The 118,854-nt window shown below is 36.3% G+C and overlaps 1 protein-coding gene across 6 annotated transcripts; it reads right to left on the reverse strand.

The window, feature by feature from the left end:
* Positions 1–5,194: 5,194 nt before the first annotated feature.
* On the reverse strand, positions 5,195–63,522 carry MEP-1 (zinc finger protein MEP-1). 6 transcript variants are annotated; one of them, XM_088260845.1, is made up of 9 exons: positions 27,521–27,638; positions 26,591–26,912; positions 18,464–19,490; positions 17,092–17,849; positions 14,324–14,557; positions 10,378–10,682; positions 10,174–10,294; positions 9,782–10,094; positions 5,195–8,459 (listed from the first exon to the last, which is right to left on the reverse strand). In XM_088260845.1, the coding sequence occupies exons 2-8, from the start codon at positions 26,870–26,872 to the stop codon at positions 9,783–9,785; spliced, it is 3,039 nt and encodes a 1,012-aa protein (XP_088116971.1). In that variant the 5' UTR covers positions 26,873–26,912; positions 27,521–27,638; the 3' UTR covers positions 5,195–8,459; position 9,782. The 6 variants fall into 6 exon arrangements, with proteins under 6 accessions (XP_088116971.1, XP_088116967.1, XP_088116969.1 ...); XM_088260841.1 differs by lacking the exon at positions 27,521–27,638 and adding an exon at positions 63,385–63,522 and having other exon boundaries at positions 5,195–10,094; XM_088260843.1 differs by lacking the exon at positions 27,521–27,638 and adding an exon at positions 27,849–28,153 and having other exon boundaries at positions 5,195–10,094.
* Positions 63,523–118,854: the final 55,332 nt, after the last annotated feature.

Here is a 118,854-nt window from a genome sequence, read left to right on the forward strand (position 1 = left end):
TGAAAAATAACTCCTATAATTGGGGATAATCCAGATTTGTGAACAAGTATTTGGACACCTCGAAAGTTGTAAATTAGCTCTTCACACCAACACAATTGACAACAATTGACTGTGGTGTGCCTCATTGTGGTACGCCGATTTATTGTTTCAGCCTGCCTGCCTTGCCGCGAAGGGCTCCGCCGACGCGGGAGAGGGACTCCAACCGGAGATGGTTTCGTAACGACTCATTGTTAGTGTACCTGCACGAAGAAAACTTCCGATATTCTTCGAGAAGGAGGTCGTTTCGCAATCTCTCGTATTATTCCAATTTGAATGGTCCTTAAACAACGAAATAATTAGTGTCAACATATTTGGATGTGAATTCTACATATAAATAATTCAATAATAATAATTAAAAGAATATTATATTTAAAAAAAGAATCTACTAAATAAAATAAAAATACTCAATTCAATCCGTATATGGTACCAAAAACTGAAATGTGCAGGGGGTGTCAATTGATGCATAAATACAGCTTCCGATATTTGTGTAGAATGTTTGAAATGAATGTCCTAAAACGATCTTTTAAAACCAGCTTATAACAGGTCGTAAGCCTTGTAAATACCCAGACTTTCATAATCTTCTCGGTCGTTGTTGATATATCAATATGTACAGCATTAGTGCGATGAGTAGTACGGAATATGAATAAATTTCTTGAAATCATTCAAATTCGTATATATTTTTTACTCTTATTGTTTTCTACCTATTTTTATTGTGTGAATGATAACAATTATGTAGCTTCGTATCGTAGCGTATGTTGTAACATATTGTATACTCACGAACAGGCTATGCATTTGTGGAATTTATTGTTCATGTTTTAAACATATTCGAATGAATGCATGTACCATAAAATAATACACAAAACTGTTCACAAATACACCAAAATGTTAACATTTATATAATGAAACCTATTAATAGTAAAAAAAATGAAAAATAAATGTTGCTTTAAGAAAAAAAATCTTAACATTTCGCGATACTACCGACATCTATCTGTAATATGTTGAGAAAACGTAGGGGATATCATGTATAGGTTCAGACAAAATCCGCTAGAGGCTCAAACAGAAGGCTGCTCTTTTACAAATTTATCTGGAGATTTCCTGCAAGACGCCAGCCACTATTTCATCTTTTAATACAAAACTGATTCTGACCATTCAAATATTTATAAAACTATTCGACATTCATACGAAAATCGATACAGATAAGTTTGTAATAGTGCGTCAACCAGAGGCTGCCAGTGACTAAAATTGTCAGCAGTGCATTTCACTTTAAAAATAGTAGTATGTATAAAAAATAGGTTTGCTCCAAATTTTAACAATACAATCCTCTCAGTGACAAAAATGTTGAATTGCATCAGATCATTTTGGATAATCTAAGAAACCACTTCAAAACAGTTGCTTTCTGAAGATGTTTCTTCATAGACTAATCAATTTTACCATCAAAAGCTTCGAACACACTCAATCTTCTGCTTAAATTTTGTCCTCATACAGCTGAAGCACTGACACTGTACATTACATTTATCAAATTTCGTAATGCATTATTTATGCATCACAGATTATGTTATGCCAACGATTCATGGAGATGTATTTTCTTTTTTTAAATTCAATTTTTATTTGTAATACCACTATTTCTTAAAATCTATTGTGACACGCGTTTCAATGCATTCCGCATCAATTTCAAACACCGTATGTAAAGCTATGTCTCAATTTTAGTGTTGTGTCCTTGGTATCGCAAAGGGTTTTAAGAAATAGTGGTATTTACCAAGTAAAACTTAAATTAAAAATAGATAGATATTACCACAAAGTGACTGCTGAATTAATTGATGAATGTATTTTCTTCACAGTTCACAAACGATTTGCCCCTAAGAGCGTAGTCTGTCATGCCACCGTCCCGAGAAATGGAAAGATTGTCATATCATGATACCACAAAATTATGTGTAAACTAAAATATTTTATGGTAACTCATTAAAGCAGTGGTTCTGAACCTTTTTCAAGTCATGGAGCACTTTTTATCGTAAGGAAAATTTGCGGCACACCAAAACTAAAAAATGTATACAAAGCTTCATAGCTGCAAAGAATCAAAAAACATACATTAGGTCTTATAGTAGGAAACTGACCGGAACCATTTTGTCGTGACGTAACACATTACAATGCGAGCATTCGTATAGTCAGTACAGCGAACCGAGCGCTCCATCATAGCTTCAGATGCTCGCTGACGCTCGCCGTGAGTGATGTTACGACGTTACGTTGAGACGAAATGGTCCGGTCAGTCCCCAACATAATATTTTATATAGCTACTCTCATTCCTTCATCCAAATGTAATTTTTTTTTTTCTTCTTTGAATACTGGCATTATCGATATTCAAGTAATCAAAATATCAGCTAAATATGCCATTTTAGCACACCAGATATCGTTTTAAAGACATTGAACAAAATCATCCATACCTTCATTTAGAAAAAGGTCACCAATTCATTCATAAGTTCCAAAAATTGGAATAACACTGCTTGCGTAACCCCCTTTAATTAGTGTGCAAAAGCAAACATTCGTAATTAGCTTCCATAGATGTGCAGAGTGTTTTAAAAACATGTATTTTCAATGGTCTCTATTTTATGTAGTTTACCATATCGCTCACTCCTTTCAAGAACGTCATTAATCAAAAAACTTGATTTTTCAGGAGAACGTTTTTAAAGTTTAAAAATATAACCCAATGTATTAAAAATAAATGTCAAGCTACTTATTGAACTTTTTACTGTGCAACAGATCTTTTGAGGTAAGACCTAATGGTTTTTTCTCCATTTGAAAAATATTTAGTTTATTTAAAAAATAATTAAATAATACCTTTTCTTCAAAATGCAAAAACAACACTTTTTGCCCTATACCGGGTAAATATTAAGTTAAAATTATGCCTCTTTTGATAGGATATAGTACATTTTCTGGGCATTCCGATGACATGCACAACTGAAAATTGAAGATTTTCGATTTATGACGTTCTTGAAAGGAGTGAGCGATATTTAAAACTTAGTCTAGTACAGGTTTTAATACAAATGGTAACGTTTTTAACAGTTTTCTCTGTGTAAAAAACTGTGTAGATATATAATACTAGAGTTTTTTTCTTAGCAAGGGTCATAAATCCTTTCAATGAACCTACCATTGATGGGGTACCGTCTGTACAAATCCCTACACATTTTCTCCCACCATATTTTCAAGTATGATGATGCAGAATCAAAGATATCTTGTCCTTTTGAATGTTCGGAAAGCTACTTAGAGCGTAGAAATTTATTCACTATTTCATTTTCATTAATGAAACTGAATCCTTGTGTATGTGCTTTGCCGCTTATGTTAGTGGACTCTTCAAATTGCAAAGCAAAATGTCGGATGGAGAGTTTATTGGCCATCCAGCCATTATATTTGCAATTCAAATTGCACAATAAAAAAGCCAACATTAATTTTTGGTTTTCATAATTTCCCGGAGCACTTGTAACAAGCTTGCGGAGCACCGGTCAAGAACCACTGCAATTAGAGCGTGCGCAGAGGTATAGAAGATAGTTTGCCAATAGTTCTAGCGGGATCTCTCATTTTACAAAAAATATTCTACGTTTTAACTGAATCACAGATATTTGTAAGATATAATTATGTTGGTATGTATACATGTTACACATATATTGTACATATATACATCCACGGAAAGGAATTACTCTCGATACGTCAAGGAAATGGTCTGACTCCAATTAAGCCCCTAGGAATACCCTACTGCCGTATTTTTCCTTAATCTCAAGTCAACACCATAGTCTATTATGAACCTTTCATTCTCTCTCACCCATGTATATTGATAAATCGCCTTGTGGTCCAAGAAACTATTCGAAATAAAAAAGGTTCCACTCAAAACAACTGGAGCAGACTTTTTCCATTTCAATTAGTTCTAGAATCACCAGATATGGCTAAGACTGATTCGAAGCCATCCCTTTGAGTGCCTACCCATCCATTACTATCACTCTTCCATCCGATCCTCCTTTTGCCAGAACTTCTCTCACTCAAATGTTTCCCACCTTCGACGCTGATACTTCAAAGGACCACACTCCACCTGGGATACTCGGGATCTCAATATTAAAGGGGATACACACGTCTCTGGCACTGACCCATTTCTATTCTTTCATGCACTCCACCATTCTTGGGGAGAGCAGTGCCCCGGCTGCACAGTACTTCAGACCACAGGACATTGCGCTCCAACGTACCATTCTTCTTCGTACTTTCACTCACAAATACAACATTTAGAGCTTTGCTCTTCATACTTTTGCACACTTCATTCATCTTTCCGTCGATTTCTCATCAGACATTCCATCCTCCTCTTTGCACCCCCGCGAGACTTCCATCGTGTCTCTGTATTACCTACTACTGTTTGTTCTACTTACCTTTTCCGTAAGCTCCTTGCTCGAGTTGCAGTTTTGCAAAATTTGGTCAAATGGTTTTGACACTTGATGCAGTAAGCCAAATATCTTTAACTGTACATTCTGATAGGTTTAATATTTGAGGGTAAATTTCAATAAAACTGCAGAAATGAATATGATATAAGTATATTATTTATTGAAAAACATATGTTCAAAATTATTTACATTAGGTGTATTCATGTACAAATATATCAATGGCCCAGTATAAAAGATGAAAGAAGTTTGAAAAACTATATTTGGCAAAATTGTTGTCAAGTGATTCGTTAAAAGAAGGTCTTATCATGCAGAAACAACTTATTTTACTTATAGTCGAAAAACCCGTTACAAATTTCAAGCTTTACTTTCAAACTTTAAAAAATTCAAGGAGAATAATATCAATTTTTTTCCATTTACAGCTGGCAATTGATTATAAATATGGAAAAAAAATTCAATATATTTCCTTTGAAAAGTTGTCAAACATAAAAATATTGAAGTATTAAACATTGATGACCTAAAGTTTTTTTTTTTTTACTTTTAAACTGGGCAATTGATACGAGTAATTTTTACCAAAAATTATGCTGAAAAATACATATGGAAAGTGAATGATGCATTAAATAATTATGCAAAAAATATTTTATACAATTCCCAAAACTGATAAAACCACTAATGCAGATTTTTTGCACCTCTTATATCAACTATGTGTAATGGTTGATAGGTAGTTGGCTCGAGTTTTGTCACAGAATACTTTAAGAATACATTTTAAACTCATTCAGTTACGGGTACACTCCTTATAGTTGACAGACTGTAATCGATTAGCCAATGCTTCACTACACATTTCATTTTACTGTGTAATTTAGCTAAAAAACGTTACAGTAATGCCGAGTGATTTACTGAATCTGAGATAACAACAATTATAAAACTTACTTCCTGTATTTGATTATGATAGAATCAAGATTATACATTTATTTAATAATTCATTCACTGTAATTGTTTTTACCAATAAGTGGCCAGTATAAAATGAAAACAATGTTTATTTGGTATAATTGAAGATAGAAATGGGATGTGTTCATGGTACAACAGTGGCGGTAGCAAACTCGCAATATCAAACCCTAAATAAGTTCCACTGTCACCGTACATTTGGTAAAATGGTTTTGAAGACAAGGAGAGAGGATAGAATGAGAAACACTAGGGTCAATGTTGCAAAACTGCCGCACCAGCATGAACACAGCCTCAGATTTTGAAGTGCGTAATTCTCACTTCATCGAAATTAGCTCATTCAATTCATCCATACTTATACTATGCAGTTAGGTAATAGACAGAGAATACTATAAGTTTAAATAAACCTTAAAACAGTTTAATACAATACTACAATAAAACATTTATCTTATACTGCAAGTAAAGAGTATCACATATTTGACATAATCCTTTCAAACCCGAACGTCTTTCAAGCAGACCCACTCCGACAGAGTGGCGGAGGTGGTGGAATGCAATCGTATGATTAGACACCGCAACAAGAGGTTAGTGCAATACCATATGGAGACAACGCCCGACCTTTCAGCGGGAATTGCAAACTACTATCTCGGTACAGCCAAATACACTATGTACAATACTGAACGAACAATTCAATACTATTCCATAATATTTACACAATCCGACAGGGAATGAGATTTCATTGTTTTTTAATGCTACAGATATATGCGCGATTCCTAATTTTTGAAATTGTAATTTACACAAAAGTAAAACAAAATAAATCAATAGAAATAAAAAAAGCTCGCTGTCGATGATCCGAATTATGAAAATTACAAGTCTTTAACTTTTAGCTTACCCTGTATGGAAAACCAATTTAACTTATCAATGCATTCTAGTCTCACTATTAAAATCAATTGACATGGAAAATTAAGAATTTAGTATTTAAAAATGTATACATATTATTCCCCTCACTACAATAACTAATCCTCTGAAGATTCCCTTCACAAAACTCGTAAAGATTCTTCCTTAAACATAATTTCCCTTAAAATATAATCTTAATACTTGGGTACTGAGGGTAAAAAAAACCGTACTAATAAATGACAATTTTTTTCATATTTTAAAGAAAGAGTTCCATGATTCAATTGGTAAAACGAAATGTAAGTAAAAAAAATGGGATGTCTTTCCTTAACCCTCAAACTATAGAATATTTAATTAATATTTACAACATATCTGGATATTCTGGAATACATAATTGGTTACAGAATCAAATTCATTTCAATTCGTGGTAATACTTTACATTAACAGGATTATAAAAAATGTAAGATCTTAATATTAGCTTTCCTATAATAATTATATAAATTGTATTTCATATTTGAAAAAACTGTACAAATCTGTATAAAGAGTAGGGGGCAATAAGCATTGCAATACAAGAGATATTTCATAAATTTTATTCTGAATATAAAATAGCGCAAAAAAATATTTTTGCATGTATACACTTTTATATCATATATGTATAACAGACATTAATGTATACTGAATACAGGTAATAGAATAAATTTGGTTTATATTTCTTTATGAATCGGTCAGCGTACATGGCTTCCAACCCTCCCTCAAACAGTGCGGGATTTATAAATGATCAGGTTGGGTACTAGATTTTACGGGTGTGTCATCCTAATTGCGATACTCAGATACCCATGTTCGACTTAGAATACAGTACTGCTAATGCTTCTTAGTGAATTATGCAGATCATCTCTACAGGATTGGAGTGTGTGTATGCCATCAATACGTACACAATTATAAATGTATGTTTTTCAATTGTAGCGATAATTGTTTACTCATTTGAAATAATAAAAGTGAGCACAGAGGTGTGCATTATGACCACACGCGCCCGTTTCCAGATATGCGACCAACAAAAAAGGCCATATCGTATTGATTTTATCTCTTCAAAGTTGAAATTTTTGTTGATTTAATTTATTTTTAATATACAAAAATGTCAAAACGACATAACAAATAAGAATAATTTGATATAATTTAATTTGTGAAAATGGTTCGAGCAAACATTTGGTAGTATCATATTAACTCAAAAATAGAATGATATTTTTCCACAAAAAAAAATTTATTTGTTATTGATTATAAATTTAATTGTCTTCGTAAAACAATTGTTTCTTTTTAAAAACAAAGTAAAGAAGACTAACCCGCAACTTTTTTTGCCGGACTTTCCGGGCCCAATCGGTTAAATAGCTATCACGATTGAAATGCGAGCACAAGGTTTGTTTTGCAATAGAGATAATAGCACACTGCGATGTGTGAATATTGCGGAGATTTTATTTTTGGAGTTTGCTACTTTAATATAATCATGACACATATTTTATTTTCGCTAATAACAAAGGGAAAATATATAAACAGGTACCATGATGGGTAACAGATTGAAAGGGAAAAAATAATACATCGACCGGTCAAATGATAATGAGTCTTTGGTGATTTAACACATCCAATTCTCTACTTACATCGCTTTTAATATTGTCAAGAAAAAGGGGTTTATCTTTACAAGAGAAATTTCAATCATGACTACCGCTTCAGTTCGAATTGTTTTACTGTTTTTTTTATTTGCTTTCTGAATATTCAGCACCCTGAGCAGATGCTTTGCCGAATATCCATTTAAATTTTCACTACATTTTAATAAAATTGTCAACAAATAACATGCATTTTATTAATTCAGAATAAAGGCTCCAAAAAAAATCAGTTATTTTTTAAATATTAAATTAAAAAATTAATTTTTTAACTGCTTTCGCAATTTTGTAACTAACTTGTGTATAACACATTTGTATAAATTTGATTTAAAAATAACGAATAAATAAAACAGTCTTTAAAAATTACATTTGCAACAGTTGCTCGGGTCATATTTTGAGAGATTTTATATCGTACATAGAGAATTGGACATATGTTTAAAAGCGATAAGTGAATTATTATTATTATTTTATACAATGTCCTCCAAAACTGGTATCGAAGGTAATAAAGGAGCTGATCCCGGAACTGCAAAGGAAAGAAAAATAACTCTTTATTTTTTGGGAGTTAATAATGCAACATGTTAACTTCAAATTTCGCAAACAATATCGCAATTGTCACACATTTTTTTAACTGTTAAATGAAAATCAATTTATTTTCCTTCACTAGGCAATATTATTTATATAAAAAAAAATTAAATATAAAAGTCTTATTACTGTTTTTGTATGAAAATGATGGTTGAATTCGCTCACTGTACCAAATTTATTCTGATTACACACACACCACATACTAAGGACTAAATTATTAATAATACATGTTTTCACTGACGGTTGTTCAAATCCAAAAAGCCATTTAGTTTTTCACAAATGGATGTAACTTAATTTAGTTTTAGATTTTAACATTGGAGCACTAACCATACAAATCAGTGCACAAATTTGGTTGCATGTTGCATGTTGCTAGTTCCTAGTATATTTGACATCCGACAAGAAATAAAAAAAAAATTAAGCTGGAAATAAACGTAACCGGAATACCAGCACAATCCGGTTACCCAAAATGTAACGATTGATTACCCATAAGCACATCTATAATAAACTCTTAAATGATTCAATGAAGTGAGGTACATCAAGGACATCAAGAGTAAATGTTATTTCTTATATAACTATAAGTATTATTCGTAAAATCATACATCCCTAGTATGTTGCTTACTCTAATTGTTTTTTAAACACATTGAATTAAATTATAACAAAATTTGCAACGCAATTTTAATTATGCGATGTTTTTATCATGTGAAAACAGCTACTTGCATTTTTCAAGAAGCTTTTTTCCCTATAAAAACAAAACATTTACATAAATCGTAAAAAATACATTAGAGGCAAATGAAAAAAAAAAGTCGTTATTTGAGTGTCTGCTTAAATTAAGGAGTAATTTTCTCGCAACAAAGTACACTTTGACTAATAAAAAAAGTAAACAAGAAAATCTTGTCCTAAATATTGGTACACATGTTAGTTGTAGAAGTCCTCACTTGCCATCACATTTGCAGCCGCACAATTGCTATCCTTGCTTCAAGTTTTATCCCATATATCGTCCATGGAAGGTGAAGTACTAAAAAGTCAATACGAGACTGCTTTGTATTTGACATTACGTTTCGTAGCTAAATATCTTTGGAAAGATGACTCGGAAAGGGTTTCGCACGGGAGCATGTGATCCCATTTCATTTCAAGCATATACAATAAGTCTGCGGATATAGCGATGACAGGCTTGATAAGATACATTGCATACATGACATTATTATGGGCATCGCAAGTTACATGAAGTCGCAAATGTACGCAGAGCCAAGGAGGAAGCGTTACCTTATTTGTCAGAATGTTTATTCAACTTGGGCGGTTGGGGTATAATAGTGATTTCGTCGTTGATTTTGAGAGGCTTCAGGAGGGAGTCTGGACCACTGTGCTTGGACGGGCCGGGCGAATGGTTGTTGGTGACCTTGGTCTTGTCCGCGACCCGTTTGGCCACTACGCTGTGCGCCGAGTAGACGTGGTTCTCGAACTGCTTGTACATGCCGAAGGTGGCCGTGCACACGGTGCACTTATAGGACAGGTGGGCGGGCTTCAGCGTCATGTTGTGGTCGCGCGCCACGTGATTCAGCAACTTCCACTGGTAGACCTGCGGACGACACCGACCGTCAGTACTGCTGAGAGCGACTCGGGAAACCGAGCAGACACCACATATAGTATATAATTACCCTCCCGCACGCAGGGCAGCGCCCGGCGTCTTTGCCCCGATTGGCGGCTTCTTGCATGGAGCTCGTCACCAGTCCGTGCGACCCGAGCAGATGCCGCTCCAGCCCCTGGTCTGTGAAGAACCTGCAAACATTTCCAAAATACAACATCTCTTCAACTGGCAACTATTGTAACAGACACCGGGGTCGCAGGATGAACTGGCTTACCTGAACTGGCACTTTTGGCAGTTGAGCGGCGGCCGATTGTATATCATCTTGGGATGGATCTTGACCTTGTGTATCCACTGCATGTGGTTGCGCAGCTGGTCCAGGTCTTTGATGTACCCGTCGCATATCTCGCAGATCACGAAGGTGGCCTTGGCGGCAGCGGCACCCGCCGGCAGGGGCGCCAGCGGAGGCGGAGGGGCGACGGGCAGTGCGCGCGGCAGCGGTGTAATCGAGATGGAGGGCTGATGCTGCAGGCTCTTGGTGACTTGGCCCAGAGGATTTGCCTTTATTGTAGTTTGGCCGCCCTGGAAATGAGACACTCCTTGTAACTCACAGAACCGAGTGAGACTACAAACTTTTGTATTTACAGGTTTCACAATCAGTTCCAAAGGTTAATCGAGAAGACATTTCGCAATCGAACCTAGAAAACTTATCCCGTAACAGCAATACACATGGTATATTTACTAATTAAATATATTACTTGTTAAATGTATGGAAGCACTAATTGTTCCCATAACTAAATTGTTTAATAGTTCTTTGTCAACAGGTTGTTTTCCAATTTATTGGAAAAAATCCTACCTTACACCTATCTTTAAAAAGGGAGACAGGGGCGATGTGTTAAATTATTGTCCAATTTCTATTCTTTCGCATTACCTAAACTTTTCGTGTCTCTTGTGCTTGATGCCATCCAACCTGAAGTATCAAAAGCAATATCAACTACACAACATGGATTTATTCAGGGTAGATCTACAGTTACCAACCTATTAACACATTGTCGTCGGGACAAGGTATTTGCCATTTTCTGCAGGACAAGGCAAATACCGTTTTTGTCGACTGTCGGTTTTCCGCGGGGAACAGCAATATACGGGTTTGTTATCAGCGTGAAATAAAACGCCTCGAAGGGTAATTTGCTACCTGGGTGCTAGCGACAGCCTATCAACGTTATTTGAGATGCCTTGTCCGGATTGCCTAGTGTGCCGCTTGTAAAGGCGTCACCAGAAATCTAGAGTTTTTATGCGATCTCAATGTCCAGTTTAGTTTGAGTAATTTTACGTATTGGACTATTTTTCATAGTGCTCGCACTGTTTTTTATCGGGGATGATTTGTTTGAATATTTTGTAAACGAATGTAATAGATATTACTACCAAAACTCACATAATTACAAATTATATTAAAAATCGGGAAAGTAGAAAAATATTACATTGAAAGAAATGAAAAGTTTTTGGGGCTGATTATTTCAAAGGGGCAAGTTGGAAAGGATATAAGGGACGAGTATTGGTCTACGAAACCAACAACTGAAACTCCTTATTTTGCTAAAACGATGACTTAGGCGACACTGTTCAATATTTATCAGATTTCACACATCCAGCGATTGTAACATTTCGGGCATGGTAAATATACATTTTATTATTTATTATATAACTACAGTGAAACCCGGATTTTACGTGCCCGGATTTAAAGTTTTCCCGCCAATTGCGTGTTATTATTTCAGTCCCGATATATTTCAATACATTTATTACCCGTTTTTACGTTTTTTTCCCCCAATTTACGTCGTAAATATTTCAAATATGCGAGTTACGCGCGCTTGACAATGAGTCTGCGCAGTAGATACATTACTTCCGCCGCGATTGGTCGGCGAGCGACGTTGTGATTGGTCGATATCTTTCAATTTTAACCGATAGAATGTTATGACGTTTGTTCTGTCATTCGGTTTTTGATGCTTCTTTCTTTTTGACATCATGCGCGATCATCATTTACGCACAGTTTTTACGTTTTTAAATTTCTTTTATTAGTTTATTACAATCCTTTAACATTATTTTCTCAAGTAATGTCCCAACAGAGCTTTGTCAGTGCGAGAGAAAATGAACATTCTCGAAAACGTTGATAAACACGTTGGTTCACGCGTTTCGCCGGCGCGTGATTTGGGGCTACAGATCACTACTTTGGCTACAATAATTAAAAATCGGGTTTCGATTAAAAAAAGTCCAATGGAATGTGGTCCAATGGTGACAAAACACATGTACATATCCACATCCAAGTACGATAAACTCGGAAGAGATTTTGAAAAAATAAAATCATGTATATGACATGATTTTATTAATAAAAAATAAAATTTTAATGTTATATTTTTTTTCAATACCCCCTATTAGCATTTTCCCTCCAATTAAGTTTTTACATTTTTTTCAATAAAAAATAAAATTTAAAAGGTTTTTTTGTTCAATAATTAATACAAAATAAAATTTTAAATGCTATGCATTTTTCCTCCAATCAAGTTTTTACATTTTTTTCAATAAAAAAAATAAATTCAAACATTATTTTCAATATTAATAAAAAATAAAATTTTAAATGGTACATTTTTTTAAATACCCCCTATTTGCATTTTCCCTCCAGTTTTTACATTTTTTGTCAGTAAAAAATAAAATTTAAAACGTTTTTTTTCAATACCCCCCGTTTACATTTTCCCTCCATTTAAGTATTTTTTTTTCGGTCCCTTGAAAAATGTAAAATAGGGGTTTCACTGTATATGATATGAATAAACATGTTATCTTTTACATGGAATTTACAAATATTGAATTTTGAATGCTTTTTACTAAATTAATATCAGGTTGTTATATTCAGCTTTGAAATGTGGTGAAATTATGATGAAATAAAAGCAATTATAATTTATTTTTGTTGTTCAAATTTCAACCAAAAATATTAGTTGTCAATTGTGTTAATTTTAAGAAAGCTATGTATTTTTGCGCTAATCGCGAAAAACACCCGCTATAGGCTAGAGCGGGGGTTCCCAATCTTTTTCAGCCCGCGGCGCACTTACAAGTTTAGTATTTTGTCACGGCGCCCTACTTTAGTAAGCTATTTGGGATAGATAATGTAACTATGTATGTATATACATATACATATTATAGTCGAAAGAAATAGGTACCTACAATAATAGTACTTGGGTAGAAAGATGCTAGCTCTCAAAAAAGAAATTGTTCTTTATAGGTACCCGAGAATATTTGTGGTTTAGGATAATGATAGAGGATTGACTCACGGCGCCCCTCTTTACTTTCTATGGCGCAACAGGGCGCCGTGGCGCACACTTTGGGAACCCCTGGTCTAGAGTCTATTGTTCGAAGCGCCCGACTACAATCATACAAGTGTTAATATACCAAAACTATATTATTGAAGGTATTGCCGGAGGGCATAAAATCGACTCTATCTATACTGATTTTAGCAAAGCCTTCGACCGAGTCTCAGATCATATCCTTCTTGAGAGCTTAAGGCGATGGGAATTGCAGGAAGTTTTCTAAACTTGATTGACAGCTATTTATGTGACAGAGTCCTGTGCAAGAAGATTAAAGGCATTGAGTATTCATATTTTGTTGCTAAAAGTGGTGTCCCATAAGGATCTCACCGTAAGTGCCATATTATGCAGTTCTTTAGAATAATAAAAAAACATTTATTTTACAATATGCTATCAACGGGACTACTTTATCAAATGTCCAGAGGATTAAAGATTTGGGTATCATCTTTGATGATAAATTGTCATTTGCAGCGCATATCAATGAGATGGTAAACAAAGCTCCTAAAACTCTTGCTTTTGTGATAAGCGCAATGATGGATTTTAAATCTATTGAAGTCCTTGTATGTTGCCTTAATTAGAAGTCAGTTGGAATACGGCTCCACAGCCTGGTCTCCTCATTATGCTATACACGCTGACAGCGTACAGAGAGTGCAACACAGTTCCTTAGATTCCTCCGTAATACTTTTACGTGTTACATATAAAAGTATTTTAATATTAAGTTAATCCTTTGCAGCGACGGAAATAAATAAATTGTAAAAAAAAAATCAGGGATAGAATCACCGATACACAAATGTTTCTCAGAGTATGCGTGCATGCCGCACTTTAGGGACGGGTTAAATGTGTAGATACGGAGTAGAGTAGGGGAGGGAGGGCACTCACGGGGAGCAGCTGGAAGTTGTTGGGCAGGAGGAGTTGCTGGTTCGGTCGGTAGACCAGCCCGCCGCGGACAAGGGGCGCGCCGGCGATGGGCCGCGGTGCTGCGCCGTGTGCGGCGGGAGCGGTGGGCCTGCCGCGGCCGCGGTACAGCGCCGCCAGCCCCGCCGCCTGCTGCGAGGGCGCCTTGCCCAGAGCCGCCTGGTAGGTGCCCATCATGCTGTGCCGGGCTCGGGTCATCTGAGGAAGTCAGCAAACATAATACATTACGATACCACCTCGTCGGGTCCGCGTCCTTCCAGGACCCCAGGACCCCACACACAACAGTCGCTACCTACTAGACTCAAAATGCACTAGTAACCAAACAACAAAATTGCAAATAAAAATAACAAACATAAATATGAGATAAATATGTATTATATGATGTGCAGTATTGGAAATGGAGTAAGTTTTCAAAACGTGGGTGTTTTGGTACTATTACAATATGATATGTGATTTATAATTAGTTCTGTTCCAAACTATTCGGCTGTCCAAACTCAAAACACAGTAAGGGACATTTTTTTGTAGTATGTTTTTTTTTGCATTTTTGGACTAAGCAGATGGACTTCTGTGTTTTAAGTTTGGACAGCCGTATTGCGGTTGACAATGCGGTAACAGAAATTCAAACCTCAATTTCTCTACACTTGACTTCATAATATTTGGCCTTAAAAAAATAACAAGTTTTCATACTACTGATATCTGCAGAAATAATCAAAATGAAAATACTCATTTTGAAAAATTAAATGATAATATACGGCCACATTGATCTTGGCACTCGACAACTCGACATTTTATATCTGTATCTTACCACGTATCATAATAGTAAGTCGAACGCTTGTGTTGAAGAGCGAGACGGACGCACTGTGTAAATGTTAATTTGGCAGTCATTATATATTATGTCACATTCTTCAAAGCTCAAATCTAAGTGTTTTGTAATTTATATACAAATTTGATATTGTATATTTTTAAAAAATGGAGTTAAAGTGTTTGAATTGATAACTGCACTAACGGACAGAAAACAGCGGGAAAAGTGAGTAAAAGAAAAATGAGATTGTAACATTTCTAATTAAGTGACACCACAATTTAACTGACCAATTTAATATTAATATATTTAAAAATCGCACTTCCATGTGTGAGTGTGTATGTATCTTATAGCAACTAATACCACACTACTTATCCCAACTCTTTTTTAGTAAGAGAATATCATTATCACATTAATAAACCCATTTTGTTTATGCTTGAATTATATTGAAAAGTATTGTAATTATTTATTAAACCTAACCAGTTACTTTCCTTTGTATGCAGTGTATGTAAACTTAGCCCAAGAAACTTTTACTTGCGAGAATTGGATAAATGTAATCTTAAAATATATTATTTCTGAATAAACTACTTAGGAATTGACAAAGGCTTAAGTAATAGGGCACGAGAACAAATCTCAAACATGGACGCATTGCGGCAAGAGATTGGGTGACTGCCTTTATGACAGGGAGAAATTGGGCCTGCATTACTGTAACCTGCCATTATATAATACGTCAGGTCACCAAATCGACGGGGGTCTCAATTGGAATCAAGTAATTATCGTTGAGGGTTAATTTGTAACATAAATGAATTGCAAGATGTATATGGCATAGATACAGACAGGCTAACATACGGGCTTTGATCAATTCAATAAATTAATAACAAAGATTTCATGTTCATATTTCACTTTAAGTGATGAAAGTTAATGACAGCATTACAAATTTCAAATATTTACACAGCTGAAAGAGGACAGCGGCCAAATCTCCGAGGGTTAAAAGGAAAATGCCGCTCACTGTTCTGGAGAACTCTCTTTGGCAAGCATACTTCTCACTCTAAATGGGGTATGAACGAGTTTACCGCAATGGTCTACCCAAAGGAAAAGACTGCAGAAATTATTGATTAAAAACAAATTAATATATTTCCTAACTGTGGAGCCTTGAAATAGCAAAGGGGGATCCAAAATAGCCGACTGACAAGAATTAAAGTCAATTTTGTCAGCTGGCAAAAGTGAAAATGACCATTTTCTAGTATGGCCACAGAATAATTGGGAAAGGTTGAACCATCAATACCAAGTTTTATTCACATACATTGCACAATTTAACCCAACAAAATCCATGTAGAAAGACCCCGTTAGATCAATTACAAATATGCAGTTCATCGAGACAGTTACAATAATTATTCGATTGGATTTTTAGATGCCGCTTCACATCCAACAGATTCACAAAATGCAGCTTTATGCATGTTCCGTTTATGCGCAGATAATGTCTGTGAAGAAGTCCAGCCGGCACGCCAGATGTTTCCATTACTGCAACTCTTGCCCGACTCTGTTCCGTCTGTATTCTATTTCTAGTTTAACACTTCCTTAGTATAAAACATCGCCAAATACTTTTTATTTGGCCAAAAAATGCCTGCAGTTGTGATTGAGCATGTTTTGCTTTATTATTTAGATTTCACGATTTTGCTTTTTGTAAAGTTGATTTATTTTTAAATTTTTTATGAAACTTAAGTAAAACTAAGAATGTGGTTATTTTTTAAACCCCGTTTGTAAAATAAAATTAATTTAAAAAAGAGATTAGTAGCGGATGGTTTAGAAAGCGAGAATGATCCGTTTGGGAAGGTAGTCGAAGTAGAGATATCGGTGTTACAGAAGCAGCAGCAGCAGCGCACGGTGTCAGGTCGCCGCCTGGAGAAGGTAGATGAATGGAGATGAAAGTTACCTTGGGGATCTTAGCGGGAGGCTCCCACTCCACGGGGGGGCCGAGGTTGTGGTCAGGCTTGAATTTCTTGGCGCAGGCCACAAGGTGACGGGCGAGCTTGCCCTTGCCGTTGTCCTCGAAGGGACAGTTGGCGCACTGGTGGTACGAGGGGGCTCTTTCCAGGCGCCCGCGAGTGCTGTGTACCATCTCCATGTGGTGTAATATGTCATGCGGACTTCGAATCTCAAAAACGCAAAAGTTGCACTTGTACACATTATTTTTCATATGCGGTGTCTCCATATGATGTGCCATCGCGAGTGCGGATTCAGTTTTGAAACTACAAAATTCACATTTCTTCGCCCGAAACTTGTACGATGCGTTATTTTCTCTGCTAAATTCAAGATTTTTGGTCAATGATGTGATAGCTATTTCTGTGGCTTTCACATTTCCGCTTCCCATTCGATTCTCCTTGTGCAATTTTCTCTTTTGCTGTTTGAGTAGGTCAGCTTGGACATATTCTTGAACTAAATTAACACCAATATTGATGAAAAATTTCCCTAGTGAATTGTCAAAGTAGTTATCGGATTTTAAGCTATTTTTAATTTCACTTGTAAGATCTGTAGCAGTTGTTGGATCTTTCATGCTCTCCAGGGAGTCATCCACCTTTTCCTTTATTATTATGGTCTTTGGTGTATCATCATCGCTGATGACATCATCATCCGAATCAGAAGAAGAACTTCCATCCCAAGACGCATCGTCGTCATCCTTGATATGCTTGGCTGGAAACAACACAATGATTGAACATTTAAAAATATAGAATTGTAATACACTAGTTCGCAATAAGGATGTGATAGCACTGGCGGCACCACTATTCTTGTAGCGTGACACTGTGCAATGGAAGTTCCGCAGTAATCCAACACCCAAGAGCACACACTCGTCGGAGAGCGAATGAGACTACCGTAAACATAGCTAAAGGTGCGGGCATTCCGCCAAGCAGATTTGTACCAATCAATGTATGTACAACTAGTTAGCACTGAAGACCGCACACTTGTTAGAGAAGACCGAGTGTGCCTACCGTATTCATAGCTAAATGTGCGGGCATTCCACCAAGCAGATATGTACCAATGAGTATATGACTAGTTAGACATGAATGTGTGTGTACCTTTGAATACTCGTATGTAGGGGAATGTATTGTGAATATAGAAAATTTCAAAATAAAATTTGAACAAAAAATTCATTAGAATAAAAACAAATAAGAAAGCGTAAAAACATTTCTTAATACATATAGCTGCTAAACTACTAAAAAATACTACATCAAAAAGCGAAAAGATACAAACATTTTCATATTAATTGTGCAACTGTAACATCTCTCCGCGGAGAGAATTCAACTTACATTTCTTGTCTGACCTTCTCTTCTTCTGTGTTTCATCCTTGAGCTCTACGACCACCGCCTTTGAAGGACTCCTCTCGGGCACAATCACAATATCATATTTATTGGGGGTTTCCTTGACTTTCTCCTTCTTAGGTTCACCTTTCAGCTTATCTTTGTCCGATTTGTCTTTTTCCTCCTTCAAATGCCTCTCTTGAAGCTCCTTCCCCAGCAACTCGACAAACTCCTTGAAAGGTTTCACAGAAGGCTTTTCGTACACGTAGGGCACGATGAAGGAGGGAGCTTCCACCACAAACATGTCGTCTGTCAGGGACGGCAGTATGGGCGGGGCGCTGGGTTGGGTGCCGTTGCTCTTCACAGACACCGGGGTGACCGTGGTCCCTCTGGCTGCGATGCTCTGGTACAGGGACTGCGTGGTCGGGTCCACTGAAAGCGCCGAGTATGAGTTCTTGGATAACAATGAGCTCTTGTTTGATAGGCTGGAATCGGTGTCTATGATCACAACAGTCGGCTCCTTTTTATCCCCTGACTCCTTTTCTCCCGCCTTATTTTTTGCCAAGTCAACCAACTCTTTGGTATCGCTGACAATGATGGCACTTTTTTCCTGAGCATTTTTTTGTAATTTAGTTACTCCGGATATTATCTGCCTAGTGACATCCATTAGCTTGCTTTTTATCCCGGGATATATGTCAAAGTCTCTGGGCGCTGAGGGGGTGACGGAATCTGAGGCCATCGCGCAATCGTCAGTATCACTGCCTATTTCCTGGACCTCAAGATCAATACTGGCTTTATTATTCTCAGGATTGGCGGCATCACCTTCTCTGGAATCCCCCTTGAGCTCCAGCTCGTTGGAGTGACTATCTTTGGAGGAATCATCCTCTACTGCCTCAGGCTCTGTATCCGAATTTATACTGACATGCCCGTCATCGTTAGCGTTATCATTCTCCCCTCCTTCAGATCCTTCCGAGTCATCTTCTTCTTCTTCACCTTCATCTTCCGATGAATCTTCATCAGAGTTCATATCGGAATCCTGCAATATCACACAAATGAATACTTTTCAAATCAACTACACTCCTTCATAACAAATACATTCAAGCGTAATCAATAATATTTCAAATATATTGCATTGTGGGAAACTAGTAAATATCACCAATTTCTACCAAACATTAATTGTAGATAATCCAATAGAACAAAGTAATAGCCATGAAACCATAAGAACCATGAAACCTTAGAACCATCACAGCCGAGCTTAAGGAGGATTTATAACTAAGCTGTATGCGTGTGATATTACCCCATTCCTTCTTATAGTTTTACAGTTATTACTTTAGAGACTATGACGAGATAGGACTGTACAACTATTACACAACACTAAAACAACAATAATAAAGAAAATCTCTGTATATCCAACCTACCTATCTATTTGATCTACATGAATATGCCACGAGTAATGCCTCGATGAAAACAGATAGTAGGAGGGTAGGAGGTGCCATAGTGCCTCGAGATAAACAGCCAAATTACTTCTCAGTAGGGGACAGTTTTACATAGAAATGTTTGCCATCTCATCCGATTACTATCGAGACCTTCTACTCTTACGGTATATAAATAAACTAGCGTGTACCCGGCATGTGTAGCAATGCCAATAAAATATGTGAATTTATGGGAGCGCCACGTCGGGAGCCTCTCGCACTCCAATAGAATAAGTTGGCATTGAAGCGAGGCCAGAGCTAATCATGCTTACTGTTTCAGAGTAACGGGTTTTGTCAAATTGTTTCCGACCTTGCTTCCCTTTGCTTGTCTGTTTCTGAAGCTCGTAATCCTCTTTTCTTTCGTGCTTCAGGTGTAGATCGAACTATTGCTTTACTTTTTGGTGGCATAATTGATTTCAAAAATATTATTATTATTAAAGATTAGAAAAATAAACAAAAATCGGTTTATAAAATATTATCCAAAGTCGACCGGCAATTGGAATTCTACAATTAACTCTTGCTACAAACCATAATCAACTCTTGAAAAACAATGTTGTTAAAAATTCATTCTTGCTATGTCATTCACAATTTGTACGTAATATTTATTTCAGTTCATGCTCTATCAACAATCTACAACTAAAACTAAATTAAACTTTTTCAAAAATCTATTTTTTCCCAGAATATTTAGTACCTTACTTAAGCATCGCATCTACTTTAAATACCAACAGTTCTCTATTTGATTCTTAATAGGGAAGAGTGAGTACCTACTTTAAAAAAAAAAGGTTAATGATATTTTTTTTAAACCAAAATCAAATTCGGTTTTTAAACAATCTACAGTGTTTGTTAAATATGACTTTTTTAGGTCCCAGATGCTTACAGTTTCATACGATTTTCTTTTTATGATTAAAATACTTTTCATGTATTGTCATCTCTGATGATGTAAAATTTCAAACATTTCCTATGGTTAATATTGCATGCATCAAGTACAAACAGACAAACATAAAAAGCACAAACTATAAAAAGCCAAATTACTAAGCAGCAAAGAAACATTTTCAGTGCAGAAACACAGCGACTAGGAACAGATGAGAATGGCTGATATATTTATATACTAGTGGTATATAAATAAATTGGGGTGAAAGCTAACTGTGAAATTAATGCGAAAGCTAATTATGAAAATCCCAATTACTCCAAACTACGCAGAGAAGGACCGTTTTCGGTGGAGAAACATCGTGGCTAGGCACAGATGAGAATGGCTGATATATTTATATACTAGTGGTATATAAATAAATTGGGGTGAAAGCTAACTGTGAAATTAATGCGAAAGCTAATTATGAAAATCCCAATTACTCCAAACTACGCAGAGAAGGACCGTTTTCGGTGGAGAAACATCGTGGCTAGGCACAGATGAGAATGGCTGATATATTTATATACTAGTGGTATATAAATAAATTGGGGTGAAAGCTAACTGTGAAATTAATGCGAAAGCTAATTATGAAAATCCCAATTACTCCAAACTACGCAGAGAAGGACCGTTTTCGGTGGAGAAACATCGCGGCTAGGCACAGATGAGAATGCCAGATATATTTATATACTAGTGGTATATAAATAAATTGGGGTGAAAGCTAACTGTGAAATTAATGCGAAAGCTAATTATGAAAATCCCAATTACTCCAAACTACGTAGAGAAGGACCGTTTTCGGTGGAGAAACATCGCGGCTAGGCACAGATGAGAATGCCAGATATATTTATATACCAGTGGTATGTAAATAAATTAGGGCGATACTAAGGCAAAAGATAACTAAATGCATTGTAGCTCACAGCAAAGAGATGCACTTAATAAATCATTACATTTTCAATAAGGAGGGTAGTTCTCTTTCCAGCTGAAATTCTTATTATTAAGTAAACTACTTTCTTATGATAGAATTCAAGAACTAGCAAACTACACATGCATAATAATAATCCATGAATAATGAGTGAACAAAAACTAAATTAAGCAATGTATTACTATATTGGAGTTTCAAATTGACATGCGATTCGGGAGAGCAGTCCTTACTGACAGGTAATCCGGGAATTCTCATCACTTCCAAACATACCATAAAGCATATCTAATTAAAGCAAACGGAATCAAATCTCATAAAACTAATGGCCATCAATAAGCAATATGACCCTACATGCGCTAGTAGTTAACTAAGGTTGGTTGATTTTTGCATGGAAAATACCACAATTAGTTTCGATGCATTTAATGTCATTATGAAACACTGCACGTGAAACAAAGCCTAAAACTGGAGTTGTGCCCATAAGGGTGAAGACTGACCGGAGCATTTTGTCGTAACGTAACATCGTTCGCGGCGAGTTACGTTACGGCATTGCTGACTGACCGCGATCAGTGCTCGTTTGTTACCTTGTGCTGTGTTGCCATATGTCACATCAAAAAATCTGAATTAGTCTAGAAATCTGTATTAAATTTGTATAGAAACAATGACCCAAAATCTGTATGACTTTTACCTTTCAACATTATGACAATGACTAAAGCGTCCCCAATATTGTCCATGTTCAAGATGGAAAACTGAAATACCTCCCACCCAAGGAAACAAATTTCAAATGGAGAATAATTTTCATACACAGTGTTTGACCATGAAGTCAAATGCATAGAAACACATGTCGCTCACTCCTTTCAAAAACGTCAAATATCAAAAAAACTTGATTTTTCAGGAGATTGATTTAAAGTTTAAAATTATAATAAAATGTATTAAAAATAAATATCAAGCCACTCATTCAACTTTTTACTGTGCAACAGATCTTTTTAGGTAAAACCTGACTGTTTTTTCTCCATTTGAAAAATATTCAGTATATTTTAAAAAAATACTTAAATAATACATTTTCTTCAAAATGCAAAAACAACACTTTCTGCCCTGTAGCGATTAAATATTGAGTTAAAAATATGCCGCTTTTTTGGGATAAAGTACATTTTCTGGGCATTCCAAAAACATGCATAACTGAAAATGGACAATTTTTGATATTTGACGTTGTTGAAAGGAGTAAGTGATATGGCACCCTAATTCTCAGGTGGTATTTACCAATATCTAACTATTATTAACTGTCTTGGCAAACAATCTTCGCCTCTCTGTTTATTCTGACTCCTGACCTGACTACCTCCAAGTATTTGAAATACTTCATCATGCTAAGTTCCTGGGTCATCATATGCTTCTATAACCAACTACATTTCCCTCATAAATTTGATTTCCTGCCCTTTCTTCACTCATTTGATTCACATACTCAAACCATCTTAACACACCTTTCTCAATTTTATTTCTTTTTTTGATTTTTATTTCTTGTACCAAGTTAAAGTTAAATTTTCAATAAACAGAAAAACCATTAAACAAATTATTTCTATTCTATACTTTACTACTTATATCATTCTTATCACCTGACTAACAAACATGTCAAAAAAAATTATTTATGGGTTCTTTTTCCAAAAAAAATACTAATAATCTCCCCCCTACTAAGATTAAACCAACGTTTTACACACATGCAATTATTTCAAATATCTCTTTGCAATTTCAAATTTGATATCAAGGAATTTATGAAATAAAGTAAAAATGCAGTAAAACATCAGCTAAATTAACAACAAAGATTGTGAACTAAAAAATAGCTTTTCACGGCCAAAATTTCATACTTAAAACAATAGCATCACGCGCAATAATGATTTCAGTTGTGAAGTATTTCAACATTCACAAAGAGGTTCTGCTATTTCAGGTGAAGGAAGATGTACAAAAGACAATTATTGTGTCAGCATTCACTTTGTGGTATGACAAATTTAGTTGGCGTTTTTTACAGATGCTTCCATCTATAGGTATAAATTTAAACTGTAAAGACGGCCGAGACTATTCAACGAGCGGACCTCCGGGATGACAACTTCCCAAAAGATAGAAAGGCAGCTGCCAGAATTAAAACAGGCCAAAAGGCAAGACAAGGAAAAAGACCGTAGCATAAAATTTTACACCATGTTTTGAATGGAAGGGTGACAACTAATAATTGAGAAATAATAAAAATTTATAAAAATTATTTTTTATAAAAAACTATACATTGCACAACCCGTCGCATATGATCCATAAAAGCCGCTGCTTTCCTGAAACTAGTGTCAATTTAAAACCTTAAAATAGTAATACTAAGTTAATTAAATCATAACCAACATGCAAAATTAATGCCAACACCAGTCAAATTAAGTAACATATCATCACACTTCTACAATATCAAACTAATCATATCTTCTAATTGTGCCGCTCCAAATAATCAATGACAACTTTCACACTGTCTGCAGGCAGTACGAAAATTGTTTCGATTGACGTATAGAGCGGCAGCCACTCCATACGGCATCTTAGTTCAACAGCGAAACCAATCTAAGCTTAGTTTTTAATATTTACACTACATATATAAGTTTTAGGTTATAACTAACTTATACATACTTCTTCAAAATATAGCCAACGACAACATTAATAGTTTAAGAATCTGTATTATTACTCGTTATTGAACTTGAACCACCATCATTATTGCTTAAACCTAAAACTAAATCTAACCCTCCCCTTCATGATCCGATTCTTTATCATCTCCATCACTAAACTAAACTAAATCTAAATCTAACTCCTCCCGTTCACTCTTTGTTTCTGGACTAGAAATTACGATCTCCATCACTAAATCTGTTAGATTCTCGACTAGAAATTAAGATCTACATCACTTAACTAAATCTAACTCCTCCGACTGCCAGTTGCTCGTCTGTCCATTGCCGGGGACTTGTTCGGTGTCTCCGAGAACACCTCGACCTCTCCCCTAATTATAACTACTCGGGATCAGGATTCAACCTTCTACAACTAATACAATCTGCATCCACACATCTCCTTTTTGGGTAAACTGACAAGTCACCCTCCTGAGTTAGATTCCTACTATTCATCTCCCACTGGTTGCTACTATTATTATTTCTCATCTCCCACTGGTTGCCTTCCGATATCGCCAAAAGCGGCGCACCCATTCTCCGGTCGAATGAGTGGTGCCCGTGAATTCTTTGATCATCAATATGATGGACAGGCGGCACACCCATGCTTCGGTCATATGGGTGATGCCAGTGAATTCTTTGATTATCTACCTGATCATCAATATGATGGACAGGCGGCACACCCATTCTCCGGTCATATGGGTGATGGCAGTGAATTCTTTGATTTTGTACCCCGTCATCGATATGATGGACAGGCGGCGCACCCATTCTCCGGTAATATGGGTGATGGCAGTGAATTCTTTGATTTTTTTCCCCTTCATTAACATGATGAACAGGCGGCGCACCCATTCTCCGGTCATATGGGTGATGGCAGTGAATTCTTTGATTTTGATGCCAGTCGGATGGGGGATGCCAGTGAATTATTTGATTATCTCTCTGGTCATCAATTGGATGAACAGGCGGCGCACCCATTCTCCGGTCGGATGGGGAATGCCAGTGAATTATTTGATTATCTCTCTGGTCATCAATTGGATGAACAGGCGGCGCACCCATTCTCCGGTCGGATGGGGGATGCCAGTGAATTATTTGATTATCTCTCTGGTCATCAATTGGATGAACAGGCGGCGCACCCATTCTCCGGTCGGATGGGGGATGCCAGTGAATTATTTGATTATCTCTCTGGTCATCAATTGGATGAACAGGCGGCGCACCCATTCTCCGGTCGGATGGGGAATTCCAGTGAATTATTTGATTATCTCTCTGGTCATCAATTGGATGAACAGGCGGCGCACCCATTCTCCGGTCGGATGGGGGATGCCAGTGAATTATTTGATTATCTCTCTGGTCATCAATTGGATGAACAGGCGGCGCACCCATTCTCCGGTCGGATGGGGGATGCCAGTGAATTATTTGATTATCTCTCTGGTCATCAATTGGATGAACAGGCGGCGCACCCATTCTCCGGTCGGATGGGGGATGCCAGTGAATTATTTGATTATCTCTGTGGTCATCAATTGGATGAACAGGCGGCGCACCCATTCTCCGGTCGGATGGGGGATGCCAGTGAATTATTTGATTATCTCTGTGGTCATCAATTGGATGGATAGGCGGCGCCCCCATTCTCCGGTCAGATGATTGATACCATGCAATTATAAAATGGCCATTGAAATTGTGCCCTGGATTCGGAGGTCCTGTACTTTCTTCCATAAAAGCAGAGTACAAATTTCTCTGAATTGATTCTAAACCCGGGTGCAAATGTAGACTACCATCATTCAATTTGTATCCAGAACTAATCATGGTTAATCCATTTCTCCAAACACGTCTATAAGTTACACCGCCTACTTGAATAATCAGCCACGTACTGAGCTGGCTCGAGCCATCCGAACTAGTATCTACACGTCTACCGCCCGTCCCCTCTGCAGCGGGGGCGGGCTCGTCCTCGTCGGAGGAGTTCACGGTGATCACGGACTCGGCCTCCCACGCGAAGGCCCTCTGCGCTTGGGGCGCTTGGGGCGCTTGGGGCACCGAGTCCACGATGTCGATGGCATACTGAAACGGAAAGTGCACTACGGCTTGGCAAACTAAACATATCGCGTGGGGTCGGTGGGCGGTCTCCGCGTGAGGAGCGCCCTCCCAGCGGACCCCGCCCCCCGGTACCTGGATTTCATGGCTCACCTCTTCGGCTTGGTTACTGTCACTGCCGTGTGGGCTGTCTACTTCGCGCGCACTGTCACTGCCATGCTGGCTGTCTACTTCCCGCACACTGTCACTGCCGTGTTGGCTTTCGACTTCGCGCACACTGCTACCTCCGAGGTGACTATCCTCCCCCTGGTTACTACTATCTGTTTGATTCAGAGACATCACTTCATCGGCCGGGGCATTCTCAGAAGTGGCGTATGATTCTTGCGAGGAAGTGTCTAGGCTCTCTTCTAAAGTGTTATTCATGTCTCCGTTCATTTTTGATGATTTTTATGAGAGCTTATTCGGATTTTCGGACCTAAAAAAACAACATTCACAATAAGATATATATAGAGCTACCACCTTACAATAACAGACCACATACCTACAAATATACAATACTATAAAATATATGTTTATATTATCAACAGAATTCAATCAATGTCATTAACTTCACAATCAAATAAATTAAACGTTGAAGTAAGAGGATTTAAAAAATATATATAAAATTAAAGGGCTAATAACTAAAAAATTATAATTCAAAATGGCGTTTAGCGATTAGGTTAGGTTTTAGGTTGCACGCTGCACGAAACAGGAAACTTGACTGTCGTAATAGTACCGTTTTGGGGGGAACTCTAATAAAATGTCGCTGTCACATTTCGGCAACTAGTAAGAAATCTGATGGCCGGTAACAAAGAGTAGAAAACACCGAGAGAATGAACATCTCATCAAGAGGAGTTCTCGTCGGCGATGGTAAAGGCGCGCGAACACTCCGGGGCTTCTCTGTGCCGGCGTTGCATCTCTCATCAACGCGGACACAAACAGCTGCTCTCGGCCGTGCCCGGCGCCGGTCGGAGGGGTCACGCGGCCTGATCAATGAGACGAGGCTGGCGGGAGCGCGCGAAACAAGATGGGCAAAAGAATCACCTTAGGACAGTGTGCGGAGTACGTGGATCGCGGCATAGTAGCCGGCCAAAGCAGGACGAGGAAGCGCACGCGGCCACCCGACTCGGGCACAAATGGGAAACTGACGGCTGGCGGCGCTGCCTGTACGTGGGGCCCGCGGCCCGCGGCCCGCGGCTCCGGTTACAATACGCGCGCCAACTTTTTAAACTGAAATTTTACGGAACCGTTTCGTCGACATTTTCGTTTTACTACGTTTATTTCCAATTACGCGAATTTTAATCTGACTGAAACCGCCTTCTTATCGCAATTTCAAATGGAGCAACCCGTAACATAAAAATCAATTCTTTACCTGTACGTTTATAAAAAAAACGCTTAGGGTGGTTAGCGCGGTCAGCTAACGTGTAGGAGGTCCCGGGTTCAATTCCCAGTGGGTTTTAAATAAATACTGTTTTTTCATTCTACCGTTTGATATCGCCCTGGGCAAGACGATCGCCTGCGTGTAATAAACGATTACGAAAATGCCGCGTCGATACGACACAGTGCTCTATGCACCACTAGGTGAGGACAGGGAATGGAAGGCGAAAAAACCTATTTATAACTGCTCTACGATCTGAAATCAACGTGACGATACTATTAATTACGTTTCGATTACCGCCGAGTAAGAGAATATTATCCGTTATCTATCTATGTGGATATATAAAATTGAATGAACTCTCGCCACGCGGCAGATGTGCGGCGCGGCGGCGGTATTTCGAAGAGTTCGCGGTGCAGAGGGGTCCTGGCAGAATAGACACCCCCCCGGCAGAATAGACTCGCCCGAGCCTCGCTGGCCGACGCAGTCACGCTCGTAGCGGCTGGAGTTTACCCAACGTTCGCCCGGCGTCGCCATTCTCCGTAACGTTCGGATGGCGCGCCTGGCGGAGCGACGAGTGCTGGTGGCGGGCCGGCTCCGCGGGCCGCCGGAGCCCCGGCCCTGGAGGGCTCCGACCTGCTCCGCTTCAGCCGGCAGTCCGATCACCAAACACCAAACCACTGGGCCAATTAACCGGAAGAGAAAATTTTGCCTAGGTCGGTACCTCGTACTATTTTTTTTTAATGACCTAATTATAGCTAACCATCACGCCGCTTCTCGGCAGGGGTAGGCAGAGAGAATCGAACGCCACACCACTCTATCTTTGCAAACATTCTTCGCCTCTTCTACATTCATGCATCTCGTCGTACATACCGGACGATTATAACGACCCTTGACCGGGCCGCTTTCAAGTATTTGACATACCTGATTGTACCAAGTTTTCCTCGGTCTTCCTCTGCTTCTTTTTCCAACTACATTCGCCTCATAAATTTGTTTAACCGTTCTTTCCTTACTCATACGTTCCACATGTCCAAACCATCTCAACACGCATTTCTTAATTTTATCGATAATGCTTATCTAACTAAGCCTTGCATTAATCATGACCCAATTATACAAAAATACATATACTAATTATTTACAATATCTTCCGACTGGTTCAGTAAAATACACCGTTATTTTTTATTCTCCCTGTTCAGATTTATATTGTAAATTAAATTAGTGTATGACATATCATCCATTCCGACCCTGCTGAAGCGAAATAACTAATCCGTCCCCTTTGTCACCATAGAGGAAATGTTTACGTAAATTTAAAAAAAAAAGATGGAGCTCATATTAAAAAAGTACAAATAACAACAAAAATAAGTTACAATACAAATCGCTCACTCCTTTCAACAACGTCATGTATCAAAAATCGTAAATTTTCAGTTTTGCATGTTTTCGGAATGCCCAGAAAATATACTACATCCCAGCAAAAGCGGCACATTTTAAACTTAATATTTACCCGCTTCAGGGCAGAAAGTATTGTTTTTGCATTTTGAAGAAAAGGTATTGTTTAATTATTTTTTTAAATGTACTAAATATTTTTCAAATGGAGAAAAAACATTCAGGTTTTACCTAAAAAGCTCTGTTGCACAGTAAAAAGTTCAATAAGTGGCTTGATAGTTATTTTTAATACATTGTATTATATCCTGAAAAATCTTTTTGAGGAGAAAAAGTTTTTTGATATATGACGTTGTTGAAAGGAGTGAACAAAATATGTGCGACGAATTATAAATGTCTATAAAGAGACAATTGAATTGTCTCAAAGACTATCAAGTACAAAAGTATTTCAATATTACTTTTTGAAAGCTGCGTTTATCTTGTTGAACTCCACGTTGCAATGTCCTTCTCGGATCCCTCATCCGCACCTAATGGTGCACAAGGCACTGCGTCGCATCGACGCGGTGTTGTCTTGACCGTTAGGCAAGCCTGCGCCGAAGGTTTCAGTCCAGAGTAACATTAGAATGTAAACTCACATCTATTTATTTCGACCCCATTGGAATCGAGCCCGCGACCTGCTGCGAGAGAGCCAAGTACGCTGACCCCTACACAGGCAAATATTCTAATTATAATTTATTTAAAAAAAAATCATTCCGTATCATTCATCAATAATGATTCACTGGAATGATAATAGGTTGAATTAAAAAATGCGATTTCGGCCGATAGGTTTAATCATAGATATGCCAAGAGAAGATAGTAAAACGGCGCGATAAAAGGAAATAAAGCTTCTAGCTTCTTGTGTGTTGAGATGGTTTGGACATGTGGATAGTACGAGTGAGGAAAGAACGGTTAAACAAATTTACGAGGCAAATATAGTTGGAAAAGGAAGCTGAGGAAGACCGAGGAAAACTTGGCACAATCAAGTCGGATTAATCCGCGGGTACGTATGAAGAGATGCGCGAATGTGAGGGAGGCGAAGAATGTTTGCAAAGACAGGGTGGTATGGCGTTCTATTCTCCCTGGAGCGGCGTGACGATTAGTCATGAAGTTACCTTCTAGCATGACCGGCGCACGAATAATGAAAGAACGGTTCAGAGTGAGGAGGAGGCCGACGAAAATATGTATGGTAATAATAACACCAGGCGTTCTATCCTCACCGCCTACCCTGCGGAGGTACGGAATGTCGTCGGTTATTACGAAATAAAACATTGAAAACTCACTCCGATATGGCGTCACGAATACGAAGACATTTGGATATTTATAGAAATAGTATACTAGGTACATAAAAATGATAATATATAACAGGTACCACTCGTCCTGCTTTCAAATTTTGTAAGCGAATCGGCAGTGTGTAGAGGCTTGTCTTCACGAAAACAAGTCACAAACCGCACACCTAAAAATAAAACTACTAATGTAAAAAAAATACTGTTGCGGTCATCGCTGAGTCATCAAATTAGAAAGAAAAAAAAACGATGAAACTACTAAGAACCGATGTAATCGTACCGGTAGAACTAATAACTATTTATTATCACATAATGACTATTTTACTTTTTAAAAAAATGCGAACCATTATGAAGTATGGAAAACGAAGCGTCATGAATAACGGTGGTGATCAAAACTCGTTATTTGTCGTAATTTCAACGAAAGTAAACGTGCGTACATCGTCCGACATCCGTAGCGTTTGAAAGCAATTGTTAACCCACATGGCGAGCCAAAAAACGTTGCATGTACGATATGTCCAAACAAATTACAATAAATAAAAAAATAAACTACCAAGGTGTATGGCAAAATCAATGGGTATTTATTAAACTCTTATATTTGTGCATACTGATATGATATTATGCATATATTATTATAATCAACCATTGCACTTTTTATAATATTTATTTTTTGTACTGACATTTCTTAGTGGAACTGCATTTTATAGAATAAAAAAATAATTCAACCAGTCTGATGATGTCGGTAACGACGAAACCGAACTGCCGGTCAAAAATAATTAATGTGGAAAAAATTACATAGTTATTTTATTCCATGAAATCAACCATTTTTAAATAGGTACTCAAAAATGATGGAAACTGTGTTAAATTAATATTTTATAATAATAATAACCTATAGGATCCGCAGTTGTCCACCTCCGTAGTATAATGGTCAGCACACTCGGCTACCGTGCTGGAGGTCCCGGGTTCGATTTCCAGGGGGGCGGGGTCAAATAAAAATGAGTGATTTTTTCACTCTAATATTTATTCTGAGGGCTGATCACCTTTCCTTCGTGTGTTCACGATCAAGATAACACTTCATTTACATGATGCAGTGCCCTATGCACCACTGGGGTGCGGATAAGGGTTTGAAGAAGGAAGGAGATATATATTTTTGCACGTTTGCCTGGGCATTGATTGATTAGATACGATTGAAATCGCGCTAACAACGTAGAGAATATAACATTCCTCATGTTCAGTTAGAAATAAATATTTATTGATTTTCTTTTCGGTATTGTCAGCCGAAATGCGATCCCTCAGACAAATGTGCTGCAAAACGATGTATGACAGATGTTCGAACGGTGAAGTAAGGAAAGAACGTAGGCGGAGATAAGCAAAATCTATAAAATTAAGAAAGGTGTGTTGAGATGCCTTGGACGCGTGGAACGTATGAGTGAGTAAAGAGAGTAAAGTTGAGGACTGACCGGAGTCATTCGGTCGTAACGTAACACGTTACGATGCGAGCATTCGTATAGTCAGCACAGCGAGCCGAGTACTCCACTCGAAGTCGGATGCTCGCCGCGAATGTTACGTTACGACGAAATGTGGAGGTCAGTCTCCATTTTAACACAAATGTATGAGGCGAATGTAGTCGGAAAAAGAAACAAAGGAAGACCGTGGAGAACGGGGCACGATCAAGTATGTCAGGAGTCGAAAAAATAGGCGGGTATGTATGAATATAGAAGAGGCAAATAATGTTTGCAAAGACAGTGTTATGGCGTTATATTCTATTCTGTGGTTAGTTAGTGGTTTAGTGAAAAAATCTATTAAAACGGCCGCCAAACGCGCTAACCACACCACGCTATGGCGGCGGAATCTCTACACTCTAGCGGCTAGAGTAACATGAGCCGTAGCTAGATTTTAGAGTCACTTGAACGTTAGGTAATTAAAAAAAATTGTCTTAAATAACGTCAACATGACAGAACGCCCCACGTGACCGCTTGGAGATACTGTAATAGGCCTGAGTCTAACCTATTATCTCCAAGTCTAGCCTATTATCTCCATTACCTAACGTCCAAGTGACTCTGAAATCTAGCTACGGCTAATGCAACACCGCTTATCATGACCCTACTCGGGCTTTAACTTCAAGTTTCATAGCCTATGCCTACTCGTGAGTGGATTTTATCTTTATGCTTAAAGTTACTATAATTTCATGTAATTCACGAGTGAAAATTCTAGGCAAAAACACTCGCTATCTCGCTAGAGGCATGAGTTTATACGCTCGTATTTCATTGATTCTAAGTTAGCAGCGAAGTTACTTAGGTGTATGATTTATTTAAGACGATGTTCGATGAATGAATGAACGACGAAAGGGTAAGAAAAATTGTCATCCCCTATCGGTCAAATTAATATTCATAATGAAAATGTATTATGACCTATTTATCATATTTTTTTATTTAATTTTTACTTGGTTAATACCGCGATTTCTTAAAATCTGTTGTAACACGTGTTTCGGTGCATTCTGCGCCATTTTCAAACACCGTAAATGATGATGAATGCATCGAAACACAATACATTAATTAAGAATTATGCAGTGGTATTTACCAAGTAAAACGTAAGCCCTTGCTTGCAATAACAGAATTCATTAAGCGTCCGGCTGGGCTGAGAACCGTTGTCACTTCACGCCCGATTTTTTAAAAGATTATATTGAATTTTGTTTTTTTATAATACATATTGAAAAGAAATATCCCCCTTTACTTCTCAATAACCTATTTTTTCAATACAAAAACGGTGTTTTAATAAAATAAAAACAATTACGTCAGATGTTACCTTGGTTTAAAGAAATTTATCTAGATTTAACGTATACTGGCCCGTAAATTAAAAATTGAATGATATTAACGCTAAGTTACGGTCAAATCAACTGATGAAAATGTATTTATTTTCTTAAATTTTCATCAATTTCCGCCGTTGAAAATCGCTCCCTCAGACAAATGTGTGGAAAATCATTGTAAGACAGAATCAAAAACGAATATATTGGAAAGGAATGTAAGGCTGAACTAGGGGTAATTGAAAAGATTAAGAAGAGTTCTTTAAGGTGGTATGCACATGTGGAGCGAATGGACAACGAGAAAATGACTAAGAAAGTACATATATGTGGCGAATGTGAGCGGGAGAACAGAACGGGGAGGGCCGAGAGAACGTGTGGCGTTCCATCATCTCTGCCTACCCCTGCGGAGAAACGGGATGATGGTACATTATCGTGATGTAGTACATTATCGTCGTGATCGACAAAACAGGTCGAGCTGTATGCGATATACATGCGTCAACATATGTACTATCATCGAGATTTAGCCAACTAATACATCGGTGATTCCAACGGGGTGCCAAAACTCGTAGTTTAACAAAAAAATAGTCAACGACGCCGACGCCGTGACGCTGTTGTCGAGAGAGGAAGAATTGAAATGAATAAATAATTCCCAATTATTATTTTCAGTCCGCCTCCGTAGTGTAATGGTCAGCACGCTCGGCTACCGCGCTGGAGGTCCGGGTTCGATTCACAGGGGGAGTCTAATAAACACAAGCCATTTTTTCACTCTAATATTACCCTGGACTGGTACCTGAACCGGATGGCTGATCACCTTTCCTTCGTGTGTTAATGATCAAGATAACACTCCGTATATGCAGTGCCATATGCACCATTGGGGTGTGGATAAGGGTTTGAATGAAAATATATTCGTACATACATATAAATACATATACTGTATACATTCATTTAAAAATTTATAAACATAATTAACTTTTTTTTTGCATTCATTAAAACATGTCAGGATTCGGAATAATCGTCGGGTGTGTTTGAGGAGATGCGTGAATGTGAAAGTGGAGAAGAATGTTTACAAAGACAGAGCGGTGTGGCATTCTATTCTCTCTGCCTACCCCTGCGGGAGAAAGCGGCGTGGTGGTTAGTAAGTTAGTTAATATTTATTCAATATTGCCCATGACTGGTATATTAGCCTGGCTGATCACCTTTCCTTCGCATGTTAGCGATCAAGATAAAAATTTAAATGATGCAGTGCCCTATGCACCATCGGGCGTGGATAGAGGTTTGAACAAGAATATTATTTTCAATTACTGAGAATTTCATTTGCATTTTATTTTAATAACCTTACTCTGAAATCTAGTTACGGCTTATGCCATGCCGTTTATCATTCCCCACTTAGGCTCCAACTTTTTAAGTCTTATATTTCAAAATTATTAAAACCATATCCCCTCCCTAGGTGAAGCATATGGAGTCCACAAACTATCTACAGGCTTTTCTGTGAGCTGCCAGCTCCCTTGCATCCTCCCAAGTCAGGTCCACGTCCCGAAGTTCAGAAGAAAACTGCCGACGAATTGTCAGCAGTGGTCGTCCTGGGCGGCGCGAACCTGATGCCTTGTAAAGGAGGCAAGCTTGATGGCGGCTCTCGGGAGGCATGCGGAGTACATGGCCAAGCCAACTGAATCGCCTTTTCTTGACGACAGTTGCGACCAAGATTTGCTGCGTCCTACGCCTTATCTCTTCATTTCTTTATTTTATAAGTCTTAAAGTTTACTGAATATTTTTTCCTATTATTTTTATTACGATATCAAGACTTAAAGGCAACGGGCGGGACATATCGCTCACTCCTTTCCAGAACGTCATAAATCAAAAAACTTGATTTTTTTGGAGAAGATTTTTAAAATTTTAAAAATATAAAACAATGTATTAAAAATAAATATCAAACCACTTATTGAACTGTGCAACAGATCTTTTTAAGTAAAACCTGAAGGTTTTTTCTCCATTTGAAAAATATTTAGTATGTTGAAAGAAATACTAAAACAGCGCATTTTCTTCAAAATTAAAAAAAAACACGTTCTGCCCTGTAGCGGGTAAATATTACATTTAAAATATGCCTCTTTTGCTGGGATATGGTTCATTTTCGGGGCATTCCGGAAACGTGCTCAAGTAAAAATTGACGATTTTTGATTTATGACGTTCTTGAGAGGAGTGAGCGATATTGCAAGACAGAACCCCACAAGATGGACCCCAAAAAAATTAAGATGGAGACATTGGGAGAACAAAAGAGGCGTCAAAAGACCCCAAAAGAGATGGTCCGACGACATAGTCGCTGTGGGGGGTAGAATCTGGCTGTAAGCAGCAACCGACCGGAGCAAATGGAAATAAGGGGAAGAGGCCTATATCCAGCAGTGGAGGTCAGAGGGCTCATGAAAAAGAAGATTATTTTTATTAGTGAGAATTACATTTACTTACTACATTCTGAGTGTGTCAAAATACTTGATCACAAAATCTGGATTATCTCCAATTACAGGAGTTATTTTCATATTATTTTTTGACATCTCATCAATTATGAAGAAGAATATGGATATCTGGGGATTTACGGGGCTGACGACCGTTATAGGCTGGTGTAAGTGATCACTTTACACGAGTCGCTCACTCCTTTCAAGAACATCATAAATAAAAAATCGTGAATTTTCAGTTGTGCATGTTTTCGGAATGCCCAGAAAATGTACTATTTTTAACTGAATATTAACCCGCTACAGGGCAGAAAGTGTTGTTTTTGCAAATTTGTAGAAAAGGTATTGTTTAATTTTTTTTAAAAACTTTCAGGTTTTACCTAAAAAGATATGTTGCACAGTAAAAAGTTCAATAAGTGCCTGGATATTTATTTTTAATAAATTGTATTCCATTTTTTAATTTTAAAAACGTTCTCCTGAAAAATCAAGTTTTTCGATTTATGACGTTCTTGAAAGGAGTGAGCGAAGTGTAACATTCACCAATTCTATCCATTATTGACAAATTCTTGGAAGTTATATATTATGTATATATATATATATATATATATATATATATATATATATATATATATATATATATATATATATATATATATATATATATATATTTATATATATATATATATATATATATATATATATATATATATATATATATATATATATAAATATATATATGTATATATATATATATTTATATATATATATATATATATATATATATATATGTATATATATATATATATATATATATATATGTTTATATATATATATATATATATATATATATATATATATATAAATATATATATATGTATATATATATATATATATATATATATATATATATATATATATATATATATATATATATATATATATATATATATGTGTGTGTATGAACCAATTTTAGAAACCTTGTTCTTGAATCTCTAGAACTCCACTAGAGACATCTATTAGTGAGATGTAAAGAACCTTTTTTTAAGCAGAAACTTTTATATTAGGATGTGAGGTCCGAATCCTGGATTATAAACACACACATGAGAAACGCCAGAAAATACCATTTTCATTTTTATTATTTAAGCTTATAATTTGACCAGATAATTTATTTACAACATTTTGAGTGTGTCCAAATACTTGTTAACAAAATCTGGATTATCTCCAATTACAGGAGTTATTTTAATATTATTATGAGATGTCAATTTTTTTTTATTACATTTACAATTTTTTTTAATTACCTAATGTCTGAGTGACTGAAGTCTAACTACGGCGTATGCAACGCTTAGCCTCCAATTTGTATAGCCTACTCTTACTCGTGAGTTTGTTTACTCTTTGTGTTTACTATATACTATAATATAATATACTTTGATATAATTTAACAAGTAAAAATTCTAGGCAAAAGCACTCGCGTTTGAATTACAATTTGAATGTCTGTTGATGCTGTGCTTCTCGTCGATAGCAAAGAAGACCTACAGGCGCTGGTGACAAACGTGCATAATTTGTAAAATATAAAAAAAGCAGTGCCTATCCTAACATACCCGCGTGACATATCGCTCACTCCTTTCAAGAACGTTATTTTAAAATCGTCAATTTTCAGTTGTACATGTTTTCGGAATGCCCAGAAAATGTACAATATCCCAGCAAAAGAGGCATATTTTTAACTTAGTATTTACCCGCTACAGGGCAGAAAATGTGGTTTTTGCATTTTGTAGAAAAGGTATTGTTTAATTATTATTTTAAATATAATAAATATTTTTCAAATCAAGAAAAAACCTTCAGGTATTACCTAAAAAGATCTGTTGCACAGTGAAAAGTTAAATAAATAGCTTGATATTTATTTTTAATACAATGTGTTATATTTTTAAACTTTAGAAACGTTCTCGTGAAAAATCAAGTTTTTTTTATTTATGACGTTCTTGAAAGGAGTGAGCGATATACGAGTAAAAACGCAACCAGTCCCTACCCTATCTTGCTAAGAAGTACCAGCTTACCTTATTACCTACCCTAGTAAGTAATACCAGCTTACCTTACTACCTACCCCTACTGCCTACCCCAATTAATTATCTGTGCACGCCACTGATTTTTGGTTTTTGAAAGAGATCAATGTACTCGTAGATCTGGGTGTAAAATATTAGTAAATAGAAAATTATAAAACAGGTGGATGATTTCGTTATAATTTTTGCAAATGAGGGAGTCAGTAGTAGTAGTAGTAGTAGTAGTAAATGAGAGGAAAAAGAAAACAGCAACAGGACACTCGGGGTTGCACACCCTTACTAAGTTGTCTTCGTCTAACAATTATCCGCACCCAATTGTTGCATAGAGCACTGTATCTTATTGACGCAGTGTTATATTGTTACTTATATGAAGGCAAGGTGATCACTCTTGCGCTTCAGGCACCAGTCCAGGGTAATATTAGAGTGTAAAATCACTAATATTTATTTTCAACACCCCCTGGGAATTGAACATAGGACCTCCAGCACGGTAGCTAAACACGCTAACCATTACACTACGGAGGCGGGCACACCCTTACTAAGTTGAACATCGCTTATATGTGCGATGTTCAACTTTGAGGATAAAGAAATAGCGTGTATGTATTGATTTTTAATTCAAGTTTTACTTAGTATTAATTAGTAAGCAGTTTCAATAGTACTCTTTCTTAAAATCTATTTTATCGATTTTTTTAATGATGCGGAATGCATCTAAACACGTGTCACATTAGATGTTAAGAAATAGTGGTAATTAATAAGAAAAACTTATTAAAAACGGATAGATTTTACCACAAGTGACTGCCGAATCAATTAATGAAATTGGATTGTATGGATATGATAGGAAATACGTAGAATCAAAAGACAAAAGAAAGGTACGAACTGAAATGAATTACATATTTGTAAACTAATATATGGACGTCTGTATAAGTAGTTTATTTTTTTTTATTATAGATGGGTCCGCCTCCGTAGTGTAATGGTCAGCACGCTCGGCTACCGTTCTGGAGGTCCCGGGTTCGATTCCCAAGGGGGGTAAAATAAAATATAAGTGATTTTTTCACTGTAATATTTATTCAATATTACCATGGACTGGTACCTGAAGCGGAGGGCTGATCACCTTTCCTTCATGTGTAAACGATCAAGATAACACTGCGTTTATATGACACAGTGCCCTGTGCACCATTGGGGTGCGGATAAGGGTTTTATTATTATTATAGATAGGTACTTCATGTAGATAGTAAGGGGGGGGGTTGTATTATATAAAATTGGAGAGGTAGAGAAGATAGGGGTAGAAACGCATAACAAAGCAAGAGGTGAGTACTTCCCGCGGAATATAAAAACGATTTGCTGTCGTTCTTCTTCTTCTTCTTCTTCTTCTTCTTGGTGTAGGCCTTGTGGCCTGTTTTTAAGAGGGATTAGCCTCATGGGATGTCGATTCCCAGCTGTCGACCCATCTCTTTGGTGGTCTGCTCGGGAGTCGTCTACCTTAGGGTTGGCCGTACAGTGCAATGTGGGGGGGGGGGGTCTGGATGGTTCCTTTCTCCTCACATGCGCATACCATTATCTCCTTCGTTACCTTCCCCGCCTCGATCTCGCATATTTCCCTTATCCTGGCGTTTCTTATTCGGTCTTGTAGACTCTTGCTATGCTTCTTAGAGTCTTCATTTCTAATACTCTAAGCGCGTTTTTTGTTCATTAAAAAGTTAAAAATATAAAAATAATTGGAAACGCACATTTTTATTATCCAGCAAATTTTACAATGCCAGGCATCGGGAGTCTTACTCTTCACAGTAAAAAGTTTTTCTTTCGATCACAAAAGCTCACAAAAATTGCATTAGGTCCATATATACTCCGGAGTGCTGTACAATTTACATTTTTTGACATCTCTACATACATACTTATATGCAGAAGAATATGGAAGTCTGGGCATTTACAGGGCTTACATCTGTTAATAGATGGCTATTTGTGAACTCAATCACGGAACGAAATGATATGGTTCATACATATTTTGTATATTATAAGCATTGTTAACCTTGTGGCATGGTATAAATGTATAAATCTCAGACCGTAATAATCTCGCTTTAGACTACATTTGACCTGATGATGGAATGATTATTCCGAAACCGGCAGTCACGAAGTGGTGTTTTTTAAAGTGGTATTACACAAAGTGAACTAAGAATGATAAAGAGCGTTTAGTTCATATATGTTATGAACCAAACGCTCTTTGACTTAAAAAAAATTGAGTAGTGTGGTTGTCAATCATGGTTAGAATGGTGAATGTTACACGTGTGTAAAGTTATCACTCACAAAGTTATCATCTGACAGGTCGTAGGCCCTAAAAATGCCCAGACTTCCATATCCTTCGTTGAGATGTCAAAAACGTAAAATAACTCGTAAGAAGAGAAACCCAGATTTATGAAGTATTTGGACACACTAAAAATTCTATTAAATTTATGTTTCAGATAATAATAATAAAATAGTACTTGTAATTATTATTTTTTTAATAAAAATTAAACAAAACGTTAATGTCGTTTATTGCCAACATCCCTAGCCGAGCCTGTGATTTAAAAACAACGGACGAAGTATTGGATATAAAAAGAGAATGGATAATAAAATGTGTCGGGTTGTGGTCCTGTGGTTAGTGTCGCGGACTCTTGAGTCAGAGTCTCTCGGTTCGAACCCACTATACCACAATTTGATAGCTATTTTTAACAACGAGCCGCTTAGGCTCAAAGAAATACAAAGTATGAAATTGAAATATTTTTGTGAGTAATAAAAAACTTTAATATTTCTCTTTTATTATACAAAAAAGGACAAGTAACGTATTAGGGAAAGTATTGTGATTTTTTTTTATTGTGATCTCTTGTAAAAAAATATATGGTTTAACGTACACATACCTCCAAATCAGAAAAATTGGTGAGTATATTCTACCTCAAAAAAAAATTAAATTCGATTATAATGACACAAGAAACAAGCGTCTACATTTGCCTCCTCATCGAATATTTTTCCAAGTATCCGACTGACTGATCATACATCTTCTTAATAAAAGTACCTGATGCACATCTATCTGTTTTTATCGTATTTAAAACATTGTGTCGTTCATCCCTCTACCGGAAAATTGAGAAAGAAAGAGCAATGCGCTCCCGTACTGCGCATGAAAATTAATCAACATTTTGAGTGTCCAAATACTTGTTCACAAATCTGGGTTATCTACAGTTAAAGGAGTTAGTTTTCATATTATTTTTTGACATCTCATCAAAGATGAAGAATATGGAAGTCGGGACTGACGACCGTCATAGGCTGGTTTAAGTGATCACTTACACACGTGTAACATTCACCATTTCTACCCATTATTGACAACCACACTACTCAAATTCTTGGAAGTTCTATATAAATTTATATGAACCAATTTAGAAATATTGTTCTATAATCAATAGAACTTCACTAGAGACATCTATTGATAATTAGACCCCCAGTGGTCCCCGGGGATATTTCAGGGGGTCCGTGGGTTTTTTTTATTACCTAACGTCCAAGTGACTTTAAAATCTAGCTACGGCTTATGCAATACCGCTTATCGTGACCCTACTTAGGCTTCAACATTTTAAGTTTAATAGCCTATGCCTACTCTTGAGTGGATTTACTCTTGATGTTTATAATATAATTTCATATAATTCATGAGTGAAAATTCTAGGCAGAAACGCTTGCGTTTGGGAGTTCCTGAACAACGACAGGGTTTAATATGAAATAATACAAATATGACACATTTTCATTGTTCATGTTTTAACAAGTAAATAATAATGAATAAATAATTACATAAATTAAAAACGAATTTCTTCAACGGTAATAATGCCATCTTCCTCGGTAAATACTTAATAAATAAAATGTGTATATTTTATTTTAACCTCACTATTTACTAAGCATTCAAGGCATCAAAGTTAAATTTATAATTTGTCTATTGTGCATGTATGCAGTTTGTCACCCAGGGTCTGTAGACAAGTTTAGACAATGAATTAGGGGTCCGTGGGCAAAAAGGGTTTGGGAACCACTGCTATCTGACGGAGATCGTAAGGTGCTGCACAGACAAATCGATTGATTCACTCTTTATTTATCGAAAATATTTTTGCAGTATTTACCTGTAACTAACCAGACAAGCTTGATGTTTTATCGAAAACCTGCAACAGACGTGACGCATCTCATTTCTTTCCCATGTAATTTTACACTCTCAGCATTGTTCGATGTCTCGGAACTTGCCATTTCTCTGATTTGATAACACGGTAACAGGATCTCCGACCTAAATTATTATTTATATTTTAATCCAGGGATGGCGAACCTTTATGAGTGGCAATTTTTTTTTCGATATAATAATATGTCGCGTGCCACACGTGGAAATAAAAATGCATCAAATGTTTGTGTAACCTCAGATTTTTAATGCAACAATGTATTAAAACATCGAAAAAAAAAATTAAGTTATTAATGGCAACATGAATGAAATAAGTGAAAAAAAGGTCTTTATAAAAAAAATTATCCTTAAATCTTCATTATTAGGGAGATTTTATTACAAAAAAATACCTCGGGGGACTAGCAACGTGCGGGAAGTATTTAACAATGCGATCTTTTTATGCATGAATGTCGTCATATCTTCCGTTTCCGTCGTTTGCTAAAGTATAAACGTACAAAATACACATGGTTATTTAATTTTTTTTTATAAATATATACTATTTCCAACAATTTTTTTTGCATATTCACATTTATTTTTTTCTCCAATCGCGTGCCATGCAAAATCTTCTCGAGTGCCACCTATGGCACGCGTGCCAAAGGTTCACCATCTGTTATAACCAAACGTGCAGACATGACGCACCTCATTTCTTTCCCATGAAATTTTGCACTCTAAGCTTTGTTTGGTTTCTTGGAACATACATGTTTCGACCTGATAAAATTGTAACTGGATCTTCGGCCTGAATAATTATTCATATTATAATCAAGCATATATTTATAAAACCAGCCATCTCATGTTTTCAAAAGATTTATCTAATGATGAATAATCATCATACAAAACATTTTAAGTGTCTCTAAATCTTCTTCTTCTTCTTACCCTTATACGCACCCAATAGTGCATAGGGCACTGCATTGTATTGACACAGTGTTATTTCGATCATTACTTACATGAAGCCAATACAAATACTTGTTCCCAAATCTGGATATTGTCCATTTATTTTTATGTCAACATTTTAAAATAACTCCAAAGTGGAGAAAATCCAGATTAGTGAACAAATATTTAGACACATTCAAAATATTGTGTATTAAAATAACTGTTCAAATTACAAGCTACAAAAAATGATGTTTCCCGGTAAGTAACCATAATCCGGGGTTCGAATCTTGCATACAAATAAAAAAGTCTATTTCAATTAAAAGTTCTTCTCAATCCAACATAGATAGCTGTTGTGAACTCGTATGTACTGTGTCATGAGATTGATCAATATATCAGGAGAACCAAAAATTTGAGTAGTGTGGTTGTAAATCATGGGAAGAATGGTGAATGTTGCACGTGTGTAAAGTGATAATTTAACCAGCCTATGACAGGTCGTAAGCCCTGTAAGTATCCATACTTTTATATTCTTTCATTAATTGCAATAATACAAACACGTTGTTTGAAAATGATGCGGAATGCATTGAAACACGTGTCACACTAGATTTCAAGAAATAGTCGTATGTACCAAGTAAAACTTAAAAATACAGCCAAAGATTCAGTATACCATATAATATTCCACTTTATCTTAGAATTTCCCAATTAATAACTTCATTTATCAATAAATTATCAGTGAATCGTACATAAGAGACATTTATCAGTAGGAATGAACCATTACTATTACTTTATCTCAAGAGAGATGACGTTATTTTCTCTAGAAAATAGAAATATAACGAGAGATCATCACGGCAAGGGAGAGTGATGAACACTTGTATTCAAATCGTAATCAAGATGACGGGTCCACAAACAAGCTAGACAATTTGTCCTGATTCTGTGTAATTGCCTAGAAACAGACACACGATTTCTATGATTTATATACAATCGTAGTGTTCATTAGTTTTTTACGGGTGGAAAAATTAAATCCTGTGGACAGGTTGTAGGTATGGAAGTGAAACATGGAGATGGCACAAGAAGGATGAAAGTAGACTGAATGCACTCGAAATGCGATCTCCCAGAAGAATGTGCGACAAAACGATGTATGATAGAAGTTCGAATAGTGAAATAAGGAAGGAATGCAAAGCTGGGATAAGCATTATCGATAAAATTAAGAAAGGTGTGTTGAGATGGTTTGGACATGTAGAACGAATGAGTGAGGAAATAACGAATTTATGAGGCGAATGTAATTGGGAAAAGAAGCAGAGGAAGACCGAGAAAAACATGGCACGATCAGGTATGCCAAATACTTGAAGGTGGTCAGGGTAGGAGTCGAAACAATCAGCGGGTATGTATGAGGAGATGCATGAACGTGGAAGAGTCGAAGAATGTTTGCAGACAGAGTGGTGTGGCATTCTATTCTCTCTGCTCACCCCTGCGGGGAAGCGGCGTGATGGTTAGTTAGTTAATTAGTTAGGTTGCACTGGAATGGTGGACTGAATGGTGCATAGGAATAATACCCTGGACTGATCCCTGGAGCGCAGGAGTGATCACCTTGCCTTCATGTCACAATCAAGAAACACTGTGTTAATACGATTCAGTGCCCTATGCACCATTGCGTACGGATAAGGGTTAGAAGAAGAAGAAACATGTTATTACAAATAAAAACCTAACAGCGAAACCTAAACTGACAGTACACAACGAACTCTTGGTACCTGCTATTTTTTTCAAATGAACGAAAAAAACGCTCTATAACACTTACCTTATCATTCATCGTTCACTTTGTGTAATGCCAATTTAAATATATGTATATTCTATTACAAAAAGTGAACGATGAATAATAAGGAGAGTATTTTGTATATTAAAAGTTTTGTTAAGGATAAGGAGAGTGTTATATTACCATACCACAAAATTGAAAATGCTTTTATTATACAAAATAAAAAAGCTCTTTTTCATGATTTGTTGCTGTGCAAGAATTATGAGATACTTGGAAGTTTGACGCAAAAATACGTAACAAAGGCATTGCTAGTCGCAAGCTGATTCAGTAGTTCCTTGAGAAACGTAACATAGAATTTGTGGAATTTATTTATATTTCAACTCATGTAACCTATCTCTATCTGGCAATATAGTAGTGATGGGAATATTACAATAATAAAAATGTAGTTCACCACACGTGCATTGTAGTATGTAACGAAAAACAGTACAATTCGCTCACTCCTTTCAAGAACGTCATAAATCAAAAATTGACAATTTTCAGTTGTGCATGTTTTCGGAACGTCCAGAAAATGTACTATATCCCAGCAAAAGCGCCATATTTTTAACTTAATGTTTACCCGCTGCAGGGCAGAAAGTGTAGTTTTTCCATTTTGAAGAAAAGATATTGTTTAATTATTTTTTTAAATATACTCAATATTTTTCAAATGGAGAAAAAACATTTAGGTTTTACATAAAAATATCTCTTGCACAGTAAAAAATTCAATAAGTGGCTTGATATTTATTTTTTATACATTGAATCATATTTTTAAACTTTAAAAACGTTCTCCTGAAAAATCAAGTTTTTTTATTTATGACGTTCTTGAAAGGAGTGAGCGAATTGTATAATGCGATGTTTTCTGAGGCGAAAACCACCCCACTCCGACAATGATTCCACGAAAGCTACAAAACTGGGGTTTTTTAAACTCCGATTTCTTCACTCTGGCTTTCGAATCTAATATAATAAAAATAACATTTTTTAAATTGCTTTAAAATTAAGGGGTGTCTTATAGTCAGTAAAATATGGTACATTAAACAAGGGTACACTAAATAATTATTAAAAATACGGTGTTCAGATTTCTTTGCATAAAAATTAGTTCAGGATATTTAAAAAAAAAAAAAGATTATTGCTAATAATTATCTTAACTATATCGTAGTCGTACAGGAGAAAGTGACCAACTACCAAAACGTAAAATGTTCAGGAGGGCTATTCAAATCACTATTGCTTGGCAAGAAAATAAACACCAATGCAGTTAGTCATTTTTATCTAGTCAGTATATTATACTTCCAAGTTTAAAATCCTTTGGGATTTTTTCAGGGCAATATTAAGCTAGTAAGATATCAAATAGTCAATGGTCACGTTTTTGTAAAACAATGCATTTGGTCACTTTCTCCTGTATGACTACGATATTAGGAAAATACTTTTCAATGTTTTTAATTTAAGTTTTCCTTAGTACTTATACTAATTATAACTAGTATAATGAGTACTTATAGTTTTCCACTGTTTTAAATAAAATAGTGATATTTACTAAGTAAAAGTTTAATAAAAAATGAATAGATTTTACCACAAAGTAACTGCCGAATCAATTGATTAAACCATTCACCATAACTAAGACATAACAGATAAACTAGTTTACGCACATTCGGTATGATATCTCTTCTCTTCTTCAACCCTTATCCGCAGCCGATGGTGTATAGGGCACTGCATCATATGAACGCAGTGTTATCTTGATCGTTAGCACATTAAGGGAAGGGGATCAGCCTTCCGATTCAGGTACCAGTCCAGGGTAATATTGAATAAATATTAGAGTGAAAAAATATATTATTAGATTAAATATTAGAATGATATCTATAGACAGTGTAATATTTCTGTCTAAATTTACGGGTTTAAACCAAAAATATTGAGTTGTTGATACGACTTTTTTTGCACCGTGTTATTTAAAAGTCGTGTAGAAAAGAAGTTCGGTATATATTATTTCATTGTAATATAAACATTTTTTTATGAATTCATTGACCCGATTATAAGCTTAATATATTGTATTTCTTATACGAGATAAATAACAATGTCGCACGATAATACGTGGACTTATCACAATTACATTTAAGTCGTACCCAATAGTACTACAGCGATAAGCGCGCCTGGCTACTCCGCTGGAGGTCCCGAGTTTGATACCCAGGATGGACAAGTTATATAAACTAACTTGACGCCTGTTCTGGTACCTGAACAGGCGGTGCCCTATACCCCATAGGATAATTGTTAAAAGAACGATATTTTCTTCTTCTTCTCTTAACCCTTACTCGCACCCAATGGTGCACAGGGCCCTGCATCGTATCGGCTCTGTGTTCCTTGGTCGACGATAACGTAAAGGAAGGTGACCAGTCCTGCGCGTCACGTACCAGTCCAGGGTGTTATTGAATGAATAAAACAGCGGAAAAATCGCTTATGTATATTTTGACCCCCCTGCGAATGGAACCTCCATCACCGTAGGCAAACACGCCAACCACTGCACTACGGAGGAGGACCAAATTAATTATTAATAATATAATCGATATATTTGTTGTATTGTCCGCCTCGGTAATGGTTAGTGCGTTAAGTAACCAGATTTCCAGGGGGTGTCATATGAATATTAGTTTATTTTCACTCCAAAATTTATTTGATTATTTGATTTATTTGATTACCTTGGACTGCTATCTGAAGCGTACGACTGATGATCACCTTCCTCTCATATAGTTAACGATCGACTTATCATTGCATCAGTTTGATGCAGTACCCTGTGCACCATTGGGTGCGGATAAGGGTAAAGAGAAAAAAAAAGAAAATTTATAGACATTCAGTATTTATTATGATATCTATAAATGAATAATTGAAAAATATTTTAATATTACTCCAATATTTATTTAATATTACCCTGGACTGGTAGGCGAAGCGTACGACCGATCACCTTTCTCTCATATATTTAACGATCAACTTGTCATCGCATCAATTTGATGCATTGCCCTATGCAACATTGGGTGCGGATAAAGGTAAGAAGAAGAAGAAGATTTATATATGTACATTCAATATTTATTATGATATCTATGAATAATTGCAAAATATGTCAATATTTATTTAATACTACCCTGGACTGGTATGCGAAGCGTACGACCGAACACTTTTCTTTCATATATTTAACGATCAACTTGTCATCGCATCAATTGATGCATTGCCCTATGCGCCATTGGGTGTGGATAAAGGTAAGAAGAAGAAGAAGATTTATATACATTCAATATTTATTATGATATCTTTAACAACTGCAAAATATGTCAATATTACTCCAAAATTTATTTAATATTTCCCTGGACTGGTATGTGAACCGCACGACCTAACTCGGAACCTTCAGAACGGTAGCCGATCGAGCTGACCATTATACTACGGAGTCGGGATTCAAATCTTAGGGAGCGCAAAATACTAAACCAACCGCACAAGAAGTTGTTAGGTACACATTTCGCTCACTCCTTTCAAGAACGTCATAAATCAAAAATCGACAATTTTCAGTTGAGCATGTTTTCAGAATGCCCATAAAATGTACTATATCCCAGCAAAAGAGGCATATTTTTAACTTAATATTTACCCGCTACAGGGCAGAAAGTGTTGTTTTTGCATTTTGAAGAAAAGGTATTGTTTATTTTTTTTTAATATACTAACTATTTTTCAAATGTAGAAAAAACCTTCAGGTTTTACCTAAAAAGATCTGCTGCGCAGTAAAAAGTTCAATAAGTGGCTTGATACTTATTTTTAATACATTGTATTATATTTTTAAACTTTAAAAACGTTCTCCTGAAAAATCAAGTATTTTGATTTATGACGTTCTTGAAAGGAGTGAGCGATTTGTTAAATACATGTACATACTTATACGGCTGTCCAAACTTAAAACACGTAAGGGACTTTTTTTTGTAGAATTTTTTTTAACCATTTTTGGACTAAGTAGAATCTACTACAATAATATTTTTTTCATCACAACTACTGTTTGGTCAGTCTGCGAACTTTCCAAAGGGGACGATTGAGTGTATTCGTGTTTCGTTATTCGCGTGTTCGTCTCCTTCCTAATAAACATTTAATGGATCGCCGGAATTTATCCCGGCAAAATGGATAATGAACGAGCAAACAACGTGAATTATTAATAAGTCGACTTCGGCGGAAAATTTGGGAAAGTTGCCGAACTTTACCGAATTGTTTAAATATTAAACAGTGTTAATGCTCTTCTCTACAATCGACGCCAATTATACATTTTATACATTAATTTTCATTAATTTTAACTATTTTTACATAATATATATACACAAAAAAAAGGGAAAAACCGGACATAACATATTCCGTCTTTAAAGAAGTGTTCACCTACTCGTTTAATTTCAACTCGCGTACTCCGTAAAACGTATAGCGTAGAAGCTCTTCTAGGCCACCAATAAGATTTAGAGTCCATTAAAAAAAAATCATGTACGTATGGTGAATCGCTGCTACGCGTATAATACTCAAATTTATGCCAATTGTAAACCAGGGGTAAAAAATAACGTAAGTCTATTACAAAAGTGCATTGATAGAATAGGCTAAAGGACGATTGAAAACAGATTGACACCATTCTTCTCCTTATCATTCATCGTTCATTTTAAAGTGGTATTACACATAGTGAACAATAAATGATAAGGAGAGTGTTATATTACCATACCACAAAGTAAACGATGCTCTTAATATACAAAATACAGATTGACATCGATTACGCGTTACGCTTTCCCGAAAGGGTAGAATATAAAGTCGATCTGTCTATTTCTAAAGAATGGATAACACAAAAAAACTGTGCATTCCAAGCGAATTTTAGCTGAGCTATAACTGTCCGCCTCCATGGTGAATAGGCAGCGCGATCGGCTACGTACTAGAGGGCCCGGGTTCGATTCCCACGGGGGGGGATCATATAAATATAAGTGATTTTTCACTGTAATATTAAGATTGAAAAATCACTTATATTTAGAGAGGGCTGATCACCTTTCCTTCATGCGTTAACGATCAAGATAACACTGCGTTTAACGATCAAGACAAAACTGCAATGGGTAAAGGGATTTGCCAGCTCGCAACCACCGCACTAAATTTGCGACGAAAATGCCTTTGCCGTTGAAGGAACAATGGCGTGGAACTTGGCAACTTATAAGCACAGTGCGAGAAATTTAATATTTAGAAAGAAAGAAAAAAATACGAATTGTGAGTTTATATTATTTATTGATTTGGTATTTCCTTTGTGAAACAAAATGACGATATAAATCTAAAAAATAAACCATTTGTACAAGACCGCCCTCTTTGAGTTTTTTAAAAGTAAAACACGACTAGTTTCGAGAACAACAGATGTTCTCATCAACGGGAGAAAATACAGACTGCACACATTTGTTTGCCAAATCGTTTTCACGTAATTTGTATTATATAATTAAAAAGGTAATGTAATTTTTAATCCTCAAATTGTTCCACTTCGACGGTTTAGATACAATCTGTTATTATGACTATGTTAGAAAGAAATAGTGAAATGTAAAATGGAGTATAGTTTACAGTAAAAAATAATACACTTTTATAAAATAGAACTGATTATGTCATTTCCTTATCAAAGGTAGACTGGAACATTCTTTTGATTAGAGCTTCTATATGAAATACGTATAAAAGATTAACAAACGAATTAATGAAATGAGAAATAGAAACAGATTTATAGACACCAATGATTTAAATTTAAATCTGTTTTGATTTACGATCACCTTGAAATAATGGATTTTAAAAAAAAAACAGATCAAAGTATGTAGCTTCGTCTTTTAATAAATAACTCATACACATATTGTTAATTTTTTTGTATTTTTTTTTTGCTTTCTGTTAAAACAAATATTTGTGAACCGCTAGCTTAGAAAGGAATGTAAGGCTGAACAAGGAATAATTAAAAAGATTAGGAAGAGTACTTTACGGTGGTATGGACATGTGGAGCGAATGGATAACGAGAGAATGGCTAAGAAAATATATGTGGCGAATGTGAGAGGGAAAACAGAAAGAGGACGACCGAAAAAGACTGACCGAAAAAGGCACGATCAGATCAATTAGAACCTAAAATCTTACGGTGTCAAATGTCTGCGTAATCGGAGGGCATGTATGACTAGATGTATGGAAGTGAAGGAGGCGAGGAGTGTATGTCAGGACAGAAGAGTGTGGCGTTCCATCCTTTCTGCCTACCCCTGCGGGGAAACGGCGTGATGGTAGTAGTAGTACAAATATTTGTATTTAATAATACAAATTTCGTATTTAATAATTGTATTTAATAATACAAATACCTTAAATCGATTAAAATTTTAAACATATCTTATTATTCCAGTACCCTTTATAAAAACCTAAAATATAATGTATGCCCACACACAGGCCATGCCTTTGTAGGACCTTTTTTGTATTAATATAATAGAATATATTTGTACATGTAATTAATTTTAAAAAATAAAATAAAATGATAAAAATAAAAATGTATATTTTTTCTAATGTGGGTATTTGAAAAAAAATCGCTCGTAGCGCCCTGAAGCACGACAAACAGCTGAACACAAAAACTTGTTAACAGTTTGTTATTGCTTTCACTTTTCTGGTGAAGTGTGTGCGTCCTTGACGGCCTAATAATGATGTAACAATTCAGGACACGTTTATACAATTATTACAGAGCCGCTCATAGAATAACCATGTACCTACTATTTAAGTATGCTCCGCGAATCCTGTATTAGGGATCCATGAAGCCGTTTACAAAAAATAAAAATAAAAACATAAATACTTTCTCGGCGACTTTAATCAAAAGTATTTGACTTATATTTATAATATTATATAACGCATCAATAGGGAATATTACGATCTCGTTAAGAGGGACTTTTCGGGTACTAGCGAGTATTAGCTTGTGATGTGAAAAATATGCAGTATGTATTTATTAACTACCGATAACTGGGTGATTTTTATTTAGATTTTTTATAAAAATATATATTAATGAACGTATTCTTCATTCATGGATTAAAAAATATATGTATATACAGTGAAACCTCTATCTATCGTTCCTCGAATAATCGTTTTCCCGGATGTCTCGTTTATTTCTTTTATCCATAATTCATTTCATACTAAACTAAGCCGAAAATATACTTTTGACATACGAAAATAAAACAGTTAAAAAAACTAATTTTGATCAAAAAACTTATGTTTTAGAAAAAAAAGTACATTTTAAAATTCTATTCTGGTTTGTATTTTTTTTAAATAAATTTATTTGCATCTGAAACCTGTCTCCTTCTTAGAATTTTAGACTATGAATGGTTATACAGATTAGGAGGCCGGTATCTTTACTCGGTCGTATCTACTTGCGTATTGACATCTTAATCCCGCATTCATTGTTTTCCCGCATTCATAGTTTATTTTAATAGGTCCATTTAAAAACGATAGATAGATTGTATATTAAAAATAAAAGATATTTAAATATTTTAGCACTCATGAATTGCGCCCTCGTGATCAGACTGCTTTGCATTTTTTTTACTGGAAACAAATGTTCTAATAAATTCAAGCAAAAGTGTTTTTCTTTTTATCAATCAAAAACAATTATAGAAATGCAAGATCTTGAACCAAAACTCGTAGCGAACTCGCCGATCCGATAAAAAGCATACAAGTAACTGACCATTACGCCGTTTTCCGCAGGGCTAGGCACAGATGATAGAACGCCACACCACTCCTGACCTGACAACACCCGAGTATTGGAACTTGCAAATCAAAAGGCATATTAAAAATAATATTATCGGCAAGAAACTAATCAATTATAAGGCAAATTTTCCATTTTCCTTACAAGCTGAATTTTAATAATATTAATTTTTATTTTATTTATTGTTTCGGCATTAACTTTGTGGTAAGACATGTTACAATGATTAAATTAATTCATTTAACTTATTCGTTATAATATAAAAATACCTTCGTTATAATACAATAAATAATATATATGTAAAATAAATAGCATATTAAATAGTAATATTATTGACAAGAAACTAATAAATCAAATTCTCCATTTTTGTGACTTCGTTACAAGACAAAAATAAATGTTTACCGGATTTCTGAATACCCCTAATTGGATGATATGTTTTGCGGGATATTTAATAAGGGTTATCCCCTCGAGTACAGAATACAAAAAAGATGGAAGCTGCAGAAAGGGTAAGTCTGACTTCCCTACTAACTACCGATGTAAAAAAATACGAAATGTACGCTCTGATTTACTTGAGAATTCGGCATTAAAATATCATCTCCGCAAAAAAGTAACGAAATCCGTCCTGATCGGGTGGCCGAAAATGAGTTACCCATTAGGCATACCTGTACCGTGCTGAAGGCTATATGTACTCAGTAAAACCTCGATATAACGGACCTCTATTTAACTAACTTCGGATATAACGGACAAAAACCCTGCACAATGTAAAAAAAAATAGACGTCCTTATTATATTGCATATATCGCTCACTCTTTTCAAGAACGTCATAAATCAAAAAACTTGATTTTTCAGGAGAACGTTTTTAAAGTTTAAAAATATAATACAATGTTTTAAAAACAAATACTAAGCCACTTATTCAACTTTTTACTGCGCAACACATCTTTTTAGGTAAAACCTGAAGGTTTTTTCTCCGTTTGAAAAATATTTAGTATATTTAAAAAAAAATAAACAATACCTTTTCTTCAAAATGCAAAAACAACACTTTCAACCCAGTAGCGGGTAAATATTAAGTTAAAAATATGCCGCTTTTGCTGGGATATTTCTGGGCATTCCGAAAACAACTAAAAATTGACAATTTCTGATTTATGACGTTCTTGAAAGGAGTGAGCGATACGTACATGCTTAAATTCAAGTGTCGCCGCATGTTAAACAATTTTTACGGCCATGATAATCACGTCATACGTCTACATATGTATATGTATATCAATACACGTATTATACGCATTTGCATAATTTTAGAGAGTTTATTATGAAAAAAAACAGCAAATTTCAAAAGTGCAAACAAAACTTGATTCCTTTTCAAAGTAGGATTACCGAAAGCAAGCGGGTGGATATCAAACAGCAACGTCACTTCACGACGAGTGTCCCAAGACAATAAATAAAATATAGTTTTTTTTTAATACTGAGAGTATTAATTTTATTGATCATTGTGATATATTATTTTGAGAAATAAAAAGACTTAATTTTTTGATCCACTAACATTTTTATTAAAAACCAACTATGTTTGAATTTTGTTATTTTTTTTGTTGTTTATTTATTTCTAAATACAGTGTTCATATTTTCCAAAATATGTTTTATCGATTTAGTTTAAACCTATTTTTATTTAGCGAACTTTCGGCTGTAACGGACACCCCTCCCCCCAATTGGCCCGCTATATCGAGGTTTTACTGTACGTTGTTTGCCAACCTAGACTCAGTTTTCAAACTACACTAGCGCATTAACATAAGCGAGTAAATTTAAATTAAAGCACGTTCAGAATACAGATATGTACAATATCCCCGATCCGTATTCGCAACGCGTCAATATGTGAATAAACAAACCCAGTCGAGCAATAAATCGCGTATTGATTTATATTAATACAGGATTCAACAATACGTGCTTCCGTTTGAATTGCTCCCTATTTTCAAATACCGCGACACCATGGCCAACAATACCAGGTAAAGAACGTTTGAACCTCGTTTACGCGATCGGGTTACTCGCAATAACGACACGCTCCGACGCGACCAACCCTCGCTTCCATTGTTCCACTCGCGACACACCACTGGAATAACCAACGTAACATTGTTATTCCGCAATTGATTTAAAGTTGACGTATTTTCACACTTTGTAGCAAGCTAATCAGTTAAAGCACGATTGAACCGTATTGGCACTACTGGGTTTGCATTAACGACACGTTTCGACGCGACCACTTTTCGCTCTCAGTGTTCCGCTTGCGAATTGCACCAGAAGCTGCGATAAACTCTGTAACACTGCATTCCAGAAAGCATTTATGGTATTGTATGTTCACACTTTGTAGCTACTGCGACACCCTCGGCTACCATAAAATATCTCTCGGTTACGGGATCAAAGACTTCGAGAGATATTTGAAGAAACAATTTCTCCAGTCAATCTGTAATAACCAAGTTTGGTGGCAAATTTCCCCTTCGACAAACCGACAAGACTATGGATGACGTAATGTTTATCGCAACAGGAATCAGCTAGGTGCGTTTTTTTTTTAATTACCTAACGTCTTAGTGACTCTGAAATCTATCTACGGCTTATGCAACACCGCTTATCACCCTACTCAGGCTTCAACTTTTTAAGTTTCATAGCCTATTCCTAGTCGTGAGTGGATTTACTCTTTATGCTTAAAGTTACGATAATTTCATGTAATTCATGAGTGAAAATTAAAGGCAAAGGCCTCGCCGCGAGGTGTGGCTTTGCTCGCGCTAGGGGTGGCCGGAGGTATAAAAATTGAACGAGCAAAGCGAGGCGTGGCTTTGCTCGTTCAATTTTTTACCTCCGGCCATCCCTAGCGAATGGAATTTTAGTAATAAGGGGCACTGATAGATCGACACTAACTCCAGAACTTTCTGCGCAAAAGAAGTTTGGAAAACTGAATTGGGAGATACCGAGAAATATGTTTTTAATTTAAATTATGTAAGTATGTACAAAATAAACTAAGTCCACTTTTTTCTAACCATACTTAATTCAAGTGATCTAAAACAAGTAAAATTATACAGTTTGATAAATTCTAACATTGAAGTTACGCAAATTTTTTGGTATTATTTTTTTCATATATTTTTTTTCAAAGCTATAAAATTGCATGTCTATACGACAGTCTCATAATTATATTCGTAACGGGAGGGTGGATATTGGTAGTCTAAATCCAGTTATCAAGGACTCTACCCCTGTTGCGTTAACCACCGTTTTGATTTATGTGTATTTTAAACATAAAACTGAAAAATGTAGTATGTAAATTTGTAAGTAATTAATTTCACCTCGACTTTGGTTACCATTTTTTCAAGTAAGGATATTTTAAATCACCGTAACCATAATAGACGACATTCTAACGAATTTCAATCGGCATCATCATTATGTATTGATCTATTTACGTGTTTACGCAAACTCGAATCCCGGAAGTCAGTACAACTTTCGAAAACAATATCTAAATACCTAATGAGGATCGTACTTCATTACACAGAAATGGTGCTCAAAATTTACAAATACATTCAAAATGTACTTTAGAAAAATATATTTTCTATATTAAAAGCATTTTTAACATTATGGTATGGTAATATAACACTCTCGTTATCATTCATCGTTCACTTAGGATAATAACACTTTTTAAACACTTTTTTCATGACTACGTTCATTCCATCATCAGGTCATTAAAATAAAATTATTACGGTTTGACATTTGTACAAAAATAAAATTATGAAAGAGAGAAGGAAGACAAATGAATCACTCTAGGAATATTTTTTAAAGAAAATTATATTGGTACTAAAAAGGGTGAAAATGTCTAAAGGTTTAAAGGTACTTGTATTTTTTAAAATTATTTAAAAAATACAAGTACCTTTAAACAAAAATCGATTAGTGAAGGCACCGATTGGAAATGTGTTGGGTTGTGGTCCCGTGGATAGTGTCGCGGACTCTTAGGTCAGAGTTTCTCGGTTCGAACCCACTCTACCACAATTTGATACCTATTTCTAATAATGAGCCGCTTAGGCTCACAGACATAGTATGAAATTGAAATATTCGTGTAAATAATAAAAACACAAATACTTCTATTTAACTAAAAAAAATATATTTCCATGACTTGTGTATTACATTTTTAGCTCTAAAAAATATACATCAAATTATATGTTTAATAATAAATTTAGGCAAATATATAATATGAAATACATCCTACTACCCTCAACAAATGAAAATCATCGCATTATCTAGTAAATTACCGGCGCGCGGCGCTCAACACCCACGTGTCGAACCGGTAGCGAACCCAGTCGCCATTTGTTACGTTTAACGAGATTCCCAATGATAATTTATAGCCGTACCTACCTGTTGCTTCTGTATCGGACCTGGGCAAAATTTCCTAGTGTATTCGCATTTCGATTGGTTAATTAAAGATTTACGCCACTTTGCGCATAACGAGACCTTTATTTAGTTCATAAGAAAATGTAACTACATATATGACGTGTTAAAATCAGGGCTGTGGAGTCGCGGTGTTTGGGCCGGAGTCGGGGTCGGGGTGGAGGAGGAGAAATTATAACGAAATAGTAAAACGAGCGACTACTATTTCGTTAAAATTTAAAATACTTTTTTTTTCAAATTATTAATATGAATGTGTTTTGTGAGCGAATATTAAACTTGCAGGCACAAGTTGCGCTGTGTGGCGAATCACCGAGATCCATTTAATGCACAAAGTGTACGAAAATGTTATGACAAAAAGTGGCTATATGCAAAGGTAGGAAAGAACCTGATTAAATTGAGCTTTTTTGAGTCGGAGACGTGGAGTCGTGTTGTTGGTAAATATCGGAGTCGAAGTCGTGTTTTTTTTACCGACTCCACAGCCCCGGCTAAAATTGTTTAAAAAAATACAATTTACCCCATTGATTTTTTTGATAGTGTGACCATAAATCAGCTTCGTATAAGGATGCATATCACAGAATTTCATTATGAATTACAACTAATAAACTCATAAAATTATTTAAAGTTGATATTATTTTTAATAGCAAAAAGAGTTGAATATTGGTAACGCATTAAGTCATCTTTCTACTTTTGTCTGGGGATTTTAGATTATTCATTATAACGTGATTAAATTTGTATTGTATTAAATTAAATTTGTAACTTGGCAGATCAAGTATGCCAAATACTTGAAAGTGGTCAGGTTAGGAGTCGAAACAATCGGCGGGTATGTATGAGGAGATGCACGAACGTGGAAGAGGCGAAGAATGTTTGCAAGGACAGAGTGGTGTGGCGTTCTTTTCTCTCTGCCTGCCCCTCCGTAAGCGGCGTGATGGTTAGTTAGTTAGTTTTTTTTAATTTGTATTTCAGGTTTTTTCAAAAGAGGAAAAAAACTGTTTTACACTCCTGTTTTCTTTTACAAGGCATCAGGTTCGCGCCGCCCAGGACGACCATTGCTGACAATTCGTCGGCAGTTCTCGTCAGAACTTCGCGACGCGGATCTGACTTGGGAGGATGCAAGGGAGCTGGCAGCCGACAGAAAAGCCTGGAGACAGTTTGTGGACTCCATATGCTCCACCTAGGGAGCGGATATGGTTATTATTTTATTATTACACTCCTACTTTTATTCAAACAAATAAAAATAAAATCGCGTAACAAAAATGTCCCAATAGCGGTTTTTGTTTAAACAAAAACCGACATGAACATGAATGAACATTTTTTTTATTTTTAAAAACGTTTAAAAAAATTCACATCACATATTTCGTAGTATGCATTTCAAATACCTGATTTCAGCCTTTCTTCAGAAAAAAAAACAGAAAAATACTTAGTTTAAATATTTAGAATTTCTTTGAAATATTGCAAATCATTTGGGATTTTGAAACCATTTGTAATAATAGATTTATATTATCCACTGACACTTCGTGATGGAATTGCATTTTTAATTTATTATTAGATTAAAACCAATATTTTTAGCTTTTCCACTTTTTTATTTGACCAGCGACCGGGTTTCGTCGTTACCGACATCATCAGACTGGTGAGAGGCTATACAAATTGTTACGTTATATATAAAAGAAGGCAGGAGTTGATAACCATGATTTGATATAATTTTATGAGAAATTAATTTAATTTGAGTGAAATTCACTCAAATTAAATTAATTTCTCATAAAATTATATCAAATCATGGTTATCAACTCCTGCCTTCTTTTATATATAACGTAACAATTTGTATAGCCTCTCACCAGTCTGATGATGTCGGTAACGACGAAACCCGGTCGCTGGTCAAATAAAAAAGTGGAAAAGCTAAAAATATTGGTTTTAATCTAATAATAAATTTCATTTGTAATAATGTATAATGGGTAATGGAAAGGATTAATTCTTAGAATTCTTGAAATTTGCCAGAAATACGTAGTTTAAAATCATTTGCGATTTTTAAATTTATAAAAATAATTTATTATGGGTAGGCTTTTGCTTAAATTATTGGAAGTGTTTCAATTTGGGAACTGGGAATTTAGAACACTAATTGCATGTGATAATTTAAATTTATGAACAATAAACGAGAAGCAAATCTGTGAAACTGTAGTGTTATTGGATTTACATTGTTGAAAATTCTTAGAAATCTGCTATTCACTTGGAGATTGAAGGAAATCAAATAATTTAATTACTTTGGAAACCATGGAAAGATATTACGAGTGATATATATGTACTAAAAACAAGTTTCAAAAAATCTTTAATACAATGTATCTTGCGTATTATAGTAAAGCCTCGATGTAACGGATCAATTGGGGGCATGAGTGTCCGTTAAAGCCGGAAGTTCGTTTTGTAAATATTGGTTTAAAAATAACTCATGTAATTAGATACACCCCTGGACAAAAAAATTTACGAGTTCTCAAAAAAACTAAAATTGACACATAATGAATTATTCTTGATATTTAATTGGTTTTTTTGTATTGTTTAGCATATGTGATGACTACTCGTTACTTCAAGGTTAAAATGAAAGATCTTACTCATGAATTGTACTTAGAAATTGCCATTATATACCAGGTATCAGATTATCCGAACCTTAGAGACCCATAACGGTTCATTTATGGTCGAGTGTTTGTGATGGAGTAATAAAAGGCATGTAATTTTTTAATTCATATTTAAGAAGAAGGTTCTAATCGCTTTATTTTAAATTAAGGTATTTTACATTTAAACATATTTATAACATTTAAAAATATTTAATACTTAGTGAATTCACCTTTATTTTTTACAACATGTAAAATTCTATTATTTAACGAAGCGTAAAGCGAATCTTAAATTTCTGATGTTATTTCTTCTTCCTAAACTTGAATCAAGTTTTTTTTAATTCCTCAATGTTTTTTTATTTTTTTTTCCCAACTTTTTTTTTCATAATCGCCATAAATTTTCTATCGGGTTCAAATCAGGACTATTCCCGGGCCGCGTCAACGATTTTTAGCCAATTTTATCCTTGTATTCAATGATCTGTAAGAAAAACAATAAATTATTTATCAAGTAGTCTACAAAGTGCATTAAAAAATAAATATTTGTACTCACAGTGCGGGCTCTATGGCACGGCGCCAAATTGTCCTGAAAAATCGGGTCCGCGGTATACTGCGTAATGTCCTCGATTGTTGGAATAAGATGGTTTTTCAACACTTTTTTGTACTGGATGGCATTCATCGTACCCTGTATAAAATTTAGAGGTCCCAAACCGTACGCTGTCATGCACCCCCAAATCATGACGTAGGGTGAATGTTTAACGATTCGAGTGACGCACGACGGATGGTATCTTTCCCCAAGTTTTCGTCGAACTATCTTTCTGCCGTCTGGACCAAAAAGGTTGAATTTTGATTCATCGGAGAAAATAACATTTTGCCAATCCTCCAAGGTCCAATTCTGGTGCTCCTTCGCCCAATCCAGTCTAGCCTTCTGCATTTTATTCGTCAGTAATGGTTTCTTTGCGGGACTTCGTGCTTGGAAACCATGCTCCAACAGCCGCCTGGACACTGTTTTTACTAAAAATGTTGATTAGCTGGTAGACTGCACCTCTGCGTGTATTTTAAGTGCCGTTAAAAATCGATCGCGCATAACATTTTTATTTATTAAGCGATCATCTCGGGCAGATGTCGCGCGCCCCCATCCGCTTCCTTTTTTCCGTTCTATGGATCCAGTTTCTTGGAATTTTTTAAATAAAAACCTCAATGCACCTTCTAAATACCCAACACGACGAGATATTTTACAATTAGATATGTTTTGTTGCGACAATGTGATTATTTTGGATTTTATCGCAATCGACATTTGCTTTGCACTTTCCATGATTGTTGTGTTATGTTCACTCAAACGCGGGTAAAACAAAATTGTTGAGACATTTTAAAATGTAAATATTGTAGAAAGGTGACACAAAGTGTCTTTAATTTATTGAAAAAAAAAAGAGGTATCGATAAAGGATTTCTTAAAAAAAGAGTTCAGTAAAGTCAAGGCGTGCGGTAGCAAGTAAACTCGTAAATTTTTTTGTCCTGCGGTGTATATTACAGATTTGTGAACAAGTATTTGGACACACTCAAAATGTTGCTTGATATTAACGCACTTTGCTTTCGGTAATCCTGATTTGAAAAAGGGCACTTAATTTAAGCTTAATATTCGAAGGATATTGCGTTAAAAATGCATTAGTCCGGATTTTTGTCCGTTATATCCAAAGTTTGTTAAAATGAGGTCCGTTATATCGGGGCTTTACTGTTTTAATATATTTCAAGGGTAGAATATGATACAGAGTAGAGAATAAGTAAATTCTGCAACCTGAATAACTATTCAATAAACAAAATAAATACCCCTTTTTTTAAATCGGTAACATTCATTTCCCAATAACATGGACCGAGAGCCGGTTTCAAAATGCCAAAGTCGTTAGAACTAAAAGTCCCAAAGCTAAGTTTAATTTATCTGCAATACGTGGCTAGCAATTCGTAGTCAAACGGCAGCATAAAAAAATTGCTGGCCCCACCAATTTGCATACACGTATGTACCAATACAAGTCAGAATATGTGTGGGTTTGTGTGTGTGTATTACGCACATTACAATGTTTTAATGCGAGGAGTATGATTCGGTGATGACCGAGGCTTAGCGACTAATTTTCAACGCATCCGAGACCATAGTCGGTCGATATTTGTTATTTTGTATGATGCCAGTCAAAGATCGACGTACTGAGAAAATAAAATTATGTTTTACTACCGAACAATCGACAAGTCGGGAACCGAACAAGAGTAATTGAATAAAAGTATAATTATCAAACTATTAATACAAGAAAAATTTGGGTGAAAAATGATTTTTTCAACGATTTATCAGATCTAGTGAAATAAAGGTGTGAAAACGCGTAAACGATGGGAATTTTTAATCGACCCCTAGAAAATCAAACGAATCGAATGAAGAGGGTCGATCTAATATTATTTTTTCGTGGACTTTTTCGTTACAAAGTAAAGATGAATTTTGTACGAGTATACTTAGGCTGTTTCGCGAACAAATCTTATAACGTCATCATTTCTAGAAGAAAGCTTCCATTTCAGTCACCAACAATTAAAACTAACCACCATGCCGCTCCCCGCAGGGGTTCGTACATAAAGATAATAGAAAGCCACACCACCCCGCCCTTGCAAACACTTCGCTTCTCCACATTCATGAATCTCCTCTTACACACCCACCGATTATTCTAACCTTACAGCCTTCCAATATATTGATTTTTCCTCACTCGATCGTTCCACATGTCTAGACCGTCCCGACACACCTTTCTTGCCGAAACCATCTCAACACACCTTTTAAAATTTTATCGATAGTGCTTATCTCAACATTGCATTATATCCTTATTTCACCGTTTGAACATCTATCATACATCATTTTGGCGCACATTCATTTGAGAGAGTGCATTTCGACTAAATTCCGTCTAAATGTATCTTTTGCAAACTCCATTCTTCGCTTACATGCATTAGGGTTAGTACCAGGACTCCATTGTGCACTGGCAATTTAGCTTTCGCTGTTAGGATTTTAGGAAAAAAATATTTAGCATTACATTTATTTGCATTGTATTGTATTTATTAGCATTGTATTTAAAGAAATTTAAATTTGGTCATTTGAACATAAAGCGTATCGCGTTGAAGAAAATATTTTTCTGGCTTTAAATCGTTGACCGTGTCGATCCCTCATTATCAGAATAAAGACGGCACAGTATTATGTAATTATTTATATTTAAAAAAAATACACAAATAAACGTTACAATATCAAATCAAGTTTTGGCCGCATATGTGTACAAGGTGACAATTTTGTTAAAGTTGGCAATTAAGGGGATATTCTCAAACACAAATTTATTCCACCGGAGAAGTTACATGTCTGTTCACGCCCGATTTTTCAAAATAATGTATACACATATAAAAAAAAATATATATAAGTATATATATATATATATATATATATATATATATATATATATATATATATATATATTTATACACACACATATATATATATATATATATATATATATATATATATATATATATATATATATATATATATATATATATATATATATATATATATATATATATATATATATATATATATATATATATATATATAACAAAAATATAGTATCAAAAATTGAAGATTCGAGTTTTAGATCAAACGAATATTTTAAAACATTGAAGGGGGTCTGTTAAAATTCACGAAGCATAAATACATACATAAGTGCGTATGTATGCAACGGAAAAATAACAGATTTTACCGTAAGTGCGACAAGGACAACAACGAAATTAATGACATTGACGGCTATAAGGTATAATACATTTGCAGGTATGCGATCTTAAAAAATAAAAAATTAACTGTGTTCAAACTACACGACGACAAGCTACGAAATAAGATGAAGTCATTTCTTACTCGGTCCGATGTCGTAGCTCGCCAACATCAGCAACAGAAGACTTACCGTGCGGAAGAGCTGGTCCGCCTCCTCAGAAGAGATGCGAAATCTGAGCTGCTGGACGCGTACTATCCTAGTGATTCTTCTCTCCGTCTCTGGTCTCTCCTGCTCGGCGTTCTCCTGCACGGCGCTCCCCTGCACGGCGCTCTCCTGCTCGGCGCTCTCCTGCTCGGCGCTCTCCTGCTCGGCGTTCTCCTGCTCTGCGCTCTCCTGCTCGTCGCTCCCCTGCTCGTCGCTCTCCTGCTCGTCGCTCCCCTGCTCGTCGCTCCCCTGCTCGTCGCTCCCCTGCTCGTCGCTCCCCTGCTCGTTGCTTTCCTGCTCGTCGCCTTCCTGCGCCTCCCTCTCCTCCGCCTCCCTCTCTCGCGCCTGCCTTGCTTCTTCCTCCCTCTTCACTCTCTCGAAAACCTCCTGGATCTCAAAGGGCGCTAAGAAATCCCGTACGCGCTGGATCCATTCGCGTTCTTCGAAGAACTGCCGATCCCTCTCCCTGTCCCTCTCGACCCTCCAGCAAATGGCTTCCAAATAGTCGTCTTCCGACTCGTCAGAATTCGCCTTCCAAATTTCTGTTGAAAATGAAAAAGAAAAAAAAATCAACCAACCACAAGAACAGGGTGTTATCACTCGGGAGGAATATCTTATTTAACATAATCAACCTATAAAGGATTGTGTAAAGGTGGAGACTGAGCGGAGCATTTGGTCGTAACATCGCTCGCGGCGAGCATCACCGAGCATCCGAAACTATGGATGGAGCGCTCGGCTCGCTGTACTGACTGCCTGAATGCTCGCATCGTAACGTGTTACGTTACGACGAAATGCTCCGGTCAGTCTCCACCTTAAGACTCGCTTTGTGTCTATAACAGCCTGTATAATCAATATTTTCATTCATCATTTTCTTTTGCAAAATTCACATTCGTAAAAACGTTGTTTTCTTAATTTGCTAACGAATGACGTCACAGAAACGATCCACACTACTACTATTACAGCTCTATAAAGCAGATACATAAAGGGATACGCCCTATACACACCCGATGACGTAAAATTTAATGACGTATAGCGGTGTCCGTTTTTTGTTTGATAAAAATATCTAAAGTTCAAACCTTCACATCTCTTTTACTTCTCTACAGATTTCAAAAAGAATTTTACCGATAATCTTGTGATTTTTCATTTTAATTTATTAGTCAATAATATACACATCATGAGAATGATCCATTAACAAAACAAAAATACAACATTTTGAGTGTGTCCAAATACTTGTTGTAAAATCTCGCACCTGGAGACTGTTTTAACCGACTCGGATGACGTTTCGAGATGAATAGGAATGGTGTTTTATTTATCTTTGCCGAAACTAAAAATGTTTTTAAAAATCGCAATTTTAAATTATATTGAAGTAAATTATACTAATTACAACATTTCGAGTATGTCCAAATACTTGTTCACACATCTGGATTATCTCATATTAAAGGAGTTGTTTTTCATCGGCAATATGCGAGTGTTTTTTCACTGAAGAATAACGTGAAATTGTAGTAACTGTAACCACAAAGAGTAAACCCACTCAAAATTAAAAATAGGTTTTAAAATTTATAAAGCCGGAGCCTCAGTATGAACATAATAAGCAGTGTGTTGCATAAGACGAATGTGCGGCAAAACGGTGTAAAAAAATGTTCGAATGGTGAAATAAGGAAAGAATAGGAAAGGCTGAGATAAGCATTATCGACAAAATTAAGAAAGGTGTGTTGAGATAGTTTGGGCATGTGGAACGTATGAGTGAGGAAAGAACGGTAAAACAAATTTATGAGGTAATGTAGTTGGAAAAAGAAGCAGATGAAGACCGAGAAAAACTTGGCACAATCAAGTGTGTCAAATACTTGAAATAGTCGAAATCATCGGCGGGTATGTACTAGGAGATGAATGAATGTGAAAGAGGCGAAGAATGTTTGCAAAGACAGGGTGGTATGGCGTTCTATTATATCTGCCTACCCCTGCGAGGAAGCGCCATGATGATTAGTTAGTTAGTTACCTCAAAGCCACTTGGTCGTTAGGTAATTCCAAAAAATAGATGGATGTATTAAAACCGCGATAATTCTAAATAAATTATAGCTGATGGTAATTTTTTGGTAAGAAAGAATAAACTAGAAGACACAAAATGCCGAGTATTCGCTCGAAGCGGATAGGTGGAATCGAAACATAAGTATTTTCACAGATATATCTTTTACCATATACTGCATACTTATAAAGTACTTTTTTTTTTTAAAATACATTATATATACAAAATCAAAGTTACAAATATTATCTAATAACTGAAAAAAAAATACAAATAAAACTCGCTTCTAAGTGTGTGTAAATCAAATTTGATCCAAGATAACCCTCGTTTTAAGAAAGTCATTTTATCTTATTTACTAATCATAAAAATACCATTCGTAAGTAAAGTGTTTACGGTAAAATAAATGTACATATCCGATGAGTTTTCTGTGATTTCCTCATCACAACAGCAAGCTCAGAAGCAAACAGAAGCTCGAGCTGTATTAGATTCTCACCATAACACCAAATGAGCAAAAGCTCAGGTTATATTAAAATCTAATCAAATGAGGAGAAACTCGAGATATATTAGATTCTCACCATAACACCAAATGAGCAAAAGCTCGGGTTATATTAAACTCTCATCACAACAGTAAATGAGGAGAAGCTCGAGATATATTAGATTCTCACCATAACACCAAATGAGCGGAAGTTCGGGTTTTATTAAATTCTCATCACAACAGTAAATGAGGAGAAGCTCGAGATATATTAGATTCTCACCATAACACCAAATGAGCGAAAGTACGGGTTATACTAAATTCTCATCACAACAGTAAATGAGGAGAAATTCGAGTTATATTAGATTCTCATTACAACATCAAATGAGGAGAAGCTCGAGTTATATTAGATTCTCATCATAATACGAAATGAGTAGAAGCTCGGGTTATAATATTAAATTCTCATCACAACATCAAATGAGGAGAGCTCGAGTTATTATATAATATTCTTTTAAAATATGATATTAGATTATCATCACAAGATACAAAGAAAAGTTCGAGTTATGTTAAATTCCTATCACAACAACAAATGAGGAGAAGCTCGAGTTATATTAGATTCTCCGGTAGTTCGTTATATGGTTCGGTTCGTAGTATAGTTCGGATTGAATAGAAAATAAAGAATAAGAGAAAACACATTTCTTATATCGCTCACTCGTTTCAAGAACGTCATAAATCAAAAATCGTCAATTTTCAGTTGTGCGTGATTTCGGAATGCCCAGAAAATGTACTATATCCTAGCAAAAGAGGCATATTTTTAACTTAATAATAGATTTATATTAATAGATTTATATTATCCACTGACACTTCGTGATGGAATTGCATTTTTAATTTATTATTAGATTAAAACCAATATTTTTAGCTTTTCCACTTTTTTATTTGACCAGCGACCGGGTTTCGTCGTTACCGACATCATCAGACTGGACATCATCGACATCATCAGACCAGTCTGATGATGTCGGTAACGACGAAACCCGGTCGCTGGTCAAATAAAAAAGTGGAAAAGCTAAAAATATTGGTTTTAATCTAATAATAAATTTAACTTAATATTTACCCGCTACAGGGCAGAAAGTGTTGTTTTTGCATTTCGAAGAAATGGTCATGTTTAATTATTTTTTTTTTAATATTCTTAATATTTTTCAAATGGAGAAAAAACCTTCAGGTTTTTACCTAAAAAGATCTGTTGCGCAGTAAAAAGTTCAATTTGTGTATTAGCTAGTAATTTAATTTTAAAACATTGTATTATATTTTTCAACAAGTTTTTTGATTTATGACGTTCTTGAAAGGAGTGAGCGATATATTTAGTTACAACATTTTAAGTGTGTTAAAATACTTGTTCACATATCTGGATTATCTCCAATTATAGGAGTTATTTATCATTTTTGACATCTCATCAAAGATGAAGAAGATTATGGAAGTCTAAATAAAATATAAATAGCTTATTTTCATCTCACCAATAGAGGGAAGTCTCTCTAGGGAAGTTCTAGTGATTCAAGAACAACGTTTCGAAATTGGTTCATATATATATATATATATATAGAACTTCCAAGAATTTGAGTAGTGTGGTTGTCAATAATGGGTAGAATTGGTGAATGTTACTCGTGTGTAAAGTGATCACTTAAACCAGCCTATGACGGTTGTCAGCCCCGTAAATGCCCAGACTTCCATATTCTTCTTCATCTTTGATGAGATGTCAAAAAATAATATACATATATTCAGTTCATGATCCCGAATCTCGAACCATCTTTTATTGGGCGATTATTTATTTCTTTTCATAATTAGATAAGAAAATAATATACAAAACAACACGCACAAAGATAGTGATAGCTTCAAAATTAAAAAAAAAAACAGTAAAATGTTACAAATAACGAAATCAGTCACTACGAGTAGAAATGGCTTGTTGCTATGAAAAAAAACTAACTAACACGCTTCCAAGCACGGTAGGCAAAGAGAACAGAACACCACACCAATATGTATTTGCAGACAATATTCGCCTCTTCCACATTCATGCATCTCCTCATACATACAGGACGATTATTACGACTGTTTGAAATACAGTAAATACAGTAAAGGGACCTCTATTTAACGAACTTATATATTATCATATCGAACGGATATAACGATCAAAAATTTCGGTCAAATGTAAAAAAATTAAAACGTCCTGTTAATATTATACATGCTTAAATTAAAGTGTCGTCGCATGTAAACCATTTTTGGCGGCCATGATAATCACAAATATAATTTTGTTTTGTTTTATATCGTTTATTTATATTTTTATGCAGCATTCACATTTTCTTAAAACCCATTTTTATAAAACGGACTTTCGGTTCCAACGGACACCAACTCCTCACAACTAGTCCGTTATATAGAGGTTTTACTGTACTTGCCCATGTATGTATGTATTTGAAATACTCGATCATGCCAAGCTTCCTCAGTCTTCCCCTGCTTCTATTACCAACCACATTCACCTCATATATTTGTTATACTGTTCATTCTTTACTCATTCGATTGACGCGCCCAAACCATCACAACACATCCTCCTTAAGTTTATCAATAATGCTTATTTATCTCAGCCTTGCATTCTTTCCTCATATCACCGTTCGAAGATCTATTAAACATCGTTTTGTCATACGTTCCTCTGGGAGATCGTATTTAGACTGCATTCAGTCTACTTTCATTCTTCTTTTGCCAAATATATGTTTTTATTACATACATTATGAATGGAACCAGGACCCCGTTGTGTACTGCCAGTTTAGCTTTCGGCGATTGGGTTATATCATTATTATCAATCATTCTCTCCTTTACATGATCAAATATAATCTTTACCTATAATCAAATATAAACATAAATCAAACATCGTTTTTTTTTCTTGCTTGTTGTTTTGTAGATTTTTATTCTCATTCTGACCACGTCTGCAATCGTGTGATACATAGGGTACCGCATAAGCTCGGACGGTGTATATTTATATACTTATTGATTATGTCAAGCTCTATGGAAAAGGCTTATTGATTATAATTCATGGATCTCATTTAATTTATGCATTTTGAAAGGACGTGAACCAGACATTTCAAGCGCAATGTAAGTCGTCATAGTATTTTTATAATGCGTATTTACATAATGTAAAAAAAGAGTAGCAATGATTTGATCTAAACCAGTTTTTATTGTGTCTTTTTTTTTTAAATACATGTCACATATGTCGTTTTGTAGTTGGTAGTGATATTTAGATTCTCTCAAAAGTTTTATACAAGGCGAAAATAACAAGCCTTCACCCTAAGATTATCTGTATACGTTGCAGCACCATATTTTAATTTATAATGTATGGCTATGGGGTAATTATCTAAACAATACCATAGATCGTGCACTAACTTGGCACAAAAACAAAGCGAAGAGTTTTTCGACAAAAGTTTACATAATTACAAATAAACTAACTAACTAACCATCACGCCGCTTCCCGCAGGAGTAGGCAGAGAAAATAGAACGCCATACAACCCTGTGTATGGAAATATTCTTCGCCTCTTCCAAAGTCATGCATCTCCTCATACATACTCGCCGATTATTCCGACTCCTGATCTGAACGCATTCAAGTAATTGAATTACTTGATCATGCAAAATTTCCTTCAGTTGTCCTCTTCTCCTATTTCCAACTACATTCGCCTAACGGTTAAGTGATCACTTTACATGCGCGTAACTTTCACCATTTTACCCATGATTGACAACCACATACTATTTTTTTTTCTAAACTCATACATATATCACCAATCTCGTGACACTACACGATTAAGTTCACAACAGCCATATATTGTTGGATTCAAAAAGATTTTATTTATCAGAGACCCTTTTGTTTAATTGTATGCAAGATTGGAACCCCGGATTGTTTAACACACTGGGAGACGAATGAAAACGTGATTATTTTTTTAAAAGCATACAATTTAAGATTTTTTATTTATTGTTTCGGCATTAACTTTGTGGTAAGACATGTTACAATGATTAAAGAAAACACTTGTTTTTTACCACTTGAGTTTTATTATGGACTACATGTTTCAGAAGTTAAACTTCCATCATTCAGTTATTATACAGACCTGAATGATGAAGTTTAACTTCTGAAACATGTAGTCTATATATAATAAAACTCAAGTGGTAAAAAACAAGTGTTTTCTTTAATCATTCAATTTAAGATTTGTGAAAAACTATTTGTACACGCTCAAAATGAATTGTGAATAATTATTTCAATAAACAAACATGTATTTATATTTTTCTTCGATAAATATTACAATAATTTTACTACTTCGTAAGCGGAGTGATAACACTATCGTATATTCTTTCAATTAAAACGCTAATCTATGTATTCATAAAAAAATACTTTATTATAAAATAAACTGTTTGATTGTGTATAAGTAAAAAATAATTTTCATCATTATAAATAAATTGAATACAAGTGTTACAAGGCCAGGCCAATGGCTTTCTCCGTTTAATCGAGTGCCGTTTGTTTGTCTTCGTTAAACCTATTTAATTTGCGGATATCGGTTTATTCCTTTGTTGACGTACCCTCATTGCGCTGTGCTGGCTAACACTAGGTGCATGCGTGCAAGCGGTGATAAGAGGATAAAGTGCAATTATCGACGGAGGTATTATCACTCGGGAGAAATACCCAATTCAACATACCTACTCAACCTATAAAGGATTGTGTAAGACTCGTTTTGTGTTTATAACAGCCGATTTAATCAATATCTTCATTCTTCACTTTCTTTTGCAAAATTCGCCTTCGTAAAAACGTTGTTTTCGTAAGTTGGTAACGAATGACGTCACAGAAACGAATCCACACTTCTAATACTACAGCTCTATAAAGCAGATACATTAAGGAATGCGCCCCATAACACATCAGATGACGTAAAATTTGATGACGTATAGCGGTGCCCGCTTTTCGTTTGATTAAAATGTCTAAGGTTTGCACCTTCATATCATCTCCCTTAATTCTGTACAGATTTCAATAAGAGTTTTACCGATAGTCTTGTGATTTTTGAAATTAATTTATTAGCCGATAATAACACATCATTTTTTTCAATTCATTGATTTGGCGTTTAATTTGTAGAACTCCATTTCAATTTATGTATTAATTTTAAACCAAACAAAGATTTTTTGAGTCTATTAAGTTGTATTTTATTAACAAAAACACATTAAAAAATTATGTGTTTTTGTTAATAAAATACACCTCAGTAGACTCAAAAAATATGTGTTTGATTTAAAATTAATACATAAAATAACACATCATGTGAATGATCCATAGAGTTACCAGGGGCCCAGATCGTGCAACAGGAGGTGCATGGATGTGCATGGCTACGTCACAGGGTAGACCTGCACCGATCACGCAATATATCGCTCACTCCGTTCAAGAACGTCATAAATCAAAAAACTTGATTATTCAGGAGAACGTTTTTAAAGTTTAAAAATATAACACAATACATAAAAAAAATATCAAGCCACTTATTGAACTTTTTACTGTGCAACAGATCTTTTTAGGTAAAACCTGAATGTTTTTTTTTCCGTTTGAAAAATATGTAGTAAGTATATTAAAAAAAAATAAACAATACCTTTTCTTCAAAATGCAAAAACGTCTTTTTCTGCCCTGTAGCGGGTAAATATTAAGTTAAAATGTGTCTCTTTTGCTGGGATATAGTACATTTTCTGGGCATTCCGAAAACATTCACAACTGAAAATTGACGATTTTTGATTTATGACGTAGTTGAAAGGAGTGAGCGATATGTATAGCGCGCAACTGCCACCCTACCCCCGGACGATAACTAGTTATAAGAACTAAATGAAGTGTTTTTTTTTTTAAGATTTATTTGTTAACTATACATTCGTCCGCCTCCGTAGTGTAATGGTCAGCACGCTCGGCTACCGTTCTGGAGGTCCCGAGTTCGATTCCCAGGGGGGTTCAAATAGATTTAAGTGATTTTTTCACTCTAATATTTATTTAATATTACCCTGGACTGGTACCTGAACCGGATGGCTGATCACCTTTCCTTCGTGTGTTAATGATCAAGATAACACTCCGTATATGATGCAGTGCCCTATGCACCATTGGGGTGTGGATATGGGTTTGAATGAAAATATATTCGTACATACATATAAATACATATACTGTATACATTCATTTAAAAATTTATAAACATAATTAACATTTTTTTGCAGAGACCCACCAATCCGCCTTGTGTCTTGTCGATGGAGTTCTCTTAACATTTTTTTTTTAAATTGTTTTTATCTAATTTAACCTAATGCACACAAAAATAATCAAAATAATAAAACCCTTATCCGCACCCCAATGGAGCATAGGGCACTGCGTCATATAAACGCAGGTTATCTTGATCGTTTTACACATGAAGGAAAGGTGATCAGCCCTCCACTTCAGGTAGCAGTCTAGGGTAATATTTAATAAATATTACATTGAAAAAATCACTTATATTTATTTTACCCCCCTTGGTAATCGAACCCGGAACCTCCAGAACGGTAGCCGAGCGTGCTGACCATTACACTATGGAGGCGGACATGTATTTTACAATTTTCATTTTTCAATTAACTCTTGATCTTTACCCATTCCTTTATGTTCCATATTTTATTTGGACTTCTTACCTCCGTCGGCAACAAATAAAGAACGCTTGGAACGATATATTAAAGTATTCTACTCCCATATTTATTTTTAATTCTCGGGATAACCAAACCTTCGTTGCGGGTAAATCGTGTATCATGATTGTGTAGACGCACCCAATGGTGCATAGGGAACTGTATCGTAGCGACACAGTATTATCTTGATTGTTAATTTGATGAAGGCAAGGTGATAAGCCCTGCGCTTCTTGTGCCAGTCTAGGGTTATTATAAAATTTAAAGCGTCTGGCCTGGCTTAAGTTCGAGAAATATGTGCACGAATGGAAAATGTAATAAATTTTACGATCGCTCTCAGTAAACAGGGTTTATGAATTTGCTGCATATTGCAGGTACACGTTTTCTGTCGCCAGACGACAAGGCCCGTTGACATTTCCTCGGCGCGGAGATTTCCCGCCAATGCGGACCGTTGTATAGTCATTGATTTTATATAAATGAGAGTAAAAATCACCCATATTTATTTAGAATCCACCTGTGATTAGAACCCGGGACCTCCAGCACTGTAGCCAAACGCGCTGACCACAACACTACGGTGGTGGACAAGAAAGTATATATACCTAGTACATAAGTGTCGTATATATTTATAAATTAACTACGTCTGAGACATTACTATCTATCATTAGAATCCGCCCATCAAACCTCACCCTCTACCTCCTTCCCTAAACTCCCTTCTTCCTTTGCCTTCATTATTATCATCAATTTGTAATTTCCATAAATATTTAATGTAAATAAAGCAGTTGCTTCATTAATAAGCACTTTCTACCCTCTGATTGCAAACAGCTATACGGGTATAAGGTATCAAACGTTTTGACCAATATCACTAGTCTGTTTTTGGTAGGTTGAAAGATATTCGTATCAATTAGCCAGCCAATGTACTTTTTTATGTACATGAAGTTATTTTATTTATTGTTGCGGCATTAACTTTGTGGTAAGACGTGTTACAATGATTAAAGAAAACACTTGTTTTATACCACTTGAGTTTTATTAAAGACTACATGTTTCAGAAGTTAAACTTCCATCATTCAGGTCTGTATAATAGTTATTATACATACCTGAATGGTGGAAGTTTAACTTGTGAAACATGTAGTCTTTAATAAAACTCAAGTGGTATAAAACAAGTGTTTTCTTTAATCATTGTACATAAGTTAAAATAAATTAATAAAAATAAATAAACTAACCATCGCGCCGCTTCGCGCAGGGGTAGGCAGAGAGAATAGAGCCCCACGTCAATTCTTTGTAAACAATCTTCTCCCCTTCCACATTCATGCATCCCTTCACACATACCCGCCGATTATTCCGACAACTGACATAACTGACGTTCAAGTATGTATTTGAAATATGTACTTGATCATGCCACGTTTTCCACGATCTTATTCTGCTCCAATTTCCTATTATATTCGCCTCATAGATTTGTTGTACCGTTCTTTTCTCACTCATTCCTGAATATAGAGAATAGAATACCACGCTAATCTGTCCTTGCGCACAATTTTCGCCTCTTCCACATTCATACATCTTATCATACAAACCCGTATACGCCGATCATTCCGACTTAAAGTATTTGAAATGCGTGATCATTACAAGTTTTCCTCGGTCTTCCTCTGCTTCCATTAACAACCACATTCGTCTCATAAATTTGCTTAGCTATACCTTCTTCACTCATTAGATTCACATGCCCAAACCACCAACACTTTTTTTTAAATTATTTAATATAGTTTCAAAATACATTACTATTAAGCTACACATATCTATAAAAATATTATACTATTTACGCTGCGCCTCTCCAAAAAAGGTACTAAGGCACCGGTTCTAGCGAACCGGCTGAATCCCACCACTGCATACGACCTGTCGTAAGCTGGAGAGAGATGACTTTACACACGTGCATCATTCACCATTCTACCCATGATTGACACCCATTTATCGATTTTACTTAATCAAGGATATAACACAGTCTTTTTTCTTTGCATCATTTTTTATATGTCTAAATAAATATTGCTAATTAAGAATCATTGAATCACGCCTTCAACGACATAGTGAGTGTCTTTGCCTACAATTTTCACGATTAAATTACATAAATTTATAGCAACTTTATACATAAAGAGTAAATCCACTCACAAGTGGGAATAGGCTATGAAGCTTATGAAGTTGGAGTCCAAGTGGGGCCGTAATAAGCGGTGTTCCATAAGCCGTAACTAGACTTCAGCCACTCCGACTTCAGATATAAAAAAGACCATTCAATATATAATACAATGTGTCGGGTTGTGGTCCCGTGGTTAGTGTCGCGGACTCTTGAGTCAGAGTTTCTGGGTTCGAACCCACTCTACCGCAATTCGATACCGTATTTCTAATAATGGTCCGCTTAAATGGTATGAAATTGAAGTGTATTTTTAATAATAAAAACACAATATTTCTTTTTTTTTTAAATATTGATGGAAACATGGACTGACTTGAAAGCTCATCGTGTACCGAAGAGTGATGAAATTGCAGAAAATTGGCAACGTAGATAGATAGATACCCATTTTATAAGGTCCTAAGTATCTATTACGGACTTGTATATAAATTAAATATATAAATATAAATTACAAACACACATTATATATTTAGACAAGAATGGAGATACGCGAATTAGGTAAGTAGTGATAAGAGCGTCCGTGAAGCGAAAGGTCCCAAGCGCCTCCGAAGACCATGTGGCCGATCACGCCGGTCCAAAAGGGCGTAAGCGCCTAGAGAAAAAAGACCGCCTCTATGTTGATGAGCATACGGCGGACGGGAGGCGCGGTGACGCCGGTGTAAGGTTGCCGCGAACGTTGGACGGCTCCATTATGCTTAGACGGGGGGGCTCACGGACCGCTATGTATAACGTATTACGCATACATAGCCAAAGTGCGGCGGCTCCGTTGGCAATGGTGCCCGATGAAAAAAAATGAGCCACATCGCTCCAGGTGGAGCGGTCCGCATTGGCGGGAAATCTCCGCGCCGAGGAAATGTCAACGGGCCTTGTCGTCTGGCGACATAAAACGTGTACCTGCAATATGCAGCAAATTCATAAACCCTGTTTACTGAGAGCGATCGTAAAATTTATTACATTTTCCATTCGTGCACATATTTCTCGAACTTAAGCCAGGCCAGACGCTTTAAATCATATTATATCGGAGTTTACTGACGCAGTGTCAGAATTTTTGACGCTTTTGATCGTGTCTCGGAATTTTTCGAGACGGTATCCGAAATTCGGACTTTACCATACATGGGATTTAAATTACACGTCTGATGGATTTCTTCATATTTTCGCGTGGGTTGTTTTTCTTCATAACAATGGGAGTATATTTAATATTATACATACCTAGATGGAATTTAATTTCCACGAATGTCGATTTCTCCGTATTTTTGCATGGGTTATTTTAATTTTATATTATACATACCTAACATTTATTTTTGTCCTCAAAACGGGGCATCTACCAATTTATACGTAAAAGTATGTATATTCAAGAAAACACGTATTTTTTCAGTTTTTATGTATTAATAAAAAGAATTGGAATGTTGATAAAGAAAAGAATTTATATCTTGAATATGAGAATATGTTGTTTCATTTTATACATACGTAGTATTTAATTTAATTCACTGCAGATTTCTTAATATTTTTGCACGAGTTATTTTTTCATATAACAAATAGGGTACAATTAACCCCCCTATAACGTAGACATAGGTTCCACGTTATACGAGGGAACGTTATAGGGGGTTATTTTATAAACGAACTAACTAACCATAACGCCAACCCGGACTGGTATTCCATAATGAAGTCACTACCTAACATTACCTACGGTCAATGGAGAGCGCTACAGAACCATGATTACTGACTTAACTAACTAACTAACCATTACGCCGCTTCCCCGCTGGGATAGGCAGAGAGAATAGAACGCCACACCACTCTGTCCTTGCAAACATTCTTCGCCTCTTCCACGTTCATGCATCTCCTCATACATACCCGCCGATTGTTTCGACTCCTAACCTGACCACTTTCAAGTATTTGGCATACTTGATCGTGACAAGTTTTTCTCGGTCTTCCTCTGCTCCTTTTTCCAATTACATTCGCCTCATAAATTTGTTTTACCGTTCTTTCCTCACTCATTCGTTCCACATGTCCAAACCATCTCAACAGACCTTAATTTTATCGATAATGCGTATCTCAGCTTTGCATTCTTACATTATTTCACCAGTCGAACATGAATCGTACATCGTTTTGCCCCACATTCATATAGGGGATAGCATTTCGACTGCATTCAGTCTACTTACATCATTATTTTGCCAACTTCATGCTTCACTTCCATACATTAGGAATTAAAGAATACACATAAAACCTCTGCTTCATAAGCTATTACCAACCACATTCAACCATAAAATATGTTTTACTATTCTTTCTTCACGCCCAAATAATCTCAACGCACCTTTCTTAATTTTATCGATAATGCTTTTATCAGCCTTGCATTTTTTCTTAATAATCACTATTTGAACATAATACATCGTTTTGCCGCATCCTCGTCTGAAAGTTCGCACACTGAAACAAGTTTACGAAGCGAACGTAGAAAAATAAGCAGTCGAAGACCGAGGAAAAATTGGCTCGATCAAGTACCTATGTATTTCAAATACTCGCGGTCGGCAAGGTCAGGAGTCGGAATAATCGGCGGATGTGATCGAGAGATCCATTAATGGGGAAAAGGCGAAGATTCTTTCCAAAGATAGATTGGTGTGGTGTACAATTCTCTCTGCCTACCCCTGCAGAGAACCGGCGTGATGATTGGTTAGTTTTTTTTCTCTTTACTCCAGTTACATTCAATAATAATGATGATAATAAAGTAAATTTTATATAGCGCTGTTTTCGTGAAAAATCACCCCAAATGCAACAAGATTGAAGCGACAGAATAAAAAAAAGTGAGTTCACGCATCAACCATCACGCCGCTTCCGCACAGGGTATGCAGAGAATAGAGCGCCCCACAAATCTGTATATGCAAACAATCCTCGCCTCTCCCGCATTCAGTGGCATGACTAACTAGGCTAGGGTAGGGCAGAAGAGGTAGGTAGTAAGGTGAGCTAGGTATTACTTAGTAAGGTAGGGTAGGTACTGGTTGCGTGTTTATATGCCACGCGGGTAAGTTAGGATAGGCACTGCTTTTCTGCCTATATGGAGTGCACACGCCTCTGCCCACATTCGTGCATCTCTTAATACGTAAACTCCGATTATTCCGACTCCTGACCTGACCACGCCAGAGTATTTGAAATACTAAATCATGACAAGTTTTCCTCGGACTTTTTCTGCTTAAATTCCAACTACATTCGCCTCATAAATTTGTTTTCCTGTCCTTTCTTCACTCATTCGATTCACATGCCCAAACCATATCAATACACCTTTCTTAATTTTACCGAAAATGCTCACCTCGGCCCTGCATTATTTCCTCATTTCGCCATTCGAAAATCCATCATAAATCTTTTTACCGCACATTTATCTGAGAGATTGCATTTCGACTGCATTCAGTCTACTTTCATCCTTCTTTTGCCAACTCCATGTTCAATTCAATTCAATTCAATTTATTCAATAATTAATATATACATTACAAACAAATATTTAAGGCGTATACATTAAAAAAACAAATTAAAAATTACACAAGAAGACTCTTGTTAAATGTGTAGAAGAATCTCGCTTCGGAAAACTCCTTCGGACACATGGAACAGATCAATATCCAATGTGATATTGTTCAACATAGCGGTAGCTCTTCCTACAGTTTCTATGTTTCATTTCCATACCTACAACCTGTCCACAGGATTTACTTTCACCGCTTTTTTGCCGACTCCATACTTCACTTCCATACATTTGGGTTGGTACTAGGACTATATAAGTTTTTTTTCTAAATTTGAATGATTGAGTGCCGTTTAAAAAATTGAACTAATGACGTAAGACGAGCAGTTCAGCTGGCCAGACGTAAAACACAGTAAGGGAGATTTTTTTTGCATTTTCGGATGAAGTAGAATCTACTTTTCAAAAAAAAATGTTCCTTGTTTGTGTTTTAAGTTTGGACAGCCGAGTTACTAGTGAATTTAGTACATTATATATAACACATTGTACATTTCGAGGTATGGTGTAGTAATATCGTACAATTTTATTACTTATCGTATTTTGCTAAAAATTTTAGCATGTCAAATTTAATATAAGTACATTAGTTTACATAAGTATATAATTTTTTTAGTTAAAGAAGTATGTATGAAATTATCGATCCGAATGTAGGTGCTTCTACGCTCGGGACGGCAGAATATATAACATGATAATATGATGGACAAGTTAGCCTGAGGGCATCCCTAAACTCGAGAATCGAAATCTCAAAGGGGTCTACTTTCAGCCACCCGAAGGGTAAACCAATATTGACCCGAAAGGCTTATCTTTATTAAACCGGAAGGCCAACCTTTTTGTAAGCTCCAGCAGATAATATTGCACAGCTTCTATTGCCAGCATAAGACCAATAATCAGGTATCCTGATTGGCTTAAATTTAATTGATCTCACATGTCGCTCACTCCTTTCAAGAACGTCTTAAATAAAAAATCGTCAATTTTCAGTTGTGCGTGTTTTCGGAATGTCCAGAAAATGTAGGTACTATATCCCAGCAAAAGAGGCATATTTTTAACCATAATATTTCCCGCTACAGGGCAGAAAAAGACGTTTTTGCATTTTGAAGAAAAGGTATTGTTTATTTATTTTTTTAATGTAGTAAATATTTTTCAAATGGGGAAAAACCTTCAAGTTAAACCTAAAAAGATCTGTTGCACAGTAAAAAGTGGCTTGATATTTATTTTTAATACATTGTATTATATTTTTAAACTTTAAAACCGTTCTCCTGAAAAATCAAGTTTTTTGATTTATGACGTTCTTGAAAGGAGTGAGCGACGTGTGCTCTTAAGGGCCTATTCAAGGGATAAGGGAATACTAACAATCATACTAACAGCAGGGCACCTTACCCTACCCTCATCCGGTTGAACTTTGGGTTTAGGAAATGCCTGACAGGGTCCCTTTAGTATCTTGGGTTGCTTGGTATCTCTCCTTAGCACTTTGGGTTTTGGGGCGTTGGCCTGTCGGTCAGGGTGGTTTCCCCTAGTGCTCTAATGACCAATTGCATACACTAGTTCACAACGGATCGCTAGTGCCAACACTTATGTATAGAAGTAAAACATGAAATTGGCTAAATAAGTATGATAACAGAGTTATCGTCGTTGAAGTGCGATCCCTTAGACGAATGGGTACAAAAATCGTTGTATGACGAAATATAAAATCAGTGTAAGTCTGAGTTAGGGTTAATTGATAACATTAAGGCCCAGTATTCGTTAAGTCGCAACTTAATTTTTCTGTAAATCCAGGTAACATTTTACGTAATATTTTTTTCTTAAAAAAACGCTTTTGCTTTGAAAAAATATGTTTATCTTCCAAATAATTATACGGTAAAAGGTAAGATATTTAAAAAGCATAAAAGTATTTTTTCTATACATATAATATTGTAAAAAAAAAAAACAAAAATATCCAACATACGTTCATTAAAAAAATCGGGCGTTTACAGACATGTGACCTCTCCGGTGGAATGAATTACGTGTTAGCGAATATCCCCTTGAAAAACTCATCTTAATCTTTCCAATTATCCCTAGTTTAGCCTCACATTCCTTTCAGGAACACAAAGAGCGATAATTCATCCGAATTTATTTGGCACACTTACCTTCGATCGACCTTCAAGGGTTCGTTTCATGCAAATGTTTTATAGAATGCACGTACGTTTATATTTAAGTGTGTTCCGCGAGTTCGCACGCCACACGCCGAGACAACGTGTATCTACAATAACAATTGTGACGTCATATCACTATACTAATAAAATTTTATGTATGCATATGTTTATGATATTGGCAGACATGAAGCGAAAATAATTCCTGCAGTCGGTCGCGTTGAATTCTAAGCGACACTATGGGAGAAAAGCTACAAGTGATTGAAACCAGGGCTATAAAATAATACTTCGACACATAAGGTTCGAATATTAGTGTAATATTTTAGATATAGAAAGGAGAATGAATGCTGGGAACAGAGTGAATGGTCCACTGAAATCAGTTATAGCAAATAAAAAGCTATCAGCCAAAGCTAAACTGGCAGTAAACAACGGAGTCCAGAATCCAACCCATTTGTATGGAAGAGACGCATGGAGTTGGCAAAAGAAGGATGAAAGCATACAAGCCTGAGATAAGCAGTTTCGACAAAAATAAGAAGATGTGTTGAGATGGTTTGGACATGTGGAACGTATGGGTGAGGAAAGAACGGTAAAACAAATTTATGAGGCGAATATAGTAGGAAAAAGAATAAATAAAGAATAAAGTAGCAGAGGAAAACTTGACGCAATCAGGTATGACAAATACTTGGAAGCGACCGGGCCAGGAGTCGGAATAATCGGCGGGTGTGTATGAGGAGATGGATGAATGTGGAAGAGGCAAAGAACATTTGCAAAGACAGTGGTGTGGCGTTCAATCTTCTCTACCTACTCCTGCGGAAAAGAGGCGTGATGGCAGTTAGTTTTTTTTTAAATATATTTAGAAACGATTCTAGATATTCAATCGTAAGCCTATTCTCTCTCCCTACCCTTGCGGGGAAGCGGCATGATGGTTAGTTGGTTATCAAGTGACATGGTCCAGACAGGCGAGTCATCGCTGGCCAGTTTAATATACATATAAATTGGTATTTGCTCCATCACTGGAACGCCATTCAGCGACACGAGTTCATGTGAAAAGGGGATGCCTGGCGCTTTCAGGCCATCGATTCCCGGGGGAAGTCACAGCGGAATTACTCTGTGCAAATAACTCTACGTTTATAATTCATATTTGCAAACAGTACCAACAAAATTAGAATCAAAATTTCAACAGACTCCCTTTAAAAATTAAAAATATTTATGACACAAAGGGCGCTTGTGCACTACGCGGAATTATACTGTCCGGTAGTCCGATTTTTTTTTTCAAATAAAAGCGACTACGACAGCTTAGCGTGATCGAGTTCACGCGCACCGTGATCACGCACCGATCGAGCGCACCAATCCAAAGAAAAAAGACACACGCCAATCCAAGTCAAACTTCCGTTTTATCATGCTAACCGAACTGCCGGACAGTAAAATTCCGTGTAGTGCACAAGCGCTCAAACAATCTAAAAAATAAATTTAACGAACAATATAAACATATATCGACTATACAATGCAATGGGATGGCATCAGAAATGAAGACTCTAAGAAGCATATCTGGCAAGAGTCTACGAGACAGTTTAAGGAACACCAGGATAAGGGAAATATGCGAGATCGAAGATGTCGTAAGGCGGGGAAGGCAACGAAGGAGACAATGGTATGCGCATCTGAGGATAATTGAACCATCCACACTCCCGCATATTGCACTGTACGGCCAACCCCAAAATAGACGACAACCGAGCAGACCACCAAAGGGATGGCTCGACAGCTGGAAATCGACATAGCAGGAGGCTAATCCCTCTTAAAAACAGGCCACAAGGCCTTCACCAAGATGAAAAAGAAGAACACTCAAGATTGCTTTTGTCCATCAAAGGGATATCGCAAACGCGGAGCAATTCAATAAACTTGGCGACAATCAATTAGCAGTCTTCGGGATAGTGATTGCAGCCTAGCAAACCAACATTCCCCTCGAGACTCTCGGTTGTGGGTTGGTCGATCAATTTTATATTCTTTATTACATCGCTCGACAACAGCGATGAAAAGATTGTATAATTTTAAGAACCAGCATCCACCCTTCACCTCCCCCGCCAACCGCCCACACATCACCCGTCACCCGCCACCCGTCGCCCAGCCCAGCATCACCCGACGCCTTTCGCACCCGACCTTCAACAGGGTTGCCAGGTGTTCGGTATTCTACCGAACCGTTCGTTATTTTAGCATCGTGTTCGGTATGCCAAAAATACCGAAGTATTTTTTATTTTGTTTTAAATTTTATTTGGAAAACCAACAGAGAACAATAACATATAAGTATACATTTTAATTATTGAAAAAAGCTCCAATTACAGGTTTTCGCAGAATGAGCGTTAACAGTAACAAAAACAGAAAATGAAATATATAATATATTACATACAATTGTTTTTTTTTTAATTAATTGTTTTTTTATGAAGGAGAGGGAAAGGAATTGGAATAGGGAGTGGAAGATATTATATAAGAGAGAAGTTAAGTCGATAGTTTACCATATTTTTTAGTGTAGATAGTTTAGTGTTTGTGTAATATGTTTATGTAATACTAAACAATTTTAAATATTTAGGAAATTAATACTTCAATAAACTCCCTAAAGAAATGTCAAAATTAGAAGATATCAAAAATCTTAAGAATAAAAATAATGCCCATTACATGTAAATCTTTAAAAAAATATGTTTAAAAGAAAAGAAAAAGACTATTATACCATTAATCAAATAAAACAATAAACGTTGAGTGTAAGTCCCTCTCCAAGCACAAGAGCTGTCTCTTTTTTGGAGAGATATGTAAAAATGTAAAAATGTACAGAAAAAAATGTAACTACAATATATTTAATAAATAAACATAAATGTGCGGTTCGGTATTTTTTCAGATAATTTTTTTTCCTTAATAAACGATGCTTTTGTCAACCGAGAATATCATGCTGTACCTACTTCTTCGCCATATAACAGTTCGGAGGGCAACTTTGTTGCGAGCTGTGGAAAGGCTGTCGATTGATAGGGATGCTATCAAAGGATATTTTCGCGAAGAGGGTGAGAATGAGTGCAATTAGATTATTTGGTCCTGCGATGCTAATGAGAACAGTGGATTGCAGAGTGCAGGACAGCCGTAATAAATTAAAAGGCTGAATTATGTATACGACGTAATTTCAGTGTGACATGTCGCAAAATGCATGGGGCAGTCAAAGCTAATAAGACATTGCTGGAAGCGTGCGTTAGCGAGAAAAAATATAATTTTTACTAGTTAGTTAGCTAGTTGCTCTTGTGCAATGATACATTATATTTTAAGTTAATATGAATAAACTATGAATATTTTCTCCTTCCTGCTAATTCTATTGTTTTATACCATACCATATTTTTTTAATCTCTGAATGTTTTTTAATAGTTTTATAACATAAACGTCGAATGTTTAATTGGCTTTTTTTTACGTTTACTAAACTATTCTTGCTAGTGTAATGTAATGTTTATTATTGTTATTGTAATTATGTTTATTGTATATTTTTTATATGTGAAGCTGTACAATTCCCGAACAGAAAAAATATAAATAAAATAAAATATTTTTTTTTGCTTACTGTTCGGTATTTATTTGGAAAAGACGTGGCGACCCTACCCTCCACCCTTCGCACGCCACCCGACGCCCGTCTGCCTTCCCTGCCACCCTATAACCTTTTGTTGGTATAAACAAGCATTATAAAAATTGTACTCCGATCGTTTGGGATGCAATCCCCGTTTTCACCCTTGTTTGTTTACTCCCTCCACCCTAAACCCACAACCCATATATTCTTCAAATCAAACCGCAGACGATAAAGCAAGCTTGATTTTGGTCATTTGAATATCGAGGGAATTTTCGTAGAATCGTAATAATAAGAGGAGAAACCGACACTATTATTGACGTTGAAAGAAAACTATATTAATAACGGCTGGGTATAAGTGAGCTTTATCTACACGCTCGGCGGATAAAGTATGAGCTACAATAAAATAAACTATTATTCAGAACTAATGAGGCGAATTTATTATAGTCAAGCTATCTGATAAATAAAAAATAAAATAAAAACATTTATTTCATTCATTACGTTTCCCAACATAGATGAAGAAGAATAAGGAAGTCTGCGTAACATTCACCATTTTACCCATGATTTATCTATGTTGAGATGTCAAAAAATAATGTAAGAAACTGATCTTAAAGGTGGGGACATATAGAAGTCATTTCGTCGTAAAAAAAAAACACATAAAAATCAAATTTTGTGACAGTTGTTTCGCCTAGTTATGGCATTTTCAAACATTCATTTGAAAATACCATAACTAGGCGAAACAATTGACACAAAATTGATTTTTTTTAAATAATAAAATACAACTTAGTAGACAAAAAAAAATCAGTGTTTAATACATATGTTAATTGAAATGGAGCTCTACAAATTAAACGACAAACATGTAAAAAAAATTAAAGAGAAATATTTGTGTTTTTACTATTTACAAAAATACTTCAATTTAATACTATTCCTGTGAGCCTAAGCGGCTCATTATAAGAAATCAAATTGTGGTAGAGTGCGTTCGTACCGAGAAACTCTGACCCAAGAGTCCGCGACACTAACCACGAGTCTACAACCCGACACAAATCGCTCACTCCTTTCAAGAACGTCATAAATCAAAAACCGTTAATTTTCAGTTGTGCACGTTTTCGGAATGCCCAGAAAATGTACTATATCCCAGCAAAAGAGGCATATTTTTAACTTAATATTTACCCGCTACAGGGCAGAAAATGTTGTTTTTGAATTTTGAAGAAAAGATATTGTTTTATTATTTTTTTAAATATACTAAATATTTTACAAATCTTCAGGTTTTACCTAAAAAGATCAGTTGCACACTAAAAAGTTTATTTTTAATAAATTGTGTTATATTTGTAAACTTTAAAATCGTTCTCCTGAAAAATCAAGTTTTTTTATTTATGACGTTCTTGAAAGGAGTGAGCGAAATAAGCAATGATTTTCCAGATTCGACATCTCCCGCCCGACAAGCACATACTTTGAATAATATTGTTGCGATCCAGCGAATATAAATAGCATTCGGGCAACAAAGAAGCATGTTGGGTAGGCAGCCTCCCGGAGCCGGCGAGGGTGGATGGGCGGACGGTAGCAACGCCGCGGCGCCGCCTAGCAACAGGTGGGCGGGAGGCCGCGAGGCGCCGGGGGCGGGGGTGGGCCGCCCTACCCCGCCACGGGGTGGCTTCTCTGCGGGCGACGACAACCGCGCGAGGCACAGAGATGGGCCGCAAATAGAAGGTACGTAGGGTGAACCTCCAGTTACTAGCCTCCTTTCTTAGCGTTTATATTGGGTATAATTTTATGTCCGCCTCTTTAGTGTAATGCTCAGCACGCTCGGCTACCGTTCTGGAGGCCCCAGGTTCGATTCCCAGGGGAGTAAAAAAATATAAGTGCTTTTTCACTGTAACATTTATTCAATATCACCCTGGACTGATACCTGAAGCGGAGGGCTGATCACCTTTCCTTCGTGTGTTAGCGATCAAGATAACACTGCGTTTATATGATGCAGTGCCCTATGCACCATTGGGTGCGGATAAGGGTTTGAATGAAGTATTTTGACATCATATTATGACGATAAAAAAACAAAACGAAGTCGATAAAAAACTTTAAACACATTTGTTTGCTAAATCATTTACACAATCCCATTTTCCCCAATTAAATCACAAAAAAAGGCACAATATTTTTTTTTGTTGACATTTCAACATGGATGAAGAAGATTATGGAAGTCTGGGCATTTACGGAGCCGTCCTAGGCTAGTTTAATAGATCGCTTTACACACGTGTGACATTCAATAATTCTACCCATGATTGACAACCACACTACTCAAATTCTTGGAAGTTCCATATACATACCATATATGATCCAATTTCGAAACATTGTACTTGAATCACTAGAATTTTCACTAGAGACATCTATTGGTGAGATGAAGAAGCTTTTTTGTAAAGCAGAAACTCATATTTTTATGTGAGGTCCGAATCCTGGATTATGAGAAACCCCAGAAAATATCCTTTTCATTTTATTATTTTAGCTTATAATTTCACCAGATAATTTATTAACAACATTTTGAGTTTGTTTTGTTCTATAGACCTTAAATACTTATTAAGATCAATAGAATAGAAGAAGAATAAGAATATTCTTCTTCATCCATATTGAGATGTCAAAAGTAATATGATAAATAACTTGTCAATATTTAGTCATTTGAACGAGTCTATATTATATTATGTTCTATTTTATTACAGCCAAGGCAGCAGCAGGCACCTAGGTGGTTGGAGTTTTTTTTTTTTAGTTGTACATTTTATTTGCATTTATTTATTTTCCATTATCTATAATATTGATAAAGCGTTAATTGATAATATGCTTTTTTTAAAGTCCGGTTCTTTAACCCAACATATTAATTACCCTACCAACCTCTTTATATACCTGAATAATTATTTTTGCTCGTTAGTTACTATTCACCTGTCGATGAAAACAACTGTAGTTTTCGAAACCAGTGTGTTATGAAATATATCTTTTTTTCTGACGACAAAGTGGCCAGTAAATATACCCTCTACCCTAAGTAGATGCGTGATCTTAACAAGTACGTCTTGTTTACGGAAAATTGCGTCGCAATTCAGGCCGGGTTGTTATGACAACTGGGGGGAACATTATACCCACGTCACGTGTCGTATTTTCGTGAAACATCAAGGACTTTTTAAAATTTATTTTCCTCACAATTAATAATATTATCCGGATCAAACCGGAGGGCTTTCGTCATTCTTGAATCCAACGTACATACAGCGGCAACGCTCTTGCTAGAAATATTATTTCACAGTATAGTCGACACAAAGTCTCATTTTTATATAATTTTTTGTTTTTTAAAGAGAAATATTTGGATTTTTATTATTTAAACAAATATTTTAATTTCATACTACAGGCAGATCTCATCTTTCGCACATTCGACTTTCAAAAAATTCGCTATTTCGCACATTTAAAAAAAACTTTTGGGAACAATGCGAAAATCTCATTCTGAATCCTTAAATTTTCTAATGGACCGACAAGATAATGAAAAAAATATATAAGTATACAAATTGAAAGTGGGGAAGAAGAACCCTAAGAAAGCATCAAGACCAATAAAAATTATTGTATGAATGAAGCTTTTACGCATCTCAAGACATTTTAAAAAAATTATGAAAGAATGTGATTCCAATGGAAAACACATATATTATGTTCGTAGGGCGATCCATAATAGTACTTCATGTTACAGAACTCTCTATAAAGAAAAGAAAAAATAGTAAAATACAACTAACTCTTAACAAGTTCATGAAAAAAAATATAAATTTCATTCAATATGTAATTTTTGATAAATATATTTTAAAGTACAATTTTTGGTGTTTTTTTATTATTTTTTCACATCCATCTACTTTCGACCATTATTTAACTTTCGCACACACTTTCAGGAACCAATCATGTGCGAAAGTCGAGGTCCGCCTGTATTTCTAAGCGGCTCATTATTAGAAATAGGTAACAACTTGTGGTAGAGTGGATTCCAACCGAGAAACTGTGAGTCCGTGACACTAACCACGGGACCACAACCCGATTATAGGTATCTTAACTCGATATGAAACATCTGTCGTTCCTCTTTATAACCTTAAAGTTTATAACTAATAACTTTATAGCTTTATAAAGAAGATGGAAACCTGAGCATCCCAGGGCTTGCGACCTGGCATTTGGCTGGCTGGAGCGATCACTTTATACACTTGTGTAACGTTCACCATTCTGCCCATTATTGAACATCCATATTGCGTTAATTCTTGAAACTTGTAACTATATGCGCTTTCTGTATTGTTTCGGCATTCAGACCCGTAGATGGAAGCATCTGTAGCTTCCATCTGCTGCCGACCATTACACTACGGTGGCGGACAATATAATGTGTCAGATATAATAAATAAAGTACATACTTATTGTTTCATTTTTACTTTTCCAATGTGTCTGTTTTACATACTAATAATTTTTTAAAAATTTCTCATTTTTCTAAGGATCATGGGAATATTTCTATGCCTCCCCCTGTTCCTCCCGATATATTGACTGCCACCTAGCCCTCCACCTTTGGGGGTCTGCCCGGGAATCTACGTCCTTCGGGTCTTCTTGGAACGGCGATACGTAGAAGTCTGCCTTCTGACATTCTGTTTTCATGCCCATTCCAGTATAGCCTTCTTTGTCGTCCCCGCCTCACGATATCTTCCGTCTTACACGTGCTCCGGATATCAATGTGTCTCACGCGGTATCGCAACGTGTTTCCGATTATAGGTCGGGAAGTTCTCATCTCAGAGGTTCGAAATGTAATATTAGCCGAGATTTCGTTTCCCATGCCTCGATTCTATATGTGGCATATTTTTCGATTACGTTTTTTTCTCCATTATTAGTTCTTATTTCTAGTTCTATATTTTCATTGATCATACGACTTAAAAATCATAAAAATTAGTCTTCGTGCAGCCAAAATTATTATTCGTCTACTGCACATTCAATTAAGGGTTTCATTTACACATATTTGTTGGATGATGTATCCAAAAAATAAACGCGTATAGTGTCCAATATGACGCCAATACCCAATAATTATTTGATTCAGAGCTTTGGGTATACGAGCAACTGTGTATTATCGTCTACTGCAATTTCGATTAAGGACTTCATTTACATATCATCCAACAAATATACGCGTATAGTGTCCAATATGACGCCAATACCCAATAATTATTTGATTCAGAGCTTTGGGTATACGAGCAACTGTGTATTATCGTCTACTGCAATTTCGATTAAGGACTTCATTTACATATCATCCAACAAATATACGCGTATAGTGTCCAATATGACGCCAATACCCAATAATTATTTGATTCAGAGCTTTGGGTATACGAGCAACTGTGTATTATCGTCTACTACAATTTCTATTAAGGGCTTCATTTACATATCATCCAACAAATATACGCGTATAATGTCCAATATGACGCCAATACCCAATAATTATTTGATTCAGAGCTTTGGGTATACGAGCAACTGTGTATTATCGTCTACTGCAATTTCGATTAAGGGCTTCATTTACATATCATCCAACAAATATACGCGTATAGTGTCCAATATGACGCCAATACCCAATAATTATTTGAATCAGAACTTTGGGTATACGAGCAACTGTACGAGTATATTATTTATATTTTGATGAAAATTTCAAAGCGTACCAGATGTGTAAAGGTAAAGTTTTCATAGAAAATATTTAAGCGTAAAGCGCAGCAAAAATTAAGACGTGGACAGACGTCATAAAACAAAATCTACTTAATTTAGAAGTAACGTGTCTGGGTCCCCTTCAATTTATTCATCTCCCCGACGGACACACTTATCCCAACTGAGTTTCCACTTTAGGAAACAGACTTAAAACGCTTATTTTATGGTGTCTTTCATCTCCTTCGTCGCATTTGCCTTAATCTCGGGAAACGTCTCAAAGTTTTGTTTTTCCTTTAAAAGGTCTTTTGAATTTGAGTAACAAGAAGAAGTCAAGAGAAGCGAGATCATGTGATACACTCCTCGACTCACATCCATACATCTAGTCATACATTCCCTCCGATTACGCAGACTTTTGACACAACCAGATTTTAGGTTCTGATTGATCTGATCGTGCCAAGTATTTTTCGGTCGTCCTCGTTCTATTTTCCCACTCACATTTGCCACATATATTTTCTTAGTCATTCTCTCGATATTCATTCGCTCCACATGTCCATACCAAAGTAAAGAACTCTTCCTTATCTTTTCAATTATTCCTTGGTAAGCCTTACATTCCTTTCTTATGTCTTCGCTTTTGATTCTGTCATACAATGATTTTCCTCACATTCGTCTGAGGGAGCGCATTTCAACAGCGTTCACTCTGCTTTTATCCTTCCTTTATACTTAACAGAAAATTGCAGTATTCACAAATACCTGGGAATACGTCCAGGGCTTTGATTACACACAGAACGTAACGTTGTAAGTGTCTAATTTAAAAAACTTTTAGTTAATTGAATTTCTGCATGTTCAATTCCCGCGAATGTCTCGCCGCTCAACCGGTTGATCGATCAGTATTACCAGAAAATTAAAGTTATCGAACAAAGGAATGTTTGAATACTTTTATTTTTACAAAATAAAAGTACCTAATGTTACCTAGTAACTTCCGTATGGAATACCAGCCCAGATTGGCGATTATACTGCCCCAAGAAACAAGCGCGGGTATTTGCTCCCGCACCGGATTACGGTGGAACCTCGGTATACGTCCTTAATCCGTTCCAGATCATGAGACTTATACCAAATAGGACGTATACCAAACGTATTTTTCCCATAAGAAATAAAGGGAAAATAATAAATCTGTTCCCACGATTTTTTTGCATATTATACATTGACGTAGTTGTATAAAATAATTTAAACGCTGCTAAGTACTAAAAAAGATGAATGTGGAATTTGGATTAAAACAATGATAAATTTAAAAAAAAAGTTTGACTAAATTTATAATACATATAACTAAATGACGATTTTTACAAAATCTTTATCGTTTCATGTCATACGCGCTCTAGCGACAGACATGGCCTTTCGCATATTACACGTCAGACAGGGGTGTCTTGCACGCACGCAAGCCGTATTCCAAACGAAGGTACGAGTATATACCAAGCCAAATGTTTCGCGTCCAAATATTACACACAAAGTTGGACTTATTCCGAAGCAGATGTATACCGAGGTTCCACTGTATTTTTTCAGGTATGCGACGTGCTAATCATCGTGATATCTTCTTTATGCGACTACCTGACGGGCGTACATTTCTCCTTTAGTATTCATAATGTTTTCGTGTTGCCCACCTCTCTAGCGGGATATGTGTCTGTAAGCTTTAATTAACTTAAACCTTTCTTTGAGGTCAACCGATTTAGAACAATTTTCTATCGCATTAGTATACATTTTTCTCAATTGGTCCGCTAGAGGGATAAACAGCGTGAAACAATGTATAAAACAAAGAAATAGATCTTCGTCGGGTACTCGTATAAACAAGACAGCGCGATGATTAGCACGTCGTATACCTGAAAAAATAATGCGGTGCGGAAGCAAATTCGCTCGCTCGTTTGCCAACGACAATATAATCGCAAACCTGGACTGGTATTCCATAAGGAAGTCACTACCTAACATTACTTCTATTTTGTAAAAATTAAAATATTCAAACATTCCTCTTTTCGATAACTTTAACTTTCTGGCAATACCGATCGATCAACCTGTTGAGCAACCTCACCGGTAAACATAATTTTGCGTTCTTTTTTTTTCTTCTTTACTTTATATTCTTTTGCATTTTACAATACATTATAATTACAAGTACAAAAAATATATATTAAATTTTAGTTAGTACAAAAAAAAATCCCACAAAGGCAGGGCCTGTGTGTGAGTATTCATTATACTTTAACTAACTAACGAACTAACTAACCATCACGCCGCTTCCCCGCAGAGGTAGGCAGAGAGAATAAAACGCCACACCACTCTGTCTTTGCAAACATTCTTCGCCTCTTCCAAGTTCATGCATCTCCTTATACATACCCGCCGATTATTACGACTCCTAACCTGACCGCTTCTAGTATTTGACATAGTATATTACTGAGCACTGCAATATAATATTACCGAATAATGACCTAAGATTAAGAAGTGTTTATTATTTTTTTATAAATGCGGAAAAAATTAAGAATATCCAGTTCATTATCGATACGCTCAATGTCGTATATCATGCATAACTGCACTGATAGCTTACAAATTAAACAACGTTATAACCTTATGGCACCCATTATAGATAATCACGTTATGTATTGAGTTATTGAACTCTCAAGACACAGATCATTTTTCTGCAAGTTTGTTTTGAACATGCGATCGTTGACTCGCAATAAACCAGTACAAAGTAGCAGACTAGCGGTTGATAAGAACTTCCCGAATGACCTTTGCCGATAACTGGAGATTTATTGCATTGTCTCCAATCAAATTGACGGATGTTATTTCAGTGGTGGATGCGCAACCTTGGAGTTGCGCAACTGTCGCGATATTAATGTGACAAGATAAACGGGACATTAACCCCGAGAATTTTACCCGATAAATTCTAACATTATGTGTAAATCGAGCAGATCTCGTTCTTTTCGTTTAACTGGGAACATTCCGTAAGCAGGGAATGGTGAATATGAGTATATTCGTCAACGTGATATACAGTAAAACGGACCTCTATGTAACGAACTTCGGATATAAAGGAAAAAGTCGGGTCAAAAGTAAAAAGAAATATAAACGTCCTCTTTTTAAACAATTAAACACGTAAACAAATTTAAGCGGCAGTGATAATCACGTTCTACGTGAATATATATAAACTATATTACATATTATCGTAATTTTAGAGAATCGATTATAAAAAAAAACAGCAAACTCAAAAGTGCAAACAAAACAACGCTGAAAAATGACGCCGAATGGGACACATCGTTTGGCCCGTGAATGACCGCGTAGCTGATATTTTCAATAACAAGTGACGGTCAACGTCGGAGGGACCCAACGCGATACGGAAAGGAGAAGAGTCGTGAAGTGGTGTTTTTAGGTGGTATTAGACAAAGTGAACGATGAATGACAAGGAGAACGTTATATTGCCGTCCCACAAAGTTAACAATGCTTTTAATACACAAATGATATAACCACAAGTTAAAAAAAACTACTTATCTTACAAATTTGTTTACAGCAAATTACTTTTAAACTTGCTTAATGAAAATGCCACCATAGTGGCTGTAGGAGTAAAATTCGTTACGTTTACAAACGATGTAACTTATAAGCATTGGGCCCAGAGTGTTGGAAGTCCCATGAGAATTCCATCTTCTTTAGTATAAAACGACAGATGTTTCATCTCAACTAGCGACTATGATAACGATTTATCATCTTCGGGGTGAATAATAATTAAAGATGAATATAATTATTTGTTTTTATTGAATAAATAATAATAAAAAAAGACAGAGTGATCTGTCATACGGTCCAGATTTTGCATCTAGGAATTTGACGAGGTACATGATGTATGCGAAGTTCAGAATGGAGGACATTACAATGGAGGCTATATAAGGAAGGAAAAGGGGGCAGAATAGGGTGGAAAATGATGATAGTAGATTTGAATTAAAACATGAATTGGCACGTTTCTCATGTTCGGCTGGAATCCGTTACACTCTGTCGCATTAGGCCTAGAGAGCGAAATGAAGTGTGTGTATGATATTAAATACGGAATCGGTAGCGCTATGAGCATTTTCCTCATACTATACCATAGTTTTACATCGCAATTTTCACGCTTTGCAGTTCGCAAACGACTAATCTACCCCTAAACCCTTAAATAACATTATAATACATGGGACGCCATGAAACACACGTTCTCGCGTCTATCCACAAAACGTAGTTGTGGGCAGTGGCGTGCACAGATAATTAATTAGGGTTTTTTTAGATTGGAATTGCATTTATTATTTTCATTGCTTATTGTGTACAAGGTTTAAAGATCATTAAGTGGATTTTTGTTTCTTCTAACTAAATAAATACGTTTTTATTTGAATCTGTGTTGAGAACAGGAGGGATAATCTGGTGTGGGCCAATCAAGAACTTGTCAGCATTTGCTCATTGCTGGGAGGAAAACACGTTGCACTCCTCAAGAGAAGGCGGACTGCTGACTGTCATCAGCAGACCTTCCGTTCCACTAGAAGAGGGCTCGGCATTTTGTATCCTAGCGTATACCGACTGAATAGCCAACTGAATCGCCTTTTCTAAGCTAGGTACTACTTACCAGGGTATGCAGTAGAGGTAGGTAGTAAGGTAAGCTGGTACAACTTAATAAAGAAGGGTGGCGATTTTATATCACGCGGGTAAGTTAGGATAGGCGCTGCTTTTCTGCCTATATGGAAGGCATGCCCTGGTTGTGAGTACTTATCATCATATCGCGTATGCAATCGTAACCAACAGGGAATCGGTCACCAAGATCGTGCTAAGTAGAACAATTAGACTATTTATTTCCTGTGAATTTCCTAAAGGTACGGCAATAATTTACATAATTCGACAAAGTGTTGACGAAATTCAGTCGCATGTTGTCTAAATGAGATGGAAAATACCATTTTTTATTGATTCGGCATGAACTTTGGAAATGACATGTTGATTATTTAAATAAAAAAAATTAAACACGCGTTAAATACCAATTAATTAGTTTTATTTCATTACACACAACTAGTTTCGAAAACTACAGTAGTGTTCGAAACTAGTCGAGTGTAATGAAATAAAACTCATTAAGTGATATTATACAAGTGTTTTTTTTGACATTATTTCTTGACATCACAACATAGATGAAGAAGAATATGGAGGTCTGGGCATTTACGGGGCTGACGACCGTCATAGGCTGGTTTAAGTGATCACTTTACACACGTGTAATATTCACCGTGAATGTTACACGTGTGTAAAGTGATCACTTAAACAGGCCTATGACGGTCGTAAGCCCCGTAAATGCCCAGACTTCCATATTCTTCTTTATTTACGTTGATGTCAAAAAACATTTTTAAAAAAACAACTCCTGATAGGAGATAATCCAGATTTGTGAACAAGTATTTGGACAGACTGAATATGTTTTTTTTAATAATGGAAAATTCCGTAAACGTTTCCAACTAAGCCGTAGAGGGCATTTGACGAATATTGTGTACCCTACGTAACCCCAATAACATATACATACGTTGAAATAAAAACATATTCGCATTTGAAATGAAAAATGGGTTATTTTTTTAATGAAAGCCGGTTTTGAGGCGTATAGTACATCGATTCACGGCGAAATTGGAAATACGCCCTAAAACACAAGTACATAAGGACTGTTTTTCAATTTTAGTCAGAGTGGACGTAGGACAGACCAATTCTCAGCTAGCGCGGCGTTGGCTTCGTCCTATCCCCTTTACTGCCAGAAAATTATCGCGTTATTAGACACTCTACCGCCATCTATCGAAGAATTCGCTAAACTTTTATAGACAACGGACACTGTAAAATCTCGCACCTAGAAACTGTTTTAACCGACACAGATGACGTTTCGAGATAAATAAGCCGCTTGTGCACTACACGGAATTTTACCGCCCGGCAATCTGGTTTTTAAAAATAAAAACGACTGCGACAGTTTGACGTGATCGAATTTACGCGCACCGTGATCACGCACCGATCCGAAGAAAGGCGGCCAAAAGCACAAGCCAATCCATCCGTTTATCATGCTAACTGAAATGCCGGACGGTAAAATTCTGTGTAGCGCAATAACGCCCTATAACAGGTATGTCGAAAGGGTAAAACAGAAATATGAAGAGCAAAGACATGATATAGGGCAGTGATGGCGAACCTATGGGACGCGAATAAAGAGAAAAAATAAAAGTGATTATAAAAGAAATTCAAAAAAGTTTTAGAAATAGTATAAAAAAATTCAAAACATATTCAAATAGTAATATGTATTTTCTTTTATCAATAGTTTCGCAAACGATGGAAACGGAAACGTTACACAATTATTTTATGCATTTTTATTTCCATAGTATGTGGCACGCGACATTATTAAACTGAAAAAAAAAAATTTGGCACTCAAAATGGTTCGCCATCCCTGACATAGGGTGTGTAGTATAGGGGTAGTCAACCCTTTGCTTCCTACCGCCCGCTTCTGTATCTCTGTAAGTAAGTAACGTGTCTCTCGGCCGAATAAGAAAATAGGAGCGATGCAGGCATTACATAGAATTTATTGCTCTTCACCAAGTACACGTCAAATCTCCAGACAGCCATCATAGTGTAACATATTATTACCATTTATCACATCAGACACTGGCCTTTTCACCCTACGGATGATATGTAAATATTATAAGTGTCCCAAGTTGATACCAATTATTCAAACAGAGCAAGCTAAATAAATACTTCGCAAATTTCTCAGTCAGCCGCACTTCCAAATCTATCCAAAATGTTACCCGCGTGTGGAAGGTAACCGAGACTATCGCACGTAACTAACGTAATATGGATGTTCAATAATGGGCATAAAGTAAAGCCAGCAAATGCCAGGTCGTAATCCCTGGAATGCTCAGACATTCATCTTCTTTTATATACCTATTTTACAATTTATATTACATTTTACAAGGCATCGGGTCCAAGCAGTTTAGACGAGTACTGCCGACAATTCGTCGGCAGTACTCGTCTGAACTTTGGGACGCGGACCTGACATGGGAGGATGTAAGGGAGCTGGCAGCCGACAGAAAAGCCTGGAGACAGTTTGTGGACTCCATATGCTCCACATAGGGAGCGGACATGGTAAAAAAGAATAAGTTATTTTTTGTACTTTCTCCAACCGGCTTAAACAGACATCTTGTCATCTTCAGGGATGGATATGTACTAAACTTATAACTGTGAAATATGTATTCGTAGTTAGGTAAGTAGACGTGATATAGGAATTATTTTTACATTTTGACATCCCAACATAGATAACGGATATGGAAGTCTGGGCATTTACAGGGTTTATTACCTGTCACAGGCTAGTTAAGTGATCACTTTACACACGTGTAACATTCACCAATTCTACCCATTATTGACAACCACGCTACTGAAATTCTTGGAAGTTCTATATATATGAACCAATTATTGAAATATTGTACTTGAATCACTTGAACTTCACTAGAGACTGGTGAGATGAAAAGAAGCTTTTTTATATCTATCTATCGATTGACTGCATATTCATCAGCAAATCACTTTCCTTGCACACATTATACACCTTGGACACCAGCTCCTGCAGGTCTTCTCTACTATCGGCAAGAAGATTAACTAAGACAATATTCATTTTAAATTTAAGTTTTACTTAGTAAATACCACCATTTCTTAAAATCTATTGTGACACCTATTGTCTATGTTCCCCCTACTTACGATTCCACTGAAAAAAAGTAAAGAGTAAATCCACTCACGAGTAGGCATAGGCTTTATAACTTAAAAAAGCCTAAGCCTAAGCCGTAGCTAGATGTCAGAGTCATTTTGATGTTAGATAATAATAAAAAAGGACACAGTTCTAAAATTAAGACTTAGCTTCACATACGGTGTTTGATGATGATGCATCGAAATGCATCGAAACACGTGTCAAAGTACATTTAAGAAATAGTGGTAAAGTAAAAGTAAATCACCAAGTTAAACTGGAATAAAAATGGATAGATATTGTACCACAAGGTGAGTGCCGAATCAATTGATGAGACACGATAATACTATTAAGCTCGATGGAAGCCTGAACGGCTACTAGGGGGCGATACGGACCGGGTTGACTACCCCGGTGTAGCGTGGAGTAGTTAAAGAGACTTACCCTGAAGGTGACGAAGTAATTCTGCCTTTTTTTTGCGCCTTTCTTCCTGGGTTAGGGGTTCTTCTTTAATATTACTGTTTGAGCACCCGGGCTTCGGCGGTAGGGGTTCTTCTTTATTACTGTTGGAGCACCCGGGCTTCGGCGATGGGGATGCTTCTTTTATATTACTCTTGGAGCACCCGGGCTTCGGCGATTGGGATTCTTCTTTTATATTACTCTTGGAGCACCCGGGATTCGGCGATAGGGGTCCTCTTTTTATATTACTCTCGTACCCTGGGGGCAACGACGAAGCGGGTACTTGTATAGTCGTCCAGCGACCTTTTTTACTCTTGGAGCACCCGGGATTCGGCGAAAGGCGTCCTTTTTCAGTCGACGAAAGGGGTTCTTTTTTACACGGCAAGGGCACTTTATTTTTCTTTGAGTCCCTGAGCTCCGGGAGCACAATACGGCGCGCGAACGTACGCCCCCACGCAAAGCCGTGACTGATCTGCAAACGGGCCGCGTCCTCGTCTAGCGAGAAGACCGCGACCACCTCAACCTGTAATAAAAGAAAACATTAATTACAATTTATACTACAATTCTAAAGGTTTACCTGCACATTATTCGGATATATGGAAGTGAAGAAAAGAAGGATGGAAGCACACTGAATGCGGTCGAAATGAGACCTCTCAGTGCGGCAAAATGTTTCGAGGACAAAGAGAGAGGATGGTAGATGGTAGGTATACATGAAGGTAATAAGTACGAAATGAGAAAGGAAATGGGGGAATAGAAGGTACTTTAGTAGAAGAAAATGAGAATAGCTGGGGCATACCAGCTTGTACAAGGCGTACCTTGGCGAGTCCCGCGACTAGTGGTGAATAGTTGATAAAATCACCAAAACGGCGCCGATGTCTCGTCTGCACATATGTTATTTACCGATTACGAGGACCAGTCATTGCGAAGACGAAAAAACATGTCCCGAGGACCAATCATGACGTCGCGGACGGATTCGCTTCCCCGCCGGATATTTTTTAATTCGTTACTTTTTTTTCTCAATTCATCCACTGGAGGGATGAACAGCCCAAAACATTGTACCACAAAAGAGAAAATTCCCGTCAGGTACTTATATACGGAAGATGTAAGTACGTACTAATACGTACGTCGTATACCTGAAAACATATCCGGTCCGGATGCCAACGCGGACGATTGTTTCTTGCGGCAGTATAATTGCGTCCCATACTACATTTGTTGCGCAGCAGCTAACATCATGCTGATACTCACAAGATGCAAAATATGCAAGGAGCAAATGCGATGCAAAGCTTTCTACATTTGCTTATATTATAAAACTTGAGTGCGACCAATCATGACATATGGGATCGAAAGCAAAGCGAACATCGTAGTCACAGTAAATGCGCTAAGAGTGTCAGAAATGAAGACTCTAAGAAGCATATCTGGCAAAAGTCTACAAGACAGAATAAAGAATGCCAGGATAAGGAAAATACATATGCGAGATTAAAAGTGTCGTTAGGTGGGTAAGGCAACGAAGGAAACAATGGTAGGCGCGTGTGATGAGAATGGAACCATCCACATTGCAATGCAATGTACCTACGACCATTCCCATGGTAGACGACTCCCGTTGAGACCACCAAAGAGATGGATTGACAGCAGGGAATCGACATTACTGGAGGCTAATCCCTATTAAAAACAGGCCACAAGCTCTACACCAAGCAGAAGAAGAAGAAGAAAAAGCTTACATTGGCTGTGCAGCAGTTTGCTTCATACTGATATTCAGCCAATTTTAATGTGCAGAAAATGCGGGCGCTTGTTTTATGCGGCAATATACTCGCTCCCCTGATTGAATATTCTGCACATTTTAGCTCGGTTCTAACAAATAAAACGCCGCATGTTTTAGTATTAATACAATGTCGTTACAAGCGCAGCCAGTTCAACAGTTCAGACGCCTACAAAACCCGAGCAACTTACAGGAGCGAGTCAACGGACAAATAAAAATGGCCGTAAATTTAATGCAATGATTCATGGCCGCAGTCCTGAAGAAACGCGTCAGCGAGCGCATTGTAGCGAGGTGAACGTCATAAATTGTCGCCCCGACATGCTTATACGCGTGCAGGTTAAAGGGTGGTGGCGGCCTGGTGCGCTGTGTGACAGAACGATAGTACCAGGCCTCTCTTGACTCCCCAAAACGCGCCTATAAATAACAATGCACTTACTTGAATATCGATGCGGTTTATAAGTCATTTTATTTATTGACATCTCAACAAATAATATGGAAGTATGGGCATTTACGGAGCTTACGACCGTCGTAAGCTGGTTTAAGTGATCACTTTACACACGTGTAACATTCACCAATTCTACCCATGATTGACAACCACACTTCTCAAATTCTTGGAAGTTCGAAACATACTCGTAAAGAATAAATTCACTCACGAGTAGGCATAAGCTATAAAACTTATTAAGTTGAAGTCTAAGTAGGGCCATGATAAGCGGTGTTGCATAAGCTGTAGCTAGATTTCAAAGCCACTTGGACTTTAGGTAATTTAAAAAAAAAACTAACAGCCCTAGTGCATGTCAGACCAATATTTTATGAAGTTGTAAGTGTTAAAACAATGCTATGGCAGTGACGTGTAGTGTTGTTTGCATGCTGTTGTCCTAAAGAAGAGACGGGAACGTCTCGAAACCGGTACAAAAAAAATCTCGGTGAGTGGTTTATATATGTACCTACTAATATTACAAACATTTTTGTAAAAAATATAAGGGTACAACAAACGAAGAGTCTTATTTACTTATAATATATAGAGGTTTTTAAACTGGTAACATTGTTTCTACAGACTGTCAATTTGACAGTTGGCAGTTGATTTGTAGTCATGACGTTTTGCCACTTCACCATAAATAAACGAATGACCACTATGCGCGTCGTAGGTTCGGTGAAAATTTTAGGTAGGCAGAGAGAATAGAACTCCACACACCACTCTGTCTTTGCAAATATTCTTCGCCTCTTCCACTTTCATGCATCTCCTCATACATACCCGCCGATTGTTAGGACTCCTAACCTCACCCCTTTAAGTATTTGGCATACCTGACCGTGCCATGTACCATGATTACTGACTTACTTGTCTTATAATTAATTTTAATTTATTGCGGGAAATTATATTTTGCATACCTCTAAAAAACATCCTATGTGATATAACGTTCCTCATCTTCTAAAAGACTCGACACAGTAGACGACTCAAGACCGCGGGAACACCGATGTGCCAATACTGTGCGCCGCCTCCAAATAAATGGGAGGAAAAATATTTTTCAATACACCCCTGAGTGATAGAGAAAAACGCAAAGTGGAGAAAAAACATGCGTACACCCCTGGACGGAGGGTGGGAAGCGCGCGCACCGTTCGCAGGCGTCGTACGTCAAGCCATCATGGCGTCATTAAAAAATCCTCGTTGCGAAATGTTCAATACACCCCTGAGGGTTGCCTCCGTATGTTATTTCATCAAAGCAATTTTTGCGACGGAAAAATATAAACGGATTTCGCGACGCGGTTATAGAATAGAGATTAGCTTTCCAGGTATACGACATGCTAATCATCGTGATATCTTCGTTATACGACTACCTGACGGGCGTACATTTCTCCTTTAGTATTCATAATGTTTTCATGTTGCCCACCTCTCTAGCGGGATATGTGTCTTTAACTTTAATTAACTTAAACCTTTCTTTAAGGTCAACCGAACAATTTTCTAGCGCATTAGTATACATTTTTCTCAATTGGTCCGCTAGAGGGATAAACAACGTGAAACAATGTATAAAACAAAGAAATAGATCTTCGTCAGGTACTTGTATAAACAAGACAGCGCGATGTAGCACGTCAAATAACTGAAAAAATAATGCGGTGCGGAAGCAAATTCGCTCGCTCGTTTGCCAGCGACAATATAATCGCCAACCCGGACTGGTATTCCATAATGAAGTCACTACCTAACATTACCTACGGTCAATGGAGAGCGCTACAGAACCATGATTACTGACTTAACTAACTAACTAACTAACCATTACGCCGCTTCCCCGCAGGGATAGGCAGAGATAATAGAACGCCACACCACTCTGTCTTTGCAAACATTCTTCGCCTCTTCCACGTTGATACATCTCCTCATACATACCCGCCGATTATTTCGACTCCTTACCTGACAGCCCTTCAACCCTACACTCCTTTCTGATATCTTGTCATACAATGATTTTCCACACATTTGTCCGAGGGAGCGCATTTTACAGCGTTCACTCTGCTTTTGTCCTTCCTTATTTTTGTGACGCGGTGTATTTTTTAAGGACGTGGACATACACACATACACATATTTTTTAAGGACGTGGACATAAAAATATACACATATTTTATCTTGATACACCCCTATCACAATCCTAACAAACGATGGACATAAAAAAGAAAAGAAAGAACAACCCTATCTCACAAGCTGGCACAAAGTCCTAACCACGACAATGAAAGACAACAATGACACAACGCAGTACTTTACACAAAGATAACACCCTCACGATGCAGCACTTTAGATCAAACTTAGTAAGGAATGAAGAGGTAAGGCGTAGGACGCAGCAAATCTTGGTCACAACTGTCGTCAAGAAAAGGCGATTCAGTTGGCTTGGCCATGTACTCCGCATGCCTCCCGAGAACCGCAATCAAGCTTGCCTCTTTTACAAGGCATCAGGTTCGCGCCACCCAGGACGACCACTGCTGACAATTCGTCGGTAGTTCTCGTCAGAACTTCGGGTCGCGGATCTGACTTGGGAGGATGCAAAGGTGCTGGCAGCACACAGAAAAGTCTGGAGACAGTTTACGGATCACATATGCTCAATCTAGGGAGCGGATATGTTATGATAATATAAACTACAAATATTTGATTTTGACAGAAAACAAAAAATTAAAAAAATTAACATGAAAATGGTAAGCAAATATGTACCTATTATATGAGTTATACGTTCAAAAGAAGAAGATAGAGAATCAATGTCAAACGTATAGTCTTTGTGGAATGAATTAAACAGTTTTGGAGCTATAAAAAATGAGTGTCTTTGCGCGAGTCTGGATTTGCAAAAAGGAAAAAGAGGGTCAAGTTGAATATTGTTTTCGGCCCATTCCGAACCTACGACGCGCAGAATAGTCATTTAGTCTATCCATGGTGAAATGGCAAAGCGTGATGACTACAAATCACTTGTCAACTGTCGAATAGACAGTCTGTAGAAACAATGTTGCCAGTTTAAAAAACAAACCTCAAAAAAACATCCTTTATTACTAGCACTGGTAATGCTAATCCATCGGGAGGATAAAATTAATTAGTGCTGGACTCGAGAGGTCCAAAGTAGTATTTGTGTCGTAGCCCGTCACTGGACCCCAGCAGCCCTCGCTCTCGTTAAACTACGTAATCGAAAGCGTCGAGTCTCGAGTATGTACCACTACTACTACCATCACGCCGTTTCCCTACGGGGTAGGCAGAAAGGATGGAACACCACACTCTTCTGTCCTGACATACACTCCTCGCCTCCTTCACATCCATACATCTAGTCATGCATTCCCTCCGATAATGCAGACTTTTGACACAACCAGATTTTAGGTTCTGATTGATCTGATCGTGCCAAGTATTTTTCGGTCGTCCTCGTTCAGTTTTCCCACTCACATTCGCCACATATATTTTCTTAGTCGTTCTCTCGTTATCCATTCGCTCCACATGTCCATACCTTAAAGAACTGTTCCCAATATTTTAAATTATTCCTTGCTCAGCCTTACATTCCTTTCTTATGTCTTCGCTTTTAATTCTGTCATACAATGATTTTCCTCACATTCGTCTGAGGGAGCGCATTTCAACAGCGTTCACTCTGCTTTTATCCTTCCTTTGCCAGTTCCATGTTTCGCTTCCGTACTTAACAGAAAATTGCAGTCTTCACAAAGACCTAGGAATACGTCCAGGGCTTTGATTACACACGGAACGTAACGCTGTGCCTAATTTAAATAACTTTTAGTTAATTGTTAGTTAGTTCAATTCCCGCGAGTGTCTCGTCGCTCAACCGGTTGATCGATCAGTATTGCCAGGAAATTATAGTTATCGAACAAAGAAATGTTTGAATATTTTTATTTTTACAAAATAGAAGTAATGTTAGGTAGTGACTTCCTTATGGAATACCAGTCCAGGTTTGCGATTTTGCGGATTGGCGATTATACTGTCCCAAGAAACAATCGCAAGTATTTGCTCCCGCACCGGATTACGGTGGAACCTCGGTATACGTCCTTCATCCGTTCCAGATCATGAGACTTATGGTCTGCCAAATAGGACGTATACCAAACATATTTTCCTATAAGAAATAAAGGGAAAATAATTAATCCATTCCCACGAAAAATTTTTTTTTGGCATATTATACTTTGACGTGGTTGTTTAAAATCATTAAAACACTGCTTAGTACTAAAAAATATAAATGTGAAATTTGGATTAAAACAATTAAAACAAATAATACGTATAAGTAATTCGTCCGCCTCCGTAGCGTAATGGTCAGCGCGCTCAGCTACCGTACTGGAGGTCCCGGGTTCGATTCCCAGGGGGGGGTCAAATAAATATAAGTGATTTTTTCACTCTTATATTTATTCAATATTACCATGGACTGGTACCGGAAGCGGAGGGCTGATCACCTTTCCTTCATGTGTTAACGATCAAGATAACACTGCGTTTGTATGATGCAGTGCCCTATGCACCATTGAGGTGCGGATAAGGGTTTGAATGAAAAATGAATAAGTAAATAAAGATTTAAAAAAAATCTTTATCGTTTCATGTCATACGCGCTCTAGCGACAGACATGGCCTTTCCCAATTACATGTCAGACAGGGGTGTCTTGCACGCACGCAAGCCGTATTCCAAACGAAGGTACGAGTATATACCAAGCCAAATGTTTCGCGTCCAAAAAATGCCGTATACCAAGTTGGACTTATTCCAAAGCAGACGTATACCGAGGTTCCACTGTATTTTTTCAGGTATACGACGTGCTAATCATCGTGATATCTTCGTTATACGACTACCTGACGGGCGTACATTTCTCCTTTAGTATTCATAATGTTTTCATGTTGCCCACCTCTCTAGCGGGATATGTGTCTGTAAGCTTTAATTAACTTAAACCTTTCTTTAAGGTCAACCGATTTAGAACAATTTTCTAGCGCATTAGTTTACATTTTTCTCAATTGGTCCGCTAGAGGGATAAACAGCGTGAAACAATGTATAAAACAAAGAAATAGATCTTCGTTAGGTACTCGTATAAACAAGACAGCGCGATGATTAGCACGTCTTATACCTAAAAAATAATGCGGCGCGGAAGCAAATTCGCTCGCTCGTTTGCCTGCGACAATATAATCGCCAACCTGGACTGGTATTCCATAAGGAAGTCACTACCTAACATTACTTCCATTTTGTAAAAATTAAAATATTAAAACATTCCTCTTTTCGATAACTTTAACTTCCTGGCAATACCGATCGATCAACCGGTTAAGCAACCTCACCGGTAAGCAAAATTTAGCGTTTTTTTTCTTCTTCACTTTATATTCTTTTGCATTTCACAATACATTATAATTTCAAGTACAAAAAAAAAATTTGAATTTTAGTTAGTACAAAAAAAAGATCCCACAAAGGCATGGCCTATGTGTGAGTATACACTATACTCTAACTAACTAACTAACCATCACGCCGCTTCTCCTCAGGGGTAGGCAGAGAGAATAAAACGCCACACCACTCTGTCTTTGCAAACATTCTTCGCCTCTTCCAAGTTCATGCATCTCCTCATACATACCCGCCGATTATTACGACTCCTAACCTGACCACTTTCAAGTATTTGGCATACCTGATCGTGCCAAGTCTTCCTCTGCTCCTTTTCCAATTACATTCGCCTCATTTTTTTTACCGATTTTTCCTAACTCATTCGATTAAAACCAATATTTTTAGCTTTTCCACTTTTTTATTTGACCAGCGACCGGGTTTCGTCGTTACCGACATCATCAGACTGGTTGACACCAGTCTGATGATGTCGGTAACGACGAAACCCGGTCGCTGGTCAAATAAAAATGTGGAAAAGCTAAAAATATTGGTTTTAATCTAATAATAAATTAAAAATGCAATTCCATCACGAAGTGTCAGTGGATAATATAAATCTATTAACTCATTCGTTCTACATGTCCAAACCATCTCAACACACCTTTCTTAATTATATCGATAATGCTTATCCCAGCTTTGCATTCCTTCCTTATTTCACTATTCGAACATCTATCATAAATCGTTTTGTCGCACATTATTCTAAGAGATCGCATTTCGACTGCATTCAGTCTACTTTCATCCTTATACATTAAGTTATAATAAAGGACACTGTCAAGAATACAATAGATATTATCAGAAATAAAATTAGATTAAAAGTGCCAATATAAACTAGGAATGGAACTTTCCTACTTCCTGGCAATACCGATCGATCAACCTGTTGAACAACGAGAAACTCGGGGATTGAACATGTAGAAGTTTAATTGATTAAAATCCTTTATAAAATATGCCACAAATTTTATAAAATGTGCCACAAAGTATCTGCGGAAAACATTCAAGAAATAATTAAAATCCATTCAAGAAATAATTAAAATCCATTTAAATTAGCGTTACGTTCCGTGTGCAATCGTCCTGGGCGTATTCCCAGGACTTCGTGCAGACTGCGATTTTCCGTTAAGTACCTACTCGAGACCCGACGCTTTCGATGACGCAGTTTACCGACGTCAAGGGCTGCTGGGATTCCGTTACGGCTTCGATACTTTGTACTTTGTACCACTCAATTAATTGAATTCTCTTTACGGATTTTCATTACCAGTGCTAGTAATACAAATCTCTATTACTAGCACTGTGTAGCATGTAATACGAATCCGTCGACAGTAGCAAATACGAATCCGTCGACAGTAGCAAATACGAATCCGTCGACAGTAGCAAATACGAATCCGTCGACAGTACCAAATACGAATCTTGGCCGTTGGGCTTCTGGGAAGAACCCTACGACTGTGAATAACGAATAATAATTCCTCGTTCGGGAAATTTATGGTATATTTTCAAGGGCGTGTCCCGTTTTTTTCTTGCACGTATTTTTTTCCAAACATTCGTATCTTCAGGGCTAGATCGGTCATTTTTAAGGGCGTGGCCTTTTTGCATCGCATTTATTTTAAGGGCGCGGTCAAAATATTAAGATCTCAATTTTTTGCTACTACAGTACTACTACGATCACTCCGTTCCCGGCAGAGAGGATGGAACGCCACACTCTTCTGTCCTGACATACACTCCTCGCTTCCTTCACATCCAACATCTAGTCATACATGCCCTCCGATTACGCAGATTTTAGACACCACCAGATTTAACGTTCTGATTGATGCGAAGTCTTTTTCGGCCGTCCTCGCTCTGTTTTCCAGCTCACATTCGCCACATATATTTGCTTAGTCATTGTCTCGTTATCCATTCGCTCCACGTGTCCATACCACCTTAAAGAACTCTTCTTAACCATCACGCCGCTTCGCCGCAGGGATAGGCAGAGAGAATACAACGCTACACAACTCTGTATTTGCAAAAATTCTTCGCCTCTTCCACGTTCATACATCTCATACATACCCGCCGATTATTTCGACTCCTTACCTGACCGCTCTTCTTAACTAAACCAAAACTAACCATCACGCCGCTTCCCCGCAGGGGTAGGCAGAGACAATATAACGCCACACCACTCTGTTCTTGCAAACATTCTTCGCCTCTTCCACGTTCATGCATCTCCTCATACATACCCGCCGATTGTTTCGACTCCTAACCTAACCACTTTCAAGTATTTGGCATACTTGAAGTTTTTCTCGGTCTTTCTCCGCTCCTTTTTCCAATTACATTCGCCTCATAAATTTGTTGTACCGTTCTTTCCTCACTCATTCGTTCTACATGTCCAAACCATCTCAACACACCTTTCTTAATTTTTAACCGCTCTTCTCAATCTTTTCAATTATCCCTAGTTCAACCCTACACTCCTTTCTGATATCTTCTGTCGTACAATGATTTTCCACACATTCGCCCGAGGGAGCGCATTTCAACGGCGTTCACTCTGCTTTCATCCTTCCTTATTTTTGTGACGCGGTGTATTTTTTAAGGACGTGGTTTTTGGCAATAAATTTCAGGGCGTGGCCAGTAAATTAATACAGATTATAATGTAATTTTTTACTTATTAGGAGCGAATTTATCGTAGCTATGCGTTATTTTTCGTTTGAAATAGATCCCCAAAGTGTGTTTGGTAATTACAAATTTTAAATTCTTTTTATTTTTCATTAATTTTCATTATTTTTTCAATATCACGTCCATTATTTGATGTGGATCCCATTTTCGCTTTGCCGTATTTTTTTAGCGGTGCTTTAGTTTTTCACAGTGCGCCAATTTTTTTAGGATGCATCTGTTTTTTTTCTAAATGCGTCAGTATTATAAAAAAACTCTCATTTTGTTGTCTTCTTCTTCTCCTTCTGCTTGATGTAGGCCTTGTGGCCTGTTTTTAAGAGGGATTAGCCTCCTGCGATGTCGATCCATCTCTTTGCTGGTCTACCCGGGAGTCGTCTACCTTGGGGTTGGCAGTACTAGGCAATGTGGGGGAGTCTGGATGGTTCCTTTCTCCTCACATGCGCATACCATTGTCTCCTTAGTTGCCTTTCCCACCTAACGACATCTTCGATCTCGCATATTTCCCTGATCCTGGTGTTCCTTATTCTATCACGTAGACTCGTCAGATATGCTCCTTAGGGTCTTCATTTCCGACGCTCTAAGCGCGTTTTTTTGTAACTACGGTGTCCGCTCTGCTTTCGATCCCATGTCATAATGGGTCGCACACAAGTTTTGTATATTTTGATTATTTTTTATATACCTACTTAATTTATATCATACTCGTATCAATCAAAGAATAAGAACAATTGGTACATTTTACATCGGGTAGGTTTTTAAATGTAGATACAGTAATTTTAGGATTATGATTTTTTATCTATCCCAATTTTCCTAGTAACTGAGTCGTTTATCAACCTTCTAACAATCATATAATACTGCAATGCCTAGGTGTTTCTCCTAATTCCTGGCTTCATCCCAACTTACCGTCTTTGTAGACTGTTAGGGTCAGCTCTCCTCGTCCTCTGGTCGTAGGTCCTTATATACTACGCAATACTTATTATATACGATAAACACAGCTTAAAAGTATTTTTTAAGTGTGGAAAAAGTTCAAAAACGGGAAAAATTAAGGAAATTTAACAGATTCATGAATTTTGTCAATTAATTAAAACATCGGATCTAAAAAAAATCGTCCGCCTCCGAAGTGGTTGGCGTGTTTAGCTACCGTGCTGAGGGTCCCGGGTTCGATTCCAAGACTGGTCCCCGAAGCGCAGGAGTAATCATCTTGCCTTCGTGTAAGTGACGATCAAGATAACACTGCGTCAATACGATACAGTGCCCTATGCACCATTGGGTGCGGATAAGGGTTAAATAAAATACAAATTTCAAACTGCATTGTTCAGAAAATGCTTTGTTCACAAATATTATTTCTGAAAATATTGTTTTTTTTTAATTATCTGCGCAATAGATTTATTCTGAGGTAACGTAATTCTGTCAGCCTAGACATAAAAAGTACAAAAAGGGTACTCTTAAACAATTAAAAGACATAAAATAGATGAAAACATTGTTATCAGTAAGAGGCGACCGGATAAAAACATTCGATGCTGCGTTGCCTAGGCAACCGATGCAGCCCGGCGAACATTATCAAAAAATTGCTACAGACCATAGAAAAAATCTTTATCCACCTGTCAAAATTTAAATAAAATACACACATATGCTAGCACAAAATAATACTTAACTCGGGGTCTTCAGGCTCCTGCTGGATTTTTCGCTTCACTGTCTTCGCAAAAGGATCGTCTGGGTCAAGATCAATCACTATAATGTTCCTTTTAGACATGACAGATAACACAAATCATTCGAAACGAACACGGCGAACAAGCCACGACTGCTGCGAGTTCAAAGGCTTCGAGTATAGCCGGTAGACGCAAAGTACACTCCACGATCGCGCAAAGCTTCGGAGACGACTAGTCGATTGAAGAGCTGCCGGCGGACTGGTAGAAGCGACCTGACAACCAGGCTAGTCTCCCGGAGCGCACGCAATCCCGCGCCTGCGTCGTAGCCAATGAGGTCAGCTCGTTGCTTAGTAACGGCGGAAAATGGAAGGAATGGGTGTGGCCAGCGTCGAAAATGTAAAAGAGGACGGTCCCTAAACAGTATTGATTGCGTAGGTACTTAGGTACTTGCAAATCAAATGCGTCATCATGTGCCTAGAAATTATAAATAGAAATTGAGGGAGTACCTTTGTTCGGATCAAGGGTTTTTCTTAAAAATTTTCCCATAAGAATTTCATCAAATTATAAGAACTTCGAATATAAAGAGTAAACACACTCACATTTAGGAAAAGATACAAAACTTTCACACTTTGAGTCTAAATAGCGTAAAAAAGTTTATTAAGGAATAAATAGAATTAAAAATTAATGGGATGTTAGGTAATTATTTTTTCCCTAATAACCTTATTTTTAAAGCACTTTCGCTTTGTGTTCCACCTCTGTAGTGATTAACGCTACCGTTTGATTCGCAAGGAAATTTAAAATAAGTTTTTGTGATAAATCACTTATTTCTTTTTTAAATATCATCCTGGAATAATACGCAGGACAGGTCACCTATTCTTAGTGTTATAAATGATCGATAGAACACTGCGTCGCACAGTGGGGGTATATCAGCGATCTGGGCGGCCAAAAGTCATTTATAAAAACTTTGACGTAGGTATATGAAAAATATAACAATATGAAAAAGAGTATCCTGTTGATGACACATCATACTTTTTATCCCCTCCCGCACATCTAACGTGTCTAATGGTCAGTCGCAAAGTTGTTGTTTTTGTGAGTGCATGTATTTCTCTTTTGCTATTAGCTTAGTACGCACACATTCCGGCTATTATTTTTTTATTTTGTACAACGCGTATAAAATTAAATAATGAATTGTGATGAAGCAGGTAAGATTGTCTACTTTACATAAGTTTTAGTTGCAATAGCTAACATATTAATAAACGTAATTGAAATTAGTGCCTTTTTAAGGATTTTTCCTTTTTTTTCAAATTCAGGCTATTTAGTTGTGCTTCTGAGTATTTTCCGGTTATAATTTTGAGTAAAATAAATATTTTGAGGAATTTTGCTCTTTTTCAAGCAATCGTTCTTTAAAGACGAGTCAGCATAATAACGAAAACTGAACTACGTACTATTTTTTGTCTTTAAATTGTTATATTTTATTTTAGGACCAGTGGATGTTAGATTAATGATTTGAAACCAGTTATTTGTCATCATGCAGCAACAAAACATTAGTTAAATTTATAAAAACTTAAAATATTTGGAATAGTACGTATTACAATTAGATAATTTTTCTGATGAGTATGCGAAAATGAAGGACGATTTTTCGCATTTCAAGTCTGAAATAAAACAAAGATGGATTAATGCACTCAGTAAAGAGGACATTTTCTTGATGAAAAATTGCTTGAAGGAATTTTTACAATTCCTAGGGTAATGAATCGATCAGGACGACCATCAAAGTCGTTTTATGAATTAAGCCAGAGAAGCAAATGAAGGTAAACTGAAGAATTACGCAAAAATATCGTATTAGATATGATCACCTATACTACTCGGTCCTACAATGCACAAAATTTTAAAACACGGGTTGGAAGTCATAATAAAAGCATTGCTTTCAATCGGGCAACTATCAAAAGAGGCTGCTGAAGCACGTAACAAACATTTTCGCATAAATACTTACGTATACATAAGCAAAATTTAATTCGATAATTTTCGCGAGAGTGCTAAACAGACTTTTATTAAGTTCAGATCCCGTCATAACAGGAATGAGTACAGTACCTCGTAAAAAAGCAAACATTTTGTTAACAGAGACCATAGCCATGTTGTTACCAGCTAAACCCAATGAAAATAGCGATGAAAAATCATCGAATGAGGAAGAAGGACTGTGTCCGGACGAGGAACCATGGCCATCTTCCTCAGACTCATGTTTTTTAAAATTATTTTTTACCTGATTTTTTTTATTTATTAAAAAAAAGACAAAAAGTCTTAATAAATCCATATAATACAATAAATTAGTCGAAAAGCATATTTGGAATCGATTTAGAACAAAAAATAATATTGGCCGCCCAGATACTTAATATACCCCACTGTGCGTCTATACGATACAACACTCTTTCGCCATTGAGAGCGGATAAATGTTAGACTAAAAAGAAATGCTTTGCTGTTATACACTTCTCAACCTTTAAAAAATAAGCATAAATTATTGTTTTTACCATTAATTTAATCTAAAAAGTTACTTTTGACTGGTTAATGACTTTTCCAAGTTATTGAATGTTTTCGAAGATTTTTTTAAAAACTCTTCTCCACATCCTACCCAAGCGGTGGGCTGCAGGGGGCTCGGAGGGGCTCGCGCGAGCCCCTTCTAAAGTTGACTTGGACCGGCCGGCGAGCCCCTTGTTAAATTGAGAGAAATAAATATTCTCTGATTAAATCAGTGCCTATATAAATGAAATTTCAGTGGTGAGTTTAAATGTATTATGAAACATAAAACTTTGTTGCCTTTTGAAATTTCACTAGAAAATTTCGTGCAAATTTTCTTAAAAAAATTTTCTTTTGTTATTCTATATTTTATAGTTTGATGTGCACATTATGATTTTTTTATTTATTTTTCAGTATTATGTATTTTAGATAGATAAAACAAAATGACAAATCTGCATTTCCTCCCTCCTCCTCTACCCACGAGCCCCTTGTTAAATAATTGGCAGCCCACCCCTGCCCCACCTGAAGGTTTTCTGTTTGGCGTTTTTTTTGACGAATCAAATTATAATGATATGGCTGTGAATACTTTGTGGGTTTCACGATACTGATACTTTTTATTGTGTTGTATGGCAACATTTTAGAGAAATTGTCACCGTGCCGTGGAATATAATACCTACCATATGAGTGACGGATTACAGCTGAAGTTGTTTATACTTATTTTTAACCCGTAAGCTGCGGATCGCATCTATTGTCGATTTTTATAAAGGTACCGTTGACTGCGGATCGCATGCATAGTCGTTTTTCAACTTTACGTACTTATATCAACACCTATGGATAATTTTTTGCACTTAAATTTGGTTTGAGGCATAAGTAAATGAAGTAGTTCTCTTTGATTTGGTGTTATAAAATATCAAAATTATTTTTATTTAGTGTCAACTTTATCGTGAATACTTCCGGTCGGCTCGTGCTCGGCGCTTGGTCTCAGTATCGTTTAGTCTGTTCAATCAGTTTAGGCTATCTAAATTATCATAAACTTTTTTCATAATTATTATATTTATTAACTGTGTGGAACGAGAAGGGTATTATAATTAACTAACAAGTGATTGTGTAACACGGTGTTTTGTGTTATTTTTGTACTATTTTTTTTGTTCATTATCGTGCAATGCTTCGAATACTGGAAGCTTTTTTTTATGTTATAACTTTTTTCGTCATAAATATGTCTCTACGTATTAAAATTTATACAACAATAACGAAAATATCATGTTTTTATAAGAAACAACAATTCTGAAAACAAAAATTGTGATAGCGACCATTACCAATACCCGAGAAAAGACATAAAGTCACATAATTTTGATGTCCCACATGCAAAATGCATTTTTGTTCTAATCCCTGTTTTGAAGATTTTCACAAAATTTAGATATATTAATCATTTCCGTTTTATAACATAAACTTTAATTTTTCTTAATTTCATTTTAATTTACATTTATTTTTTGAAATAACGCATTAAAAAAAAAAACAACTGCGCGCACGCAACGAATGGACTATACGACAGCCGCGCCCTCTATACAACCGCCAAATTGTCTGCCGTGAGTTAAGAAATGAAAGTTAAGGAAAAACCTTACATAATGACATATAATAAATTTTTCTTAACAGGGTGTCCCATAATCCAACGTTTTCCTTTTAAGGGTTGTTGTTTAGCTAAGACTCATTAAAAAATGAAAATATGACATCAGTAAGTCGTAAGTGCGTAATATTGAGATATTTTTTTATCAATTTCCCGAATCCCTTAGATCAGTTTGGATCGCCAAGAACCACTCAAATTTTCATATTTTAGGATTCTAATTTATGTTTCACAATTCTGAATAACTACTCTGTTGATCACAGTCCAAAATATAACCAATACTGGCTTGCCTTGATGGGAAAAATATATTAATGCCCGGTAAATGATTTAAAAATAAATCTTTAAGTAACTTTGACTCTTCACCCTGAAAAAAAAATTTTCATACTAACCTGGCAAGTTATTTTAAAAAGTTATTTAATTAAAGTTATTTTAAAAACAGTACCTGTAACATTTACTATTTTTTACGTTATAAAAAAAGATATTGCTTTTTAATACAAAATAAGCTGATTTTATAATTATTTCGTTTATTAGGAATTCTGATGTGAACAATTGCTTTGGTTTAGTAATGTGAAAAGTGTTTATGTTAAATTAAATTATTTTTGTGTTTTATTGTGAAAGATAAATTAGAATCCAAAATATGAAAATTTAAAGAAATGACATTAAAAAAACTGATATAAGGGTAGATTTTCGAGAAATTCATAAAAGAGGAAATATCTCAAAAGCTAAGGCACTTTTGCTAAGGTCATATATAAATTTTTTGGTGAGTCTTGAGGTGACCTAACACCCCTTAAAAGGAATATGGGACATCCTGTAGATATATAGACACATTCTCAGGTGATGTTTAACTTCGGGTGAGTCGACATGTATAATATATAAATAAATATAATCCAAGGTATTCCTGCGTTATATTGGATTATGGGACATCCTGTATAATGCTTCATCCTCGACACATTCATATTGGGATTTTTTAGTCTGTAATTGTCAGAAAAGAAGTCGAATAATGTAGAAAAGGAAAATATTTTTTGAAACTTACTACACTTTTGTACAACTTTGACGCCTATCTACACCCAATGCTGCAAAGGGGCTCACTTGGTCACCAATTACAAAAACAAGGCAAGTCCCGATCAATCCTGTCCTTTAGAATAATGGATACAGAACTCAAATATATTTAAAAGGATACCTATGATGCGAGTAAGGAGATCGGGACATCGGGAGATACTCCTATATAAGGAAAATACTGGGAAAATGTCAAAGGAATAGCAGCTGCAACGGCTAGTGTACTCTAAGTTTCACGCTCGGACTCATATCGCTCACTCCTTTCAAGAACGTCATAAATCAAAAATTGTCAATTTTCAGTTCTGCATGTTTTCAGAAAATGTACTATATCCCAGCAAAAGTGGCATATTTTAAACTTAATATTCACCCGCTACAGGGCAGAAAGTGTTATTTTTGCATTTTGAATAAAATGTATTGTTTTATTATTTTTTTAAAAATACCAAATATTTTTCAAATGGAGAAAAAACCTTCAGGTTTTACCTAAAAAGATCTGTTGCATGGTAAAAAGTTCAGTAAGTGTCTTGATATTTATTTTTAATACATAGTTTTATATTTTCAAACTTTAAAAACGTTATCCTGAAAAATCAAGTTTTTTTTATTTATGACGTTCTTGAAAGGAGTGAGCGATATAAGGGTATGGCTGATAAGCTTGCCTTCATATATGCAATGATCAAGTTAACACCGGTGCCATCGCCGCAGTGACATATGCACCATATGCGTACGGATAAGGTTAGAAGAGAAAGAACCTCATATAAGAAGCGTAAGTTCAATATACAAGCCTCTGGTAAATCGTTATGTGTCCATTGAAGTAATTTCTTCGTAAACGTTTTTAAAGTTTAAAAATATAATACAATGTATAAGAAATAAATATTAAGCCACGTATTGAACTTTTTACTGTGCAACAGATCTTTTTAGGTAAAACCTGAAGGATTTTTTTCCATTTGAAAAACATTTAGTATATTTAAAAAAATAATTGAACAATACCTTTTCTTCTAAATGCAAAAACAACACTTTCTGCCCTGTAACGGGTAAATATTAAGTTAAAAATATGCCACTTTTGCTGGGATATAGTACATTTTCTGGGCATTCCAAAAACATGCACAACTGAAAATTAATTATTTTTTATTTATGACGTTCTTGAAAGAAATGAGCGATATGTTCATGACTATTTTACAAAAATAAGACCGACTTTCGCAGTTAACTTCACGCTAACCGTAAGCGACAAACCGAAAAATATTTCGATTATCGTTTCTCCAAAACAAGGGTAAGAAAATTTTTACTTACTCTAAATTTTCTTCACACCGACTTCTTGAAAACCGATGGCACAATTTTTTTTAAAAGTCAGAATTATGAAACATACGCACGAAATATTAAAAATATTATTAAAAGTTTTTATATCCCGTCGCAATCCAATCCAATATTTGTCCTTTCAATAATTGTCAATCCAATATTTGTCCTTTCAATAATTTACTGCAATACGACTCACTTGCAGAGAAAAACTCACATTTACAACATTAAAATTGTTAAAAGGCTTAGCTAACCGAACGAACGTATGAGAAAGATACCACCGGCGCGCGAGGAAGGTAACGTTCGAATATTGCAATGCCGTTGAGATTAAAATACATAGAAACACCTGAACATTTTTGAACTGCGCGCGCATATTTGAACTTTTGACACGTTGTAACCAAAGGAAAATGGCCGGGAAGAAATTTCCACGGATTTCAATTTAATACTTTTTTTTCATAAAATAATAAATAGAATTATCAAATCATCAAAAATGTTTACAGAATATTAATATACACCGAAAATACACGACGGATTCGTTAAACAAAAAAACGTGTAAAATTAAATCTGCTAAAATAAAAATTGAATAAGGTGGCTAGATATAATTAATATTTAATGCACTAACATTGCGATTTTCCATTATAAAATTAATAAAATAATTAAGTTATAAAGTCACCATTATATGTTAAAAAACTAACTAACTAACTAACCATCACGCCGCTTCCCCGCAGGGGTAGGCAGAGAGAATAGAGCGCCACACCACTCTGTCCTTGCAAACATTCTTCGTCTCTTCCACTTCATGCATCTCCTCATACATACCCGCCGATTGTTATGACTCCTAACCTGACCACTTTCAAGTATTTGGCATTCCTGATCGTGCCATGTTTTTCTCGGTCTTCCTCTGCTTCTTTTCCCACTAACATTCGCCTCATAAATTTGTTGTACCGTTCTTTCCTCACTCATTCGTTCTACATGACCAAACCATCTCAACACACCTTTCTTAATTTTATCGATAATGCTTATCTCAGCTTTGCATTCCTTCCTTATTTCACTATTCGCACATCTATCATACATCGTTTTGTCGCACATTCTTCTGAGAGATCGCATTTCGACTGCATTCAGTCTACTTTCATCCTTCTTTTGCCAACTCCATGTTTCACTTCCATACATTAGAGTTGGAACCAGGACTCCGTTGTGCACTGCCAGTTTAGCTTCCGCTGATAGGTTTTTATTTGCCATAATTGATTTCAGTGCACCATTCACTTTGTTCCCAGCATTCACTCTCCTTTCTATGTCTTTATCAATATTTCCATCCCTAGAAAACATACTACCCAAATACACGAAATCATCTACCTGTTCCAAAATCTCTCCGTTTAGCAATATTTCACAATATTTCATTATATGTTATTGTGACAAAATTACGTGTCGGTTTCCAAGGAAATATGTCGCATCTTCCTTAATATCGTTAATTAGTCTTGGGTAAGAAACTGTTGCTTCGAAACCAGTCGACGTTTTACGTTACAAATAAATATAGAGTGAATTTACAAAAAAAAAGTTATGTTCATATTATTTTTTGACATCTCATCAAAGATGAAGAAGAATATGGAAGTCTGGGCATTTACGGGGCTTACGACCGTCATAGGCTGGTTTGAGTGATCACTTTACACACGTGTAACATTCACCAATTCTACCCATTATTGACAACCACACTACTCAAATTCTTGGAAGTTCTATATATATGAACCAATTTAGAAACCTTGTTCATGAATCACTAAAACTTCACTAGAGACTTCATCTATTGGTGAGACATCTCACCAATAGATGAAGTCTCTAGTGAAGTTTTAGTGATTCATGAACAAGGTTTCTAAATTGGTTCATATATATAGAACTTCCAAGAATTTGAGTAGTGTGGTTGTCAATAATGGGTAGAATTGGTGAATGTTACACGTGTGTAAAGTGATCACTCAAACCAGCCTATGACGGTCGTAAGCCCCGTAAATGCCCAGACTTCCATATTCTTCTTCATCTTTGATGAGATGTCAAAAAATAATATGAAAATAACTCCTGTAATTGGAGATAATCCAGATTTTGTGAACAAGTATTTGGACACACTCAAAATGTTGTAAAAAGTTATGTTGTCCGATATATTGTTTGTTGTTTAAAAATTTAGTTCAATTACTTAAAAAAATATATATATAAGTACTCTCATACAAATGACGAATACACACCGTTAAGACACATTAACATGACTTTTTCATCATTATTTTAAATATCCTGAGATCTTTATTTAGTTAATTTTGGGTATTTTATACAAATAAATTACATCGAACGTTTTGCTGTTTTTTGAGTTCTTTGTATGAGTTCGTTAGAGCTCGTTCTTTATTTCGATTGTTTTTTTGAAAGTGAAATTTCGATTTGATAATCGATAATTGGACGAAAAACGAGAGTGAAATTTCAAGGACGTGTCACGTTTAATAGGCACATTTCGTTACATGAGAGAGAAGAAATATATTAAGTAGAGAAAAGGAGAAATTGCTATACATTTGGACGCCATGTTTAAACGCTCCAGTGTCGGGTTGTGGTCCCGTGGTTAGGGTCACGGACTCTTAAGTCAGAGTTTCTCGGTTCGAACCCACTCTACTGCAATTTGATATTTATTTCTAGTAATGAGCCGCTTAGGCTTACAGAAATTATATGAAATAGAAATATTTGTGTAAATAATAAAAAAA

This window comes from Brachycentrus maculatus, unplaced genomic scaffold, assembly GCF_059751285.1.
Source record: "Brachycentrus maculatus isolate JH-2025_06_01 unplaced genomic scaffold, ASM5975128v1 h1tg000144l, whole genome shotgun sequence".
In the NCBI taxonomy this organism is placed as follows: Eukaryota; Metazoa; Arthropoda; class Insecta; order Trichoptera; family Brachycentridae; genus Brachycentrus; species Brachycentrus maculatus.

Excerpts from the sequence above, each read along its gene's own strand:
- MEP-1 (XM_088260841.1), bottom strand. The coding sequence starts at position 26,872 with ATGAACGGAGACATGAATAACACTTTAGAAGAGAGCCTAGACACTTCC. Across the intron at positions 19,491-26,590 it reads ACAGTAACCAAGCCGAAGAG|GATTCCGATATGAACTCTGA; the intron begins GTGAGCCATGAA and ends GTGATATTGCAG. Across the intron at positions 14,558-17,091 it reads CTCCCGCTAAGATCCCCAAG|ATGACCCGAGCCCGGCACAG; the intron begins GTAACTTTCATC and ends TGACTTCCTCAG.